We start from the raw sequence: 144,179 nt of genomic DNA on the forward strand, positions 1-144,179 counted from the left end.
GGTGTGAGAGAGGGAGAGGGTGCATATACTAATGAGATGACAATGGAGGTGAGGCCTTGTGTGAGCAGCCTGGTGACAGCAGATAGAAGTATAAGAAGGATCCTGACTTCTTGGCCTGTAAAACGTTCTGAGCACCTCAATTCCAATGGGACTTGGAACTCAACACTGCCAAGCAATTCTCAGGTACCAGCTGGGTGTCCTACAATTCGACTCAGTCTTGACACTATTTACACAGAGATAGCATCAGATCCCACACGTTAAGGGCTCAGTGCTACAAGACTGCCCTCCTCACCCTACTTCAGATGCCAGTCAAAAGCCCTGGTTGTTACCTGTGCTTCTGACCAACTGGCTATGAATCAGAAATTCCCACAACCCCCTCCTCAGTTTTGATTAATTTGCAGCTCACAGAACTCAGAGAAACATTTTACTTACTAGATCTCTGGCTTATTAAAAAAAGGTTATAACTCAGGAACAGCCAGATGAAAGAGATGCATAAGGCAAGGTATGGGGAAGGGACATACAGCTTCCATGCCCTCTCCAGGCTCACCACTCTCCCCAAATCTCCATGTCTTCGTCAACCAGGAAGCTCTCCTAACTCTCTCCTTTTGAGTTTTTTATGGAGGCTTCTTTACAAAGTCATGATTGGTTACATCATTGGCCAACCTTGATTGATTCAACCTCCAATCCCTCTCCTCTCCCTGGAGGTCTACAGTGGGACATATGGTTGGCTCCATTGCCAACCAGCCCCCATCCTTAGGTGAGGACCAAAAGTCATCTCATTAATACAACAAAAGACATCTTTATCACTCTCATCACTTAGGATATTCCAAGGGTTTTAGGAGCTCTGTGCTGGAAATGGAGACAAAGACCAAATATATATTTCTTATTATAAATCACAGTATCACAGCCTAGCATTCAGTCATCCAACAAGACTGGAGTCAAACCCCAGGTCACCATGTACGAGCTGTGAAACTTTGGGCAAGCCCCTGCCTGTAAACTGGGTTATCATGACTGCATGTCACGGGGCCACCATGGGGATGAAGTTACTAACCGTATATAACTGTGTTGGAACAGTGTCTGGCACATTATAAGTGTCATAAGTTTGTTATTGTCATTATCTGGATTTTAGTCCACATTTCTGATCACCTAAGTGGCATCAAACTCTCTTAGCCCTAGTTCATTCAACTTTCCTTCATTCATTCAAGAGATACCTCTTTTTATTTTTTTGAATTTTTTTAATTTACTTTTTATACAGCAGGTTCTTATTAGTTATGTATTTTATACATATTAGGGTATACATGTCAATCCCAACCTCCCAGTTCATCCCACCACCACCACCACCCCCCGCCGCTTTCCCCCCTTGGTGTCCATACATTTGTTCTCTACATCTGCGTCTCTATTTCTGCCCTGCAAACCGGTTCATCTGTACCATTTTTCTAGGTTCCACATATATGCGTCACTATATGATATTTGTTTTTAAGAGATACCTCTTAAGTGCACAATAAATTGAACTCCCTGATCATCTCTGTACTTGCCCTCAGAGCTTTCCCACCTAGACCATATTTCCTTCTCTGCACGGCCAAATCCAAACTCTTTGAATTCCCAACCACCTCCCCTATGAAGCCTTCCAGGTTAATCCCCGTGGGTGTGGCCCCCTCCTCAATTCACAGGGTACTTCACTTTTCCTCTCATATAGCATTTAATACTGTATAACCCAAACCTTAGCTTGAAGCTCCCTAAGGGCAGAACCAGTATGTTATTCATCCATATGTTTCCCACAGTATAATCTCTCACATATAGTATGGAGTCAGTAAATAAGTGTGGAATAAATGAAAGAGAATTTAGGCTAGCAACCAGGAGAAAGAGGCTCTCTGGTCTCTTACAAGAACCTGTTTAAAGAAACAGGAGATCATCCATTCAATTCCCCTCCCCCAAAACTGATGCCAAAATCTCAGCTTCTTTGTACACCGGTGCCAAATTGAATCTCGGAGACAGAGTTTGGGGTGAAGTAGAAAAGGATAGCTTTATTACTTTGCCAGGCAAAGGGGGAACACAGCGGGCTCCTGCCTCATAAAACTATGTGTTCCCCACTTGGAGAGGATAGTGAGAAGTTTTATAGTAATGGTTCAAAGAGGGCGTGATCAGCTCACGGACATTATTCTGATGGGTTGGTGGTGAGGTAAGTAGGAGTCAGCATCATCAGCCTTCAGGTTCCAACTGGTCTGGGGTCTACAGGCTTGTGGGCAGCATACCATTGTTAATCGTTAACTTCTCCCACCTGGAGGAGGGTTCAGTATCTGCAAAACAGCTCAAAGATATTGTTCTGTGTATCCATTGATGGGGAACCAGGACCCTGCCCCAAGGATGCACTATTGTTTCTCTTGACTGTTCCTCCCGTGTCTCTGAAAACCCTCCTTTCCCTAATTAGCAACTGTTTGAACCTGCCCTTGGAACTCAGGGGAGGTCATGGAGGCTGAATGAAGCCTATGACCTGTAATCAAGAAATGGAGGACACAGAAAGGCTTTTGTGCCCAGGAGGCCCACAGGGTCCTGCTCGGTTTCATGAGGCCTTCCCATATGCCCATAGCACATAGTTCAAACCTTCTTTGCCCTCCCTAAAAACTGCACAGTCTCTCAAGGCCTACCACCTCATGGCACATTTTACCATTATCCTGGGGCCACCAGAGTGAATGCCTCTTTTTCTCCCACTTACGCCCATCCTCCCCCCTTCCCCACATTGCTAGGAAACCCAGCCTTCTTCTTTCCAAAGGCTGCCCTTTCCTGGGCTCAGGACCCTGTTCCTTATTTTGATTTCTCCCAATCTTGCTCTCTCCCTCCAGCATCTTCCCCTCTAAATTTCCATAAATTATTTCTCCTTTGCTTACCAGGATCAGCTCTGCCCAGGGCAACCTTGGACAATTCACTTAACCTCAGCTATAAACATTAAGAGAATAAAACCCATCTCTCAGATAACGTTAGGTCTCCTTGAGAACAGAGATCACTTATTTTTACTCTTATTTGGGCATTCCTCAATATCTTGCAATGGGTCTGGGATATAGTAGGTATTCAATAGTTGAGACAAACATAAGATTAATGAGTAAGTCCCAGTATGAATTCATCAAACCTCCCATATTAATTGAATCAGTTTTTCTCTGAGGAAGAGCATTTGACGTTAACACCTCACTCCCAATCAAGTGAGAAAATCCCGGCTGGGCCCCTTATCTCAGAAGGAGTCTTTTTTTTTAAATTTTTTATTGGACTATAGTTGATTTACAGTGTTGTGTTAGTTTCAGGTGTACAGCAGAGTGATTCAGTTATATGTGTACATATATCCACTCTTTTTTACATTCTTTTCCCATACAGCTCATTACAGAGTATTGAGTTGAGTTCCATGTGCTATATAGTAGGTCCTTATTAGTTTCCTATTTTATACATAGTAGTGTGTAATGTCAATCCCTATCTCCCAACTTATCCCTCACAGCCCCTTTCCCCCCTGGTAACCATAAGTTTGTTTTCTAGATCTATGACTCTATTTCTATTTTGTAAATAAGTTCATTTGTACCATTTTTTTAGATTCCACATATAAATGATATCATATGATACTTGTTTTTCTCTGTCTGACTTACTTCACTCAGTATGATAATCTCTAGGTCCCTTCATGTTGCTGCAAATGGCATTATTTCATTCTTCTTTATGGCTGAGTTACATTCCAGTGAATATATGTACCACATCTTCTCTCCCCATTCCTCTGTCGATGGACATTTAGGTTGCTTAAGGAAACCATAAACAAAATGAAAAGACAACCCTCAGAATGGGAGAAAATATTTGCAAACAAAGTGACCGACAAGGGATTAATCTCCAAAATATACAAACAGTTCATGCAGTTCAATATCAAAAAAAAAAAAAAAACAATGCAATCAACAAATGGGTGGAAGATCTAAATAGACATTTCTCCAAAAAAGACATACAGGTGGCCAAAAAGCACATGAAAATATGCTCAACATGACTAATTATGAGAGAAATGCCAATCAAAACTACAATGAGGTATCACCTCACACCGGTCAGAATGGCCATCATCAAAAAATCTACAAACAATAAATGCTGGAGAGGGTGTGGAGAAAAGGGAACCCTCCTACACTGTTGGTGGGAATGTAAATTGGTACAGGCGCTATGGAGAACAATATGGAGATTACTTAACTAAAAATAGAGCTACCATATGACCCAGCAATCCCACCACTGGGCATATATCCGGCGTAAACAATAATTCAAAAAGCTACATGCACCCCAATGTTCATTGCAGCACTATTTATAATAGCCAAGTCATGGAAGGGTCTTTTAGATTCAGATCAAAATGTGATGCTATCGTCCAGGTAGCAATGCCATCCCTAAGCCTCTCACATCTCTAGGCAGAGCTGAGCTGCTGGGCAAATTCACAACTCTCATCAATGTGTAATAGATCTTGATCAATCATAAGACTTCAGTCATTTATGGGAACAGGGTTTTTATGCTGTTGCGTTATATAAATCTGATTTCTTTGCGCGGGTGTATACATATTATTTGTCAGTATAAATAATTTGTTATACCAATTTGCTGGCTTTACTCGTCTGTAAATCCTGAGTCTCTAAAAACCCTGATGTGTGATTCACGTACCCATACCTCCCCGATCCTAAGGGACAGAAGCCTTTCCTGTCACACATGCTGCCCTCTTAAACTGTCATCCTGGGTCTCACCTCCCTTTCCTTATCAAACCCTGGTCACAGTAACTTGAGTCATGCCCTCCCATACCTGAAGCTCCTGAAATGGGGGCCACCCTCTTCCATTCAGCTGCATCCTCCAATCCCACTGCCAGATTGGTTAGCATTTTCTTGGACTTTTCTACACGATTTCAAACCACTAAGCAGCCCCTCTTTCCTGAATCTCTTGCCTCGGTTGCCGGGACAGGACAGCACCTCCTGGCTCCCTTTCCCCCTCATCCCTAACCCACCCCTGTCCCCCAAGTGCCAGCCTCAGACCTCTGACCCCTCATTCCTGAAGAGCTCACTCATGCTTTGGCTCCCACCTCCCCTTCATGAGGACACAACCTCCAACTCGGGCCCCTCTAGGCTCCAGGCTGGAATTTCCAGCAGCGCCCTGGACACCTGCACCTGGGCGTCCTGCCAGCTCCATGTTTCTAACACTGGATTCCTCATCATCTTCCCCAAAGCACATTCCCAGTCAGAGATGCCACGTCTCTGTCCATCCACTTGTTCCGCAAGCACAGGGCAGGTCATGCAGCAGCGGGCAGAATCCGGCCCCCGCCCTCAGGGATGAGAGAACTCAGACAGTAATCAAAGAAATAGATATAAACTACAACGCAGATGGTGATGAAAGAAAATACAGCAGGCTTCAGAGACAGCTGCAGCGAGAGGCTCTATTTTACGCGGATGTTCATCGCTCTCGGTCAAGATGTGCTCCTCCAATAAGTGAGTCTGGAGACAGAAGAGGAGAAGATCTCACCGCGGGATGCATTGATGTCTAGAGGGGGGGGGGGGCAGCCTGGGAGACCGAGAAGGAGCTGCTAGGGCAGTAAGAGGACAACGAGGAATAAGGGCCTCGAGGCAAAGGCAGGAAAAGTGTTTCAGGAAGGTCAACCGAGGCCAGTGCCCCAGTGGGGTGAAGACTGAGAATAGACCCTTGGATCCGGCAACATGGAGGTCACAGAGACGAGACAGGGGTAGATTCAGTGGCGTGTGGAGGAGACGGGTGAGAGAACGAGAGGTGAGAGACGAGCTAGAAACAGCAAGTCTTCCGCGGAGCTTTGCAAAGAACTGGAGCAGCAGCTAAAAGAAAACAAAATCTAGGGTGGGGTTTGTTACGTTGGGAGGTTACCGCATGTTATTTGTATGCTGGTGTAATCCAGTGGAGGAGGAAACTGTGTGGGGCAAAGAGAAGAGGTCGTTGCAGAAGCAAAGCACTTGATGGGAGAGAAGGTTTAGGACCCGGCGCGCCTGTGGACAGCGTGCTTTCAAGAGGAGCAGGAAAGGGTCTCGTTGACACCTCCCTAAAGCCCTAATCTCGCCTCTAATCTACACTCCAGATTCTTCAGTCTTGAATCAATGGCCAAACATGGTCTTTTATTTACCCCGTACTGTCGATCACTTCCACCACTTGGTTTTTGCTCTCACTGCCCTCACTCACAGCTCTATTATTACAAGTCTTCTTCTCTATAAAATATGTTTGCTTCAGCGTTCAAAGCACAATCACAGGGAGCCCTCACCTGCCCAGATGAGCAGGCCAAGAAGTTTCTCCCCATCGCTGGACATGGTCTGTGGAGAAGGGGCGCTCCTTGAGGCCTGTTTCCGCAATCATGGCCCTCCAGATGCTGGTCTCCGCTGCCTCCTGCCCATCTGGGCTCCCTGATGGAGCCCAGAGAATGAAAGCAGGGCAAAGAGAAGGCCCCCAGGAGCCACAGCTGCTGCGACAGGTGCTCTCCACACTCACCCACGGATCCCAAGACCACCAGACCTCTTATCTTCTGACCTGCTCATTCAGCAGAAACAGCCTAGACCAGGGGCAATGGCTCTTAGCAATGACCTCTTTCCAGCCACAAATCCTTTAGGGAACAAGTACAGCTCTGCGGATGCCTAAAATCAGTCCTGGCTTCTCCCGTGGCTTTGCATGGAGGTGTGCACCTGGCAGGCACAAGCCAAACACTGCTGAAGCTGCTCCCCCACTGCCACAGCTGGGAGTCACCCTGCAGGGTCAAGGGTAGCTCATCCCCAGCATTGGAGGTGCCCCAGGACTTCACACAATCAGAGTCTGGGCCTGAGAAAGGAAGAAGGTGCTCTTTCACCCAGCCCAAGGACTGTCTTACTCTTGCCCAGGATGATTGACCATTGAAACATCAATTTCTTGAACAGTAAAATCCCATCCCTACCTGTAAGGACCTGGCCGTTTTCTAGGAGCTCAACGATAAAATAATCCAACATGGGTATATTTTCCAAAGTCTAAGCTATTCAGGCCTCTCAATGGCTTGTCAATGAAGGTAATGCTAAATTTTATACAGATAAACCCCCAAATATTAAGAGTTAATCCAAAAGAAGTTAATTATTGCTCTCATAAAATCCATTGGGTACTGGAGAGCTGGATGGAGCTCTGGTCCATATAGTCATTCAGGATCCAGGCTAAGCGAACGTCAGGCATCTTCAATACCCGGCTTCCAAGGTCACTGCAGTGCAATTCTGACACCAACTATCTAGACTCAGCAAAGACCCCACAAGCTTAGGGCATGGCCCCCACTTAAGACACCAGCTGCCAGCTCAGGCCACCCACACTTCTGCCCAACTAGCTACAAATTTGGAGGTCTCCACAACCCCCTCAGGCTTGATAATTCACTAGAATGACTTGCACAACTTAGAAAATTACTGTATTTGCAATTACAGTTTTATTATAAAGGATACAAATCAAGACCAGCCAAATGAAGGCAAGGTCTGGGAGGGTCTCAAATGTGGAGCTTCCATGTCTTCTCCCCAGGGAATCAGGATGTGTCACCCTAATGCCACATCAGTGTGTTCACCCACCAGGAAGATCACCCAATCTCAGCATCCAGGGTTTCCATGGGGGTTTCATTACATAAGCATGATTGATTGAATCATTGGTCACATGATGGAACTCAATCTCCAGCACCACCACCCCCATCCCTTTCCCAGAAGTCAGGAGATCAGGCTGATATCACAGGACTCAAAACTTCCATCTTCTGATCCCATGGTTGTTCTTTCCCATGGCCAACCGCCAACCTGAAACTATCAGCGTGCCCATAATGAGTCACCTCGTTAGCACAAACCCAGCTGTGATCCCAGGGCCCATCATGAATAACAAAGACAAAAGCTCGGTCACCTTGGTCCTCAACACCCACCTGGCTGATAACGGAAGAGAGAAAGTAGACAATTTCCCAAGAAGTAGGTATGAGCCAGGCCTGGAGGTGATATATGTGGCCACACCTAATTGCAAGAGGATCTGGAAATTTTGATCTAACTGTATTCCCAGGAAGAAGAGAAAACAGATTTGTTGAACAGTAATGCCACAAGGATACCTTATTAACCTGGGATAATGATATTTGTCTTAGAGGGACAGGCTGAGGATAAGAGATTATAAAGTTTCTTAGCATATTACTTGGTACATGATGGGCAAATGACTAGCCTCCTAACTATTCTCCCTTCCTCCTTTCTCCCTGATCTGTCTTCTCTCTATTCTTTTCTACCCTTTGTTTCCTCTTTAATATTTCTGAAAGTTCTACTTTTCTCAAATCTTTCCCTACTCCCCACCCCATCTGGAGAACTTTGACAGTTCCCCCGTTGCCTTCAGGGCAAAGTCCAAACTCCAGAATCTGGCATTAAGGCTCCCACACCAAATTTCCTACTCCCCCACCAGTAACCCCCCATCATGAAACAACTCCTGCTCTCAGAACATACCATGCAGGTCTGCTTCAATTAGATTCTATCTGATCTCTGGCCCCGCCGAAATCATACACATACTTCAAGACCTAACTCATTTCCCATTTTCTCCGTGAACCTCTACTGTCCACCCAGGTGTCACTCCCTCAGACTGAACATGTCATCTATTCCTACTGGGCATTTGTGATACTTCTTCATATTATTCATTAACTTCCATCTGTGTAAGTCTTCTTACCGCAACTCTATTCTAATTCCCTGAGGGCAAGAACCATGTCCTGTACTCCTTGCATCTCTCTAGGTTACCTAGGGCCGCACTTTTTTGCAGAAAAGAGACCTAAATAAGTACATGTTGATTGAGGCATGAACTTCAATAGTACAATGTACTAGGAAGAGTTCAGATCTGAGCCTAAAATCCAATTACAACATTTTCAAGCTGCATAATCAGAGACAAGGTCATCCTTGAAGACATCTCTAAATCAAGGCTAATGAGTGCTACCAGACAGGGCGGTTGTGAGTAGTAAGTGAGATAAATGTATGTAACGCACCTCGTGGGTCCCTAAAACACAGTGTGCCCTCAACAAATGTTAGTTCCCTTGCCCAGCCACCCTACCTGAAACTGACGACACAGAATGACCTGGGAGGAGACAGGCAAAGCTGACAAATGTACTTTACATTCCAAAGCTCAAAGATCCTGGCCCCGGGGAGGGCGGTGGGGCTCAGCTCTTTTGACAATATTCGGAAGACAAGATGCTCTTTGACTCGCGGGAGGCCTGAAACGAGGTTTGGGAGATGGCGAGATGCTAGCAAGTTCAAAATCAGAGTTATTTCAAGAATCATTTGCATCTCAAAGGTTTGACCTCAGCAGGGAGCTGGAGACTGTCCACCACTCTGTCACTTTGGCAGGAAGGTGAATGTTCAGCCCCGAAGAATCACTGGCCCAGAAGCCCTGGTTTAATAGCCCAGCAGTAAGGGGACTGGCCTGTCCCAAACCAAATGGGGTAGGATGGAGGCTCATTCGCTCAGACCTGGACCAGCAAGCTCATGTCCCCCTTCCATGCTGACAGATGTCTTAAACTGGCCCTTAGGAGAGCCGCCCTGTGGGACACCCAGTTGAGTCCATGGCTCTTTATAACACGATGAATGTGTGCAACTTGGGATAAAAATAAAGCCCTGCACCTACGTGGAGGAGTAGATGTATATCTGTATGTCCTTTGAATTATCATCAGTGATTGAACGAGAACTCATTGCATATTCTTTCCAGAGCAGCCTCTAGGCACTTTCTAATCTGAGGGAAAAGGCAGAGTCTCTGCTTCTCATATGGGGCAGTTGAGTCTCCTGCCTACCTGCTTTCTCAGAGACCTGAGTTAGCCTCCCAGCTCTACCACCCACCTGCCCCAGGACTTTCCGAAGTGATTCACCTTCGTTTCGTCAGAGGTACTGACCTTGCACGTGCCGTGAGCATTAACTGAGAAAGCTGATGTCCCTAAAGTGCTAGCAGTGCCCCTACTGCGCCATCCATGAGAGCTATCAGTACATTATTACATGTCAGGAAACTGAAGAGCAGAGACTAAATTGTAACCGTTTATTAAGCCTATGTAGGGACCGAGTCTGGGCAGACACAAGCAAAAATGAAAAGGGACTGAATTGGTGGGAATGGCATCAGCCCATCTCGATTTGAGGCCCCTCTACTGGCTTGAACACTTCTTCTGACATCACGTGTGGCTGTCTGGCCACCTGATTTGCAAACCTTCTAGGTTCTGATCGATGTGCATGCCTTTGGAGAGGTTCAGGCCCTCTCGCAACCATCCTGCCCATTCAATCTATATTCTACAGATGACAGCAGAACACGAAGGCATCAGTGCAATGACATTTCCAAGGTCAAAGGGCTAGTTGGTGGCAGAGCTAGAATGCAGGACGGTTGGGTCTGCAGCCACCCTCTCAATCCTGTACCTTTCTTTCTAAAGCCCTGACCCGCATGGGACTTCGCAGTAGCGGCTACAGATGGTGGAGACCAGTGGCAAGATGATTGTGAATTTGCATCAGAGCCAGTGAGTCCAAATCCATTTACAGTTGGGTTGGAGAGACCACATGGTAACTGCTGGGCAGAGGGGCCAGTGAGAAGTTTGGCCCCATCACCATGACAACATGCAAACAGCACTTCCTCCTTGCCAGTCCCATCCATGGCCACCTGTGATCTTCACTCTGCTTACCTTCTAACGTGGGCCAGAAAAGTGATCCCTATTCTAACTGGTAAAAAACCTGAGGGTCAAAAAAAGTGGCATGGCTACCTAAGTGCAGGGCCAGGCCGCTCATAATTCAGGAAGAGCCAACCAGACAATTAGAAGGGTCTTCGCATGACGACTACACTTTTATGCAACAGTCGTGACAGAGGCACATCAGTGCCAGATCCCAGGCCTATGGCTGAGCTCAGCTGCTTCTCATTCTCTTCTGAGGCCAGGCCTGCTGGGAGGTTTCATTTAATTGTGTATTTTTATCATTTGATATATGTAGCCAGATGCCTGTAAGCAATAAATGCCCTTTTCCATCAGTTCCAGCAAGAAAATGTACCTGCCATGGTAGTATTTGCTTCATTGGGCTGCTGACTTATTTTAAGAACTAAATCTTTCCTGTTACTATATTTTTCACTCTGGGGTGCATGTACTCCAAGACTGACATTAATAACACGGAAGGCACCGTCCTCTCGCGTGAGAACGTAGCGCCACCTAGTGTCCACTCTCTCAACCGCAGCCGAGATAAGTAACGGTGGTTAACCTTGACAAAAGTTTTGTGCTCTCAAGGAGAATTTCTACGCGCATTCTTCTCTTCTCGCATAATAGAGCTTGCCTAGCAGTATTATATTTGTGTTATTTTTAATATAAATAAGTAAGACACAAGGCTCCAACAAGAAAGCTGAGTAAGTTTTCTACTTGCCAACTCCGGGTCATACTTTCCAATTTGGGTGGCTGTCATTTATAAGCGATGAGCTCATGAGAGAGGAGGACTAATGCAACCCCCAGGTGCCCAAAGCACAACCGTGGAGAAAGGCAGCCCTCCCGCGGGACCTGATGCAATCGTCCTGGCTTCACTTAGCCTTTCATACCAGCGACTCTAAGCTCTGGATGCAGGATTATCCTCACAGCACCCCCAAGGAGTATAAATCTCAGTGTTACTATTACCTGCAGGAACTCATATGTAAGAGGTGCTAAGTCTTTCCTCTGTGGCAGCTACCCAGAGATGGGGCTGTTTACAGCCCCTGTAAACTCAGCGCCCCTTTGCTCCCCTGCCAGTGCGAGAACCAAAATCTATCATCCCATTATCACTCAATGGTTCTGGCCTTCAAGCTCCCCATTCTTTTCAGGTATCTAGAGCAGAGTTTCTCGACCATCAAACCAGAGTTTGGCACCATGGAGTTGGATGACTCTTTGTTTGGGGGCTGGGTGGCCTGTCCTGTGCACCACGAATGTTTAGCTGCATCCCTAGTCTCTACCCACTAGGTGCCAGTAGCATCCCTCTCCCCCGTTATGGTAATCAAAAGATCTCTAGACATTGCCAAATGTTTCCTGGGCATGAAAAATCAACCCTAGTTGAGAACCACTCTTCTAGAAGGCAAGTACACAGAAATATAAGACAGTAATACTAACAACAACAACTACTGCTGCCACTGCTACCACTTAAAAGGCACAAATTGCATGCTAAGGGGTTTATGACATTATCTTATTTAATCTTCACAACCCAGAAACCAGTTTGTGTTGACTCTCTGAGGAAATACTTTACAGATAAAGAGACTGGAGCTCAGAGATGTCAGGTAATGTGGCCAAGGTCACACAGCCAGCAGTGGCAGAGTTACCATTTAAAACCAGGCTTTTGTGACTCCAAACCCTGAGCTCATCACCACCTCCAGATCCTGGGACCACAGGTCACAAGTGTCTCTGGAACAGTCTTGATTGTCCACCGTCCTTCTAGAGTGTGCTAGCACCATTAAAATAATATATCCAGATTTAGGTTTAAAGACATAAAGGCTGTAGCTCTTCTCTGTAAGAAAATCAATCCAAAGTGTCATGGCAGAGGAGATTTTGCTCCAGGGGAAAGCCCTGGGTCTGGGTTCAGACCCTGTGGCCAATAATTGACTATATGGCCTTTATTTGGGGTCAATTATTTAAGCTCTCAAATCTCTGTTTATTCATCTACAAGATAAAAAGGATGGGTTAAATGAGGTTTTCAACCCTGGATGCACACTAAAATCACGGGGAGCATACTGAAAGGAATGCCTAGGAGTCACCCGAAACCAATTAAAGCAGAATTTCTGGGGCCTGGGCAATAACATTTCTAAGCCCCCAGGTAACTCAGTGTGCGGCCAGAACTGAGACTCATGGGACTAAGCCCCTCAAGTTCAGTGTTTCTACCTTAGGACCCAACTCCCCTGAGACGGGAGGTCCTCTTTTCCCCCTTCCACAACACACAAAGCTGTTTCGGGGGTGCCAACTTCTCTGTCTCCTAAGACTGTCCCAAAAGCCTTGAACAATTTCCTGGGACCTCCTCAGTGTCTCAACTGCCCTCCAGTCCCTGAACTCAACATTTCCAGCCTCTCATCCTACCAACCCAAAGTCTGGAAATCCCACCCCACTGTCTATGGCAGGTGGTGGGTGGAAACTCCTTCTACAAAAGGCTGCAAAGAGCAGGGAACATGACAGAAGACAGCTGACAGCTGCGTCCAAGAAAGACTATCCCCCGCCTGGCCTCACTGAGCGCTTGCCCAGTCTGACTTTAATAAGGTTAATTCTAATCCGTGGTCTTTGGGGAGGTGAGAGAATCTCCTCTTTCTGGACATGACTCACTGCCTCCTATATCAGCTCAGAGAAGAGTGATAACATCTCACTCAGCAGGTCCCCGAGAGGAGCTCTGGATGCAGAAATGGGGCTGCATCCCTTCTTTTGCCTCCTGCCACCTCCGTTTCCCACAGACGATAGGAGGGCTTCACTCAGTACTTCTAGGTACAAATGAGTAATAAAAGTAATTTACATCAGTAAGCGGTCCCCAGACACCAGGCTCCGGATAGAGTATTTACACGCACTGCTTCATTTCTTCTTCCCAAATACCCACGTGAGAAGGCATTATTGTTATTAACATCATCATCATCATTATCCCCATTTTACAAATGAGGAAAGCGAGTTGTCTGCATTCACCCTTCCTGTTCCTCAGCCTTGGTCCCCATGATGCCACCAACTATCTGAATGACGGCGGTTTTCCACCGGCCCATGAGCTCTACAGGGACAGGGACCACATCCAGTTTGGTTCACCACTGACTCCCAGACTGGCAGGAAAAGAGCCAGAATTCAGGCTCAGGTAGGCTGGGCCCTGCGTGCCTGGACAGTCTGTAAAGAAGGCTGAGAAACCATTTCCTGGGAGCTGAGCAACCTGTCAGGAGTGTGGACCATGACAGACACGAAAGAGAGTATCAAAGGAGGATAAATGGCCAGTGGTGTCAAGTACTGCCAAGACACCGAGGTTTTATCCATGACGAGGCCAGGGAGGGTCATTTCAGGGGAGCTCTGGGGTAGAAGGGAGCTGGAGGGTTGAATGAGTGGGAGGTGAGGAACAGAAAGAACTGTTACCAAGTCCAAGCTTGTACTGCTCTCCACAAGACGGGCCAATAAATCGAGAGACAAATTGTTGGGGCAAGAAATAGGGACTTTATTTGGAAAGCCAGCAGACCAAGAAGATGGCGGACTAGTGTCCCAAAGAACCATCCTCCTCAAGTTGGAACTCAGGCTTCTTTTATACTGAAAGAGGAGGGGGGAGAGTCCTGGTTGCAGCCAAACTCCAGAGGAGATGTGTTAATTGCTTCCTCCCTGCAGCCATTCACACATGGGCCTGGTCCTGTGAGCTAAACAAAGGTATTTTAGCTTAATGCTCATTACCTTGGAGGCAGGGTTCCCAGAGAGGGGCCATTATGTATAATTTAAGCTTTAGTGATTAACTTGTAACAGAATACAAAGTTTCTTCCCTATTATGGAACAAGTGAAGACAACTCCCTGGGGTGGAGGGAGAGTTTGTTTTGGTTTGTTTTCTCTTGTTTTATTATGCTTTTTGTGAGAGAGATTCCAGCACGTTAAAAGCTGATGGGAAGTGTCCAGTGGAGACTGAGAGGCTGAACGTTGGAGGGATAGAGGGCAGAGTGGGTATTGCAGGTCCCCGGCTGTCTCTGCCACAGCCAGAGGGAAGGCCAGAGGGCCGACTAGACCTCGCAGGTCCACGTGGTGGTACCTGAAGGGGAAGTGAGTCTGGCCCTGGGCTGGCATCTTTACACCAGAATTTTGTTCTACCCTCACGACCACCCTGAGAAGGATGGACACTTTAGCCCCTCTGCACAAGTGAAAAAAACGGATCCTCAAAAGTTAGGTAACTTCGGTGCTGCCAGCAAAGGGCGGAGCTGGGCTGGGCACCAGGCCCCTCTGACAATGAAGACTGAGCTGGTCCATGGTGCAGCCTGGAGCCCTCTGCAGTCAGCAAAAGGTGACCAGGACCAGGTGTCACTAGATTCTAACTCAGTTACCAGACCCCAGAGTCCCCGGTCTTCCCACTGCCCTGCCCTCCCCCTGCACTTTGATCTACAAGTGATCAACCTTCACCTTCCCGGAGTGAGCCAGTCTTTGTTGGCTCAGCAGCTCATGAACAGATGCCAGGATCAGCGGCACCAACCAAATGAGACCTTGTCTGAGCTAGTAAATTAGCTCAGCAGGTGGTGGGGCTAGGGGTGCATCTTCTCCAGCCTCTTTGGTCTTCACCCCTCCAGATTCCTCCCTCCCAGAACAACCTAAACACCAGCAACCCCGGTCCCACCACTAACTGGCCGTGCACCCTGAGCCAATGACACCCCCGCACGGCTGGTGCACACCTAGCTCCAGACTCAGAATTGAAGTGCGTGCATCGATCCCATCCAAAAGGCCAGCAATCTGATTAAAATCCTGTCTGAGAGAGGTCTATTTTGCATGAGATGGGACCAACATCCAGGAGATGAATTTTGTTACAATGATTTTAATAAGCGGGTGCAATCCATCGGGCATAGGGCAGGGAGGCATTCGCTCTTGAACTGCCCCCAGGAAGGTCAGAGTCCGCCCACCCACGTGTGGGACACATCTGGCCTGTTAAAATCAGACACAGGGCTTCCCTGGTGGCGCAGTGGTTGAGAATCTGCCTGCCGGTGCAAGGGACACGGGTTCGTGCCCCGGTCCGGGAGGATCCCACGTGCCGCGGAGCGGCTGGGCCCGTGAGCCATGGACGCTGAGCCTGCGCGTCCGGAGCCTGTGCTCCGCAACAGGAGAGGCCACAACAGTGAGAGGCCCGCGTACCGCAAAAAAAATAAATAATTAAATAACAAATCAAACACAGAGACCAGACTCACAAAGTCCCTGAGCAGACAAGACCAGTTTACTTATACAAGCAAAGCTTAATTTAGCTTCTTTTGCAAAACAAGCAAAAGGTTAACTTGACCTAGATCACTTCTTCCTTATGCTGCTGAAAATCAGAAGCAAAACATAAACTGTTCCCCAAAACTGATACGAGGTAACCAAGAAACCAATTCTTTTTCATTTCAGAACATTCTAATATTGTAAACAATTCTAATACTGTAACCAATCGCTGTGAAGAATCAACAGTCACAGACTCCACACTATATAAGCTGCTCTATAGCAATATTCCTTGGAGCTCATTCCATGGTTCGGTTTCAGTGCTCCCCATTTGCAAACCATCTTTTTGGTGCGTGCACAATACTCTTACTATTTACTGCTTCAGTGATTCATTGGTTTTACTTCTGTTTTTTTTTTCTGAACCCTTGACAGCTGGAAGCGGTATGGGTCCGGGCTGTTGAGAAGAGCTGTGTGCCCTGAGTCATTCTAGAGGATGCTATAGCCCCTCCCACCAAGGGTCTGGGCAAATAGAGGAGAGGGTCATCTAGGACTCAGGGTCCCTGACCCCAGCATCCCAGATTCTGAGCCCCTGAGCCCCTCCTGTGTCCTGAGTTCCCATCAACCTGGGGGCGGGGGGGAGGTGCGGGTCAGAGTTCAGACACCTGGGCCAGGCAGCCAGCTTCACTGGACACTAAGAACATTGCAATGCACTCAGGTATTTACCCTTCCTCTCTAGCACTAAATGGAAACCTGGATGGCAGGGATTCCTATTCTGCTCATTTTGAATCTCCTGTAACTAGACAACCCTGTATGCTCTATGCTTCCTGAGACATGGGGCCACAGTCCCTAACTGCTCTCACTTCCACTTGTGAATCTGTGTTGGGTTTATAAAGCAATAGGGTCCTCGACTTCCTGCCCCTCCCCTTCTTTAGTGTTTTTCCTCTCTCTCTCCAAGCCCAGACTCTGGGATTCTCCCAGCTAAGGGGTCCTATTCCCACCCCACACCCCTAGATCACTTGTGGGTGGGTGTACAGAGGGACCAGATCCCAGGGAGGACCCTCCAATTTCCTCCCTCTCTTCACATCCTGGCCCTCGGGTACCCACTGAAGAGCCTACCTTTCATCTTGGACGTCAGCCCCTTCCCCTCCTGGGGCCAAACTTGCTCATCTTCAAAATGAAGTGCAGGCTACATAAACTTGAAAGTCCCCCCTGACCCTTACACCTCACGTGCTCACCTGATTTTGGATGGGACAGAAGAAGGCCTGCTCCCAGGACAGCGGATGCAGGAACAGTGATGCCGAGGACAGTGCAGCAGAGCCGCTGCCGCAGGTGGGTGGAGACCCGACCTCTGTCCTACATCCCCACCTCCCGGATGCAGGAGACTCAGCCCTGCACAGCTGGAGAGAAAGGAGAGCTTGTGGGTGACCGCCAAGCAAAGCAAACTGCCATGCAAACTGCTGCCTTACAGCAAAAAAAAAAAAAACAAAAAAAAAACACAGCATAGTTGAGGGACTTCTGTTTCTATGTCCTCCTCTCCCTTCACCCAAATTGGACCTTGGAGGCCTTCCCTGCTCCCAGTGCCTCAAGCCGGAATCTCCCCCTGAGATGTTCTGCTCTGGGTCAACCATACCCTAGGGGTAGATGTTCAGCCTATGAAGAACAACGCCTGTCATGTTTGTATCTGGTACTTCACAATCTCTGACCACTGTCAAGTTCACAACTGTGTTGAATCCCCCAGAGTGCTCTGAGATAGAGCCAGGATGATGGCCTCCATTTTACAGGTGGTGAAAGGGCTTGAGCTAGAGCTCGATGGAGGGGGTCAAGAGAAGGAGGAAGGGATATAAAATTAAATATAAAACCCTCCCAGACATGGTCCTCTAATGCCGTGTTACTTATGAGCAAATTACATTCTTTATAGGATGCCCACCCTACTGATCTTTCATCCTACAGTTCAGAAGTTTGAGTTGAGAGGAGAGGGTCCATTTTTCCGTCACATCCCACCTGCGGCTGCCTGCAGATCCTCTTCACCAGGGCTGTGGGGAAGGCTGATGCAGGTGAAAATCGCTGGTGAAGCTCCCACTGGCCAGAAGCAGCATGGGATCAAGAGAATGGAGGGGTGCCTTGCTGCTGCCTTGATTCAATGCCTGATCTACTTGTTACAGGTTAACTTGTGTCCCCTCAAAATTCTCATGGGGCAGTCTTAACCCCCAGTTCCTCACAATGTGGCCTGTTTGGAGACAGAGTCTTTACAGAGGTAATCAAGTTAAAGTTGAGATCACTAGGGTGGATCCTAATCCAACGTAACTGGTGTCCTTATAAAAAGGGAAATTTGAACACAGAAATGGACACATATAGAGGAAAGAGACACCGGGAGAGGACAGCCATCTACAAGCCAAGGAGAGAGGCCTGGGTGGGATCCTTCCTCAAAACCCTCGGAAGGAAACAACCCTGCTGACACCTTGAATTTGGACTTGTGGCCTCCAGAACTGTAAGACAATGCGTTTCTATTGTTTAAGCCCCACCGTGTTTGATATTTTGCCAGGGCTAGAAACAAATGCACTCCTCAAAATCACCTCAGATGGAAAATAAGCCAGTTCTTGGTGCTTTTGGCAAGATGACGTGAGACATTAAAATCAGGCTAAGATGTTACAGGCAGAAGAAACCACGTAAAATGAGAAATGGAGGGGTTTCCTAGGCTTGCTGGAGAGGGAGAAGAAGTTTGTATGCAAACAATGAAACTACCCGAGGAGTTTGCCCTTTATCCTTAGAACAATGAGAAGCCCCTGGAGGCTCCTGGAGCAGAGGAAGGAGGAAAGCCTCGCAATAGGCCAGTCAATCTCAGAGCAAAGGGCGGGGAAACAGGACAATAAGAAAATCCGATAGGCCAAGGAAACTAAAGGGTGTTAAAAATTCCAACTTGTATGGAGAGGCTGTGGAAGTGGAAGTAAAGGAAAATGATGACACGACACCTCCCAAAACGTCTCCCTGATTTCTCCTGGCTCACAAAATGAACATCATCGTAGATGTCATTCATTCAGCATTTATTGAGCACCTACTGTATGCTAGACACTATTCTAGATGCTGGGAATACAGCGGGGAATAAAACAAAAACCCTTGGCCTCGAAGAAGGAACATCCTAACCTGGAGAGAATAATAGACATAATATTAAGCACAGGGCTTCCCTGGTGGCGCAGTGGTTGAGAGTCCACCTTCCGATGCAGGGGACACGGGTTCGTGCCCCGGTCGGGGAGGATCCCACATGCTGCGGAGCGGCTGGGCCCGTGGGCCATGGCTGCTGAGCCTGCGCGTCCGGAGCCTGTGCTCCGCGACGGGAGAGGCCACAACAGTGAGAGGCCCGCGTACCGCAAATAATAATAATTATAATAAGCACATTATCTAGAAGGAAAAAAAGCTAAGTAGCATGAGGCAGAAGGGCAGGATAAGGAGGACAGTGCAGCTTTAAAGGGGCAGGGGGTGGGTGTCTTGTTGAGAAACTGAATGTGAGCAGACACCTGAAGAAGGTGAGGGAGAGAAGCCTGCAGACCACTGCGAGCGGGTGACCACCGTCCTCCTTCGCGCGGTGACGGGTCATGCTGCGGGCATAATTTCATTCCCTCAGTAAAGAGTTAATTAAGCAAAAGGAAATAAGGCATCGTTTCATGATCCCAATCATTAAAAAAAGAGCAGGGACAGAGCTTTACTTATTCACTCTAATGTCTAATAGTATGTAATTACTCAATAAATGTGTTGAATCAATTAATTCATCCATAATCAATAACTTATTTAAGTTATAAGAACCAAAGACATTCCCCCTATAACTTCCCTATAAGTGCGAAACTTGATACAATTTGTCATATAAACACTAGATTGGAGAATTTTTTAAGACGTAAAGGTACCACTCATAACGTCGTCGGAACATTATTTCATTTTTGCATTTTCCCTTCCAGCACTTATCTGTATGCATAACTTATCGTAGGTGTGATTTAGTATTTTGTAATCATAAAATTTTGAGACTGGGCTTTTTTCTACTTATTGTGTTGTCTTTATAATTGTCACTGATAGAGGATGCACAGGGTCAGTTTCAGACTGCCAGAAAGCAATGTTGCTTCCAATGTCCCTGAACTAGAGAAGTGCCCGTAGAAGACAGGCTCCATAGCTCAGTGGTTAGAGCACTGGTCTTGTAAACCAGGGGTCGCGAGTTCGATCCTCGCTGGGGCCTCGTGTTCGTTAGTGCTATTTTTTAAAATCGTCCTGCGTAAACAAACACCAAAATAAATGCAAAGTGATTTCTGAAAACGTTACTTCTGGCAGGATTAAAAGTTACTCCTGAAATGCAAATCATGAGCATCCTTACTGTGCTTTAGAAGTGACCCGGAAGAGAAAATCCTGGAATGCAACAAAGAGCAGGAAAAAGAAAAGAAAAGCGGTCCTCTGCGACCCAGCGCTACCCGGACCTGCGGCCCAAGAACCGGCAAAAGGGAGGCGCGAGGCTCCACCAGCTAGTTTTCAACGCCCTGCAGACTCCCAGCACTGAGTTACAAAAGGAAAAGGGGCGGCCGGCGCTGGGAACTCGACCTCCGGCGGGGCGCGCGGGGCGCGCGGAGGCGGTGCTGCGCTTGCAGTTGCGCCGCTCGGCCGGCGGGCGGCGCTGTGGCCAGGCTCCCCCTCTCCTGTTCCCGGCCGGCGAGTGCACCTTCCGACACTATTCCCGGGGCTCAGAGAATGGCCAGCGTGGCCTGGACTGAGGCCCGCGCTGCGATGACACGTGGCAGCCCTGGCTTCGGAGCCCAGCCTGGCTCCAAGGTCCTGCCCCCTTCGAGAGGAAGGGGGAGCGATTCATAAAAATAGTCTCGGGCGGTTTGGGAAGCCAAGTTTTGCAACCGGTTTCATTTCTCCGTTTTTTCCCTGAATTCCAGAATGTCGCGTGACAGTAAGGTCACGAGAGCCTTTTCTGAATAAATGAATTCTCTCCACCCAGGATTTCTTGATAAAGGATTGTCTGTAAAGTAGCCACTTTACATGTGGCCACTGAGTGCCTGAAACGTGGATATTCCGGATTGAGATGTGCTGAAAGAATAAAATACACATTGGATTTAGAAAATTTAGTACCAAAAAAAAAAGTGAACTGTCCCATTAGTAATTTTTAATTGATTACCTATTGAAACGATAATACTGTAATATATTGGATTAATTAAAATAAGTACATTAATTTACCTATTTTTTTAATGTGGCTACTAGAAAAATTTTAATTACATGTGTGGCTCCCATTTGCAGCTTTCATATTTCTGTTGGATGGTGTGGGTTCAAGGAGCCAGGGTCCTGTGACCTTGAGTTCAAGGTTAATTCTTAACCCGTGCTCACACCAGGTAAACCTTTCATCTCTGGGTCTCCCAGAGCCAGTACTGTGCCTGGCAAGCAGTAAGCATGACATTGGTTGAAATGAAATCACATATCTCCCCAACGTAATCTAAAACTCCACAAAGAACAAGAGAATGTTTTTGTTTTTTAACACCTTTATTGGAGTATCATTGCTTTACAATGGTATGTTAGTTTCTGCTTTATAACAAAGTGAATCAGCTATACATATACATACATCCCCATATCTCTTCCCTCTTGCATCTCCCTCCCACCCTCCCTATCCCACCCCTCTAGGTGGTCACCCAGCACGGAGCTGATCTCCCTGTGCTATGCGGCTGCTTCCCACTAGCTATCTATTTTACATTTGGTAGTGTATATATGTCCATGCCACTCTCTCATTTCGTCCCGGCTTACCCTCCCCCTGCCCCATGGTGTCCTCAAGTCCATTAAGAGAATGTATTTCTTAAAGTGGGTTAGTTTTGAGAATGATGTAACTGTAAGAATTTCTACCTTGGCTTGCAAGATTTTAGCTCTGGAAAAACACACATGCTTTTGTTGGTTATTTTGCCCTTCTATGGTCTGGGTATCTGCTGCTAGGAGTGCTGGGAGACAAGTGGTCAGAGTGCCTTGAGAAAATAGGCCCCATTTATGCAGGAAAAATATACATAATTATCACATAAGGGGCATCACTTCATTGGCGCTGAATGCCTTTTTGCAAAGCCATTTCAAATCCTCAAATACCTTAATACCAAGACTCCTTACCCTGGCTTTACATGGTCATCAAGTAACAGAGTTAGTAAGAAAAAGATGCAATCCAGTCCCATCTCCCTCCAGCCATTCCCAGTCCTCATGTTTCATTCCCTTCCCCCTCCTCCCGCCGGTTTCTATAAAGAACAAGCACATGCATGTGTGCATTTTTCTGAACCTTTCAACTCCTCAGGCTCTAAGGAAGTTGAATACATGTTGGCTGTGACCTAGTGGTTGTTTTCTCACAGTCCTACCCCTTCATGAAAGTTCACAGGCATTGCCAGCCATCTTCCAAAAAATAAAGGCACTTTGCCGGAGAGGAATACCCTGCCTCTCCCCAAGGTTCCCAGCATTTCAGGGTACCTGTTCAGTTCCCTTCTCTAGACCCGCTATCCTCCTGTTGAAAAGCTGTGTTCAGAAAGCCTTGAATTTAATGGATGTGGTCCTCTATTTTAACAGATGAATTCTGAGCACTTTCCAGTGTTTAGGACTCTGCTCTTTCACTGCTGAGGGTGCAGGTTCAATCCCTGGTTGGGGAACTAAGATCCCACAAGCTGCCCAGCATGGCCAAATAAATAAATTCATTAAATTAAATAAAAGCATGACCAAAAAAACCCACTTCCAGGCCAGAGCCTTTTTTTTTTTAATTGAAGTATAGTTGACTTACAATACTGTGTTAGTTTCAGGTGTACAGCAAAGTGATTCAGTTATATATATACATTTTTTTCAGATTGTTTTCCATTATAGGTTATTACAAGATATGGAATATAGTCGTCTGTGTTATATGTAAATCCTTCTTGCTTATCTAGTTTATGTATAGCAATTTGTATCTGTTAATCCCATACTCTAATTTATCCCTCCCCACCTTCTTTTCCCTTTGGTGACCATAAGTTTGTTTTCTGTGTCTGCGATCTGTTTCTGTTTTATATATAGATTCACTTGTATTATTTTTTTAGATTCCATGTATAAGTGATATCATATAGTATTTGTCTTTCTCTACCTAACTTCACTTAGTATAATATTCTCAAGATCCATTCACATTGCTGCAAATGGCAATATTTCATTCTTTTTTATGACTAATAGTCCATTGTGTGTATGTGTGTGTATACATACACACACACACACACACACACACACACACATATATATATTATATATATCACATCTCCTTAAACCAATTGTCTGTTGATGGGCACTTGGGTTGTTTCCATGTCTTGGTTATTGTAAATAGTGATGCTATGAATATTGGGGTGCATGTGTCTTTCCAATTAGAGTTTTCATCTTTTCTGGGTATATGCTCAGGAATGGGATTGCTGGATCATATCATAACTCTGTTTTTAGTTTTCTAAGAAACCTCCACACTGTTATCCATAGCGGTTGCACCAATTTACATTCCCACCAACAGTGTAAGAAGGTTCCCTTTTCCCCACATCCTCTCCAGCATTTATTATTGTAGACTTTTTAATAACCAGTGTGAGGTGATACCTCATTGTAGTTTTGATTTGCAGTTCTCTAATAATTAGCGATGTTGAGCATCTTTTCATATGCCTGTTGGCCATCTGTATGTCTTCTTTGGAGAAATGTCTGTTTAGGTCTTCTTCCCATTTTTTGATTGGATTGTTTGTTTTTTTGATATTGAGTTGTGTGAACTGTTTGTATATTCTGGATATTAACCCCTTGTCAGTCGCATAATTTGTAAATATTTTCTCCCATTTCATAGGTTGTCTTTTAGTTTTGTTGATGGTTTCCTTTGCTGTGCAAAAGCTTTTAAGTTAGATTAGGCCCCATTTTTTAATTTTTGCTTTTAATGCTTTTGCCTCAGGAAACTCAGCTAAGAATATATTGCCATGACTTATGTCAGAGAATGTTTTGCCTATGTTCTCTTCTTGCAGTTTTATGATGTCATGTCTTATATTTAGGTCTTTGAACTATTTCAAGTTTATTTTTGTGTATGATGTGAGGGTGTGTTCTAATTTCATTGAGTTACATAGAGCTGTTCAGTTTTCCCAACACTTGCTGAAGAGACTGTCTTTTCTCCATTGTGTATTCTTGCCTCCTTTGTCATAGATTAATTGACCATAGGTAAGTAAATTTATTTCTGGGCTTTCTATTCCATTCCATCAATCTATATGTCTGATTTGTGCTAATACCACACTGTTTTGATTACTGCAGCTTTGTAGTATTGTCTGATGTTTGGGAGGGTTATACCTCCAGCTTTGTTCTTTTTCCTCAGGATTGCTTTGGTAATTCTGGGCCTTTTGGGGCTCCATATAAATTTTAGGATTATTTGTTCTAGTTCTGAGAAAAGTGTCATGGTTATTTCGATAGCGATCACATTAAATCTGTAAATTGCTTTGGGTAGTATGGCCATTTTAACAATATTAATTCTTCCAATTCAAGAGCATGGGATATCTTTCCATTTCTTGAATCATCTTCAATTTTCTTTATCAATGTTTTAAAGTTTTCAACATATAGGTCTTTCACCTCCTTGGTTTAGTTTATTCCTAGGTTTGTTTGGGTTTTTTTTTTAACACAATTTTAAACAGTTTGGTTTTTTTTTTACTTCCTCTTTCTGATATTTCATTGTTAGTGTTAAATACAACAGATTTCTGTGAATTAATCTTGTATCCCGCTACCTTGTTGAATTCATTTATTAGTTCTAATAGTTTTTGCGTGGAGTCTTTAGGGTTCTCTGTATAGAGGACCATGTCACCTGCAAATAATGACAATTTTACCTCTTCCCTTCCAATTTGGATACATTTTATTTGTTTTTCTTGTCTGATTGCTGTGGCTAGAACTTCCAATACTATGTTAAATAGAAGTGGTGAGAGTGGGCATCCTTGTCATGTTCCTGAATTTAGCAGGAAGGCTTTCAGCTTTTCACCATTGAGTATGATGTTGGCTGTGGATTTGTCATACATGGCTTTTGTTGAGATATGTTCCCTCTACCCACTTTGGTGAGAGTCGTTATCATGAATGGATGCTGAATTTTATCAAATGCTTTTTCTGTACCTATTGAGAAAATCATATGGTTTTGTCTTTTCTTTTGTTAATGTAGTAAATCACATTGATTGATTTCCATACGTTGAACCATCCTTACAACTCTGGAATGAATCCAACTTGATCATGTTGTATGATCCTTCTTATGTATTGCTGGATTCAGTTTGCTAATATTTTGTTGAGGATTTTTGCATTTATATTCATGAGATAGGGCCAGACCCTATTTTTGCCACACGTCTTTGAAGAAAGATTGTACAGGAAAAAAATGAGACAGAGTGAGCTCATATATTCTTTCCAGAGGTTAGATCCAGTCTCCCTGAACTGCACCAGGATTTTCAGCCGTCTTTCAACAAAATGATGCAGGGTGTAAGCCCTCCCATCTTTATGTTGATATCTTCATCTGAGAAGCTAAAAGTGTAAAATATCAGGGTTGGTCAGACCCTGAAATTCATTTCTATCCTGGAGAGTGTGTACAGAGAATGTCGCCTGCCATTTCAGTAAACAAAGGATGTTGTGGCTATAAGCCATCAGCCGCTGCAGCCTCCCCTGACAGTGCACCCTGAGGAGAATTCAGGATGGAGAAAAACAGGAGACTGGCTCTAGAGAGTTAAGATGCATACCTAAGGAATAATTTCAGTGAGCCCAGACTCTTGCATCTTCCCATACATAGAAAAGCACTAAGATCTTCAACTTGAAATGTCTCTTTGTTGTGATTAGCATTAATCTTTTGATGTTCAACCACATGTTTTTTGTTTGTTTGTTTCTCTGTTTGTTTTCAGCAAAAACTCCCATATATCCTGGCTCCTCCCTTACCTCTTTGGAACAGTCCCTCAGAGCTACCTGAGGGGCTGCTATCCTGTGCTATAGTCCTCAGTAAGTCTGCCAAATAAAGTATAATTCTCAACTTTTAGATTGTGCGATTTTTTGCAGTCAACTAGAGTGTTCATAAGAGCTACAAAGGTAGGCAAAAGTAAAGAAAAGCAAAACCACGAGACAGGGCAAAGGAAGGTAGCTAAGAGATGATCTAAAAATGATCTTCAGAAAGTGATGACCAGTGTTTTGCGTCTTTAATAAAGACAAAACAAGAGGAAGAGAATCAGAGAGGCTTGGTGTATTTAGATTAGGTTAGGTTACCCAACAAATGGAGTTTGCTAAAGAAACAAAATGGAATCTACTTCTTTGGAAGTCTAAAATAACCTGTCCAGGATATGTCCAACCTCATCTAAAGCAAGGATTACGTGACCTCTAAAAGTCCTTAACAACCCAGGCATTTTTGTTTTTGTTCTGCTTAAGTCAAATTGCCTATACCGTTCTGGATGCTTTGCACAATTTGGAGAACTTCTTGAAGACAGGGGTCATCTCCTCTCTTAGCCCTTTCATTCTTCAAATACCTGGTTAAAAGCTACCAACCCTCATTGAGGCCCCTCCAGGGAGGCAAGTTCACCGGAGGTTGACAGGAGCATTGGCTCAAGTCCAGCTGAACAATTCCCTGCTCCCTGGCTGCTGTGGTCTAGGGCACGTGGCTTAACCTCACCAAGCCTCACTTCCCTCACCGTCAACATAAGTTATGTGGCAACACATAAGAAGCAAGGTTTTGAGGTTTCAGATAATATAATATATAAACTTAGCATAGAATAGGTATGCAAGAAGTAGTCACGTTTATTATGTTATTTGCCAGGGCAAAATAGTAGGCACTGGAGGTACAGAACAGGACCTAACCTTATTCAGACCCTGATCTTTACAGGGGGCAAAGGAGATGACCATTTTAGAGGGGCTCTCCGAGCTCAAAGAAGCTTGTCTATTGGAGCAAGTGTTGATCTACTACCTTAGGTCACAGGCATTTACAAAGCAAAACATAAACACATAGTGGAATTCCAAGCAGGTTTACAGACTAGTGCACATGAGTAGCCAGGTGCCCTGGCAACATGGGGTTTGGTCTCCCCGCAGAAGCAGACAAGGAGCATCCGTTTAGATGGAAAAATTCCCGTGGACAGGACAACCGTGCCGCCTAAATCAAGCTCTCTCCGCCGGTTCCCACCTCCACCCCCGGCTTCCCATGCGTCTAAGGTCACCTTCAGCAGTAGAAGCTTCCACGTGGCAAGGTGGTTCTCTGGGCACTCATCCCCTGACCTGTCACCGTGACCGAAGAGGCAGAGGGACACTTCTGCCAGCTCGCCTCCACTGTGCCGACTGGCTGCCTCTGCCTCGGGGGCGTCTCGGGCTCTTCCTCCTCTTCCCCTGGGGGCCTGGGGACCACGCTCTGGCTCTCTGCTTTGCACCAGACCTTGGAAACGTCTTCCTGCTGCTTGTGGGAGAAGCCGGCTTCTTGGATGAGCCTTTCTGAGATGAGGTCCGGTCTGGACTGGAAGCTAAATTTTCATTGGACAGTTTTCTAGCAGCTTCCTCGGACTTCTTCTTTAGCAAGTCCAAGACCATTTCTGGGAAACAAGCGTTTATCTAGGAGAAATATTAGTTCTGGAAAGTAGTTCAAAGAATCCTATGGAATCCTATGCCCACTTGAGGGTTCTTGAATATAAATTCTTTTGAAGTTAATATGTTTAATTCCCTGGCCTTGATCTAAATAGATTACTTTTGTAATGGGACCACTCCAGAGATGCATGGCTCTAGAATAGTTCCCTTAAGATACTGTCCCTCCCCTGTAAGTCTTTCCTGACTACCCTCCCGGGAGGAAGAAGTTCTCACTCTGAGGGCCTTCTCAGTCCCCTGGGCATGCTTCTAGCCAGAGCCTCAATGCTATATTTATTTCTTCATTTGCCTGCACTACATGCCCTCCTCTCCTTTGATTCTAGACTCCTACAGGTCAGGTTCACTGCTGTATCCTCAGGGATTGGCACAGGGACTGCCACAAAGTAAGTACTAAATGAATGAATGAATACTTGAACGAACAAATGAATGAAAGAATGAATGGCAGCAGGTCACAGCAGAAGCAGATGCTGCCCCCTCTCACCCTGGTACACAGAGGAGACATACAGACCACAGGTAATAGTCCTCAGCTAGAGGATAAGCCTTAGGTGAGGAAATAAGACCTGCCACCCCAGGATTGCCGCTGTTTGCAGAGGGCACTGTGCCAGCACCTGGATGCCAAGGCCTGAGCCTAAAGACAGAGAGGGACTCACTAGCAAGTGGCCTGAACTGGACCCGCTTACTCTTGGTTTTCACCGGCACTGGCTTGTACTTGCGCTTGCCTGGAGGTGCTCGCCTAAAAACAGAGAGAAAAAGTGAGGATACAAGACTCTGAAGATGGAACCACGAAATTCCGGTCAGCAAAAGGCATACATGTGCAAGAACTGGGTTCAGCCCTCCCTTATCCATAGGGATGGGACAGATGTAACAGGAGATCTGCGATGAGCTCAGACAGAGAGGAGAAAGGACATGGACATCACAGGGACGCTGTAGTGAGGCACTTCGGGGACAGTGTAGTGAGGGGGTTGGAGCATGGGCTTGGCAACAGAGAGAATAGGGTACAAATCCTGGGGACCATGGGCAAGTAAACCTTGCTAAGTTTCGATTTTCGCTTCTGTAAAATAGAAAAAGTAATATCACCCATCCTCACAGGGAGACGAGGAGGATTAAATAAGAACTGTGTGCTTGGCACACCATAAGTGATTGATATATAATTTTTTTAATTCTTTTTTTGTTTGTTTTTGTTTTTTTTTGTGGTACGCGGGCCTCTCACCACCGTGGCCTCTCCCGTCGCGGAGCACAGGCTCCGGACGCGCAGGCTCAGCGGCCATGGCTCACGGGCGCAGCTGCTCCACGGCACGTGGGATCCTCCCGGACAGGGGCACGAACCCGCGTCCCCTGCATCGGCAGGCGGACTCTCTACCACTGCGCCACCAGGGAAGCCCTAAATTATTTTTTAAATGAGATTTTAAAAAACGATTGGAGCAGTGCTCAGCACATACAAAAGTGATTCCCTTTAAAGAAAATCTCTTCAGATACTCATGGCACGGTCCCTTAAGTAATGGCAGCCTCTCTGCCTCCTAGTATTCTGATTCTCAAACTGCTGTCCCCTGGGTGCACCTTCTGAAACAAAAGGGACTTTGCCGACTAGGAACACTCCCGGCTAGTTGGTGGTAAAGCTGAGATTCAAACCCAGCATCCAGGGTCTATGATTCTAAGGGAAGGGCAGAAGGAAAAGATGGAAGGGGAAAAGCATACATAAATAAACCAACTGCTCCTTAGAATGCTGGGGAGGGTGCATTTAGTGCAAAGACGGGCTAAAGAAGTAAGCAGAGCGGAAGCTGGACCCACTGCTACAGAAGTCTGTACAATTCAAGTCGTCATTATAACTGAAGTGAATAGGTAGTGCTGAAATGACTGAGCCAGAAAGAGGCATGCGTTCCTATCCTCTGTCACCTCTTACGAGCTCTTCCTCGGGCAAGTGATCAAAGGTAGCTAGGCTCAGTTACCTAATCTGTAGATTGAGGGTGTTACCCTGTCTCACTGGGATTCTGTCGGCATCAAATGTCAGCCTGCACACACAGCACCCAGCACAGTGCCTGGGACACAGAAATGACTCCAGAAATGTCAACTGAGAGAAAGGCGCATGAGAAAGGGTGTCTTCCGCGTGGAGCAGCCTTTAGAGTTGCTTTATGATTGATCTCTCATGCCACTAGAGGTAAGCTAAATTATCCCCCAGCCGAATCCGGAAACTGTCAAAGGAAAGAAAAAGGGATTCACATTGGAAACCTGTTGATAGAAAGAACAGAAAACTCCCCACCCAGGCACCTTCAGCCTCTGGAAGCACTTTAAAGACCCTGGGTTTGCTTCATCCCTCAAGCACAGGAGATCTGCATGGAGTAGACCCAGCAGTGGAGACAGCCAGTCCCTAATTCACCCCTGACAACCCTGCACTCCACCAGGAGAGTCCCTGGGCACAACCTCAGGGACTGAGTCTCTTCTGGGAACGTCTGAGAACACCAAACCCAAGCCCGGTTGCCAAGGGGAGCTGTGCTGGGCTGGGCTTCTGAGCCCTCACCAGCAGCAAATGTACTCTGAACACCACCCCAGATATGGTAACAGACGCCTCACAGGGAAATCTTCGTCTGCAGGTCTACCTTCAAGCTGATTCACGGGGAGACTTTCTGGCTTTGGGTAAGAATCCTGAGATAAATCCCGCACACTGCCCAGAGCTCTCAGGATGGATACACTGCATCACTCTCCCAGGGACAGATACGGACACATCTTCAACAACCTCACAAATGGGAGTCTGTAGTATGGCTTTTGCCTGATGAGTTGAAGGTTGGTTAGTCTCTGAGAAAGGTGGGCAGAGAAGCAGAGTTAAACATCGTAGAGTCTACCAAGTGAATAAATCCTCTCACTGAATTCCAGGAAGGATCAGGTGGAGACACTGAGAAACCCGACAGTTTTAGATACAGCTCCCAGGGATGGGTCCCAGGACCTCACAGATACCAAAACCCACTGATGCTCAAGTCCCTTATGTAATATGCTATGGTGTTCAGCATATAACCTACGCATTCTCCATATACTTTAAATCATCTCTAGATTACTTGTGATACCTAACACAATGTAAATGCTATGTAAATAATTGTAGATAAATATAACTGCTATGTAATTAGTTGTAAATATTACATAAATAGTTGCCAGGGCATGGCAAGTTCAAGTTTTGCTTTCTGGAATTTTCTGGAATTTTTAAAAATATTTTTGATCCACAGTTGGTTGAATCCACAGACGTGGAATCCATGGATACGGAGGGCCAACTGTATGTGCCAAAGACCAGCCCATGGGATAGGGTGGCAGTATCTACTCAGGTGGGCAGAGGTGTACCCCCACTGTCAGATGATCCCAGACAGAAGTCTCCAGAAGCAAAAACAAAAAAAAAACAAGACAGGAGCCACTGGTCTGGACTAGTCATCCTAGAAAGGCTCAAGATCCTCATTTCCAACCACAAAGAGACCGTTTCCCCAATAGTCCATAATTCCTACAGATGCATCGTCCTACACAGCTGTCTGCCCAATCTGCTTTTTTTTTGTTTTCATGTATTTATTTGGTTACGTCGGGTCTTAGTTGTGGCACGTGGGCTCCTTAGTTGCAGCTCACTGGCTCCTTAGTTGCAGCGTGCATGTGGCATCTAGTTCCCTGACCAGGGATTGAACTCGGCCCCCCGGCATTGGGAGCTCAGAGTGTTAACCACTGCGCCACCAGGGAAGTCCCAGACCAGTCTGCTTTGCATCTAAAAGAAAGATACGCTCCGTTGATCGTATCTGGTAATTCTTGGGGAGTGAGGACTGTTTTTCTGACCTGCCATGGCGATAAAGACAAGCTCCAATCACCTGAGAAGAAAAGGTAACCCAAGTCCCACCTCGATGGGTCAACAGATTTGTAAATGGATCCATGCGGTGTGTAGGCGCTTGGGTAGGAGGTGGCCAGGAAGTAGAGCTCCCCTGATAAAACAGGAACAGGCCATCAAGGACAGGACACAAGGCCGGGCCAAGACAGCTGAACACACAGAAAATCATGACCAGGGGTTGTGGCCCTGAAATGCGTGAGCCCCAGGAAGGGGTCCCTGAAATCCTGACTGACAGTGAGGCCTCAAGGTCTGTGAGTTCCCCAAGGAGAAAGTCCATCTCAGCCCCCCAGACCAGCTTGGGGTGTCCCCCACCAGAGGCACGTTTCTGTTCATGTTCCCTGAGCCAAAGGGCCTCTCATCTCATTTATCACCTCTTTGCTTTCAGAAACTTCACCTCAGTGAGCCTCCATGTCCCTCCCCAGTTCTCCACTACTGATGAGGAGTCTCCGTAAAGCCCAGAGATAGGCAAGCCACAGGCTGAGGACCACTTATTAGATACTTTATATTCTATTACCCCTTCCTTACTGTGTTAGTCCCCCTTCCCCCATCTCACTGTGTCCTCCAACTCCACCTTCTTCAGTCTTGGGTTCCTTATTTCCTGTGACACCCTCCACTCCTCGGCACCCCCTTGGTCTTCTCCACACCCCACAGAAATCACCTCCACCCACTGTCTTCCTCATCTCTTTTACCAGGGGCCCCTTTTTCCTCATGTTTGAACTCCAGAAAACACTGCTCCCTTCTCATGGTAAGTACCTCATTCCACCTCGTTTCACGGTTCCCTGTGAGGGACAGTGTAGGGTTTATGAGCCCAACTTTGGGTAGATAAAACTGATTTGAAATCTGATAACACCCATTACCATCTGTGTTGTCTTGGGCAACCTCTCCACCTGGGTAACGCTCGTGTTATTTATTCACTTGTAAAAGGGAGATAAGAACATCCTCCCTGATTATTAGGTATTAAATGAGAAAGTGTTCAGTCATCGGCAGTTCCTCTTACTTCCTTATGTCTCTGTTCCCTAAAGCCTGGCACCGTGACAGTTTTGTGAGCCTGACACAACTTTTGTGCTATCGCACTGGGTTTAATGCACTTGCTGTTGTGTGATTTACACAAGCTCTCTCTCAACCTTATGGAAGGAAATGTCTTAATAAGGTGCAAATTGGAAAAGTCTAGAGCTTTAGACAGCTCTGAGCTAGTTAAACAATCTTCTTCCTTGAATTCGTGGAGAGCAGTGACTAATGTTTGTCTCAGGCCGAGTGTGAGACCGATGTTCTTTGCAGAGGTAACGCACACAAGGTAACAACTGACTAATAGACTTTGGTTTTGTGTATTGACAAACTGTATTTATAATCTTCCCCTTGTAAGGGGGTCTGAGGACTTAGGACAAACCCTTCCCTAGAGCCAGTTTGCCCCTCTGATTAGAAACCCCAGGTACTATCCAAGGTGATGCTGACATTAGATCAATGAGGTGTCTACCAACTGTCTTCATGTGCACAGGTCACCCTCGGGCAAGGGTTGCTCCAAACCACGAAAACAATTTCTGGTCTAAAAGGAGAACTGGAAAGCCTGCATTGCTGCATATTCCCTACACGTGACTACAGTTGGTGTAAATTATATGTTCCAACATGCCACAGATTTGGACATGCATGTGTTTTCAGGGGAAGACAATGCTAGAAGTGAATTTCATTTGTAGGGTCTGACATTTTAAAAAAATGTATTTTAGGGCAAAAAAACACACCAGAAAACTATAACAGGCCATGTAAAGCAAAATGCATGCAATGTGAATTTACTGCAAGCTTTGTGACCTCAGCCAGTCCTCCTGAAGATGTGCTTCAGTGACTGACATTCAGAAATCCAACCCTTCAGAACTCAGCCACGGGTAGCCCCACACCCGCCACTCACTTATTTATTTACTCACTCATTTATTTGTGCCAGCTGTTGGTTAGAAGAACTCAGGAAATAAACTGTAGCAACAATGAAGGCAGAGCTCTGGTGCAACTAAAATGTGGCTTATCTCAAGCTGGTGACTAATAGTAAAATAATGAAATAAACTGAGTTCTAAACAGGTCAATAATGGGAAAGACTGTAACACATGCAGAAAATCTGAATCGCTCTTTGCAAAAACACAAAAGCAAGCAACTCTGGAAGAAAATAACTTGCCTCAGGGACAGCCTCCCTGGCTTTAGGGAGCCATGGCCGCTGGGCCTGCGCGTCCGGAGCCTGTGCTCCGCGACGGAAGAGGCCACAACGGTGAGAGGCCCATGTACTGCAAAAGCAAAACGAAACAAAACAAAAAAATATTCATCCTGAACTATCTATTCATAAGCTAGCTGAGAGGAAACGGTGCAGCTGCTGACTGGTTTTCTTTATGTCCAACTCAAGTGAAGCTCCTGTACAGCCACCCGTGGCTCAGAGTGGAAAGTGGGAAACCATCAAGGCTTTGGTTTACACTTGTAGAGTCCTGTGTCTCGAAGGGACCCCTAAGAGATCATTTTATTCTCTTCCTTGCCTCGAAGCATGGCTAGGTGCAGTGCCAAATACCGGAAGGATCACAGGCCTTGTTGCCACTGACATAAACAAAAGAAAATTTTAACTTTCAAATTGACACATAACTTATGTAAAGCTGAAATTAAAACCTCATTTTCTTATTTCAAAATTTGAGTATATTTATTAAAGCTGAGTCCCTCTCTCTCCTTCCCTCCCTCCCCCCCGCTCTTATGTGCACGCATGCCTTGCTTTGCTGATGCCCTTAACATATGCCTAATCTCTCTAGTGAGTAGCCTCCTACCTAGCTGTCTACCCTTTTCTCAGATCTCTCAGGAAAGAAATTCTCCCTTGTTCATTCACAGAAGTTGCCTAACAAACTGTTGGCAGCGTCAGGAAGAGCCCAGCCCAGTCGGTGGATCATCAGAGGTACCTTCTCTCAGGCAACACCAGCAGGATAAACACCCACTGCCTGCCCCACTGTTGGCCCTGTCCACGTTTGTATAATTGCAGATTAGAATAAAATCAGGAAGGAAGGAGTACATGCACCTCCTTCATAGTCAAAGAATTGAAAAGACTACAGTGTAGACCTTGGCCTGCCCTGCACAGTGAGCTGTGCATTTCAACAAAGAAGGGGTAAGTCGGCATAGTCAATCTGTTTCCTCATTGGTGAAATAAACGTAACAATCACATCATGGGGGTGTTGTGATTACTAAATAAGATTTTAAAATGTAAAGTGCTTAGAACAGTATCCAGTACATTATAAAAGGTGACTAGGGCTTCCCTGGTGGCGCAGTGGTTGAGAGTCTGCCTGCCGATATAGGGGACACGGGTTTGTGCCCCGGTCCGGGAGGATCCCACATGCCGCGGAGCGGCTGGGCCCATGAGCCATGGCCGCTGAGCCTGCGCGTCTGGAGCCTGTGCTCCGCAACGGGAGAGGCCACAACCGTGAGAGGCGCACATACAGCAGAAAAAAAGGTGACTAAATCACAGTGAAAATAGAAAAAGTGGTAGTTGCATTTTCAATAACAATAATAAGAGTAATAATAACAATAGTAATAATAATGATTATTATGATAATAAATGTTCAGTTCACAATGCCTGTGATTATCTAAGTCCCAGTAAGCAGAAACAGAATAACCTTGTACGTTTGTTACCTGCTTCACCTTCAGCAAAGGAGATGATAAATTTGCCGTATGTGCTGATCAACCCTGGGAAGGCACAGGACTCAGTGTTGCCCAGGCAAATGTCCTGTTTCTCCATTTCTTGGTTTTTCTATCTTCCTGCAAAGCCATAAGTCGACTAGATGAAAAGCAAAACCTTATATTTTAGGAATCCATATTTTCACCCTGCAGGATATTTTTTCCTCCTAGAATCAAGGAATCCTTGACTATCAGGAGTGAGTCTCCCATAGGAGACCAATAACTAGCTTCCCTCAGGAATCAAAAAAGCTGCTGCAGAGATATTTCGGTCACCCACTTGCCCTAGATGGGTAAGTTCACTTGCTATTATAAGAGGAGCTTGGTGCTCTGTGAAGGTTGCACCACTACAAAAGACTAATCTAATTTTTATTAACTGGTTAGTTGCTCAACACCTCTAAGCCTCTATAAAATCTATCAATCTATAAAATGGGGGATGGTAAGAGAATTTACCATAGGCAAGCATTGTGAATGTTAAATAAGATAATATATATAAATATCTCACTAAGTGTCTGGCATATAGTGAGGGCTCAAAACCCAGTAGCTGGGGCTCAGCCTTACTCTCCGCTCTACAAGAACTCTCAGTCCCTTCCTTCGGGCAACCACACAGGAGTCAGTCTATCACTTCTTCATGCTCTTTTCAATCCCCTAACCTGTCTATATGGGAAGAGAGAGACAAGGCAGAAAGGAAAAGGAAAAAAGGCAGCATGGTAGAGTGAAAGAGCAGGAGTGTGGGGTCAGTTAGAACTGAGCCGTTCATCTGACCAGGCATCAGTAACTTAACGGCCTTACGTCACAGCTTCCTGCAAAGATGAGAATTCCCATGTTCATGGTAAAGAACCTGGGATCTAATGATCACGCAATAATCAGAGGCTGCTATTATATTTAATATACTAATATTATCTAAAATCATTTCTCAAACCCTTACGGCTGCCGGCCTTTGCTTAGCCTCTGTAAACTCAAGCAAGCATGGTTCCAGGCATAACTGTAAGGTGGGTGGCTGTAGCCATGAAGAAGCCATGGACTCAAGAAGCTAACTTGGGTTAACCTCAGTAATCAACAATGACTCCTTTATCATCATTATAAGCTAGTAGGTCTAAACCCAGGAAAGTTCTCCTGTATCATCTCAGAGGACTGATGGGCAACATTTTGAAACACAGTACACAGCTGCAGATTCTCGTGGGTATGCCTCACCTCTCCGATTTGGGATCAGCTTTGCTGGGATCTGCTCGAGAAAGCTTCATCTCACTAATCCGAATCTTTTCGACCCTCTTCTTGCCCAGGCATGAATAATAAATATAGAACTTGCGGTTGCGGTGGAATTGGGGATGAAAAGCCAACCCCAGGAAGCCTCTCTCATCCCCCATCCAGGGAGTGATTAGCACGATGCTCTTGAGGTCCAGGAAGGGTTGCTCCAGGCGACTCCCATCAGGCAGATAGACCCCCACCTGCTCGGCCACGAAGAGGCGACGGGTGCCGTCCCCAGCGTGGACCATGGAGACCGGGTTCCTCAGCCCGCTGGCCACAGGCAGCCCCGAGGGTTCTCGGCCACCACCCCCAGGTTGCGGTTGAGATGGTCACTCCTCAAGACGTTAGGGAAGCAGTGGTCCTTGCCGGGAAGGTTGAGGAGCCATTAGAAGCGCGCACCATCCTTTTCATGGGATTCCCGGAGGCGGCGGTCATTGGTGAGCAGAGCAGGGAGACTGCAGAGCGGCAGTTAGAGTGGAATGCAGAGCAGTAGTCAGAGCAGAGGTCGGGAAGGTTCCGGAGGGGCGTCCGCGGGTTCTCAGCATCATAGCGGTGGGCTGCGCAGGGCAAGCACTCCTGGAAAAGAAGAGGCAGCTCAGCCCCAGCGGGCAGGCGGACCACAGTGGAGCTGGAACCAGTTTCTGAGCAAACAGTGGGAAAAAAGATCTGGGAAAGAACCAGGATTCTGGAGCTCCTGTTACCAACTACTGGTAAAGTTCCTCTCTGGGACCCAAATTTTCTACCCAGTTAATGCTTCTGAAAAGCAGAAAGGAAAAAAAAAAAAATCCTCACCTTCACTACACCATCTCTAGCATTTTAAGTTCATTCTTGACATATAGAGTTTTATTAAACGATCAATTTTTTCTAAAAAAGAGAGAGTACCAAATGTCTCCATCTTTCCCTTTATCCTAAATGCTGTGTCTGTAAGATTTGATTTCTTTTTGCACATCTGAAGCAATGTGGTGAGGGTTTCACATTTGTTGAATCTCAGTGTTGGATCCGTAGTGTTAATTACTTAATTTTCTGTGCTTTTCCGTATGTTCAAAATATTGTATAATTTAAAAATAAAATGATCAAAATGAACACGCTACATCATTCCCAGGGATTAGGCATCTAGCAATTTCTTCCCTTATTTATTAAAAATATTGAAGTGTTTAATATACAAAACACCATGCTGGGAGCCACACAAATTTAAATTGTGGCTATGGGGCCATATGACTGCTCTTCACAAACATACAAGGACTGTGAACCAAAGGAATATCTGCTTCTTGGGCCTCCCAAAACTATAGCGTTTTCTAGGAGGAAAATAGAATATTGTGGGCAGACAACCAACTCTCAATAGTGACGAAAGGCAGAGGCAAGTGAGATGAGGAAAGTAAGAAAGACCAATTTAAAGGGGGTAGTTTGGGGCTGTGGAGTAGGGCAGGGTCCTCTGGCCCAGAACCCGCTTCTGATCACTGATGCCTCCCCCAGGGCCGTCTCATTCATGTCTGTTCTCTCATCACTTTAACAGAGGGACCAGCAGTGTTTCTCAGATATGTTGAGTTCCCCATTCTTTCTTATTTCAGCCCTGATTGCAGACTGCAGAGCGACTTCTTGGTTATCAGAAAGAGCAGAAGAAAGAGCCCAGAGACTCACAGCATCTCTCCCTGGGCTGTTGTCTGCTTCTATTCAGGATACGTGTCAGAGCTGCTGACAAGAAGCCATATGAACCGCTCTGAGTCCCTGGCTGAGCTGTCCACCCCTGGGGAGTAGAAAGAAGAGAGATGGAAGACAAAAATAAGGATGAAATACCCAGGAGCAAAGGAGGCTGTGGACATATAATCACTACCATGGCACACTCTTATGCAGCAATTTAGAGTCTGCACAGTTGCCTTTACTCAATCAGCTCAGTAACTATCATTTCTCTGTCTTAGAAAATGAAGGCCCGGGCTTCCCTGGTGGTGCAGTGGTTGAGAGTCCGACGCCTGCCGATGCAGGGGACACGGGTTCGTGCCCCAGTCCGGGAAGATCCCACGTGCCGCGGAGCGGCTGGGCCCGTGAGCCATGGCCGCTGAGCCTGCGTGGCTGGAGCCTGTGCTCCACAACGGGAGAGGCCACAACAGTGAGAGGCCTGCGTACCGCAAAAAAAAAAAAAAAAAAGAAAATGAAGGCCCAGGAAGAGTCTCTATTGTGTGCCAAGCACTGTCCTCTGCACGGGGGCTATGAGAGTGAGCAAGGTGCAGAAAGGCTCTGTTCTAATGGACCTTACGCTTGCCCCAGGTTAGAGAACCATCGAGTGGATGGGCCAGGGCTGTTGTGACTCTACTTTGGCATGGTGTGATCAAAAGGGCACGAGACTTGGAGCCTGAGCCTCCGGATTTGTGCCCCGACACTGTTTGACCTTCAGTAAGTCCTTTAAAACTCCTGATTCCTCATCAGTAAAATGGGGGTCCTAGTAGCTGCCTACAGGATCATTGCTGGGAACACACCACGTGTGGGGGGGGAAGAAAGAGGGAGAATAAAGTTGTGAATTTTAATAGACACTTGTAGCTTATTCTTTTTTGTTTCATTTTTGGTTTCGTTTTTAATTTTATTGAAGTATAGTTGGTTTACAATGTTGTGTTAATTTCTGCTGTACAGCAAAGTGATTCAGTTATACATATATATATTTTTTCACATTCTTTCCCATTATAGACATGTGTAGGTTATTCTTATTCCTCAAATTCTTAAAACTGGAGAGCTGTTGAATTTGGCTTTCTGAAACCTCACCCAAAAGGGAAGGAGGAGGCAGGAGAGAGGGAGGGAAGAGACATTTTTATCAGGGGAATATCTCAGAAATTAAGAGTCTCGGTGCTGCTCATAAGAGCCCAGCTTCTGCCCAGATGGTTTTCCCAGAGTTAATTCTCCAGGAAACAGCCAAGGGGTGGAACCCGAGGTAAGAGAGGACAGCCCGGAGCGATGCCTCACAGGTGGCTGGCTTCTGTGCCAGCCTCTGCTATGTTCCCTTCACTGGGAGTTGGGGTGGCCCGTTGGCTCTGGAATCACAGCAGGAGAGCCAAGTAATTGTGCTGACATGCCCAGGCGGGTCTCAGATTAAAGGTCTGCCTGGATTTGCTGTGTCTCACCCCCAGCACATCATGAGAACACTCCTCCTCACAGCAACCTCTTTCACCTGCTCTCCAACAGACTCTCCCCTGTACCCCTGAAGCCCTCTTCCCACAAAGTCAGTGTGTGCAGTCTGCATCCAGCGTGGGTTCGGGCTGAGACCTACTGAGGTGATGTCTGCCAAGCATGTGGGTTTTGGCTACTGGAGAGCCAGGAGAAGCAGAACCTCTGAGTCATTGCCACTCAGCAGCTTGAAGCTCTCCTAGGCCAGGTCTGGAAAGCTGGGGAGAGCCCCCATCATCACACCAGAGACCCCCTGGCACAAATGACCAGGACGAGGGCTGCATCCCCACGGATGCCACCACTTCCTCCATGCGCTCTGTGAGCACCACAGGTGTGTGCTGTGCTCAGCTCTCAGAGCCCTGCAGGGAGGACCCAGACCATGGCTGCCCAGACAGCTCCATGAAGAATACCAATCGCATTCTTCTGGGGCCTGAGAAAGCATCAGGGCCTGCAGAACCCCAGAGGGAGAGCTTTGGGAAACGTGTGGAAACCAAACTCCACCTCAGTGTGTCTGTGCAGAGCCCAAAGCCCCAGGTGGAGGCAGCTGGCAGGTGAGCAAGCTTCTAAAGGGCTTTTAAAACACAAACGTTTTTGTAACTAAGAGAAAAGTCAAGGGGAGGGAGTCCTTAGAATGATCCCTGGGGTACTGTTCAACATCATACCTCGTTGAATGTTGCTTTTTAAAACATAATACAGCATCAGTAATTCATTGGTGGCTGTGCTGATTCCACGGGGTTGTTTGCTCGAAGTGCAGATAATGTCATTGCTCTGGAAGCCTTGGGCGGGAGGAGCTACACTTGGACCAACTTCCGCCAGTGAATCTACAGCCCTGAGGCCTCAGAAATGGGAGGTGACCCTTTACCCTGTGACGTGTAAGAATGAGTGCATCCTCTTGTTCCGTGTAGGACCTGAGAGTACTTTTTGATTGTACTAACGTTTGTCTCAGTTTTCCTTTGCCATGAATAAAAAAATTGAGTCCAAAGGAATGCCTCCTTTTTGGAAAATAATTTTAAATGATTCTGTTTACAGAATTAGAACTCGGCATTAAAAAAATTAACTTGGAAATATGAAAACACAAGTCTTCCTACCTACCCAGGACATGTAAATCAGATCTTATTGCTTTGCGCAGAGTGATTACAAAATTAGCAGGGAGAGACTGGCTTGCAGGTCCCATCAGATGTAATGACAGCATGAATTTCTCATTATTAAAATATGTAATATTTCAGATGGGACTGCATAATATTTTAGATATAATACCATAATACATGTGGTTATGTAATAATTATGCAGTAATTAATTTTATCATAGATGTCTCAATGTCAGTTCAGTAGGTTTGTATGAGCATGTGTAAAGCATTATGCTGGAAGAGGAATGTTGAACAGAAAACTGATGCACAAAACAAACTTTTTCAAGAAATTTATGCTCTGAGAAGAAAAGTTAAAATAAATTTCCAAATAATACAAGGCAGATTATATTAAGATAATAAGGAAGGAGCAAACTGCCAGTGGATTCCAAGGAGGGAGAGATGACATCAGGCTGGAGGGGACAAAGAAAAAAGTCTTAATGAAGGTTGATCAGGGTATTGAGATAAGGTACAGATAGGGAAGAACGGAGGACAAATTTTGACTGTGAGGTGAGCTTAGGAGATAAACCTGGAACCACCAGCTGGGCCAAGACCGAGTATCTGAAATCACTTTAGCTCTCACTTTTGAAGCAGGCATGATATTTCCTTTAAAAATTATTGTATTAATTTGCTAGGGCTGCCGTAACAAAGTACCACAAACTGCGAGGCTTCAATAACAGACATTTATTGTCTCACAGTTCTGGAGGCTGGAAGTCTGAGATCAAGGTGTCGGCAGGGTGGGTTCCTTCTGAGGGCCAGGAGGGAGAATCTGGCCCCCGTCCCTCCCCTAGCTTTTCAGGGTTTACCAGCAATGTTTTGCATTCCTTAGCTTGTAGAAACATCACCCCAATATCTGTCGTTGTGTTCATACAACTTTCTCCCTGTGTGCATGTCTGTGTCCAAATTTCTCCTTTTATAAAGACATCAGTCAGATTAGCACTCACTTTAATGGTCTTATTTTAACTTGATTAACTCTATAAAGATCCAATCTCCAAATAAAGTCACATTCTGAGGTACTGGAGGTTAGGATTTCAATGCGTCTTTTTGGGGACACACAATTCATCCCATATCAGTTACACACACACACACACACGTTTCCTATGGCAAGTGCCTTTTTTTTTTTTTAAATAAATCTATTTATTTATTTTTGGCTGCGTTGGGTCTTCGTTGCTGCACGCGGGCTTTCTCTAGTTGCGGCGAGCGGGGGCTACTCTTCATTGCGGTGCGCGGGCTTCTCATTGCGGTGGCTTCTCTTGTTGCAGAGCACGGGCTCTAGGCACACGGGCTTCAGTAGTGGTGGCATGCAGGCTCAGTAGTTGTGGCTCGTGGGCTCTAGGGCGCACGGACTTCAGCAGTTGTGGCGCACGGGCTTAGCTGCTCTGCGGCATCCGGGATCTTCCCCGGCCAGGGTTCGAACCTGTGTCCCCTGCATTGGCAGGCGGATTCTTAACCACTGCGCCACCAGGGAAGCCCAGCAAGTGCCTTTTAAAAACGATATTGTGAGGTTAAGTTCTGGTGTTTATCCTAGAATCAGGTCATGGAATAAAATTGAGAAAATATAAAAAGAAATGCTCCAGCTCAGTACTCTTGCATATAGTTTACTGATTTCTCTGGCATCTATCTGCCTTCTCTCACAGTCTGAAAATGAGCAGGCACGTTTAAGCTTAGGGAAAGTATTAACAATTCTTCTCATTTGTATTATGTACTATAGTTTATGAAGTATTTTCTCACTTCATCTCATGTGATCTTCACAATAATTCTATTAGCTAAGCAGGGTAGATATGCCATTACCAATGTATAGACAAGTGGCTTAAGTCTGAGAGGTTTCATGAAACATTTAGGGTCATGCTTTAGGTGACCGCAAAAGATGGCAAGGAAGTTTAGGTGTTCTGAATTACATCCCAGATTTTTCTCATTCCATCATGATGTATAAAAGTATTTTTTTAAAAAGAAAGTACACGAACTTCCCTGGTAGTCCAGTGGGTAAGACTCTGCACTCCCAATGCAGGCAGCCCAGGTTCGATCCCTGGTTGGGGAACTAGATCCCACATGCATGCCGCAAATAAGAGTCCACATGCCACAACTAAGAAGCCCGCATATGGCAACGAAAGATCCTGCATGCTGCAACTAAGACCCAGCACAACCAAAATAAATAAATATTAAAATAAAAATAAAAAAGAAAGTACAGCAATCAATTTTACTTGTCTCCATTCTGTAGGTAAAGAAACAATGAAAGCATATGATAAACCCAGGATTCAAACCTAACAGTCTCCTGAGGCCCTACCCTTGGCAGAAATTCACCAAGATTATTACTGCCTATGGGACAGGTGCACTCAGTCCATAGCTTTCATAAATTTTCATTCAGTTCTACTCAATATTTAATAAGCCAGAAATTCTGTTAGGTGTTGGTGATATGGAGATTATTAAGGGTAGGTAATATACTACTGAGAAAGACAGATGTACAAAGACCATTAAACAATGTGGTGATTTCACAAGAGTCTGTATGGGGAGGGGTCAGTGAGGACACAGAGAGGGAACCTTCCATGCCCAGGAGAAAGGATGGATGATGGATCCCCTCTATTCTTTTTCCTGCTCCCTAGCTCAGGGCGCTACAGGTTATAAACATGACTAAACTGGAAGGCAGTACACATAGCACAGAGTGTGACCTTTGGAACCACACTGATCGGGTTATAGTCCTGGAGCCAGCACCTACCAGCTGTGACCCTGGGCAAGTGACTTAATCTCTGAAGACACCACTTTCTTTCTTGTTAAGATAGGGATAATTCATAGGACTGCAGTGATGAGATGATGAAATGTAAAGCCCAAAGTGCTTGATAAATTTTAGCCATTATGACTCATGAAACTAGCTTTTAGTGGGCTTGAAAAAATTTCACAGTTGGAAAAAGTTTCACATTGCTCTTATTGCACAATTAGATACAAATATTTGATAATCATATCTACTCATTTCTCCTTCATTCTCACCTCCATCCTGCTAGGGATCATGAGAATTCATAAATCCTATTTTAGAGTTTTTGACTATAGGTTTCAGGGAGTAGATGCCCTGACGATCTTGGCTTAGGCTTTGAGATTCTGTCCACATCCTCTGGAAATTTCACCCTTATAGTGTTGATCTTATACGGAACTCCTTTACCACCCAAGCATGGACTCTCAGTGGTGAAGCTGACCCTATTCATTGGTAGTTTTCACTTGCTTTACTTTGGTTCTGTGGGGCACCTACTTGTTTCACACAAATATTATAAAGTTGGGTAGTTATTTGTTGATAGTCATTTATTTATGAAGTATAAAATATCGAATTATTGACAAAGCATAATTTGTCCCCTAATTTTCTGACAGATGGTTTGAAATTGGTAGGAATATAAGCCAATGGGGAAAACGTGTGGTTTGCCACCTTAATATCGGACTTGCTCTGAAGTTAAGGAGCCTTCATGGAACTCAAATACTAGTTATCTGAACAGTAAATGTATATGAGCCAAGACAGTTTTCAAGAAGCACTTACTCCACCAGTTACCACAACATATTAGAAAGCTCAGCTGATAGTCCAGGAAAGTTGTTCTTGGCTTCTGAGCAAAGCTTTCCAATGGGCTTCCTGTATGACCCTGGGACACTATTTCTCCACTGTCCAGCTACCTACTGCTGCATTCTGGTTTCCAAGAGAAAGGAGAGGGACACAGTAGCTCTAGAACATGTCTTAGATTGCTGTGCAAGGCAAACAAGCAAAACCAACAAAGCTAGAATCCTTTAAAGTTAGGCCAGTGCCAGCTAAAAGCAACCAGGCCCCTCCTACCCTCTCTGACCCAAATGAGTCCTCCAGAGTCAAAGGTAGCTCTCTACCAGAGGTCACTTAACCCCACACTGCCATGTCTTACTACCAAAAGAGAAAGAGGAGGAGTTCTTTTCTAAATCCTTCTCTGTTTCCTCAACAGAACTCATCACCAATATGTTCTTCATGGTGGTAAACCTAACATAGATCATTTGCATCTAAAAGAATACACACGTTCATTTAACAGTCCCACAAGTTATATTTCATTACACAATTATCAGAGGCAAATTATCTGCAAACAGCAATAACTGCTGTAGAGCTATATGCTCTGATTAAACAAATATATTTTTATTTGAAGATTATTCCTTAATAAATGTTACATTTAACAGTACAAAAAAAAGGAAAAATATATTTACAAAGAGCAAAGGCAATGAGACTGTTTCTTCAGCTATAACCGATAGTAAAAGAAAATATAACTTTTTCATAGCCAAATAAGCTACCTTCTTAAAATATCAAATAAATAAATACATTTAAAGCTATCAACTGAGTTACTACTCTGTAGCTACTAATCTGAAGTAACTAAAATTCAGTATTAGAGTCCTTGATTTACAATGCTGTATTTTTTCACTGATTTCTTTATCTGCTTAATTTTCTTCTTTAAGACTTGATGATCTTGTTTTGAAATATTCCGAAAATATCTACAACCTAAGAAACAAAACAAGGCAAAATAAAAAGTTTTAATACTTATCATCAAATTCTTCAAGTATATTTCTACATTTTAAAAATTTTGCTTCAACTCTGGCATACTGATGATTCTAAAAGTAGAAGGATTTGTATTATCTACACTGATATGTCTAAGCCCATTCTCAGAGCTGTCACCAATGAAATGTACTGCTTCCTACATACAAAAATATTTCTGATGCATCATAATTAAAGCATATACTTTAGCTTGGTTTCTACCTTCCCTCCTAAACCTTAGTTAAGGTGATATGCATATTATATATATTCATATATTAAATGAGCCTTCTCCAGAAGCAAACTACTAGAGCTTCCTTCTCAATGATAAGTTGGTAAAAGAGCCAAAGATGCATTTATGACAATAAGGAAGTTGTCTGTAGAAAACCCTGATGTGAAGAATTAGAATAAACAAATCATAGGTTAGAAGAAATCAAAAATTTAATCTAGTCATTCCCGCCATCTAGCAGGCAGCTGGATGGTGATCATGCAGATATGCCAAAGGTGCCAAAGGTGCTCATCAGAAGTTCTACCTGCTTTTCGTAGTCTTACAATGCTAAGAGGATCACTAGTTAAGTATTTCAGAGACATGAATCAAATTCCTGTAAGAAAAACGTAAACTGGATATTATAAGAGATTTTCTCTATTTAATAAATGAGACCATAAAAAACATAGGAAAAATTAATTTTATTACAGTCTCAGTTTGTATTTATTCATATTCTCTGGGAACTTGCTAGAATATATATTGTACCTAGAGTAACAATTTTTTTTTTTTTTTTTTTTTTTTTTGCGGTACGTGGGCCTCTCACTGTTGCGGCCTCTCCCACTGCGGAGCACAGGCTCCGGACGCGCAGGCTCAGTGGCCATGGCTCACGGGCCCAGCCGCTCTGTGGCATGTGGGATCCTCCCGGACCGGGGCACGAACCCATGTCCCCTGCATCGGCTGGTGGACTCTCAACCACTGCGCCACCAGGGAAGCCCTAGAGCAACAATTTTATTATCCCTGAAAATAGTAAGGTGAGAACTGCTAATATTTTATTAGCTGGGAAGCAGTGGCGTGTGTGGTGTTATATAATAATTTGTGTTTCTAAACACATCTACCACTTTAGCAAAAACAAAATACTTTGTACACAGATTTCTGCTTCAGTCTAGAATACAGAAAACTGGAAAAAACTCTGCTACCAATCTAACACAGAGAAAAAGCCAAATAAACTACAATTCCTAACTTCAAGCCCACCAAGCTAAAGTCACAGGGCAGCCAAGCAGCCTGAACTGTTGGGAGGAAAGGCCCCTCCAAGGAGAAATGGGCCTGGTTCACCTTGAGCAGAGCATGGGAGGAAGGGCAGCCACCGTACCCTACTCCAAGCTCAAAGCAAAGGGAGGCCATGACTAAAATTCGAATCCCAGGATGTACTGAGGGTAACCAGATCAAGTACAAAACCCAGCACAACTCCCAATAGACTGACTCAACCCCCATACTAACACCCTGAAAGAAGAAAAGGTGAGTCCATTCTCAGACATTTTATGCCTGATATTTGCAGGATACCTCAGAATGTATAAAGCACTTTGATGTGATGTTTGTGTGAGGCTTAACAATCCTGTAAGCAAATAGGGCAGGTGTTACACTGCCCATCTCAAACAGAAGGATCCCAAAGGTTAACTGCTTGACCTAAGTGACATGGCAAGTAAGGGACAGAATTGGAAGTTAACCCAGGTCTCCCGACCCAACTCAAACACAGGTACCTTTTGATATCTGTACCAGGAACCTCTACACTCATAAAGTAGAAAGTCACAGTCCAAATCACATTTGTTTCTTGTCATCAGTACATCAGAGAGAAATTTTAAAAACTACTTTCATGTTTGCTAATCCTTTTCCTCCCATAAAATCAGTATTTTACTAATCTAAGTAACCATCTGAAACATTAACTGAGAATACTAATTCCAAATCAATACAAATTATACCTAAACCGACCTGAAGAATCTCTTTAGGATACTTTAAACTCTCTGGCCACATAGTGCTTACTCATGGCCACTGTGAGGTCACTTTCTTCACCTCTGGACACGTTCTGTGGCAGTCTCATTTCAGTACTGGCTACCTTTCTATATTTCAGTGGTACAAAGCAGGTAAGAGTTTTAACAGTCAAGATATTCCCCAAAGAAAAGACCAATTTCCCTTTCTTTTAAGAGGACTTTTAAGTAAGTTAATAGGAGGTATTTTTTTTTTCTTTTCTGAAGGGAAGAAAATGTCTCATCCTTACAGCAACAGGTAAGTAAATATAAATAACATAAAGCTGTCATAAAAAAATGAGGTCAATAAAGAATATTTTTCTATGTCTAATATAGTAGATAAGCTCAGTAAACTTTCTCTACAGCACAGCCAAATGGTCATTTGCTGTGAAAACGGTGCATCCTTTATCTTAATGGCCCCTAAAGATACTCAAGTTAGAGCATAAAAACCAATGACGATCAACAATATGAAATCACTGTTTCTAATCCATGGAAATTCCCTACAAGCAGATCACCTGGCCCGAATTCAGTATTCATTTTTCCACTCAGCAGTTATTTTTCCATCATATAATACCCTTAGATACTGTTTAGGTAAACTCTAATATGAATGAATGGTCACACTTTGTAATTTCAAAATCACCTGAAAGCTATGGCTAGATTAAAAAGAAAACAAAACATGTACCTTTTCCTAACAATAAGCCAGCTACCAAAGCTTTCTCACAAGCTAAAGCTTTATCTTCCTTCCAATCACTTTTTGCCCGAAAGTAGCTGAAGTGAAAGCTTGGCCACCAGTTTTTCCTGGAGTTCCACTCTTCTTGAACCCAGGCAAGATGCCTCCTGGAAAAGAAAAGTGTCAAAAGGGAAGGTCAGTGATGGAGACAGACCTATAGTGTCAGAATCTGAACTTAAGTAGGGTCTGTGGAAAGATGACAAGGAAGATGTTTCCAAACTAGCTTCCAAGTATAGCCATGGCATAGCACACGCATGAAAGCAAATCCTTTTTTGTCCTCTTAGATCTCCACGTCCCATTTTCCATTTAATGAAAGAGCCAGTTCAGTACAGCACAGCAGTTAACAGCATAGACTCTAAGGTCAAAATCTCAGATTCAAATCCCAGATCTTCCATCTACTATCTATGTGATCTTCGGCACGTTGCTTAATCTTTCTGAGCCTCAATTTCCTTGAGGATATTAATGGTGCCCCTCTCACAGCACTGTTATTAGGATTAAACTGGTCCATAGTATAGCAAGTGTCATATAAAGCTCTTTGCATGCTGTCTGGTACAAAGTACATTTTCAACAAATGTTAGCTATTGTTATTTATTCCTTAAAAGTTACTTTAAAACCTTACTCTAAAATTATATGCTACAAAGAATTACTATCCAAATTGAGATGGCATTATTCCACAAACACAGGAACACATAGGTTTGACAGTTGAACCCAGGCACTGCTAAGTATTCCTCAATAATTTAATAGAGCAAAGACTTATTTAGTACCTATTTGCCCCTGTGGCAAAACTTCTAGAGGTTTAAAAAGTGAGCAGCACATTTCTCTGCCTTCAAGAACCTTGGGGTTAGTAAGGGTTTGTACAGTGCTTTAGATTTGGAAAGTGGTTTACAGGGAGTACATCAACATATCACACCAAAAATACTTCCTAATCAAGACTGTTCTAAGGTCAAGTCAGGTCTGAAGCCTGAAGCAAGTTCCCACTGATAATGAATTTCCTAAGCAACTAAAATGGATATAATAAATCAATGAAATTTAATTTTTGTGATATCTTTTATTCTCTCACACACAAGGTAAAAATGACAAGGGCCACTCCTTTTCTTTTACTCAAAATGTGGCACTGATGATTATTTTGATCAGAGGGATAGCTTTAGATACCCAGCTCACAAGGGACTTAATAAATATTTGCTGAATGAATAACCGTGACGATTTTATGAGGTTCTAAAAAAACCCACTGAAAATGACTGAGAACTGTTGGGAGAAAAGCTGCTTCCCATGTGATCTTACAAGTTGATGACACAAACAGCTTTACAAAGAACCTAGTGAAGAGTGGAGGTGACCCCTTCTGGTCCCTATTTCCAATTAGAAAGCACAAACTTAGCTCTTAGCAGAGTAGTGGTAAGGGCTATTACCCATTTTGATAGCACAAAAAATCTGGATAGAATTTTTGTATGTTTTACTTGTGACTTCCTATTTCCTGTTCTTCTGACGTACTCAGAAGAAAACAGCTGAAGACACAGTTCAAGATACCCAAAAACATAAACAAAGAACTGTATTAGCTAAAATATTATAAAACATTATTTATGCTGATCCAGTAATAAACACTGTATGTTTCTTACTTACCCCATTAAAGTCTGTCTGAGATATTTTGCCAAATATTTCCAAGCAGTTATATTTTTAGTGCATCCAGCAAAATCTAAGACTCCAAATAATACCTCCAACCCCAGTTTATGGTGTTCTTCGTTTTCTGCAATGGTCACAACAGTTAGAGTTTACAGAAAGCACTGAAGAGCACAAAGCTAAAAGATTATATTCCACTGATAAAGTATCACTGAATCATAAGCCTTCTAAGTTAACAGTTTAAAACAATTCATTATGATCATACTCTCCTGTGATGAATCTGAAGAATTTGATAATTTAGTCCACATTAATGAAGGCAGGGTGGTGAGTCTGACCTCTATATGGGTTTATACTACTGAGAACATTACTTAAGGTACCGGCCCTATTTGGGCATTTTATATATGTTCTCTTCTATTACAAGAAGAACTGAGGTAGTCCCAGTACCTACTGGACTTAGCAAGCAGATTTCCTATGAAGAATTATGTTCTTTTCTATACTGAGGTAAATCCCAGTAAAGATTAAGATGAGCTGAATCATATAAATTGAAGCCGTTTTTCTTTTGCAACCATTGCCTAAATTCTATAGCAGAGGTTAGCACACTTTTTCTGTAAAGGGCCAGACACATTTAAGTTTTGCAAGCCTTACAGGCTGTCATAACTACTCAACACTACTGTCATAGGGCAAAAGCAGCCATAGACTGCTTTTATATTTTTGTATATAAATAAATGGACATGGCTGTGCTCCAAAAGAACTTGATTTATGGAAACAGGCAAGAGGGAACTTCCCTGGTGGTGCAGTGATTAAGAATTCGCCTGCCAATGCAGGGGACACAGGTGCTACCCCTGTTCCAGGAAGATCACACATGCCACGGAGCAACTAAACCTGTGCACCACAACTACTGAGCCTGCGCTCTAGAGCCTGTGCACCACAACTACTGAAGCCCGTGCACCTAGAGCCCATGCTCCGCAACAAGAGAAGCCACCACAATGAGAAGCCCACGCACTGCAACCAAGAGTAGTCCCTACTTGCCATAACTAGAGAAGGCCCGGGTGCAGCAACGAAGACCCAATGCAGAAAGAAAGAAAGAAAAGAAAGGAAGGAAGCAAGGAAGAAAGATAGAAATATTAAAAAAAAAAAAAACAGGCAAGAGGTGGTTCTGGCCCATAGCCACAGTCTGCTGAGCCCCAGTCTACAGCTTGTCTGCACAAAGAGATTTAAAACAAACTACTTACCTGATTTTCTCAGTAATCTATGGAATTCTAACATCAGTTTATGAGATGGTACAATCTGATACAAAATCTGGAAGAAAAGATAATTTTGTAATTTTTACACATTCGAAAGGCGTTTCTCTAATTTCAGCTTACTTTCAAATAAAGTTCTTACTATCTAATATGCCCTTGGTAAAGGAATCAAGGATTTAAAAGATACTTTGCTTTTTTTTTTTCTTGCGGTACGCGGGCCTCTCACTGTTGTGGCCTCTCCCGTTGCGGAGCACAGGCTCCGGACGCGCAGGCTCAGCGGCCATGGCTCACGGGCCCAGCCGCTACACGGCATGTGAGATCTTCCCTGACCGGGGCACGCACCCGTGTCCCCTGCATTGGCAGGCGGACTCTCAACCACTGCGCCACCAGGGAAGCCCAAAAGATACTTTGCTTTTATCCAGTTCAATTATGGTATAGAAAGGTGTTCTACGTAAAGCTATTTTAAAAAAAAAAATCCCTCCTAATAACAAGATAGTTGGTTGGGAGGGTGGGGGGATGTGGATAGATGGAGACATTTTATTTTCTCTATACTTATACTGTTTACCACACTTAAAAACTTAATTTCTTTTCAGTAGCCAGGACTGAGGAAAAAAATAAAAAGAGAATCAATATCACATAGGAAAAATATTTAATATTTATTGATCACAAAAGGTCACAGAATATACAAAACAAAACCCAAAAAAGGCAAGGCTAGTTATTTTGGAAGATTGTGTTCAGGAACACAGTACATTAAGAGTATTCAAGTCAATATTTTTACAATCTTTTTACACAATAGGGACAAGTTAAAGGTTTTTCTTTCTAAAAATAGGATGGACAATTTTTATGAATATGCAAAAAATAGGATTGAAAGTATATTTCTCACTTAAACACATTTAATATTAGAGATGAATTTATTCTGTCTGCTGCTGAGGTAATTTAACCTTACACTGAAATAATTTCCCACAAAATGAAAAGTAAATTTGTTAATTTCTCTTAATAGTTTTTAAATTAGAGATCAAACAACATGATCAATATACCAATATCAGAGAGTATTATTAAAACTCAGTTTTTACAAAATCACATTTTCTTTTTTGATTTAGGGAATTTTGTATATGGTTCAATTCACTTAGATTTTTAAAAAATATTTTATTGAAATATAACATATGTACTAGAAAGGTACACAAATCATGACTGTGCCATTCAATAAACTTTCACAAGTTATACACACTCACATAATCAGCACCCAGATCAAAAGATAGAACACTATCAGAACTCTGGAAGTCTTTCATCAGTTTTGTAAAATTCTTAGCCATTGACTCATTATTGTCTTTGCCTGTTTGTTTGCCTTTGAATCGCATTCTCTCTCCTTTCCCTGGGCTCCAATTACAAGTAGTTCAGACCTTTCACCAAGTCCTTTGTACACTCTTTTCTTTACTTTTTATCCTTTTTGCTCTTCCTTCTTTAGCCTGATTTTCTACACAGTTCATTAATTCTCTCTTCTGCTATGTTCAATCTATTTAAACCCATTTATTGAGTTAATTTCAAATACTGTATTTTTCAAAAGGAAAACCAGAATTTCTCTAAATCTATCTTGTCTTGAAGATAAGTGTTGAATACAGTTATTTTCTATTCCATTTTTTTAAAGTCTTTTCAGAACACCATTAATGAATGACAACCTGAGTGAAGTTCAGCATCTTGCTTTTGTTGTAACTGTCCTTAGTATTTTCTTGCACAAATGGGTAAAGAGAAATCTTGAAGAGTAAAATTAAAATAGCAACTTTAAAAGTATATTACGCAGTTTGCAAGTAAGACTGTGGTACTGATATTAAGATAGACATATAAATCAATGGAACAGAATTCAGTGTCCAGAAATAAACCATATATATCCATGATCAATTGATTTTGACAATGGTGCCAAGACAATTCAATGGGAGTAAGAAAATTCCTTTCAACAAACAGTGCTGGGACAACTGGATATCCACATGGCAAAAGAATGAAACTAGACCGCTACATCACACCACATACAAATATTAACTCAAAATGGATCAAAGACCTAAAGGTAAAAACTAAAATTATAAAACTGTGAAGAAAACCTAGGTGTAAATATGTGTTACCTTAGATTAGGCAATAGTTTCGTAGATATGACACAACTAAAGCACAAGCAACCAAAGGAAGAACAGTAAATTGGACTTTATCAAAATGAATCATTTTTGTGCTTCAAAGAACACTATTAAGGGAACTCCCTGGTGGTCCAGTGGTTAGGACTCGGCACTTTCACTGCCGAGGGCCTGGGTTCAATCCCTCGTGGGGGAACTAAAATCCCACAAGCCGCACCACTCAGCCAAAAAAAACCCATTATGAAGAAAGATAAAGATAACCCACAAAAAGGGAGAAAACAGAAAATAGTTGCAGATCATATACCTGATAAGGGTCTAGTACCCAGAAGGGTCTAGTACCCAGTTCTTTATATATATAAAGAACTCTTACATGTCAACAACAAAAAGGTAAGCAACCCAATTAAACAATGGGCAAAGGAATATTTCTCCAAAGAACATAAACGAATCGCCCATTAGCACATGAAAAGTTGGTCAACATCATTAGTCATTAGGGAAATGCAAATCAAAACCACAATAAGATACTACTTCCCATCTACTAGGATGGCCATAATAATAATACAGTAACAAATATGAGCAAGGATGTGGAGTAATTAGAACCCTCATACATTGCTGGGGAGAACGTAAAGTTGTGCAGCTCCTTGGCAAAACAGCTTGGCAATTCCTCACAAAGTGAAACATAAAGTTAGCATATTCTGGTGATTCAGCTTCAAGGTATGTATACCCAAGAGAATTGAAAACGTATGTCCCACAAAAAGTTTTACACAAAAGTTAACAGAAGTATTATTCATAATAGCTGAAAAGTAAAAACAACCCAAATGTCTATCAATTGGTTAATGGATAAACAAATGTTGTATATTCATACAGTGGAATAATATTGAGACATAAAAAGGAATGAAGTACTGACACATGCTACAACATGGATGAACTTAAAAATATGCTAAGTGAAAGAAACCATTCACAAAAGGCCACATATTGTATGATTCCATTTATATGAAATGTCCAGAATAGACAAATCTATAGAGACAGAAAACAGATTAGTGGTTACCTAGGGTTTGGGTGGAGAGGGTAGGTGTGGGCTAATGGGCACAGTATTTCTTTGGGGGGGTCATTAAATGTTCTGTAATAGATTATGATAATGGTTGCACAACACTGTACATATACTAAAAAAATTGGATTGTGCATTTAAAACAGTGAATTTTATGTTATGTAAATTCTATCTCAAAAAAGCTGTTAAGAAAATGTAAAGTGCCTTGAATCAAGAATAAACCAGATTTTCTTTAAAAAACATTTTTTTAAGTATTATGCAGTAAAACAAAGCCTGTTGAAAACTTTATAAAATGTACAGTTTCCACATCTGAAGGTTTGATAATGTCAATTTTGATGACTATACAAGTACAGATTAGAGCTAATTGGCTTTTTAAAAGGAAGACTGGTAGAAAAGGATTTTTCTCAGTCATTTGTATAGGCTGAAAAGGACCTTTCTTTTTCCTCTAAAATATGATTAGAAACTGACCATGAAATATATAAAGAACTCCTAAATTCAATAACAAAAAACTGAAACACCTAGTTCAAAAAAGGGATGTAAACAGACATTTCTCCAAAGAAGGTACACAAATAACCACTAAGCACATGAAAAGATGCTCAACGTCACTACCCTCAGGAAAATGCAAATCAAAATAAAAATGAGATACCGCTTCGTACACCTCAGGAGATCTATTATCAACTTCTTAAAAAAGAAAAGTAACGAAGTGTTGGTGAGGATGTGGAGAAATTTAAACCCTCATGCACTGCTGGTGGGAATGTAAAATGGTACAGCTGCTATGGAGACAGCTTGATGGTTCCTCAAAAGGTTAAACAAAGAAGTATCATATGATCCAGCAATTCCACTCCTAGGTATATACTTAAAATAACTGAAAGCAGGGACTCAGACACATACTGTACACCAATGCTCATAGTGGAGTCATCCACAAGAGCCAAAAACTGAAAACAACCCAAATGTCTACCAAGAGATGAATGGATAAATAAAATGTGGAATATATTTGTATAATATATATATATATAATAGAATATTATTCAGGCTTAAAAAGGAAGGAAATTCTGATACATGTTATAACATGGATGAATCTTGAAAACATTATGAAATAAGCAAGACATAAAAGGACAAATACTGTATGATTCCACTTAGATGAGGTTCCTAGAACAAGCAAATTTATAAAGAGACAGAAAGTAGAATAGAGGTTGCTGTATGCCTGAAACTAACACAGTATTGTAAATCGATTATACTTCAATATATTTTTTAAAAAAAGTAGAATAGAGGTTACTAGGGGTTGGGGGAGCCTATTGTTTAATGGATACAGAGTTTCTGTTTGTGATGATGAAAAAGTTCAGGAAGTAGACAGTGGTGATGGTTGCACAAAATTGTGCATGTACTTAATGGTAATGCCATTAAAATGTGCACTTGAGGGACTTCCCTGGTGGTTCAGTGGTTCAGACTTCAAGCTTCCAATGCAGGGGGCACAGGTTCAATTCCTGATCAGGGAACTAAGATCCCAGATGCCAAATAGCGCGGCCAAAAAAAAAGAAAAAATGTGCACTTGAAAATGGTTAAAATGGTAAATTTCATATTACATATATTTTACCACAATAAAAAAAAATTTTAAGGAATACCATATACAGTAACAATCCCAAACTTGAAAGACTTAGGGGTAAATTTAACAAAATATATACACTAAAAACTACAAAACATTTCAGAGAGAAATAAAATACCTAAATTAATGGAGAGACATACCATGTTCACAGTTTGGAAATCTCAGTATTACTAAGATGTCTATTCTCTCAAAATTGATCTACAGATTCAAAATCCCAACAAGATATTTTTTGTAGCAACTGACAAACTGATTTTAAAATGTACATGAAAAGTCAAAAGACCTAGAGAAGCTAAAAGTAATTTTGAAAAAGGACAAATTTGTATGACTTCCATGACATGATTCCAAGACTCGCTGTAAAGCTACCATAGTCAGGATGTGTGGTATTGGTATACGAATGGAAATACACATCACTAGAACACAATAGAGTCTATATGCATGGTCAATTGATTTTCAACCAAGTTACCAATGTAATTCAACAGGTAAAGGATAGTCTTTTCAACGACCCTTACCTCACACTACACAAAAAAATTAGCTCAAAACCTGTCCCAGACCTAAACATAAAACTGTAACACTTCTCGAAAAAAAAACACAGAAGAGAATCTTCATTATCTTGGAGTAGGCAAAGATTTCTTAGACAAAAAATACTAACTGTAAATGAAAAATGAGTAACTTGTACTTAATCAAAATTAGAAATTTCTGCTCTTTGAAAGATACTGCAAAAAAAACAAAAAGGCAAGCCACAGACTGGGAGAACATATTTACCATCCATATACCTGACAAAGGACTTGTACCCAGATTATATAAAAAAAACTTCCAAATCAATAAGACAAATAAGAGAAACTGAACTTTCATACTTTGATGGTGGGAATGTCAACGGTATAGTCTCCTCAGAAAACAGTTGGGCAGTTTCTTAAGTTAAACATATACCTTCCAGCAATTCCACTCTTAGGTAACTACCAAAGAAAAATGAAAATATATGTGCACACAAAAACTTGTACATGAATGTTCACAGTGGTATTCATAATAGCCAAAGAGTGAAAATAACCCAAATGTCCATCAAGAAGTGAATGTATAAAAATGGAATAATACTCAGCAGTAATAAGGAACAAATTACTGATACAATAATATGGATAAATCTCAAAAACATTCTACTGAGCAAGAAAATCCAGACCTAAAGAAAAAAAAAAAAGAGTACATACTGTCAGATTTCATTTATATGAAATTCTAGAAGAGATAAAACTAATCTATAGTGACAGAAAACAGATCAGTGACTGCCTGGGGCCAAGAGTACATGGGCGGCTTGGCTGCAAAGGGAAATGAGGGACTTTCTAGGGTGATGGAAATGTTCAATATCTTAATTATTATGGTGTTACATGGATGCATATATTTGTAAAAATGCATCCCAGTGTACATTTAAAATATCTGTTTTATTGTATGTAAGTTAAATTTCAATAAAGATGATTTCCTAAAAAAAAGCAATGCAGAACTTTCCAACCAGGGTGACAAAACAGTTTCTGAAATATTGATCCTCTCCCCTCCGTCTCACTTGGGCAGAAGATGGGGGAATGGTAGTGATGGGGGGTCTGCCGGGAGGCTGCAGCCTCCTGTCTTTACCTCAGTGTGCCATACATACACTGTCATTTTCTCTGGATGTTACAACATGAAAGTTGGGAAGCAGTGACCTAAGAATGTCTTAAAGTAGATCCCCAACCCTGTTCAAACACTGACATAAAAATTCTCTACCTTAAGCACACTTATCAGTTTCTCTCTTGGTGCCTTCTCTCTCTTTAAAAAGTTGTATAAGTAGATATGAGCATTTGGATTTGATGGGAACTTTTCATCATAGGCGTAATTGGTAAGCACCTCTCGGGCTCCATCTTGATCCCCATAGAATTCCAGCATCTATATAAAATAAGTCATGATATCTTAGCTAAATTCTGTAAGATAGCTATATGAAATATCATGTACAACTTAACTTTATTGATGAGCACAAAAAAAGTCATACAACTGAAAAACAGCATTTACTATATAGGGAACAATAGTGATGCCAGTTTTTGCTTCCAACAGCATATGTTACAACCTCCATAGAACACAGAAGATCATAAAAAAGGCCTACATGGTTTCCCATTTTTCCCTTATCATATTTCGTTACTGAAAAATGCAGCAACTTCAACATAAGAAGTGTTCCTATGAGAAATAAAGTCTTCAAAGTAGGGCACATTAGGACCAAAAAAAGACCATACGATGCAACTAACCTCAGTGCCCTACGTAACTTTAGCCACAAAAGGAGTGCATAAGGAATTATAATTCCTTTCCTTTCATTCCTTCCCGTCCTGACACAGGAATTTCCAGATTCACTAGCATATGGTTTCAGAGATTATCTTCGGACAGCATAATTATCACTTTAGCACTAATGAAACTTTCAAAAAGCAAGGGACTTCAGCATCCATGGATACTGAGGGACTACTGTATTTGGCCATGACACATTATCCAATGGTGAAAATAAACACAGTAACGTTTACAGTATATTGGTAAAATAAACAAAACTTATTCAGACCAAAAAGAAGCATAATATTCTTTTAATTTTTAAACAATTTTTTCCATTAGTTCCTTTCTGATCAATAAAGATTAAGCTTATAACAAAATGAAACTAATAAAACCTTATGAAAAGTTTACTTACCTCTACATAACTCTTCACAAAAGGGTCCCAAACTCCAGGAATCTGAATCAATGCACAAAGGTTTATAGATGTCTTCCAGCTGTGGTTGAGCATATTCTGGGACGCTGTGTTGTAAGCATAATCATCCTCATCTGTCCAAAGACAAAAGATTTTTTAAAGTATTCAGTACTGAGGACTTCTGCAGAATCAGTACTCAGTAACCTACCCACAAGAAAAGCTCAGACCCTGATGGCTTCACTAGTGAATTCTAACAATCACTTCAAGTATAGTACTAATTCATCACAAACTCTCCCCCTAAAAAAGGACAGAGAGAAAACACTTCGCAACTGATCTATGAGATCAGAATCACCCTGATACCAAAACCAGACAAAGACAACACAGGAAAATTACAGACCAATATCTCTTATAAGTATAGATGCAAAAATTCTCAACAAGATACTAGCAAACTGAATCTAGCAACACATAAAGTGGGATCTATTCCAGGAATGCAAGGTTGTTTAACATCTGAAATCAATTAATACAATATTCCAAATCAACAGAATAATGACAAAAACCTCATAACCATCTCAATTGTTGCAGAAAAAGCATTTGGCAAAATTCAATAACCTTTCATGATAGACACACTGAACATCTAGGAAAAGAAGGAAGTTCTTCAATCTGATAAAGGGCATCTTATGAAAAACCCACAACTAATATCAGAATTGATGGTGAATGACTGCATGCAAGAGAGAATGTCCTCTCTTGCAACTTCTATTCAACATTATAATGGAGGTTCTAGGCAGGGCAATTCAACAAGAAAACAATACAAGCAATGTCCAGATTGGAAAGGAAGAAGTAAAACTATCTCTACTTGCAGATGACATGATCTTGTACATGGAAAATCCTAAGAATACATTAAAAACTTATTATAACTAATAAATGAGTTGAAAGTTGCATAATATAAAATCAACACACAATAGTCAATTGTATATCTATACACCTGCAATGAACAATCCAAAAATGAAATTAGGAAAATAATGTCATTTACAATAGCATCAAAAACGATAAACTACTTAGGTATGAATTTTACAAAAGAGACATAAAATTATAGTCTGAAAAGTAGTATTGTTCAAGGAAATTAAAGAAGACCTAAATAAATGGAAAAGACATCCTGTGTTCATGGGTTGGAAGATTTATTAAATTGATCTATAGCTTTAATGCAATTCTTATCAAAGTCCCAGCTGGCTTGTTTGCATAAATGACAAGCTGATCCTATAATCCATATGGAAATGCAAGGGACCAGGAATAGCCAAAACAATCTTTAAAAAGAAGAACAAATTTGGAGGATTCACACTGTGACCTCAAAAGTTACTATAAAGCTACAGTAATTAAGACTGTGATATGGGCATAAGTATGGATATATATAGATCAATGGAAGAAAATTTAGAGTCCACAAATAAAACTTCATATATGGGCAACTGATTTTTTGATAAGGGTACCAAGACAATTCAGTGGGAAAATAATAGCCTTTTCAATAAATATGCTGGAACAACTGAATACCCACATGCAAGATAAAGTTGAACCCCTATTTACCTCACGTGATATAAAAAAATTAACTCAAAATGAATTAGAAAACAACTGTAAAACTATATAACTCTCAGAAGAAAACATGTCTAAATCTTCGTGACCTTGGAGTAGGCAAAGGCTTCTTGGATGCGACAACAAAAGCACAAGCAACAAAAAACAAACAACTTCATCAAAATTAAAACCTTTTGTGACTCAAAAAACACCTAAGAAAGTAAAAAAGATAACCCACAGAATAGAAAAAAAAACACTTCCAAATCCTACACCTATCTGAAAAGGGACTTGTACCTAGAATGTATAAAGAACTCTTACAACTCAATAATAATAAGTAATTCAATTAAAATAGGAGAAAAGGATCTGAATGCAAATTTCTCCAAAGAAGATATACAAATGGCCCACAAGCACATGAAAAGATGCTCAACATTATTAGCCTCTAGGGAAATGCAGATCAAAACCACAAGATACTACTTCACACCCAGCAGGACAGCTATATCAAAGACAGATAATGGCAAGTGTTGGGAAGGACATGGAGAAATTAGTACCCTCCTCATACACTGTTGGTAGGAATGGAAAATGGCACAGCTGCTTTGGAAAGAAAACAGTCCAGAGGTCCCTCAAAAGTTCACAGCAACGTTATTCAAAATAGCCAAAAAGCGGAGAAAAACCCAAATGTCCATCACCCGATAATGGATACATAAATGTGGTATATCTATACAATGGAATATTAATAAATAAAATAAATAAAAAGGAATGAAGTGCCATTACATGCTACAATGTGGGTGAACCTTTAAAAACATAAGGCTAAGTGAAAGAAGTCAGTAACAAAGAAGTCAGTCCTACATATTTTAGGACTCCATTGTATGAACTGTCCAGAATAGATAGATCTCTAGAGACAGAAAGTAGTTTAGTGGTTGCCTAGGACAGGAGGAACTGGGAAGAGTCGAGAGTTACTGCTAATGGCTACAGCGTTTCTTTCTGGGATGATAAAAGTGTTCTAAAATTGATTGTGGTAATGGATGCACAACTATGAATATTCCACAAACCACTGAATTTATACTTTAAGTGGGTGAATCATATTAAGAATCAGATCTCAATTCTTAATAAAGCTGTTGTTCTTAAAAAAACATGATTACCACACCCAATAAATTGGGTGACATGAAAACTCTGACAATAACAAATAATGAGGAGAAGACAGACAAAAGAAAGCCCAAATCAGACTACTAGTGGAATATAAATTGGTAACCACTTTGGAAAGAGTTCAGTCTATTATACAGTAAAGCTGAAGGTACACATACTCTGTGACAATTCTACTCCTAGAAATACACACATATGTGTATCACTACACATGCCCAAGAATTTCAAAGCAGCATTAATTATAATAGCCCCAAACTATTAACAACCTAAATGGCCATCAATATATAGAAGGAATAAATAAACTGCATGAATATCATACAATGTATGGTTTTACAACAATAAAAACGAACAAACTAGAGCTAATTCAACTATATGAACACATGTTAAATGCTGAACAAAATATGCAAGGCCCCAAAAGAATATATACAGTGTGAATCGAAATATGACACTGAGATATAGGCAAAACTAAATTACAGATACATACTTGAGTGGTAAAAGTATTTAAAGAAAACAAGAGAGTAATTACCCTTAAAGTCAGGACAGTCTTCTTGAGACACTGGGAGGAGGTGTGATTAGGCACACATGGGGAACTTTTAGGGGGTCAGCAATGTTGTGATCCTTAATCTGGGTGTAGTTACATGGATGTTTGCTTTATAATTATCCATGCTACCAGACATTTGTTTTACACACTGTTTCAGGATATATTTCACCATCTTAAAGGTTTAAAAAGAGAATCAGTCTTTCGAAAGCAACAGCTGATAGAAGCACAAAACACTTTTTGGTACCAGTGCCACTTTTTGGCCAAAAAAGTAGCCCCCACCCCCAAACAGGGATTGGTATTCTCTTCCCAGTGGGTCAATTGAATAAATATCAATATGAGCCTGGAAATGAAGTGGTAACAGGAAAGTAGGTATGAAATGATATTCAAAAAAGTGGTTAAGATCCCTGAGTAAGTACAAGTTAGGTATGGATTTACCATGGAAGGGGATTCCCAGCCACCAAGTGCATCAAAGCCAATGAGCACAGGCCACAGCAGCAAGGAAAAATCCCAAACCAGCTCTGAGCATACATTCACATGTTCCATTCTTATGAGTTGGTTATACAGAACTAGTCCTAACTTTTTTTTCTCATTAAACAGACACATGAGGTTAAAGACCATCTAAAGAGCGCCATATATTATCCCATCTTTATCTCTTGTTGCTACAGAAGAGTGTCAGCTGCAGAAGGTACTGAATTATCTATCCATGGGAGTGATGGTGTAAATGCCACATTCCAACTGCTTTAATCATCATATATTTGCTTGAGTTCTACTTAAAGTGTAAGAAGAAAAGTAAATACTGACTTTAAAACTTACCTAAATCAGTATCAGCAAGCCTTTACGGCAGGCATTATGGCAAGGTTAGCAAAAGAAACAGAGGACAGATATATGACCTCAAAAGACTGATGAGTCTAGACAGGGAGATACAACAAAAAACACACATGAAAAATCTTAGAATGACTAAAAAGCAAGAGGTGAAGAGTCAAATGATATAGGCTGAACATGCAGCTGATATGTTAGACTTAAGGTAAAAGAAGGCGGGGTCTAATGAGTCTTGAAGGGCAGATGGCATTCTAGAGGAGGAGAATGCACAAAGGCCTCACAATATTATCATGATGAAGACAGCATTTCAGAAGTGTCTTGGGGGAGATCAAAGATGGGAAACAGGGGCTTCCCTGGTGGTGCAGTGGTTGAGAGTCCACCTGCCAATGCAGGGGACATGGGTTCATGCCCCGGTCCGGGAAGGTCCCACATGCCGCGGAGCGGCTGGTCCCGTGAGCCATGGCCGCTGAGCCTGCACATCTGGAGCCTGTGCTCCGCAACGGGAGAGGCCACAACAGTGAGAGGCCCGCGTACCGCAAAAAAATAAAAAAAAAAAAAGATGGGAAACAGGAAGGGAATTTTGAGATTAGTGAGCCCACATGCCCAGAGACCAAGGAAATACTATCACATAAGGACAGTAAGGAAACACTGCTTAACACAAATGACGTGATAAATGTCAGAACTGAGACTTGGGTGGAGGATGTGAAAATAGAAAGGAAGGGGTCATTCCTAGAGGAGTTATGGAGAAAAACTATACAAGGGAAAAAAAGTACAGAGAATGATCACACAGCTCCAAAGAACAGAAATTTAGGGACAGGAGAGGATGATATCACCACGGAAAGTCAGTTTGAGAAGAACACATAGTCAATTTTTGGGGTGGTCAGTAAATCAAGAAAACTGTCTGTTCTGACCTTTATACAGAAGTGAAACAACATTATCTTGCCCTACTCTTTAAACGTATTTTCTTAAGAAACAACATTATGAAACAAACTAAACTCCACTGTAAACAGAGGAAATAATGCTTCTTATATGCAATAATGCCTGCTGAAGAAAATTTGTAACCTATCGTAGAAATCATGTTTAAGAAAGCAGTGAATCTAAAATGGTCATGAACTCAATCTATATATCACCTAATTGATGTCTGAAAAGTTTTTTTAAATATCAGAAATTTTATAAAGGATGATCAAGAATTTTACATCCACAGAAATGTCTGTTCTCTGTACTATCTGGATAAAGCCAAGCTTGGAAGTAGGGGAATTAGATTACTCCTCCAGACCCCTTCTGTCCCTCTGAGTCAGTCTTACTACTTATTACTCATATTCACTCACCAAGCTGAGACAATTCCATCTTCTTTTTAGACCAAATATAATACTGCAAAAGCCCTTTATAGGCCTGAATAAGGTTGATTAACACTTCCTGAGAAGACGACTTTTCACCGTATCGCCATGTCTCTGCCTGGCTGAGATTTCTGTTCGCATCCTCAAGCATACCATGATGCAGAAGGTATAATGCATGTTGTAAGGAGATCTGCAATAATAAGAAAAAGCCCACCGTCATATAGGTCATTAGATAACCCTTAGTCAAAAAGCTCAGTAAATATATGATACATTCAGGCTAAGACCTTGGTAGGACACAAATGTTGGAGCAATATTGTCCTCATTATCAAAAATTTCAATCTAACAGAAAGACAAATGAAAAATTATCATTATGTAAATGAGAACTAAATTATATAAACTTACAAACAGAAGGCAGTGTGAAAAGAACAGGGACGTTGAAGACAGAGTCCAGGCTCAAATGCTACTTTAAAGCTACATAAACCTGAGTAAGTTACTCTCACCCTTTGTGAGTCTCCTCTTTTATATGGAACAATTATTATTAACCTTTTTGAAGGGCATTAAGGGGATTAAGTGAGATGATATATTTGTATACCACCTAATACCTAGTTTACCCCATAGCAGACAATAAATTATTTTATACATGTTCTATAAACTCAGAGAAAACATCTTAATAAGGGGTGTTGAAGAATGGCACTGGTTCAAATGGAAAGTGTATGCCTGATACAGGAGAAGCAATAAGAATAATTCCACACAGAAGGGAGGGGCAATATAGGTGTGGTAATCTTAATAAGAGGTACAAACTAATATGTGTAAGATAAGCTACAAGGATACATTGTACAACACAGGGAATATAGCCAATATTTTACAATAACTGTAAATGGAGTATAAGCTTTAAAAATTGTAAATCACTATACTGTACACCTGTAACTTACACAGTATTATATAGCAACTATACTTCAATTAAAAAAAAAGAATAATTACACAAAGAACGAGTAATACAAATAGGGAGGACATTAAGGAGGAGAATAATGGGAAGTACAGTTAATCATCTGAACAGAGTCAGAGTTCAAACCTTCATCTTAAACTACTGTAATAATTTCTCAACTGGTGTCTCTAATCCTGCCCCCGCTAATCCATCTTCCATGTGACCGCCAAGGAAATCTCATTAGTCATTTGTGTAAAATCCTTCAACAGTTCCCATTGCCTATAGAATAAAAATCTAAGCTCCTTAGAAATGGCACACAGAGTTCAGCTTCCCCTGGCTTCTACCCACATGATTTTTAGAGTAACTAAAGCATTAGACACAGAGCTATTAAACTCTTTATTATCTCCTGCCATGCTAGACTACTCTTTCCCGCAGTATGCACTGTGAATACCCACTAGCTTTATCAGACTCATCTCAAGCCTCACTTCTTTCTTTTCCGACTCCCCTATTCATTCAATCCCAGCCCTTTCCAAAATTCCAGAGAGCCGACCATTTTCCACTTTGTCTTCTCCCTGTACAGTACACTTCTACTATGGCACCCATAACCATTTATTCCATTTACATGCCTGTCTCCCCCTACTGCAAGAACCACGGCTAGCACATTGTCTGGAAAACAGCAGCAGGTGTTTTTAAAATTGTTAACAGCAAAACATGTTTTATTGCCTATCCTAACTACCACCCTCAGACTCCAGAGTATGAAATAAGGCTCCTCTCAGGTTTCTTTACTTCAACTGAATAGATTCCATGAGCTTAAAAGGATCTAGCCAATAATTTACTTAAAACTCTACCTTCCCTCCCCAATCAAATGGCTATCCAGTTTCTCCCTGAAAGAAGAAAATGGGAGCACACAACACCAAGGCAGACTATTCCCTTTTTCCAATTGTTCACTTACAAAATTCTTCCTAAAGTAGAACCATATGCTGCCTCCATTTAGTTTCTACTTGTAATGTATGTGGTCTACCAGAAAATAAGATCATAAGGGAGAACATGGCACATAAAAGAAGCAAAAAACTTTTCCTAAATTAATAAAATCTGAAAAGAATCCTAAACTAGGTAAAATCATTTTTCAAAATTAGAGAGCAGTGGGAATATAAAATGCTACAGCCACTATGGGAAACACTTTGGTGAGTCCTAAAAAAGTTAAACATAGAATTATATGTTCATACATACTTTATATATATATATATATAATATATGTATTTGTATATATGACAAAAAATACGATCCAGCAGTTCTAGTCCTAGGTATATATCCAAAGGAATTGAAAGCAGGAACTCAAACAGATACTTGCACACCAATGTTCACTGCAGTGTTATTCACAATAGCCAAAAGGTGGAAACAACCAAACAAGAGATGAAAGGATAAACAAAATTTCACAGATACATACAATAGAATATTATATTGTATTAAGCCACAGAAAAGGATAAAGTCTGATACATGCCAACACATGGATAAATCTTGAAAACATTACGCTAAGCAAAACAGCAGAACATAAAAGGACATATATTATACAATTCCACTTATATGAAATACCTAGAATAGGCAAATGCATAGACACAGAAAACAGATCGGAGGTTACCAGGGCCTGGGAGGAGGAGGGAATGAGGAGTTATTGCTTAATGGGTACAGAGTTTCTATTTGGGGTGATGCAAAAGTTTTGGAAATACTAGTGAGGGTTACACAACAATGTGAATGTAATTAATGCCACTGAATTACACACTTAAAAATGGCTAGAATACCACATTTTATGTTATACATATTTTACAGCAATATAAAAATATTTGGAAAATAGGAAAAGTAAAAACAAAAAAACCAGAGGGTAAATATTTTAGGCTTTGCAGGCCATATGGTCTCTATCACAACTCTGCCATTGTCCTACTAAAAGCAGCTACTGACAATATGGAGATGAATGGGTGTGGCAATGTTCCAATAAAACTTTGTTTGGAGACACTGAAAAAAATTAAAAAGCAAAGCATTTAAAAATTTTATTGAGAAAGTGCTTTTAGTCTCATATATACCAGAGAGAGGGAGATGTCATAACATTTTGGAGTGTGTCAATTCTTTTGGATAAGGCTTTTATTAAAGGAGAAAGTTCCACCTAAACATTAGAAACATTGAAACATTTTCACACATGGATCAGAAGAGTCAATATTGTGAAAATGTCCTTACTACCTAAAGCAATCTGTAGATTCAATGCAATCCCTATCAAAATACCAATGGCATTTTTTACAAAAATAGAAAAAAATAATCCTACAATTTGTATGGAACCACAAAAGACCCTGAATAGCCAAAACAACCTTGAGAAAGAACAAAGCTACAGGTATCACATTTCCTGATTTCAATCTATATTACCAAGCTACAGTAATCAAAACAGGATGGTACTGGCATAAAAACAGACACATCAGACAAGTGGAACAGAACTGGGAGTCCAGAAATAAACCCATCCATGTATCGTCACCTAATATTTGACAAGGAAGCCAAGAATACTCAAAGGGCAAAGGACAGTCTCTTCAATGAATGTTGTTGGGAAAACTAGATATTTACATGCAAAAGAATGAAACTGGACCCCTAACTTACACCACTCACAAAAATTAACTCAAAATGGATTAAGGACTTAAAGGTAAGATCTGAAACTATAAAACTCTTAGAAGAAAATAGAGAAAAAAATTCCTTGATATTGGTCTTGGCAATGATTTTTTAGGGTGTGACACAAAAAGTACAAGCAATAAAAGCAAGAATAAACAAGTGGGACTACATCAAACTAAAAAGCTTCTGCACAGCAAAGGAAACCATCAACAAAATGAAAATGCAGCCTACTGAATAGGAGAGAATATTTGCAAATCAAGTATCTGATAAGGGGTTAATACCCAAAATATATAAAGAATTCATACAACTCAATAGCAAACACAACAAAAAACACATTACAATTAAAAATGGGCAGAGGACTTGAATAGCCATTTTTCCAAAGAAGATACACAAATGGCCAACAAGCACATGAAAAGGTGCTCAACATCACTGTCAGGGAAATACAAATCAAAACTACAATGAGACATCACCTCACACCTGTCAGAATGGCTAGCATCAAAAAGACAAGAGATAACAAGTGTTGGTGAGGATGTGGATAAACAGGAACCTTTGTATACTGCTGGTGTACATTCTCTTCAGGATGTAAAGTGTCCAGCCACTATGCAGAATGGTATGGAGGTTCCTCAAACAAATTAAAAATAGATCTACCATATGAGTCAGCAATCCACTTCTGCATATATATCCAAAGGTGAAATCACTATCTCGACAAGATATCTGCACTCCCATGTTCACTGCAGCACTATTCACAAAAGCCCAGACATGGAAGCACTGATGGAGCACTGATGGAAGAATGGATAAGGAAAATGTTACACACACACACACACACACACGCACACACACATGATGGAATATTATTCAGCCACACAAAAGAATATTGCCATTTGTGACTACATGGATGGGCTCTGAGGGCATTATGCTTAGTGAAATAAGTCAGACAGAAAATTGTAATATTGTATGATCTCATTTTTATGTGGAATCTACAAACATCCGACCCATAGAAAGAGAGTAAAATGCTGGCCACAGGCTGAGGGGTGGAGAAATGGAGAAATGTTGGTCAAAGGACACAAACTTTCAATCATAAGATGAGTAAGTTTGAGGCTCTAATGTACAGCATGGTGACTATAGCACTGTTAACTTGAAAACTGCTATGAGGATAGAGCTTTAACATTCTCACCATAACAACAACAACAAAATGGTAGTTATGTGAGGGGATGGAGGCATTAACTAACCTCATTATGGTAAACATTTGGCAATATATCCATGCATCAAATCATCACATTTTACACCTTAAACTTACATGATATATGTCAATTATATCTCAACAAAGCTGGAAACAATTTTTTTCTCAAGTATTCAAATTCCCAATTTGTTTAGCTGTTTCCCTTTTCCAAAAGCGTCAATTCTCAGAGATCTCAACTGACTTAAGTAAACATATTAGAATTTGGCCCATCATCATAATGAAGCACAACTGCCACCTCTGAAGGACTGATTCTGGCAGCCAGAGATACACAAAGAGAAGATACTTTCACTCAGACAACGTGGTAGGCAACAGGAAATGGAAAAGTAAATGGTTCTCACGATGCTGCTTTCTTTCAGCTTCTCTTATTGACCCAGGTGTCTTACCCCGTTTCTCATGCTTTTTACATTACCTACCTCATCACTGAGACTAGCAGTTTTAGAAATGAATGCCCCAGATGTAAATTCACAAAACCTATATACTCACCTTCAAGTAATTCATGACACCAATATTTTTCATCCGGTCAGCAAAGGTATTGAAAGTCTCCACACTGCTTTTGGGATGATAATAAAGAATTTCACTTCCAAGCCTCCAAATAATCTGTCAAAACAGAAATTACTAACAAAACTGTAAAATCCTTGCCTTAACCAATATCTAAGAAAGCTGATTTTAACACTGATTACAGTGTTAAAAAACCACCTATAGTTCCTTTTTCTAGACACCACTACCGTCAACATTTTACTGTACTTTACCCAGTGAAACTAATATTATATCTTATGGGCTAAAAATCTTTTCTGCTGATTAAGTGAAAATACCAAGTAACTATAATAGTAGTTAGTAGTCTAAAGAAGGTAAGCAGTTAAGATACATATTGAAAATAACATTTTTAACTAGTATAGCAGGAAGAATATTAATGTCAGAAAACTTGGGTTCTATTAATATTGGCTTCTTCACTGCTCTCAGCCTCATCTTTATTATCTACCAAATGAGAGCTATGGACTAGATGTTTCTTGAGATCCTATCAAGTATCTACAACTATTGACTATATTTAGACTATATTTAGAGCTCCAATTTAAGAATTTTCATCAGCTATGGACAAATTTTAATAAAAATATTTTCACCCCAGACCACCAAAACTTTGGTGACAGAACTTGGAGCTCTTCTTTTGCATGGTCTATTCTCTTACCCCAATTTAAAGTACTTCAATAATAGTGACTTCAAAGTAAATTTAAGTGGATTTTAAATCAATTCTTTCTCTGAACATACATACTGATTGTTTTGTGTAATCCTAATACTCATCTTCCCAACTCAGAAAGACCAAGATTTCATTTACAGAACACCAAATTGCAGTATTTTGATGCTTAAAGAAAATGTGGAGATTATCCTATCACAGTGGTTCTTAAACCTTGTTGTATGTAAGAATTACCCGGGACACCACTTAAAAATAAATATTCTAGGGATTCAGACTTCAGTTCAGTAGAACTGGAGTGCAGCACAGGAATCTATATTTTAAACAAAAGCCCTATGTGATTTAAACAGAGCCCAAACAAGTGTCTGGAAACCACTGATTTAATTCTTTCATTTTGTAAAACAAACTCTGGACCAAAAGAGACTGTAACTTGCCCAATGTTTTACAAATCTATATAACTTTAGTCCATTACTAAACTTTCAATCAATGGTTAAATTTTTTTCTTTAATATTTTTTGGCTCTATTAAATATCTAACTGATGCAATGGTTACTGTAATAGTAAAAGCTACTTGAGATATTCATGTGAAGTTATTTGTGGATAAACTGTCTTTTACAGAATAAATTTAACAATATGTGCCAGGCACTGTTCTAGATCCTTGCCCTTGTGGAATTTACATTCTATTGTAGAGAGACTGACAATAACCAAGAAATATAATAATTAAATTGGCAAGTATTATGGGAAAAGAATGAAGCAGGATAAAGGGATCAGGAGTGCCAGCTGGAAAGTGAAGGGGGTTGGTGTGCAGTTGCAATTTTATTTTATTTATTTATTTATTTATTTTTGGCTGCATTGGGTCTTCGTTCCTGCGCACAGGCTTTCTCTAGTTGCGGTGAGCGGTGGCTCTCTTCATTGTGGTGCGCAGGCTTCTCATTGCGGTGGCTGCTCTTGTTGCGGAGCACGGGCTCTAGGCACGCGAGTTTCAGTAGTGGCTCGCGGGCTCTGGAGCATAGGCTCAGTAGTTGTGGCACATGGGCTTGCTCCACGGCATGTGGGATCTTCCCGGACCAAGACTCGAACCCGTGTCCCCAGCATTGGCAGGGGGATTCTTAACCACTGCACCACCAGGGAAGCCCCAGTTACAATTTTAAATAGTCAAGGTAGGGCTCACTGAAGGTGTGACTTGAAGGAGGGTGACCATAGTGATATCTGAAGAAAGACCTTCCTAGGTAAAAGAAATAGCAAAGGCAAAGGCAATCAGGAAGGAGTATGGTTGTTTAAGGAAGAGCAAGGAGGCCAGTGAGTTTGGAGAAGGAAAAGCAAGTTGGACAGTAATAGGAGATGATGTCAAAGGGGGAAAGGGAGTGGGCAGAGCATAGAGAACTTGCAGGCAATCAGAAGGACTCTGGCTCTTACTCTGACTGAAATGGGAAGACACTGCAGTGTTTTCAGCAGAGGAGTGACATGATTTGACTTATGTTTTAAAAGGACTATGCTGGGCTTCCCTGGTGGCGCAGTGGTTGAGAGTCTGCCTGCCGATGCAGGGGACATGGGTTCATGCTCCGGTCTGGGAAGATCCCACATGCCGCGGAGCGGCTGGGCCCGTGAGCCATGGCCGCTGAGCCTGTGCATCCGGAGCCTGTGCTCCGCGACAGGAGAGGCCACAACAGTGAGAAGCCCGCATACCGCAAAAAAAAAAAAAAGGACTATGCTGCATCATTAATCATTAGGAAAATGCCAACCAAAGCTACAATGAGATATCAAGAAGACAGACAATAATACGGTTGGCGAGGATGTAGGGATGTTGGGACCCTCGTATATGGCTGGTGGGAACGTAAAATGGTGCAGTCACTCTGGAAAACAGTCTAGTGGTTCCTTAAGAGGTTACATGTATTTTATGCTCCAGCAATGCCACTCCTAGGTATACACCCAAGAGAAATTACAACAAACATCCATACAAAAACTTGTACATAAAAAAAAAAAAAACTTGTACATAAATGTTCAAAGCAGCATTATTCATAGTAACCAAAAGTGGAAACTACCCAAATGTCTAAAAACTGATGAATTGATACATAAAATGAGATAAAGCCATACACTGGAATATTATTTTGCAGTAAAAAGAAATGATGTACTAATATGCTACAATATGGAAAGGCTTGAAAACATTATGTTCAGTGAAAGAATTCATTCACAAAAAGCCATATGCTATATGATTCCATTTATATGAAATGTCCAGAATAGAAAGTAGATAAGTGGTTGCCAGGGGCTGGGGGTTGGAAAGGAGCAACTACAAGTGGGTACAGGGTATCTTCTGGGCAAGACAAAAACTGTTCTAAATTTAGATTGCCGTAATGGTTGCACATCTCTGTGCAACTGAACTGAACTGTTCAATTTAAATGGGCAAGTTGTATGGTGTGTTAATATATCTCAATAAAAGGATCAGTCTGGTTATGCTTAAAATAGACTGCGGGCGTGGGGGAGGGCAAGAAGTCATCTAAGTGAGGTGAGAGGGACTTGAGGCCAGGCGCAGCAATGGAGGTGAGAAGTACTCAAAATGCAGGGAGCGTGCTTTCAAAGTAGAGCTAACAAGGTTTTCTGATGGTTTGGATATGGGGTATAAAAGAAAAAACACCCCAGTGTTTGGCCCTCGCAATTAGATACATAAAGGAAATGTCATCTGAGATGAGGAAAATTAGGCTGGACAGGGAATATCAGAAGAGCTAGTTTAGATATGTTACTATGATATGACATACCATACTAGCTGATATTAGACATCAAGAGGTGACGCTGAGAAGACAGTTGGATACAGAAATCTGGACTTGAAGAGAGATGTCAGGACCCCAGATACACAATTGGGGATCGTCAGCACGCAGACTGAACGTAAGGCTATGAAACTGAATGAGATCATCAAGAGTGAGTTCAGATAACGATAACAACTAAGGGTTAGAGTTCGTGGGTAATCCCACGTCAGAAAGCAAAGGAGAAGAGGAGCAATCAGAAAAGGAGACTGAGGAATGGCCAGTGAGGCAGGAGAAAAAACTGAGAGTACTGCATCCTGGAAGCCAGACAAAGAAGCTATGTCACACAGGAGGGAATGATCTACTATGTTTAATATTGCTGACAGATCAAGTTAGATGAGCACTGAGAATCTGCCACTGGATTCAGCAACATGGAGATCACTATTGACCTTGACAAAGCAACTTGGTAAAAATGGTGATGGCTGGTGGGTAGTCTAACTGGAAAGGGTTTGGAATGGACGGGTACACACAACTCTCTCAAGGAGTTTTGCTGAAAGGCAGAATGGAGAAATGGGGCACAGCCTGTGGAAGAAGTAGGGGTCAAGAGATGATGCTAAATGGGAGAAATAACAACATGTTTGCTTGAAGATGGGGAACGTCCTACAGAAAGGGGAAAATAAGGACACAGGGAAAGAATTATTTAAATGAATGAGTATTGGGGAATCTGAAAATTCAGATTTAAAACTATATTTGTCTCCTTTAAAATGATAATAGGAAAAAGAAGTGTGCAAAAAAAACGTCCTCATACAAACTTTCTACCCAAAACCACTTTTAGTAGCTTTTAGTAAAATCAATCAATAGCAAAAGCTATTCTGGGTGAAGTTCAAAAGGCAGAAAACTCCCAGGATTCTGTCCTATCTTCCAGCGGACTCAGACCTTACTTACCTCCGGTGCAATCTGTCTCTTGTTGCTATCTGAATCTTCCAAGATCTGAAAGTAACTGTGCATGTATTCTGCAGCTCGCTGCCACTGGTGCTTCAGCAGAGCTTCTTGGATAAGACTTAAACAAGCACTTGTTGTCTGAGCAAAATCCTTCTCCTGTTTTCCTCCAGTCGCTATCAGGGTTAAAGAGGAGAGTCTTGACCCACAGTGACCACAAATCAACAATTCAAGAAACATTTCTGATAAGCATAGTTTTAACAAGTAGAGCAGTAGGTATTACTTAACCCAACCCATCCCCAATTCCAAAGCTGTTTCCATTTGAAACAAACTCTTCCACCCATTTTAACTAGTTTTAGCAAATGAAAAAAATGTCTAATTAGAAGATGTCTAATTTGACATTCTTGGGCTACCGAGATCACCAGATCCTTCAAATCTGATTCAACTGTCCTTTCATCCTTGCACTAAACAATCTGGGAAGAATCTCTTAAAGAGGGCCCCAAAAGCACAGTCCCAAGTATTTAGAATGGGTAAAAATCATCAGGGTCATCCTAGGAAAGTATGGTCTTTTTTACCTACCTATGTTCTGAAAACACGAAGAGGTGCACTTTTATTTTTTAAGGACTGAGTTCCCAGTAACTCAATGGTGTAAATGCAAATGAGATTATAATAACTGTAGACATTGGCATTTATATCTCTAAAGTACTGACAATCCTCTTGTTAAGAATATTTGTGCTTAGTTACAACCCCGGTTATGAGTAACAGGTGGCATATTGCCACCTCTTCTCTTCCCACGCTACTAAAGACGCGTACAGGCCAGCCGTCTTCCATTTGGGGTACCCTCACCCCTGGGAGTACACAGAGACTAATAAGTACCATGCAAAGATAGTTTTACAGCAATCAACTTGCAGATCTTCAACTTTCTCACACACTCTTTCCTAAAGTTGATCTCCTAGGAAACTGTGCCTATACACGAGGCTTCATGATCAAAATCATATTTTACCTTAAGGTGAAAATACAGGTGTTGAGTGTTGAGAAAGTGAACGACTCTAACACATCCATTTGCAAGTCAGGTGATTTTTAATTCTTTGCTTATCAAAACTGTAGGAGAACCTAATAATTTTTTATTTTAGATCACTATGTAATTTTTTCATAAATAATTCAGAAGGAATCCAAAGACCTGATACATTGCTATAATTAAACTCATTCATTGCCAGCTAGTTACTTATGTGACTAAACTTTCTCAGAATTTCCACCAATTAAAACAAAATACGGTAGAATTGAAGCTAAATCTTTCCTCATTCTAGGAATACGTAATATTCATCCACAGATATAAGAACTGGAAAAAAGTGATAACCTTACCCATTTTATTGAGATAAATAAGCAATAAAAATTTACCTTTAATACTTAAAATTTAACAAAACTTGTAACACTACTTATGTTATTTTGATTCGGTGGGTACAAAAATCAATTACAATGATTTCTCAATCAGAAGAGATTTTAATACTTAAAACCTTACAGGATATTAGCAAAAATTAATTAAATGTAGATACATACTTTATGGCAAGAATAAAAGTATAAAAGAAAAAGGAACAATATAAAATTTCCATCTATTAAAAGCTTTTTCATAAATACTAAATGGATGATAAAGGTATCACATCCCTATATTATTTAGATTCCACCAAATTATTTTTTTAAGTCACATGATAATTTCATTTAAAAGTGCCAATATATGCCGAAAATTATGCCTTTTGCAACTCTCAAACTTATGATACAAGTTTTAGATGGCACCTTAGAACTGTGCAAGATAGTACCTAATTCTTCAGGGGAAAAAAAAGTAGAATACTATATCTTTTTTTTTTTCCCTTAAATATTTATTTATTTATTTATTTGGCTGTGCCGGGTCTTAGTAGTGGCATGCGGCATCTTCATTGCAGCACGCGGGATCTTCAGTTGCTGTGTGCCAGATCTTTTAGTTGCCGCATGCAGGATCTAATTCCCTGACCAGGGATCAAACCAGGGGCCCCTGCATTGGGAGCACAGAGTCTTAACGGCTGGACCACCAGGGAAGTCCCAAAGACTATTTCTCTTGACCAGTGCTTTTCAAACTTTTTAAATGTACATACAAATCACCTGGGGATCCTGATGTAGTCTTAGTATCCCCAGGGAGCTTATTAGAAATGCAGAATACTATGTCCCACCCACCTCTCTGAATTAGAAGCTGCATTTAACAGGATCTACACCCAAACTCCCAGTATCAGCAGCAACACCAGGCAGCTAGGCCAAGAAAGTGACAAAATACCTCTTCCCTAAAACCTCGGTTATTCACCTAAAGGAAAACTGATCTCAGGCCAGACTCCCTTCTACCTCTCAAGTTTTCACAGCTCAAACTGGAAATCAACTTTAGACTAGGATACATAAATCCTTGGAAAATTCCCCTCCTGTCTTCCAGCTGAGCCTAATTACCTCAGAGTAGCTCTCATTTCACCCTTTGTGAGCAAAAGATAATCTTATTTGTTGCTGATAAACTTTAAGAATAACTGTCAAGGAAAATAAATTTGATGGAATGAGGTACAATAAAGAACCAGTGCCATCAACCTAATTTCTAATTTCCTTGAAATAACCTGGAAACTTGTCAGCCTGTCAACGAATATTTTTTGAGCACTACCACAGCCAAGCACTATTCTAAGTGCTCAACATACAGCTTTATTCCAGATTGGTGCCCACCTTCAAAGTTTTTATTCTAGGGGACACACCCTTCAAAACGCCAAAAGAAATTTAAGAGAATAAAATATAAATAACTGTTAGGCAATTGTGTTTTCCTGTTATGGTTAATTACCACTACAATGTCAATATTACCTGCAACTATAGTCTCATTGCAGACAGGAAGTACTTGGGGTTTAACAGGCTATCTGTAATATATAAAACATGTCTAAGCATGTAAATTCTGGTCTTAAACCTACTTGTTTGTGGACTGACTCAAGCTCTCTATAGAACACTGGTGACAGACACATGCCCAGGTATGCCTTAAAACTAGCAGAAACTTTAGATTACTAGTTCCCTACAAGGGGTGTGGTAGCATCCCCTCTGAAGTACCATTCATTCAAACCTGGCTCAAACCATGTACATTAATTCAGCAAAAATAAAATGAGGAAAGAGGAAGTAAACTATTATTTTTCAACACTCACTATGCATGAGGCTCTATGCTAGGCACTTTACATATATTATCCCTTTTTTCAATATATGTATCTCAATGTAGGCTTTGAGATCAGATAGGCCTAGATTTGACTCCTGATACCGGCATTAAGAATTTTAACTTCTTCTGAAGTTCAGTTCCCTCATCTCTAAAATGCCTAGCACATAGATTTACTGAGGATTAATTTACTGAGATAATTAAATGAGATGGTATTTAGATTAAAAAATAAAGAAATAAGAGCTAAACTCTAGGAGCCAGGGAATCTCAGTCAAGGGGAAAGAAAGCCAGGCTAAGAAAGATATATTTGTGGGCAATTAGAAAAGTGCTGGTTCAAATGTATTCCCAGGACTACACGACCCAACATGCCAACATACAGACAACTGCTTCTTTTATATATTCTGATAAGGAATTTATTCCATAGAAAAACTTGTTTATTTCTACATTAGATGAAAATAGAAGAAAATATTCCTTTCTTGAAATCTATTATAGATCAATTCTGTTAGGGCTTATTTCAATGCAATTCAACAGAAACTTCTGGTATGTACTCCTCAGTGGTAGAGATCATATCTTCTTCAACTATGTATCCCCAATATTTAACCAATGCCAGGGATATAATAAATGCTCAGTAAGTATTATTGGGGGGAAAAAAGTGTATCTATCGTAATACAGACTGTTATTAATTCAAAGGAAAAGAATTCTAAAAGAAAAAAAGAATCTATTTTTATTATTTCTTTTTTATTAACAGCCTAAAAAAAAATCCTCATACATTCTTATTTTGAAAGTTGAACCAGCTTGGTTATCCATTTTTGTATCCATATTGAATCTTATCATCTCCTTGCATTAGAGCTGAAATGGTTATATGTGATTTTACTTACCTATGGTTTCTATATGCTTTTGGAGCCAAGGAAAACACATCCCTGTACCAGAGGGCGCACGCGGTTCCCCCTGTTCATCCTCTGTTGTGGGCCTTATCAATTCTTCACTGAAATCACTCATACCTATTCCAGACTGAGAATATCAGTTACTTTTTGTACATCTTAATCCACAGGCTTCTCAGTTATACAGAAAGACAGCCATCTTTTATCTAATAAATATCAATGATCAACAAAACTAATTGTACCTGGTAGTTCCTTTAAAGTAAGAAATGAATTTAATTATGTCAGCAGCAGCCAAAATCAATGACCCATTTAAAAAAAAAGACAACTGCAACTACTACTATATTTCAAGAAGATACAAAGATAGATAAGATACTAACCTTTTAAGTTAAAAAGAGTCATCTAGGGGAAGAAACATCAAAATAATGTATAATAAAACAATATGACAAATAATAACAGTAGTAGTTAACATTTATTGGGCCCTTCCTATACACCAGGGCTACAAAGTATCTAATTTAATCCTTACAGAAATCCGGAAGTAAGTGGTATTACTTTCTTCCATTTTCATGCTGAAAAAAACTGAAGGGCTCAGTGAAACTATGTAACCTGGCTCAGTGTCACAAAAAGGTGAGGACAATATTCTGGTAACTAGAACATCAAACACACTTGGCATGTACAGAGTTTGGGGTGTGCGTGGAGGAGGGGGGCGGAAAGCAGATGGCGGGAAAAGAATCTACAAAAACAACCTTGTGCCAAGCTGAGTTTGGAGTTAACCGTCCAGATGCTCAGGACCCCTCTCCCTCCTTCCACATATCCAATTGATTATTAGGTCCTGCTAGTACTACCTGCTAGTACTTCTCCTATCTTCTCTCTGCTCCGCAACTCTACACCACTCCCCTGGCTCGGGACACCTTCAAACTGTGTCTAAATTGCTACATTAGCTTTCTAACTAATTACCCTGCCTCAAATTTGGCTTCTCTACATCACAACCCGAATAAACCTTTCAAAATCAAATTCTGGGGCTTCCCTAGTGGCGGAGTGGTTGAGAGTCCGCCTGCCGATGCAGGGGACACGGGTTCGTGCCCCGGTCCGGGAAGATCCCACATGCCGCGGAGCGGCTAGGCCCGTGAGTCATGGCCGCTGAGCCTGCGCGTCCGAAGCCTGTACTCCGCAACGGGAGAGGCCACAACAGTGAGAGGCCTGCGTACCGCAAAAAAACAAACAAACAAACAACAATCAAATTCTGTGGTTACGAGCACAGAATTTGAAATAACACTTGAGTTTGAACCCGACTCACACGTATTTTAAGGAGTCATTCCAGAAGAAGCTCTCCCTTCCCAAATTCTCAAGGCCTAAACTGGTGTCTTGCAGTTGTCACGGTAACCAAAGCTGCCCCACCCCTCCAGGCTCGCCCTCAGAACTCAAGGTTTCAGAGGATCAGGAGAAAATATGAGGAGAACACAGGTGAATCCTACTACAGCCATTCCCGTTCCACTGTGAACGCAGGCAATGAGGTGGAAGACAACCGCGGGACTTACCTGACTAAAGCCAGAGTTCTTCTGCGACACCAAACTCAGTCTCCAGACTCCGGACGAGCGTGGGCAAACTCTCACGCAGTTAGCGACTTGAGAGCGAAAGTGCAACACCTGACCCCGGCGTTCCGGCGGCGCGCAGGCGCAGCCCCGCCCCTAACTCCCGATTGGACGCTGGAGGCGCCTCGACCCGGAAGTGACCCGGAAGTGGCCGTGTACAGCCTCCTTCCCATTGGATTGGACCCAGGTGTACATCTTAATCTGTCTGAGCGGAAAGAAGTGGGAGACTTTAATTGCAAATGAAGATTAATGCAACGTGAGGTCCGCTGGATGAGGGTAACAGTCCAAATAGCAGAATGTCACTTTGCCCGAGTAGTTCCCTGTACGACGACCTTTCAGTTACTGCTTGGCTTGCTGGCGCGAGCAGCGAGCCTCGGAGGCGCGGCTCGTGGCCCTAACAAGATAAATCTCTGCATAGCCTGTTAATTGCTTCCTTGAAATCTTTTTTCTTTTTCATTAAAGGTTTAGCTTTGAATTTAAATGACCCTGACTGCTTCCCCAAAATTTGGACGAAAATATCTTTTCCTTCTCAGCGGCAGTGGTTCTGTGCACTGGTCTGGAGTCACTTTTCATGAGGAACGTTGACGAACTTATGAAATAAGGGTTGAAAGTAAGATGGTTAAATGTGAAATGAGGGGAAATTGAGGGGCTCTAGGGAAGATGATCCTGGAAAAGCAGAGACTCGTTGGAACACAATATTTCCAAAATTTGGGGGTTCATCTGTGAAGGAAGAGTAAGACTTTTTTCGTAGCATCAGAGAACGGAACTCGGACTAAGTAGTGAAAGTTAAAGAGAAGCAGCTTTAAAGTCATTACAAGAGTTTTGTTCATAACTAAGGCTGCACAAATAATGGCATGGGCTCCCACAGGAATCTTTTGAGTTTCCCCTGCCCTGAAAGTGAAGCATTTGAGCAGAATCACAATATTGTACAGGTGATTAAAGGGTCTAGTGAGAGTTTGTACAGGGATTCCTTAAAATGCTGAAATACTTGATTATATGTTGTCTTCATAAATACTGTGCAGTAGCTATGGGCTTGTGAGAAAAATTCTCCTGCTGCTTTTTGTGTCATAAATCCTTGGTCTCACTCAAGCCCCTGCTCTAACTCCACAGGCAAGGCTGATAAATGACAGTTGTGGTCCAAGAGGACACACAGAAAATAATATAGCCATACTTTTCTAGTATAAAGGTTTGGTCTGGCTACATTTCTTCCCTTGCTATGAAGTATAATTTCACCAAAGCCAAGCTAGAATGGATTTTATCTGGCTAGAAATTCATGTGGGGAAGATTTTTCCGATTTACCTTAACATTATCAGACAACTGTAGACAACAGTAGACAAAAGACAGAAAGTTAAGAACTAACATTGATATCCTTCTGTGCTCTACCTACCTCTTTCATTTTCCATGGTACAATTCTGGTAGAAAATGTGTTGGAGAGAAGAGAGTAAAGAGAAAATGACTATACTACCGATAGCATAAACAAGATTTAAAAAAAAGAAATGGCATGACAAAAATGCAAACATAAAACAAAGCAAAGCATACCAAAGACTTCTAGATTCCAATCTAAGCGAAAACATGTTCTAAGGAACAAAAAGATGTTCTTACAATTGCATTGTGCCAAAGAGCAACTTAACATGATGAATTACATTTTTTTTAAAACTGCAAACTCTTATTTAGACAATATTATTCCCACAAACCTTTCAGTTATTCCCGTGAAGCTTTATTAGATTCCCTGCAATCTAATAGTTTCAGACACCAATTAGAAAGATTAGATTCACCTGAAAATTCTCTAGAAGAGATACTTCTTAAATCTCATTAAAATGAACTTCACCAGGTTTTCTCACCTCTGACATGAGACAGTGTCAAGATTTCCAGTCCTAAATGCTCCTCTATAAGGAAGAGACCTTGGCCCAAGACAACTAACAGCTCCTTGATCTCATTCCATAAAATTCATTCTCGCCATAAAAGAAAAATCATTTGTGTAGGTTTTTTGCTGACCTTTAGCTTACAATCTGCAGCAGGGGTCAACAAACTCTTTCTCTAAAGAGACAGTAAATATTTTAGACTCTGGGTGATACAGTCTCTCTATCACCACTACTATTTAACTCCTGTTGCCGCACAGAAGCAGTCATAGATAAATGTAAGTGAATGAGAATGTCTGTGTTCTAATAGAACTTTATTTACAAAAACAGGTGGCAGGCTGGATTTGGCCTATTGGCCATAGTTTGCCAACAGTTGCTCTAGAGTACCAAGTAATGTTTATGCTCACAACAGATTCGATTAGTATACATACATACATAAAATTTTAAAGATACATGATCATATTAGTGATGATTGTTGTATCCAAAAGATATCTATACTAAAAATAATTACTGGTATCATCATACATCTCAATCATTATCGTAGTCACTGACTATATTGCTTCTCCTGGGTGCTTTAACATACAACTGGTAGCTGTTAATGCCGAGGAGTAACTCCGTTCTATTGTGGAGAAACCTGGTTATAAGGGGTAAATGAGATCAGCCATCATGAAGATGATGTATATTTACTTAATTACAATATTTTTTTTACTGCCCCACCTCGCAGCTTGTGGGATCTTAGTTCCCCCACCAGGGATCAATCCCAGGCCACGGCAAGGAAATAGCCAAGTCCTAACCACTAGACCACCAGGGAATTCCCACTTAATGACAATTATTATCCAAATAACTCTACATACTGCATCTCAACCTATATTCTCCTAAGTTTTAATTGAGAAGCATGTTCTTTTGTTAAGAATGAAGGGAAAAAAATCCTCTACAGTCATTCCAAATAATTCAAAATATATCCATGATTTGACTATTAATACAAAGAAAAAAATACAATTAATTCAGGTGTAAATTTAAGATAAGATAGTGTGGAAGAGGGAACAAATGGGGGAATGTGGAAGTAGAACAATATAAGACCCCTCTCAGAGAAGAGAAAATTAAATTCAGACATGTAAGGCATCTAGTAAGGTAGTATTAACTTTAATTATATATATATATATATATATATATATATATATAAAATCTCCCTTGTAGATCCAAGTAACTTTGATATATAGGGATTTTTTTCTTAGGTTGATATTATAATTTGTTTCTTTTACAGAATATTCACAACCGCCGGTGCTTTGTTAACTGATCAGATTTTAACAAAAGTCTTAAGCAGTGCTTCTCAACTGGGAGGTTGGTGTCCTTTCTGCCCCGGGGGTTGTGGCTGCATGGGGGCAATTTTTATTTTGTTACCATGACTAAGGATGGTACTAAAATTTCATAGCCAGGGCTAGGGTTTTTGTATATCCTGCAACTGGTAGGAATGTTCTACCCAAAATGACAATAGAGCTCTAGTGAGAAACATTTGCCTAAACAAGTAACATGTTCTGCAACTGTTTTCCTACAGTTCAACCTAAGGGGATAAGGGCTCTTGTGCAAATTGTTTTATTGCACATTCAGATGTCATTTTTGGTTTGTTTATGTTTGCCAAGAATAGTAAATGTGTTTAAGGTAATTATGAAAAATAAATGATAACAAAATAACAAAAGTCTGATTGCAAACAAAAAAATTGGGAGGTTTTGAGATAATCACCATCATTCTTTCTCTTTCCACAGAAGTTCCAAGAGAGGTTGGCCAAAAATATTTTAAATCCTAAAACACAATTTTAAGCTTTGCTTTTCTTTAAAATGTATACAAAATAATGTGCAAATATGTATAATATATGGTTTGGATCTGGTGTTAATATTTAATCCCTACTTTCTAGAGCTGTGCTGCCTTTAAATGTACCTAAATTGAGATGTACTGTAAGTGTAAAATACACACCAGATTTCAAAGATATCATATGAAATAAAGAATGTAACATGCCTCATTAATAATTATTATGTTTATTACAAGTTGAGATGATAATATTTTGGATATATTGGATTAAATAAAATTTATTAACATTAATTTCATCTGTTTTGATTTTAATGTGACTTCTAGAAAATTTAAATGACATATGTAGCTGGAATTATATTGCTATTGGACAGCATTGTTCTAGAGAATCAGTGAGAACTAAGGGAAATATCAAGTTATATTTAGATTCTCTGTTTAATCATTCTAGTTTGATGTCATTGATTCATCCTCTTACGTATTCCATACCATTTCAAATCCCATGTAGAATTAAATTGGAATGAGCTTTTGTACTTGCAGAGAATTCTTACTCTTCCATTTGCAATTGCTTAGGATCCACTCTTGAGTGCAGTCTTCATAATGGTATTTATGTTCCGGTTCCTAATTTATACTGCTTGTATCAATCAAAATGCTGAACCTTCAGGAGGTTTGCTGTGTATGATCTGTAACATCTGCTGTGATTATATGTTGCATCAAGGGCATATTTTCTCCCTCTCAGATCTCAATGTCTCCTTCCAGAAGGCACATTTGACCTCACAAGCACACTTTGGGGGTTCTGTTACCCTCCATGCTACCTTTTAGTAAGAAGGGAACAGTTTCCATGGTAGAGGTACTATCAAAAAATGTCTCCTCTGTGACAAAGTCATTGATTTGCAGAGAGTCTTGTACCATCAACCATTCCTATTGGCTGTAAGAGCCTGAAGTTCTGCTGTTTAATTATTTAAACAACATAGATGGGCAACATTTTAATATATTATCCCATTGCTTCTATGTATGTATTTATTTATTTATGGCTGTGTTGGGTCTGTTGCTAAGCGTGGGCTTTCTCTAGTTACTGTGAGCAGGGGCTACTCTTCCTTGCGGTGCGTGGGCTTCTCATTGTGGTGGCTTCTCTTGTTGCGGAGCATGGGCTCTAGGCACGCGGGCTCAGTAGTTGTGGCTCATGGGCTGTAGAGTGCAGGGTCAGTAGTTGTGGCGTTCCACGGCATGTGGGATCTTCCCAAACCAGGGATCAAACCCCCATCCCCTGCATTGGCAGGTGGATTCTTAACCACTGCGCCAGGAGGGAAGTCCCTCCCATAGCTTCTTATAGAAACATTATGAAGTTTTACCATGAGCCCCAATGTTATAGACAAGGAATCTGAGACTCAGAAAAGTTAGCAAGTTGCCTAAGGTCACACAATTAGACTTCTGATACCTAGTTTAATGCTTTTGACTACATTCTCTGCCTATGCTATTGTCCTAGTAAGGAAGTAATTCCTATTTGAAAACCATAAATAGGTAAAGCCAGTTTAAACTGTGGAAATTGTGTTGTCCAGGCCCTACCCTGGAATTTGTTCTGTATTTATTCAAAGCACCAAATATTTGACTTCTGTGAAAATAGTGCCAAGGTAAATTAGGCAGAACCAGAAACAAGAACTTCTATATAAGCCTATGTGTTACTGGCAATTTCAGATGTTTGAGTTTCTTTCTTTGTTCAGTAGAAATGGGAATAATGTTTGTCAGGACTAGACAAATAGTACACGGTGGTAGGAGACCTTGCCTTGTATATGACGCACTCCCAGGAGAACATACCCTTTGACATGACTTTGACGTGGCTTTTTTTTTTTTTTTTTTTTTAACATCTTTATTGGGGTATAATTGCTTTACAATGGTGTGTTAGTTTCTGCTTTATAACAAAGTGAATCAGTCATACATAAACATGTGTTCCCATATGTCTTCCCTGTTGCGTCTCCCTCCCTCCCACCCTCCCCATCCCACCCCTCCAGGCTGTCACAAAGCACCAAGCCAATATCCCTGTGCCATGCGGCTGCTTCCCACTAGCTATCTACCTTACTGCGTTTGTTACTGTGTATATGCCCATGACTCTCTCTCGCCCTGTCACAGCTCACCCTTCCCCCTCCCCATAACCTCAAGTCCGTTCTCTAAGAGGTCTGCGTCTTTATTCCTGCTTTACCCCTAGGTTCTTCATGACATTTTTTTCTTAAATTCCATATATATGTGTTAGCATACGGTATTTGTCTTTTTCTTTCTGACTTACTTCACTCTGTATGACAGACTCTAGGTCTATCCACCTCATTACAAATAGCTCAATTTCGTTTCTTTTTATGGCTGAGTAATATTCCATTGTATATATGTGCCACATCTTCTTTATCCATTCATCCGATGACGGGCACTTAGGTTGTTTCCATCTCCGGGCTATTGTAAATAGAGCTGCAATGAACATTTTGGTACATGACTCTTTTTGAATTTTGGTTTTCTCAGGGTATATGCCCAGTAGTGGGATTGCTGGGTCATATGGTAGTTCTATTTGTAGTTTTTTAAGGAACCTCCATACTGTTCTCCATAGTGGCTGAACCAATTCACATTCCCACCAGCAGTGCAAGAGTGTTCCCTTTTCTCCACACCCTCTCCAGCATTTATTGTTTCTAGATTTTTTGATGATGGCCATTCTGACTGGTGTGAGATGATATCTCATTGTAGTTTTGATTTGCATTTCTCTAATGATTAGTGATGTTGAGCATTCTTTCATGTGTTTGTTGGCACTCTGTATATCTTCTTTGGAGAAATGTCTACTTAGGTCTTCTGCCCATTTTTGGATTGGGTTGTTTGTTTTTTTGTTATTAAGCTGCATGAGCTGCTTATAAATTTTGGAGATTAATCCTTTGTCAGTTGCTTCATTTGCAAATATTTTCTCCCATTCTGAGGGTTGTCTTTTGGTCTTCTTTATGGTTTCCTTTGCTGCGCAAAAGCTTTTAAGTTTCATTAGGTCCCATTTGTTTACTTTTGTTTTTATTTCCATTTCTCTAGGAGGTGGGTCAAAAAGGACCTTGCTGTGATTTATGTCAATAGAGTGTCCTGCCTATGTTTTCCTCTAAGAGTTTGATAGTTTCTGGCCTTACGTTTAGGTCTTTAATCCATTTTGAGCTTATTTTTGTGTATGGTGTTAGGGAGCGATCTAATCTCATACTTTTACATGTAGCTGTCCAGTTTGCCCAGCACCACTTATTGAATAGGCTGTCCTTTCTCCACTGTACATTCCTGCCTCCTTTGTCAAAGATAAGGTGACCATATGTGCGTGGGTTTATCTCTGGGCTTTCTATCCTGTTCCATTGATCTATATTTCTGTTTTTGTGCCAGTACCATACTGTCTTGATTACTGTAGCTTTGTGGTATAGTCTGAAGTCAGGAAGCCTGATTCCTCCAGCTCCGTTTTTCGTTCTCAAGATTGCTTTGGCTATTCGGGGTCTTTTGTGTTTCCATACAAATTGTGAAATTTTTTGTTCTAGTTCTGTGAAAAATGCCAGTGGTAGTTTGATAGGGATTGCATTGAATCTGTAGATTGCTTTGGGTAGTAGAGTCATTTTCACAATGTTGATTCTTCCAATCCAAGAACATGGTATATCTCTCCATCTATTTGTATCATCTTTAATTTCTTTCATCAGTGTCTTATAATTTTCTGCATACAGGTCTTTTGTCTCCTTAGGTAGGTTTATTCCTAGATATTTTATTCTTTTTGTTGCTATGGTAAATGGGAGTGTTTTCTTGATTTCACTTTCAGATTTTTCATCCTTAGTGTATAGGAATGCCAGAGATTTCTGTGCATTAATTTTGTATCCTGCTACTTTACCAAATTCATTGATTAGCTCTAGTAGTTTTCTGGTAGCATCTTTAGGATTCTCTGTGTATAGTATCATGTCATCTGCAAACAGTGACAGCTTTACTTCTTCTTTTCCGATTTGGATTCCTTTTATTTCCTTTTCTTCTCCGATTGCTGTGGCTAAAACTTCCAAAACTATGTTGAATAAGAGTGGTGAGAGTGGGCAACCTTGTCTTGTTCCTGATCTTAGTGGAAATGCTTTCAGTTTTTCACCATTGAGGACGATGTTGGCTGTGGGTTGTCATATATGGCCTTTATTATGTTGAGGAAAGTTCCCTCTATGCCTACTTTCTGCAGGGTTTTTATCATAAATGGGTGTTGAATTTTGTGGAAAGCTTTTTCTGCATCTATTGAGATGATCATATGGTTTTTGTCCTTCAATTTGTCAATATGATTTATCACATTGACTGATATGTGTATATTGAAGAATCCATGCATTCTTGGGATAAACCCCACTTGATCATGGTGTATGATCCTTTTAATATGCTGTTGGATTCTGTTTGCTAGTATTTTGTTGAGGATTTTGCATCTATGTTCATCAGTGATATTGGCCTTTAGTTTTCTTTCTTTGTGACATCTTTGTCTTGTTTTGGTATCAGGGTGATGTTGGCTTCGTAGAATGAGGTTGGGAGTGGTCCTCCCTCTGCTATAGTTTGGAAGACTTAGAGAAGGATAGGTGTTAGCTCTTCTCTAAATATTTGATAGAATTCACCTGTGAAGCCATCTGGTCCTGGAACTTTTGTTTGTTGGAAGATTTTTAATCAGAGTCTCAATTTCAGTGCTTGTGATTGGTCTGTTTATATTTTCTATTTCTTCCTGGTTCAGTCTCAGAAGGTTGTGCTTTTCTAAGAACGTGTCCATTTCTTCCAGGTTGTCCATTTTATTGACATACATTTGCTTGTAGTAATCTCTCATGATCCTTTGTATTTCTGCAGTGTCAGTTGTTACTTCTCCTTTTTCATTTCTAATTCTATTGATCTGAGTCTTCTCCCTTTTTTCTTGATGAGTCTGGCTAATGGTTTATCAGTTTTGTTTATCTTCTCAAAGAACCAGCTTTTAGTTTTATGGATCTTTGCTATTGTTTCCTTCACTTCTTTTTCATTTATTTCTGATCTGATCTTTATGATTTCTTTCCTTCTGCTAACTTTGTGGGGCTTTTTATTTCTTCTTTCTCTAATTGCTTTACGTGTAAGGCTAGGCTGTTTATTTGCGATGTTTCTTGTGGTAGGATTGTATTGCTATAAACTTCCCTCTTAGAACTTCTTTTGCTACATCCCACAGGTTTTGAGTCATCGTGTTTTCATTGTCATTTGTTTCTAGGTATTTATTGATTTCCTCTTTGATTTCTTCAGTGATCTCTTGGTTATTAAGTAGTGTATTGTTTAGCCTCCATGTGTTTGTATTTTTTACTGATTTTTTCCTGTAATTGATATCTAGTCTCATAGCGCTGTGGTCGGAAAAGATACTTGATACGATTTCAATTTTCTTAAATTTACCAAGGCTTGATCTGTGACCCAAGGTATGATCCATCCTGGAGAATGATCCATGAGAACCTGAGAAGAAAGTGTATTCTGTTGGTCCTGGACAGAACATCCCGTAAATATCAAGTAAGTGCATCTTGTTTAATGTATCATTTAAAGCTTATGTTTCCTTATTTATTCTCATTCTGGATGATCCATCCATTGGTGAAAGGGAGTGTCAAAGTCCCCCACTGTGACTGTGTTACTGTCAGTTTCCCCTTTTATGGCTGTTAGCATTTGCCTTATGTATTGAGGTGCTACTATGTTGGCTGTATAAATATCTACAGTTGTTATATCTTCCTCTTGGATTGATCCCTTGGTCGTTATGTAGTGTCCTTCTTTGTCTCTTGTAATAGTCTTTATTTTAAAGTCTACTTTGTCTGATATGAGAATTGCTACTCCAGCTTTCTTCTGATTTCCATTTGCGTGGAATATCTTTTTCCATCCCCTCACTTTCAGTAGGTATGTGTCCCTAGGTCTTAAGTGGGTCTCTTGTAGACAGCATATATATGGGTCTTATTTTTGTATCCATTTAGCCAGTCTATGTCTTTTGGTTGGACCATTTAATCCATTTACATTTAAGGTAATTATCGATATGTATTTTCCCATTAACATTTTCTTAACAGTTTTGGGTTTGTTATTGTAGATCTTTTCCTTCTCTTGTGTCTTCTGCCTAGAGAAGTTCCTTTAGCATTTGTTGTAAAGCTGGTTTGGTGGTGCTGAATTCTGTTAGCTTTTGCTTGTCTGTAAAGGTTTTAATTTCTCCGTCAAATCTGAATGAGATCCTTGCTGGGTAGATTAATCTTGGTTGTAGGTTTTTCCCTTTGATCACTTTAAATATGTCCTGCCACTCCCTCCTGGCTTGCAGAGTTTCTGCTGAAAGATCAGCTGTTAACCTTATGGGGATTCCCTTGTATGTTATTTTTTGCTTTTCCCTTGCTGCTTTGAATATATTTTCTTTGTATTTAATTTTTGAGAGTTTGATTAATATGTGTCTTGGCGTGTTTCTTCTTGGATTTTCCTGTGTGGGACTCTGCACCTCCTGGCCTTGATGAACTATTTCCTTTCCCATATTAGGGAAGTTTTCAACTATAATCTCTTCAAATATTTTTTCAGTCCCTTTCTTTTTCTCTTCTTCTCCTGGGACCCCTATAATTCGATTATTGGTGCATTTAATGTTCTCCTAGATGTCTCTAAGACTATCCTCAATTCTTTTCATTCTTTTTTCTTTATTCTTCTCTGCAGTAGTTATTTCCAGTATTTTATCTTCCAGGTCACTTATCCATTCTTCTACCTCAGTTATTTTGCTGTTGATTCCTTCTAGAGAATTTTAAATTTCATTTACTGTGTTGTTCATCATTGTTTTCTTTTCAGTTCTTCTAGGTCCTTGTTAAACGTTTCTTGTATTTTCTCCATCCATTTCCACGATTTTGGATCATCTTTACTATCATTACCCTGAATTCTTTTTCAGGTAGACTGTGTATTTCCTCTTCATTTGTTTGGTCTTGTGGGTTTTTACCTTGCTCCTTCATCTGCTGTGTTTTTCTCTGTCTTCTTATTTTGCTTCACTTCCTGTTTTTGGGGTCTCCTTTTTGCAGGCTGCAGGTTCGTAGTTCCCATTGTTTTTGGTGTCTGCCCCCAGTGGCTAAGGTTGGTTCAGTGGATTGTGTAGGCTTTTTGGTGGAGGGGACTAGTGCCTGTGTTCTGGTGGATGAGGCTGGATCTTATCTTTCTGGTGGTCAGGACCGTGTCCGGTGGTGTTGTTTGGGGTGTCTGCCACCTTATTATGATTTTAGGCAGTCTCTCTGCTGATGGGTGGGGTTGTGTTCCTGTCTTGCTAGTTGTTTGCCATAGGGTGTCAAGCACTGTAGCTTGCTGGTCGTTGAGTGGAGCTGGGTCTTAGCGTTGCGATGGAGATCTCTGGGAGAGCTTTCGCTGTTTGATATTACATGGAGCCAGGAGGTCTCCAGTGGACCAATGTTCTGAACTCGGACTCCCACCTGAGAGGCACAGGCCTGACACCCGGCCAGAGCACCAAGACCCTGTCAGCCACACGGCTCAGAAGAAAAGGGAGAAAGAAGGAAAGGAAGAAAGAAAGGGGGGGAGGGAGGGAGGGAGGAAGAAAGAGAGAGAAAGAAAGAAAGAAAGAAAGAAAGAAAATAAGTTATTAAAAATAAAAGAAATTTAAAAGTAATAAAAAGAAATAAAGAAGGAAGAGAGCAATCATACCAAAAAACAAATCCACCAATGTTAAGAAGTGTTAAAAACTATACTTAAAAAAAAAAAAAAGGAAAAACAGAACCCTAGGACAAATGGTAAAAGCAAAGATATACAGACAAAAATCACACAAAGAAGCATACACATACACACTCACAAAAAGAGAAGGAAAAAAAATTATATGTCTATATATTAAAAAAAAAAAAAGGAAGAGAGCAACAAAATCAATAAACAGATCTACCAATGATAAAAAACTCTAAATACTAAACTAAGATAAACATAAAGCCAGGGATAAATTAGAAGCAGAAAGCAAACCCCAAGTCTACAGTTGCTCCCAAAGTTCACTGCCTCAATTTTGGGATGCTTTGTTTTCTGTTCGGCTCTTCCACAGATGCAGGGTACATCAAGTTGACTGTGGAGATTTAATCCGCTGCTCCTGAGTTTGCTGGGAGAGGTTTCCCTTTCTCTTGTTTGTTCGCACAGCTCCTGGGGTTCAGCTTTGGATTTGGCCCCGCCTCTGCGTGTAGGTCGCCTGAGGGCGTCTGTTCATCGCCCAGACAGGGCGGGGTTCAAGTAGCAGCTGATTACTGTGCTCTGGCTCACTCAGGCCAGCGTGAGGGCGGGGTGAGCCTGCTGCCGCAGAGGCCAGTGCCACGTTGCAACAGCCTGAGGAGCGCTGTGTGTTCTCCCGGGAAACTTGTCCCTGGATCACGGGACCCCGGCAGTGGCGGGCTGCACAGGCTCGCAGGAGGGGAGGTGTGGATAGTGACCTGTGCTTGCAGACAGGCTTCTTGGTGGCAGCAGCAGCAGCCTTAGCGTTTCGTGCCCGTCTCTGGTGTCTGCGCTGATAGCTGTGGCTTGCTTCTGTCTCTGGAGCTCATTTAGGCGGTGATCTGAATACCCTCTCCTCGCGCACCCCAAAACAATAGTCTCTTGCCTCTTAGGCAGGTCCAGACTTTTCCCTGGAGTCCCTCCCAGATAGCTGTGGTGCACTAGCCCCTTCAGGCTGTGTTCACGCAGCCAACCCCAGTCCTCTCCCTGGGGTCTGACCTCCGAAGCCTGAGCCTCAGCTCCCAGCCCCATCCCACCATCCACCCCAGCGGGTGACCAGACAAGCCTCTCGGGCTGGTGAGTGCTCGTCGGCATGATCCTCTGTGCGGGAATCTCTCCACTTTGCCCTCTGCACCCCTGTGGCTGCATTCTCCTCTGTGACTCCAAAGCTTCCCCCCACCCATCCGCTGTCTCCACCAGTGAAGAGGCTTCCTAGTGTGTGGAAAATTTTCCTCCTTCACAGCTCCCTCCCCGAGGTGCAGGTCCTGTCCCTATTTATTGTCTCTGTTTTTTCTTTTTTCTTTTGCCCTACCCAGGTACGTGGGGAGTTTCTTGCCTTTTGGGAAGTCTGAGATCTTCTGCCAGCATTCAGTAGGTGTTCTGTAGGAGTTGTTCCACATGTAGATGTATTTCTTGTGTATTTGTGGGGAGGAAGGTGATCTCCGCGTCTTACTCCTCCGCCATCTTGAAGGTCTCCCTATTATGGTCTTCTTAGTGGATATGAAATTATAGCTCATTGTAGTTTTGATAGTTCATTGTGGTTTTGATTTCCTAATGGCTAATCGTGTTAATTATCTTTTCATCTACTTATTGACCATTATATATTTTCTTTGGGGAAATGTCTATTCAAATTATTTGCTTATTTTTAACTAGGTTGTCTTTTTATTATTGAACTTAAAAAGTTCCTTATATATTCTAGATCTAAGTCCCTTATCAGATATATGAATGGCAAATATGGTTGGCTTTTCACTGTCTTGATTAGATCCTTTGAAGAGCAGAGGTTTTAAATTTGATGAAGTGCAATTTATCTATTTTTTATTTGGTTGCTTATGCTTTTAGGGTCATACCTAAGTCATCATTGACTACTCCAAGATTTCTCCCTATGTTTTCTTCAAGGATTTTCAGTCTTCCCAATTTTACATTTAAGACTGTGATCCCGGGTTCGAGCCCTGGTCTGGGAGGATCCCACATGCCGCGGAGCGACTGGGCCCGTGAGCCACAACTACTGAGCCTGCGCGTCTGGAGCCTGTGCTCCACAACAAGAGAGGCCGCGATAGTGAGGGGCCCGTGCACCGTGATGAAGAGTGGCCCCCGCTTGCCACAACTAGAGAAAGCCCTCGCACAGAAACGAAGACCCAACACAGCCAAAATAAATAAATTAATTAATAAACTCCTACCCCCCCCCCCAAAAAAAAGACTGTGATCCATTTTGAGTTAATTTTTGTATGTGGCTAAGGTAGGGTTCAATTTTATTCTTTTGCATGTAGATATTCAATCGTCCCAGCACCACATGTTGAAAAGACTTCACCTTATCTTTGAAAAATATTTTCATGTGATATACAACTCCAGAATTTCATATTTTACCCCCAGCACTTTAAATATATTGGTCTTCTGTCTTCTGGCTTGCATGTTTCCAAAGAGAAATTTATCTTTACTCCTATGTACATAGTGTGTCTGTTTTCTCTAGATGAGTTTCAATTTTTTTTTCATTACCACTGGTTTTAAGCAACTTGACATGCATCGATCTAATTTTATTCATGCTTCTTGTGTTTGGGGTTTGTTGAGCTTCTTAGATCTGTGAGTTTTCATCTTATTTGGAGTGCTTTCATTCATTATTTCTTCAAACACCTTTTCTGTCTCCTACCTCCTTTAGGGACCCCAATTACATAAATATTGGGCTAACCGAAGGTGTCCACACTGATGCTCTGTTCATTTCTTTCAGTCTCTTTGTCTCATTTTGCGGAGTTTATATAACTATGTCTTCAAGTTCACTAATATTTTCTTCTGTGTCTAATCTGCTGTCAATTCTGTCCAGTGTATTTTTCATGTCAGCCATTGGTTTATTCACCTAAGTTTGATTTGGATCATTTTTCTATCCTCTGCGTTTTCCTTTACACGTTTATGCTTTCCTACAGAATCTTGAACATATGAAATATAATTGTGTTAATGTCCTGTGTAATAATTCTATCATCTGTGTCATTTTGGAACATTCCTATTGATTTTTCTTTTCATTATGGTTTGTATTTTCCTGCTCCTTTGCATGCTTCATAATTTTTTTTTTGTATTCCAGACATTGTGAATTTACCTTGTTGAGTGTTGGATATTTTGTACTCTTTTAAATAATCTTGACCTCTGTTCTGGAATGCAGTTAATTTACTTGAAAACATTTTTATCTTTTCAAGGCTTGTTTTCAAGCCTTATTAGGCAGGATAAGAGTAGCTTTAGATCTTAGACTGATTTTTCCCTTTACTGAGTACTCTACCTGATGCACTGAATATGACAGGTTTTTCACTGTGGCTAGTGAAAATACAAACTATTTTCTACTGCAGTGATTGTTCTCCTTGTCCTCTCATTGGTTCTTTCCCTGGCCTCAGGTAGCTCCTCACACACAGGCAGTTATCATTACTCAGTTGAAGACTTGAGAGAAACCTTCTGCAGATCTCTGGAGCTCTCTCTGCAAAGTTCTCTTTTTTTCCATGTAGCTCTCTTCTCTCCTGTACTCTTCCCTTATGCATTCCAGCTGTTTTGGCCTCCCCAAACTTTCAAATCTGTCTCTTCAACTCAAGGAGATCACCTGTTTGAGTTTCCCTTTTCTGGTTGTGTCCTGGAAACTTTATATGGGAAGTAAGTTGGGACAATCATAGCACTCACCTCATTTGTTCCACTTATTTTAGAGGTCACTGCCTATACTGCTTGTTGTCCAAAGTCTAAAAATTATCATTTCATATATTTTGTCTAGTTTTCTAGATATTGAATTGAAGCACCCTGTTACTCCCTCTAGACTGGAAGCCGTAGTCCTTAAGAAATGTTTTATCCTATTCCCTGGACTCTGAGTGATTTCAGCATTGGGAATAGACAGGCTTATTTCTGATAACTTCAGTGTTAGGCCTTATGGATGTTCCTGGGTAGGCACGATGGGAGGTTTACAATGATATATGTTATTATGCTGTCTTCTATTTGTTTCAGATGTACTTGTGTTGTTTTCTCAATCAGATTGCAAATTCTCTAAGGTCAGGGACCCTCCATACCTTATATTTTATGCTCAGCCCCCCACCAAACTAGACACATTTATATTTTGACTTTTACTCAACCTTTACTTAGTGAAAATTCCATTTGAGGTGTTAACAAATAATGCACTTGAGATTAGAATTTGTGTTGAACATCTGTGGGTTGGTTTTTTTTTGCTTTTTGTTTTTTTTTTGCTGTGTTGTGTCTTCATTTCTGTGCGAGGGCTTTCTCTAGTTGTGGCAAGCGGGGGCCACTCTTCATCGCGGTGCCTGGGCCTCTCACTATCGCGGCCTCTCTTGTTGCGGAGCACAGGCTCCAGACGCACAGGTTCAGTAGTTGTGGCTCACAGGCCTAGTTGCTCCGCAGCATGTGGGATCCTCCCAGACCAGGGCTCGAACCCGTGTCCCCTGTTTTAGCAGGCAGATTCTTAACCACTGCACCACCAGGGAAGCCCTGAACATCTGTGTTTAAATGCTATGAGTAAAACTGAATGCTGATTCATCCACTATCATTATATATATGCAGGCCGGAAGAACTACTACCATCACTCTCACTGTGGTCAGCTGAGATTTCTTTTGATTAGCCACCAAACTTGTTAATATCTCTTTAAGGCAATAATAATAGTAAAAAATAATGCACATAAACCCCTAGAAAATCTACAAACTAAGCAGCCAGTTCCTTAGTAACTGAGTACTCCCACTCCTCATACAAAAGCATACGTGCAAATCAGTCAAATTAAATATTAGTGAAGTGACACTCAGGTCATTTTGGAATTTTGTTTTTTCCACCAATGAATTGTCATTAATACTACTCTAAATAGAAATAAGAAAAATTAAAATGACCTCTTTATCTGCTTTAATATTCCGATAAGATACAGGAAAAGAGTACAGTGCAATTTCATTCACTCCCTCCACAACAAATATGCCCTCAATCAACAGTGCATATATTCCAAGTTTTGTTTCCAGTGTTGAGGATGCCGCTGAAGGGAAAACAGAAAATGCCTTGCTCTCATGGCATATTCCCTCTCGGTGCTATTTATATATGGAGCCTCCATGTAGGTTAATAGTGTAGTATATTTACAATACGTGAGGAATTATGGGTTCATCTATCAAATCATTTGTTGAGTACCTCATACATTCTAGACATTTTAGACATTTTCCTTGGAGATTATGTTACACAATGAGTAAGTCAAATTCCTTTCTCCCGTGAAGCTCATGTTTGGGGGAGGGGGGCAGTCAAATAGATAAACAAATGTAAGGCAGGTGGTAACTGCTCTGAAGAAAAATAAAGCAGGGTGATGGGCTAGGTAATCATGGGAAGGAGCTCTTGTTTATGTACAGTGAACAGGGAAGGCACCTCTAATAAGATATGGTATTGTTACAGACTCTTGATGAAGTGAGCGAACTAGTTAGCCAAGCAGACTATTTAGGGGAACTGTTCCAGGCTGAGGGAAAATTCCAAGTGCAGATGCTCTGATGCAGGAGTGGGCTTGGTGTATTTGAGTGAAACTAACAGAGCCAGGGGAGAGTGCTAGGAAATGGGGGTAAAAGGGATGAGAGCGTCAGATCAAATAAGACAGTGCAGTCCATAATAAAGTCATTGCATTTGGCTTGGAAGTGGAAAGCTAGAGGAAGGTTTTGAGTAGAGAAGAGACGTTTATATCAGGAAATGATCGCTCTGGCTGCTATTGAGACAATAGGCTTTGGGAGGGCAGGGCAGAGGCAGGGAGAACAGTGAGGAGGCTACTGCAGTCTTTCAGTTGAGAGATGATGGTGGCTTGGCCTGAAATGTTAGCATAGGAGATGGTGAGGAGTGGTCAGATCCTGGACGTATTTCAAATGCTTATGCTGAGTGAAAGAAGTCAGACAAAAAAGAATACATAATGTATGATTCGATTTATATCAAATTCTAGCAACTACTCAATACAAATCAATCTGTAGCAACAGAAGGTTGTTTGGAGACAGGCAGGGGAGGGGAGGGAGGGATTGCAAAGAAGCATGAGGACTCTTTGGGGTAATCGATATGTTAATTACCTTGATTGTGGTGGTTGTCTCACGAGTGTGTATGTGTCAAAACTTATCAAGTTGTAAACTATAAATGTGTGCAATTTATTGTATGTCAATTACACCTTAGTAAAGCAATTCAAAGAGAGTGCCCAGGATTGTCTGATGGATTGGACTTGGGGTATGAGACAAAGAGAAGTCAAGAACAGTTTGTAAGTTTTTGACTTGAACACCTGGAAAATAGAATTAAATGGCCAGTTATTGAGATAGGGAAGATTGAAAGGAGCAGGTTTGAGAGAGAAAATAAGAAGTTTGCTTTTCAACATATGAAGTTGGAGATGCCTATTAGACACACCTAAGATTCTAAAGCAATGAAACACAGAGTAGAAAAGAAAAGAAGAACTCCTCATGGCACTGCTATTTGGACAGTCACCTAATCTATTGTACATTCTCTCCAGATAGCATGGAAACGACACTGGACCAATGGGACATCTCATGGCCCCTATAGATAAACAACTGTGAACATCTCTCATCTTTTCCTTTATTCAGCATTATGGTTTGCATGGATGGGCCACATTCTTTCCTCTTGCTTTTAAAGAATGCAGTCAGTTTGGGAAACCAACTAATGCATTCGATTGGCATTCAAGGTTGATAAATAGCCTTGGCAGAGACAACAGTGAGAAGACCCTGGTCACAGACAAATGCAATGTACTCATCTTGAAAATGAAGATAGTAATAGGACCTACTATTGTTGTGAAGATACATTAAACAAATTGATATGTATATATATATGTATATATACCTTAGAATAACACTTGGACGTTAAGAAACCGCTCAATAAATGTTAGCCGCTATTGATTAGCTTTTTCCTCCTGACGACGTTTATTCTTTAGTCGTTTTGATGTGAGTTGTTTCCACTAAATTGTGGGCTTTTTTAGACAAAGGCCTGATATCTTGTCTGTTGATCTACGTGTTTCCCCTCACCATCCTAATGCTTTGTCCAGCGTCTGGCCTGAAATAATAGCGTAAAAGGGAAGCTCAATATATTTGCATTGAATTAAATTATTCTCCCCTTATGGATAAAGACCCCCAAATCTGAAGATCTCAGCATGAGGACCCATTGCCCACCTCCAACCCCCAGGGCCGGGGGTGGGGAAAAAGAGCAAGCAGGCCACTGGCTCTACTGTATGTCACCGACCCACCATTCCACTGACACCTCCCTTTCCTAATATAAGGGGGTCATGGGATGGGGCCCCCCAAAACCCCTGGGAGTCAGAATAAGAGGGAATCTCGAACTGGAGACGATCAGTGGTAAATCGTGGGTGGGATTTGGTAGTTCGGAAAAGGAAGTACCAAACCAGGAAGGGGGCTGAGGGTGAGCAAGCTGGGGACGAACCAGAAATCAGAAGCTGCAAGAAGGTGTCAAAGAAGACCTGCTGTTGGGATGGCGCGGGGTCGAGGGATCCAAAGTCGCAGAGAGGGGTGGGCGAGGGAGGGAGTCTTGCGGAGGGTCGACTGCTAATGGACAGGGGCAAAGGCAGACGATTGGACGAGGGAGAAGATAGAGTCCCGGTTGCCAAGGCAGCAGCCGGAGGAGAAAGCCTTGGGAAGGAGGTGCGAATGCTGGTCCTCCTCCTCCTCCCGGACCCCCTCCATCCCCTCCCGGAGGCCATGCTGACGTGTCCGCCAGGGACTCACACCCCGGCGGGCACCGCCCCTCCCTGCCGCGCGTCCCCCCGCCCCCCGCGCTCCGCCCCCCGCCCCGCCCGGGCCGCCTCCTCCGCGTCACCGGCTCCGCGAGGTGACCACAACATGGCTGCGGCGCCGGGGCTCCTCTTGTGGCTGCTCCTGCTCAGGCCGCTCTGGCGGGTACCCGGCCAGCCGAACCCGGACACCGTCCGGCGCTTCTCGCAGCACAAACTCTGCGCGGACGACGAATGCAGCAGTGAGTGCCCAGGAGCGCGGCGCGGGGGCGGGGTCTCGGCCGCGCACCAAGCCGGCCGGGGGGCCGCAGGCCGGACGGGCGGAGCGCCGAGGTGGGCGAGCCCCGGGTCCTTGCGTCTGTCTCCTCCGGCCCTGCCGGCGCCCGGGCCAGCCGGCCTCAGCCGTGGGGGGCTGCACCTCCCACTTGTTGCCAGCTGTTCATTTTTCCTTCGCCGACGGAGGCGGGGGTGGGTGGGGGGTCGGGGGTGGCCCCCGGTTTCCCTGGGGACCGCTCGCAGCGTCCCCTCCCCCGGCCCGCCCCGGCTCCGAGGAAGGATGGGGTGGCGCGCCGCTCTCCCTGGGCTCCCCGCGCTGCCCGCGAGCGCTATCCTGCTCCCTCGGCGGGGACCTCGCTGGGTGCAGTCCGGGGGCAGATGCGCTAAGGGCTCGGTGGGCGCCTTCCCAGCGGCAGGTTGCTGGTGGGGCTCGGGAAAGCCTTCCTGGCGCTGCCCCTTCGCCCCTCTGCTTCACTGGGATTCGGGGCTCGGACCGCCTTTTGAACAGGGATTGGAGTTTAGGTTTGGGACGAGCCCGGAGTCCAGGCTTGCGGTGTGTTCCAAGGTCTCCTCCCCGGCTCTGCCTCAGTTCTGTCATTTCTGTGCTTGGAAGGCTCCTGCAAACAGCCAGACAGGGAGGGCACCGGAAAGGCCAAAATCTTTCGTTCTCGAAAGAGGCCACCTGGGACCAGCAGCCTCCTCTTTGCGCAGGAAGCGGAATGGTTCCCTAACCGCGAATTGGGGGTGGGAGGGTGGACCGTGGGCGTTGAGGAGGGCAGAGAGCCCCAAACTCAGGTGAAGAGGATTGTTAAAGTAAAAACGGTAAATACTGCAAGAGTTTTATAAATCCAGCTCATTTCAGCCTTAATCATTACTGCTCTTGGGCTGTCTTCCTGTGTATTTGCCGGACAAGTATCATCCTTGTGGCCTCCAGCCGGTCTCAAATAACCTTGTAAACTTACCGATAACCACTTCAGAAACGGTTGTTCATCTGTTGTAACCAGTACCTATAGAAAAATGTTCGTTCTGAGGAGGCCGAAGCCTACAGTTTAGCTATTTATATTCAAAATGGGTGTTATGCGAAACCAAATTTCACAATTTGAAGAACTGTAGCACTGCCAGCCGTTAGAGGAAAGAAAGGAGTCAGTCTTTGATTTGTGTTAAGCCATTCCTAGAAGTAACCCTAGGACTGATGTAAATAAACGCCACGAAAATGGAGCAACTTCCATGAATTGTTCCTGCAGTTTTCTCAGAGTAAATCCGGGTTATTAGCAAGCAGGGTTGGATATAGCAGATGTTTGCTATTCATTGCTTTCAAGCAGTATCCTACCTGGGTTCCTCAAAACCAGTTACCTAGAGAATCACATCACTGATGCTTCCTTAGTATGGAGACATGGTGTTGGAAGGGCCCATGGTGGTCATATAACTTGAGAAGTGGCATGTGTCGAAACAGATGTAACCAAACACAACAGGCAGCAGCTAGAGCAGGCTCTGGGTCTGTGTTCTGTTGCATAAAGTGTTTACTTAGTAAGGTGTGTGTCTGTGAGCTGTCCTTGTGTGCTTTTCAGATAGCTGTTCCTCAGTGTGCATATGTTGTCATCTGATTTATTATTACAAATCTGCAGTGATCTCTTTTAAGGGGGAATAAGAGATACATTGCTGTTTCCAATTCTGATAGAATTCCCAGTCTTAAATTGTCCATCACCTTCAACTTGGCCTCTCACCTAATTGTATCTGAATTAGGATGCTGACATGTATTAAAATAATAAGATTTTAGCTTTAAAATCCGAATAACCCCCTTTAAATCTATATGTTTGTCCCTCAAATACGTATTTAAAGATGTGCTTTAATGTACTTATTGCTAATTGGCTGTTAAAGAAAGTGTTATTTCCATTTCATTCTTCTTTTTCTCTGCTGCTTAATTGCATTTATTGTCCATTTCATCTTACATTAGAAACTGTGTATTTGGCCAACAAAAAGAAAAATATTGCTTCTACCAATTTCTAGATCGAGTGGGATTTGTCCTGCATTTTAAGACTGAAGGTAACTACTAAACAATTCTCATAGTTTTGCTTGTCCCTGCCACATATGATTTTGTTTATAGAAACAAAATCCACTTGCCTACTTTTGATTTTGTTTATAGAAATAAATAAACCTTAATGTTGGGTATAGTCAACATTATATACTTTCAGAAAAATAATATCTTGTAATGTGATTGGATCCATAATAGGGTGTGATGTCCTTTTCCATTATCCATATACTGAGGGAGAGAGCAACTTGACTGCAAATGAAATGGACAGTGTTTACTGCTGCATGGTAGCAGTTACAGCCAGTTAAAGATAGGGCCTTTTAGTGGTTAGTTCAAGTTAATTGACCCCTTGGGGGTTCTTGGGTGCTCTCCCCAATTACCTATTACCTCTGCATTTAGTCATGCTTACACTAGTAGCATCTGCGCTCGAATTTACCCAACTGTAAAATGAAGCTTTTCATGATTATGAAACAGCAAAGACTGAGGACTAGATGGTTAGAGAGGGAACCAAGGGTTTCACTTGAGACCAGCCATGTGTGGCGGTGGACGCATTGGGAAAGTTTCCCTCTCTCCTGTCTACTTGCAGGGGGATTCATGATTTACAATGAATAAAGCTCTATAGATGCTTTGAGCATATGAGTTGAAAGTGATTGGTTCCAGAGAGTACTGGAGAAACTTTATTATTGTTTACAGTGGATTCTTATATTTCCTGATCAGCCACTATGGACTGTGGAAGTTGAATCCTGATATCTGCTTGTTTTTTTTCTCTCTTTATATACAGTGTTAATGTACCGGGGTGAGGCTCTGGAAGATTTTACAGGCCCGGATTGTCGTTTTGTGAATTTTAAAAAAGGTGACCCTGTATATGTCTACTATAAACTGGCAGGGGGATCGCCTGAAGTTTGGGCTGGAAGTGTAAGTAAAAATTTGACATACTTAATTTTCTTCCTTTGTATTGGCTTGTTTAGCACTGCAGATTTTTTTTTAAATTTTATTTATTTATTTTTGGCTGCATTGGGTCTTCGTTGCTGTGCGCGGGCTTTCTCTAATTGCGGCGAGCGGGGGCTGCTCTTCATTGCGGTCCGCGGGCTTGTGGTGGCTTCGCTTGTTGCAGAGCACAGGCTCTAGCCGCACAGGCTTCAGTAGTTGTGGCTCGCGGGCTCTAGAGCGCAGGCTCAGTAGTTGTGGCACATGGGCTTAGTTGCTCTGCGGCATGTGAGATCTTCCCGGCCCAGGGCTCGAACCTGTGTCCCCTGAATTGGCAGGCGGATTCTTAACCACTGTGCCACCAGGGAAGCCAGCACTGTAAATTTAAGAAACTGTTTCTTGGGGTCTTTGATGGAGTTAACCTGTCCTCTCTGCTAGACTGTGGAAAAAGAGGATGGTTCTGTGTCCCCAGCTGGGGACACAGAAAAGGGACTTAAACAGAACTGAGCTGCTTCTGGCATCAAGTTCTAGGCCTTACCAGCCACAGATGCTCCATACATAGTAAATAAGGATGTGGTGGATATATATACAATAGAGTATTATTCAGCCATAAAAAGACTGCAGTCTTGCCATTTGCAACAACATGGATGGATCTGGAGGGTGTTGTGCTTCGTGAAATATGGCAGAGAAAGACAAATACTGTATGTTATCACTTATAAGTAGACTGTAAAAAGTAAAACGAATGAATGTAACAAAACAGAAGCAGACTCACAGATGCCGGAAACAAACTAGTAGTTACCAATGGTGAAACCTGAAAAATCTTAACTTCATTGTTTCAAAAATGAAGTATCTGTGGGCTTAATCCTGTAAAGTATGGGCAAGATAGTGTTTCAGGTATTCACGTATGGAGGAAAAAAATAATTTTTTTCTAAATTATTCACATACCTAATCATGTGTGCTGTTCCTATTAAAAAAGCAAAGTATCATTTTCACTGTGTGCTTTCTTGTTTGTTTGCTTGTTTTGCTTGCAACTGCTGGGGCATCCTTTTCCTGCTTTTTTGGACAATTGCTCCCCCAGGTTCACTGAAGCAGCTCTATTCCCAGCCAGCTCTGTGGGTGCCAGGACAGCAGACATGGAAATCAATGACTTTGTCATGCTTTGATGCTTTTAATGAGGAGATTCACTACGAGTGACCTGATTGGGAGGCTTATGAGCTCTTGTCCTTTCCTTTTTATGTGATGTGTGGACTGGTTATTTACTGAAAGTAATAAGAGTCCTCAGTGCCCTTAGGATTGTACAAACTCGGAGAAACACCCAGTCCCAAATGTGAAAAGTTTTACTCTCAATAAAACACCAAACAAACAACAGGAAAGAGGGCTTGAGAATCCCCCATCGGGAAGATTCGATTTATTTTGCTGGCAGTCCAGATTCCTAGGGAGGAGTCTTGTAAGACCAGCTGGTCAGGTACAGCTCTTGTATTTAGGCGGGATCCCAGTTGAATCACCATATTCAAAGAAGAATCTGTTCTGTTTCTTTCAAGTCTACTGCGTGAGATTTCTACTCTTGGAACATCTTTTCCAAGTCCCTAGGCTGCATTTTTCATGTAGTGGTGAAGCTGGAGCGTTTGGATAAGTGAACTTGACTTTGCATTTTCCCTCTTCCACACCTTTGCTCACGACCATATTCACGTCTGGAAAGCCTGCCAATCTTTCTGGTTCCCAACTCTGACCCTGCCTTCCTAGGGAAGCACTGCCCTCAGCTCCCAGCCAGAAGGGATCTTTGCTGTCTAATAATTGTTTAGGTGGCACTTTGTTTGCACTGCTCATGTGGCGTTCCTTTTACTGCCTTGTGTTGTAGTTAATGTGTGTACAGTCTTACCTCCTGTGGAGTCAAAAGCTCTGGCAGGGCCCGTATCTTACCCATTTTCCTTGTGAATATTTCCTTTCAGGGCAGGGGCACTTATTTACATTTGTCCTAATAGTAGCTTATGCAGATTTTGTTCTCTTGAAACAATTCCCTTCCCTTGCCTTCCCCTCCCTTCCCCTGCCTTCCCTTCCCTTCCCTTCACTTCCCCCCCTCCCCTCCCCTCCCCTCCCCTCCCCTCCCCTCCCCTCCCCTCCCCTCCCCTTTTCTTTCTTTTCCCAAATCAACTCAGCAGTTCCTTGGCAGAGATGATATATGGAAGCAAAATTAGATATAAAGCTTACTTTCAGTCATGAGGGCCCATGATTCTGCATCTTTTTGTCAGATCATAAGAAACGGGACCCACTCAATGTAAAAATACGGCGTTATTTTATGACCTATGCTCTCAGTTGACAAAGATTATACAAAGATAAATGTATTTCCTCTCTTCACATAGCTCTGATTTCCTTCCCTTTTCCATATTCTCTCAATAAAATAAACTTTTCCTGAGAAGGAAGTAAATGTATTTTACCTCAGTCTCCTGTCTCATTTCATGAACCTTATAGTTAAGGAAATTAAAAACTATCTCTCCTGAGCTTTCAGAATGGTTCTTGTTTTTATTTCTTAGTTTTCATCCTGCAGCTTCTTTTTGTTTCTTAGAGTTTCAGACTTTAACTGCCAGTGTAGCAATTTAAAATTGCCTTGTCTTATCTAATCTTCAAGGCAGTATTCTACTAAAACTGGCTTTCACATAGTTGCCAGATATAACAAGAGCCCTGGTAATGAGGATATTTTAGGAGTTAGTGATAAGATAGCCTTTTTTTTTCTTTTTGTGCATTTGATCTGCATGTCAATCTCCTTTAATAATTGGAAAGAGATCTGCTTCTCCCTTTCAGACTGTAGCTAGTAAAAGACAGCGTATGTTTCTCAAGAGGACAAACTTAATATATCTTAGCGGTTAGTGCTATAGATAAATGGGATAATCTTCTATAGAGGTTTACTTTGCAAGAAACTAAGCTTGCTGTGTAGTTAGTATGAATTTTATTTTCTCCCCAAATACTTGAAAATCCATTTGTTGAAAAACCTAGTATAGCCCATGATATCAATAAATATTTGCCTTTTGTTGTAGTGGTCATGCATTTCAGAAATGTTTTTTTTTTTACTTATTAATTTTCATGGCTTTTTTTTTTGTCGGTGTGGTTCTTTTTGGCTGCATTGGGTCTTCATTGAGGTGTGCGGGCTTCTCATTGCCGTGGCTTCTCTTGTTGCGGAGCATGGGCGGCTTTCAGTAGTTGCCACGCATGGGCTCAGTAGTTGCCGCGCACGGGCTCAGTAGTTGCCGCGCATGGGCTCTAGGGCACGCAGGCTTAGTTGCTCCGCGGCATGTGGGATCTTCCTGGGCCAGGAATCGAACCCATGTCCCCTGCATTGGCAGGCAGATTCTTAACCACTGTGCCACCAGGGAAGTCCCCTTATGGCTTTTGTTTATTGGTTTAAGAAAGACTTCTAAGTACTGGTTTATGAGTGCTACTGTGAAATGTGCAGATAAATTCTTGTTAGAGGTTATTTGGAATTGTTTCTAACGAGCCTTGATTTACATAGTTTTAATCACATAATATACAATAATTTTCTCTTATGCAGATCTTCTAGCTACTTCAGAAATCTCACTTTATGTGCCCTGTGTTTAAAATTAAGCTGAATGTTGAAAGAAAACTTCAGTGGTTTTAGAAAAGTTGCCTTTACAACATTCTGTACTTAATTTTTATTGGAATGATAATCTCTGTAATCATAATAGCAACATGCATCTCTTGTGGTTATATCTACCTATCTTTATATTTCCTCTCACTACTAAGAAGTCTCTCATTTATATTTCTTCTACAGAATTTTGATTGATATTCATTTCTTTTGCCCATTTAATATAGGTTGGGCGTACTTTTGGATATTTTCCAAAGGATTTAATCCGCGTAGTCCATGAATATACTCAAGAAGAGCTACAAATTCCAACAGATGTAAGTTGTGGACTTTTTGTTGTTATTGTTCTCAATTATAAATTGGTTTATAACTTCATCAGTTACATTCAATTAATTATTTTTGCAAGTCTTTGAATGTGTTTTGATCAAAAAAAAAGTTAACATCTGTGTATCAGATTTTAATTTATTAGACACCTTTAAAGAAAGAAAGGAAGGAAGGAAGGAAGGAAGAAAAGTTTGAAAAGAATTTACGGGAGACTTTATATCATAATCTGATAGTTATATGTTGAAGCAGGTGTTCTTATACAAGGCTATGTATACTTACTCAGGATTTTTCTTTGCTATTTTATGTGAGGAAAAAAGGACGAAGAATTCAATATCTTTGTATTTATTTATTAAATTTAGGAGGTAAATACTTTTTTTACAAGTAAGATGAGGTGTCTCACTTTGAAAACTACTCATTGAATAGCTTTTAGACATTTTAAGTATATAGAGATCAGGTTAAATTAATCAAACCCCAAATTATACTAGGTTTTCTTACTGACTGTAATGATTTAAGGGATTAGAGTTATGTGATAGATTTTGGAAAAGGGAACCTGAGCATTTCAGATGAGGTCCAGCCTCAAATCTGCAAGGTCCTGCCTGCACAGTCTGTAAAGCATTCATCCAGGGTGGACCAACTTAAAATAGCTTTGTGATGACAAGGATTTTGTGCTCTGGGATCCTCATTCCAGCTGATTATTTTCTGGAGTTTTAAAATGTATAAGAATTGATGCCCACCTTCAAACAGAAACCTTTGAATGACTCTTCGGTGTTGCTGCAAGAGCATGTGAGCTGCTGGCCTGGGGCACTTCTCAGCTGAGCTCGGCAGAATGGATGAAGTCATAGAGCCACTGCTGTTCTTGAAATTTCCTTGTCATTTCGAGGGACGTGAAATCAGCCCTATTGCCTGTTAGGCTTCACTCCTAATGAAGATGCTGCTGGGAGGGAAATACGCATGAGACAGCAGCTCACTGGTCACAGAGACCTCACTTGTTGGGGATTCTGCCTTCTCATTGTACCCCTCACTACATGCTTCCTTCAACATTACGAAATGGCTTAGAAATGCATGCGATGGGAAGAGGAATCATTCATCCTTACCACACTTGTCAGGTCTCTCCAGAGTATTGTGAGAGTTTAGTTAGGAGAAGGAGATTATCTTTGTTGGCTTTTTAACTTTTCCTTCTGTTTGCGACCCATTTTATGTCAATTTGTTTACTAGCAAGAGGAAAGGAAGAATATAGACTTACAGGTAGTCTAAAAGCAGATCTTATCGACAGCTAATCAGAGCCCTGATTTAGAGTAGAATATATCCCTCACTGAATCTTGTTGTCAAGGTGTATTTGTGGTGATAGTTAAGTGGGGAGCCCCTTGACACCATTCTCTGTTCCTTAACATTTTTACTTCCCCTGCACCTGTATTTCAGTAAGATGCTTCTTAAGCTGAGTTATCTTTCCCAATCCAAGGAAAAAATGACCCAGAAATCTGTTGTAGACGTAGAGCCTGTCAGCTAGGTGATTCTCCCAGTTTCCAGCTGGGTAAGCAGAGAAGCACAGCCTAGAGGGGAGGGTGATGGAGACGCTGGGTGGTCTTCCAGCTTCTCCTGGGCAAAGTAGTGTGAGGTGAATTCCCAGAACATCAGGCATAGGTATTGGAAGTCGGGGGACCCAAGAAATGATACCCTACGTTTCCCTACTTGTGCTTAGAACAAATCGAGAAACCCAGGAGTCAGGTAGATGGGGACCAGAATGTCACCATTACTTACGGGTAAAGCTTTTTGGAGAACATGGCTCAAGTGTGCAGAAATGAATGGGCTTTTGAACATTGCAGTCTAGAATAAGACAGACTTACCCAGCCACAGGCAGAGCTGGCCAAGTGGGGGGTCTCCCCAAGGGGGGCTGTCCCTGTAAAACTGACAGCATGGAAGAGAGAGGGCATGTGTTCCTTCCATCCAGTCTCAAGCAGAAGGCAGGGATGGTGCAGAACAAACCCACCAGCCACATGAATCATTCCTCCCCTGGGGAAAAGAGAATGAGGGGAAGCCAGGAGGAGCATTGCTCAGGTAGGAGTCCTTCCTCATGGAAGCAGGAAGCCAGGGAAAAGTGGGTTCCATCCTCCTATCTCCTGACTCCCCAAGGTTGGCACAAAAGCCCCTCTAGAGCCAAACGTGAATTTGAGATCATCGCTGCCATTAGCCTGGGTAAGTCTTTGCTCTTGTGACACTCGGTTAGTGACACACTAATGTTTTCCTTTCCCTTTCAGGAGACAGATTTTGTTTGTTTTGATGGGGGAAGAGATGATTTTGATAATTATAACGTAGAAGAACTTCTAGGATTTTTGGAATTGTACGATTCTGCCACTGGAGATTCTGCGGAAGTTAAACAAGAAACTTCTCAGCATGTGGAAGAACCTCCTGAAGCGTCTAAGGGAAGTGACCCTGAACCTGAGCCAGTAGAACCCACCTCAGAGGAAAGTGAAAGTATATTATCAGAAAACAGTAAGGAACTCAGGGAAAGACATGAGGCTCAGAAGAGCCACCCCCATGTAAATAGTCAGACGGGTCATGCTCAGGGAGAGCGATCTTCATTTGAACCTTTTGAAGAAATGCTGCAAGATAAGTTAAAAGTGCCAGAAAGTGAAAACAACAAAACCAGCAATAGTTCTCAGGTCTCGAATGAACAGGAGAAGATTGATGCTTACAAACTTTTGAAAACAGAAATGACTCTGGACTTGAAAACCAAATTTGGCTCAACTGCCGACGCACTTGTGTCAGATGACGAGACAACCAGACTTGTTACTTCGTTAGAGGATGATTTTGTTGAGGAATTGGATGCTGAGTATTACACAGTGGGGAAGGAAGAAGAGGAGAGTAAAGAAAACTTGGATGAGCTGCCATTACTAACCTTTATAGGTGGAGAAGATACGAAAGCTCCAGCCAACTCTGGAGTTGAGAAACATTCAACAGAGAAAGAGCAGAATTCAAATGAAGAGCAGAAAGTTGAGGAAACTCAGACCCCTGGCGTCAAAAACGGTGATAAAAATATACTAACAACCTGGGAAGATACCATCATCTCTGATGTCACAGAAGGTAAAGAAAACACGGGTACAGATGTACAGAGTACTGAATCAAAGGAAGGAGAGGAAGGGGATGATGCGTTAGTCCTGGACAGCAAACTGGGGAAACCACAGCCAGCAGTAGATCATACTGACCCTGAAAAGGCAGCAGACGGCCTTTTGAATGTAGAAGTCCCTAAAGCAAATAATGACCAAGACCCAGAAGTGGACACAGAACTTCACATTAAAGGAAAAGGGAGGAAGATTGAGGAGCCCAAGAGGGACCTGGTGCAGGGTGAGGTAGGATTAGAGGATGAGATGCGAGAAGGCATGGCTGTGCGTGGTTCTCCTCAAAGCGGCCACCTCAGCTCTTCGCCAGCTGCTGAAAAGGGTACGGAAACATTAAAACCAGCCTTTGCTAACCAGGAGAATGACCTAAAAGGAGCAGCCGTTCATATCGCAAAAGAAATGCTCCATGAAGAGAAGCCTGGGGGGCGGAGTTTGGAAGGTGCCTTGGAGAGGGAATCGGTACCTAAAGCGGCAGGGAATCAAAGGGACGAGGGAAAGATTACACAGGAGTCCGTGGGTGTGGCCCCAGTCTTGGGCGGTCACCAGCATAATGCTTCCAAAGAGAGCGTGCAGGAAGTAGATGGTTTGGTAAACAGACCGAAACCACGCATGCTTTCGGGGGAGCATCCAGGTGAGGAACTTATAAAGGAATGGCTTCTCAAACCTCAGAATCAGACTAGGTCCTCCCCCCCAGGTGAAACTGGTTTGCCAAGAAAACCGGAAGAAGAGGGTCCCATTCTGGGAAGAAATCTTTCCTGGCAGCAAGGAGATGTGGCTGCCGCAGTTCATAAGCAAGCGAGGGAGAAGAGAAGCCTCTCTGGGGAAGAGGTCACAGAGGTCACAGCGGACACCTCAGATGAAGGGCACAAGCCACTGCCGGCCACACAGGAGGTGGGAAGAACGGGCCAAACTGATAGCGCAGAAGGACCAGGTTTCCACACTGAAAATCCAGAAGCAGAAGATGACGATTACAGCCCCGAAGAGCTACTGGAGGATGAAAATGCCGTGAGTGCGAAACGGTCTAAAGAAAAAAGCCCTGAGATTCAGGACAAGAGGTTAGATGTTGACCTTCAAGTCCCTGAAAAAGCTGTTTTAGGTGCCATTAAGACCGATCCTGAAACTGAAGAAAACAAAGAAGAAACTAGTAATATATTGGAAAATGAAAGAAAAAATGAGACTGCAGGTAAAGGGGTAGACAGTCTAGGCAGGGACCCAGGTAGTGTGGATCAGAAAGCACAGAGACCCCCTGAAGGGAGTGACTTTCCTGGCAAGAAAGAAAATCAGACTCCAGAGTTCAGTGAAGCATCTCAGAATAAAGATCCTGGTTCTCTTAAAGAAGACAGCCTTGGGGAACACCTGCAGACCTCAGGGCTCGCAGAGAAGCCTGGGATAGAACTCTCGAAAGAGGATGAGAAGGATGTACAGAACCTCGTGGATGCAGGAAGCCAGGGGTCCGCTTCTGAGGACCGTGATGACGACCCATTCCCCTGGGCTCCACACACACCCATACAGCCTGAGCACAGCATCCACATGGAGGACTTGCCCATAATCAGCAGTTTCTTTAAAGATCAGCAGTCTCTGCAGCGGTTCCAGAAGTACTTTGACGTCCATAAGCTGGAAGCCATGTTCCAGGAAATGTCATCCAAGCTGAAGTCGGCACAGCGGGAGAGCCTGCCCTATAATGTGGAGAAAGTCCTAGATAAGGTCTTCCGTGCTTGGGAGTCACACATTCTGAGCGAGGCAGAGAAGATGCTCGATGCTCGTGTGACGGAAAATAGAGACCTGGGGATGAAGGACAGTAGCATGTTTGAAGAGGCTGCGGTGCTAGATGATGTTCAAGACCTGATATATTTTGTCAGGTACAGACACTCCACGGTGGAGGAGGCTGCACCCCTGGCAGCGGCACAGCCTGCAGAGGAAGGCTGGGGTGGACCAGCGCAAGGTGAGGTGCCCACCTATGGCCTTGTAGGGTTGGGCTTGAGAAACGGGTGGCGGGACCAGGGGACTGCTGAAGCACCTCGTGCCGTGCTTGTGAAGCTCCGTCCACAGGTCCCAGCGTGCCCAGAGGTGAGGGGCAGCACGGGGACGCCCACACGGCCCTTCCCGCCTTCTTTCTTGGAGGCTGGAGCGTGGATAAGGATTTCTTGCCCTGCTTTTCCCTTAGACAGTGAGACTGGTAGCATTCTCAAAAAGAAACATCATAAAAAGAGAAAGGGACAAGAAAATGACGCACAAAGTAGACCTGTTAACAGCATACAAGTTTCACGAAAGGGCTTTTTTGAACACGTAGAATAACTGCTGTCTGTCCAGGGATGGACTGGCATAACTTCTAACTCGATGCCTTGCCCGAGTTTCTTCATTCCCTCCAGCTTTCATCTTTGATGGATGCCACGTTCTTTCCTGCCTCTTTAGGGCAGTCACTTAGGTAGTTAAATTCTACCAGGCCCTCGGGCTCTCGCGTGCAGCTTGATCAAGGATCAACCAGGATGCAGAGCCTTCTAACACAGCGCTTGGCAGAGAAGCTGTTGAGGAAGTAGTGACTGGACTGACCCTGAGCCAGCATCCTAGATAAGCTGATTCCTAGCTCCATACTCTTTTCTCTGTCCCCATGCTCTTCAAATGGAGCCATTTGAACTGAGGGTATACGGCAGACTAACAGGGGGACATAAAGCCACAGAAAAAATGTATCTTCCCAGAATGCCAGTTTGGAGACGGGAACATTTTTGCTTTTAATCAAAGCAGCTATATTTTGGATTAGAATGCAAAACTCAAATGAACTTTCAGGGTAAACTATGATGTTTCAAAGAAATTCACCTTGGCTGTGGGTCGCATTGGGCTGTGTGCTCTGAGCCTCTTAGGGACAGAAATGAGTTCACTCCTTCTGACTCTTGGAGGTACTTTGAAAATATTTGAAAGGCACTTCAGCGAGCTGCCTTTGTACGTAATGCCCTTCTCTGGGCTAGCTCTGTGAAACAAGCATGCTTGTGTATGAAGGGGGCCTGTTATTTCTGGGTAGAATAGACGTCTCCTATTTCTGCTCTTCCTGGAATTCCCTTTTGCACATTTATCTATGTGGGCATATGTTGGTTTGCTAAGAGAAGTTAGGCTTATTGAAGTCCCTACCATAAATATATTTATTTATGAAATGCTTTGGGATGAGGGGTTTTCTTGTTTTGTTTTGTTTGTGTGTTTTGCCACGTGGCTTGTGTAATCTTAGTTCCCGGACCAGGGATTGAACCTGGGCCATGGCAGTGAAGGCACAGTAGTCCTAACCACTGGACCACCAGGGAATTCCCGGGATGAGGGTTTCTTTGTCAATTTCATTGTTTAGCTTAGGCATTTGTGAAGTGAAAGGAAAGCAACTGAAACTCTTTTTTTTCCTTGCCCAGTTGTGCCCCACGGGATGCTAGCACACTGAGGGCAAGGGGTGAGGGGCCCTGGAGATGTGTGGTGAGGGGCTGCTGGAGGGGGGGCTGTCTTCGAGCTTTGCCAGCCCAGTGCGTTCTTCTCCCCTATAGACATACAACCACCGCTGGAGGAGAATATTCCATGGGAAAACACAGAAGTTCTTATAATGCAGATTCCTGAAGAGCCCAGCCACATGGATCAACCTGTGACCAGTGACATGGGTACATTAGAAGTGTCCCAGGAGCCAAATACTGAGACAGCTGGAGACCCAGGTAAAGCTTGCTAATTTTTCTCTACAAAGTAGAAGCCTATTCTAAAGAAGCCCTCTGAGGAGATTTGTTGCTAAAGGTAGGAAATAGAGGGGAGAATAACACAGGTGTGAATGCATAAAAAATAGGAAATACCAGAACTAACAGAAAAAGTAGGAGTCAAGACAGGTGGAGGTCAATCATACGAAGCAGGTCAGAGACCATAACTAACCTACCAACCAGTGCTTGGCTAGCATTAGCTTATGCAAGTAACTTAAATCTAAAATACTATTCTTAAAAAGCCTTATGCTCAAAAACAGTAGTTTTCTGCCAGACCAACAGCTGCAGAAACTCTGGGGGTGGAGACCGGCAATCTGTTTAACAAGCAGTCCAGGGAATTCTGATCTGTTACAAGTTAAAGTTTGAGAACCACTGCTCTGAAACTCACAATTCTGTCTTCCCTCCATCTGCCCCTCCCCTCCAATAGAGTACATTGTAGCTTAGTTCTTTTGTTAATTTGCCACCTGGACATAGAAGTTTTTTTTTAAAACAGTGAGGGGATATTTATGTCTAGATATACTATAAGATGAGAGGAAGCAGTACAGAATGTTTGCAGTACATAACGGCCCAGTGTAGAGGGACCCCTGTGAATAGTACTTAAATCACTGAGCACAGTAAACATCCAGTGGGAGAGCAACTCATTTCATTTGGATTGAGAAAGTTGTTTTAAAAATAGAGTTTGAAAGAATGCAACCCAAGTATTAGTATCAACAGCTTTCTGATTTTTGTGTAGTCACTCATTTTACCAATAAATCAGAACAGCTGATTGTGTTATTTTGTCTATCCAATATGGCAATATGAATCATTACCATTTTACGTTTTTAGAGGTCATGGTCTCTAACCATAGGTAAAGCATTACCCTGTGATACCACAGGCCTGGCAGCACTGGGCTGCCCCCCTGATTTACCCCCTTTAAAATATAGGAGAGGTCACAGCAGGAAGAGGAATTCAGCTAATTTGAGAAGAAACGGCATATTAGAGGTCTCCTGTGTTCCAGAGGATATTGCATTCATGTATAATACTCTACTTCTAAACTCTTGTAACTCAAAAAGGTTCTGCTTGTTGAGAATGAGTCAGATATCAATAAGACTTATTATTCTCTTGCTTAAAAACATTCAGGGTTAGGAAAGATTTTGCTTGCAGAATTAAAAAGAGGTTTTGCCTTGTCCTTTAAGTTCCAGCACAAAATGGCATCAACTACCTTTAGAGGCTGATCTTCCCAAATGGTCCTTCATGCATCTCAGGTGTTGAGGTGCTGACCTGATTGGGAAAACCTCACCAATGGTCAGATTCATAGGTCAATAGCAACGGAATCTCAGGGCTGGAAGAGATCTGAGTGGCAACTAGTCTAACTTCTCACTAATTGCTTCTTGGACTCCTAGCTGTTTATAAGAAGCACCCCAGACCCAAATAACTCATCCTGAAATCTCCTCCCTACCACCCTGTCATGTGGAGATCCTTTCAGGAAGAGCTGGATTCGAGCTTTTTCACAGAGCTACAAGCTAGGCCCCCACCTTGTAAGCAGTTCCCTTTCATCTCTCTTGGTGTTTACCATATTCCCTTTTGTGTAGCTGTCATTCATCCATTCAGTAAGCAGTCACGGAGTGCCTGCCAGGTGCCAGATGCTGGTGCTGACTATGGGAGCAAGTCTGCAAACTAACACTCTTTTTTGTTGTTTTTAATTTTCAGTTTTGTTTATTTACATATTCTCTCACATAAAAGGAAACAGAAATCCATCAGTTTTTAACCAACTCAGAATTACAGTTTTTCAGATTTAAAAAAGATCATCCATTGGTATAGATTTACTAACACTCTTTTCTTACTCATTGTTTGCCTGAAGTTTCTAATACAGTGCTTCACCAGCACTAAATAAATGTTTGTTAAATGTGACAGTGTGTATATGGGAAAAGCATAAAATTCTGGTTTTCTCAGTCCCCATGAGTCTATATTGTTCAGATAGCAGTTGCATTGCCAGGGAAGTGATGGAGGGACTGCTGGTGGGTAGAGTGGGTTGGAGATGATGTTCACTTTATAATTGAGAATGTGATGGCTCTAATGGGGGTTCTGAAATGTTTTTATATAATTGTCTTCAGGAGAAGCACATATCCAGGCAGAGTGACTGATATTTAGTGGGCACTCAATAAATATTTTACATGAAGAGAAACAAATCTTATTCTGAAGCATAAATAAAGTATTAGCTTTCTCCCTCAATTTTAGGGATAATTACAACAGAAGTCCCTCCTATCGATGCTGTTGATGCAAAAAAGCAACTAGAAACAAATGCTGAAGAACCATCAAGTGTCACACTTGTGGAAAATGCAATTCTTTTCATATATTCATTCGTGTTTTATTTAACTAAGACGGTAAGTCTGACATACAGTTTCTTCAAATAGAATGTTGATCATTACAGTTTTCAAGTTGATTTTAAGCATGAGATGAAGAACTTAAAATGTCTGTATGAAAATTACTCCTGAGCCTTTGAAGGTAGCCTCTGAAACAAGCCGCAGGTGTGTGATGTTGATTGGTGGGTTCTTAGCTCAGTTCAGCACTTGAGAAGGATGTGCTGCCTGCCAGCACTAGACATATGCACACCTGTAAAACGCGGTTCTTCCCTCGAGGACCTTTCAGTCTAGCAGGGAGATAAGGACACTGACTTGAAACACTGTATGATATGGGAAGGGAGAGAAGTATTTACCTGATGGTGGAATAATATGTTGAATAAATTAATTCACTGAGGTGGGAGGACGGTCAGAGAAGGTCAGAAGTTAGCTGAGACATGTTTTGAGCAGGGTTGAAGGACCCGTGTGAGTTGGATGTGTAGTTTGTTGTTGAATAGGACTGGGGGAGATGCAGTCACACGGAAGAAGGCATATGTGAAGAGTTGGGACATGAAGAAATGGTTACTTGGGGAAGCCAGGGAAGCGTTAGTCGGCGTTATCCAAATATAGAGTTAGAGGGTCATGGTCTTTTGGAGGGAGATGGTCACACATAAAGGAAGTTGTGTGTCATGATAAGTGATGTTAGGGATGGAGATCCTTTGAAGGCTTTAAGGAGGAAAGAAGTATGGTCATATTTGTTCCTAGAGTCACTTATGGCAGAATATTTGTTCAGATTTATCTGTCTGAGTCCTGATCCAAATGAGACATTTAATCTGTCCAGAAGCTTAAGCTTTTTAGGACTTAGCGCCCCCTTGTGGTATTTGTTGAAATTCGACGTTCCTCTTGGTAAGTATGGGAATGAGCAAGCTTTCCGAATTTGGAGACAAAGTTGCCCTTGGAGCTATAGAGAAAGTATTGTCTCCAACAAAAATATTTTTCCTTTAGGTTCTGTTATTTCAAGGCTTTTGTAGGAAAAGGGTTATTTTTTGTTATTTCAAACACAGGGGCTTTGAGTGAGGATGGTCCGGTTTCAAATCCCATGTTTATCATTTAGAAGCCTGGGCAAATTACTAAGTTTGAACCTCAGCTTCCTCATCTATAAAATGCAGATAATGCCTACTCCAGCTGTTGTAAGAATTAAATGAATTGATAATGTCAAGTGTCTCGTGTAGTGCCTGGCATTTTATAGGATCTCATCCCCTGCCTACTTCTCATTTAGATGGTCGGAGTGCAGTGTAAAGACATTGAATACCTGGGGAATTCAGGAGAAAGGCCACCAGGATGGGAAAGATGGAGGAAAACCAAACCATTTTTCAGTTTTCTCCATGGTTGTGGTAGTGGCAGCCACCCCGGTGATGGTGTGCATGACTTGTGCAGTTAGAATAATGAAATTTTCAGTGATTAAGGCAGTCTTAGAATTCAAATTTGGCTATCAGCATGAATCATCATCACCTCTAAAATTTAACAGCCTCCAAATGTGGGAGGAATTCTTCATTCATTTTATTTGTGGATAGGCACAGAGCCCTGTTCTAGTCCTGGGCTGGGGGACACAGATGTGGTAGAGGATACAGTCTCTGCTTGAGGGATGGTGGGAGAAGACGCAGACATGAATAGCAAGAGAAAAGGGCGCATGTTACAAACTAACAATGATTTGAAAGGTATTGTCAGGAAAGTATTTTGATGGCCCAGTATGTACAGAGTGTTGTGCTAGGAATAAAAGAGTCTAAGAGGTATGAAGCATCTTTCTGATTTCTGAAAGGCTTAAAAAGGGGTGTATCAAATCTATATGAAAGTTGGAAAAATGGAAAACATGAAATCGCTTTCATGAATTATCAAATAAGTAGTATAGATAATTATTTGATAGAGCTGGGGAATAATGGGTTGCTGACTTGTTTGGAAAAACTGCACCAGAAGTCAGATGCATAGATCAACAGTTAATGGAATCTCAGGGCTTGGAGAGATCTGAGAGAACAATTAGTCCAACTTCTCACTAACTGCAGTAATTTCCTCTACTACAGCCCTGACCAGTAGTTACGAGGTCTGGGCATCAAAAATTCCTAGTGTGATCAACCTACCTTATAAGTCTACACATTGCTCTGTTGGCTAGTTCATTCTTATATTGACTCCAAATTTTCCTCCATATGATTTTTTTTCTCTTAGAATCTAATTCCTTTTCTATATAGTAATCTTTTAAATATTTGAAGTTATTGCTTTAATTTTGGGGGTTTTTTTTAGTGTTTTAGCATGGAAAAATTTCAAAATAGTAATAGTAAAGAGAGAGAAGAGTAAAATGAAATCATGGGCCCATCACTCAGCTTAATGGTAATTCCTTAATATCACCCATTATTTGACACATTTCAAAATCCCCCCCCCCCTTTTAAAATTATTCTTACTTAATTTGGGATCTTGTTGAAGTCCAAAAGTTATAAGGGGTTGATATATGCCTTAAATCAACTTTAATCAGATATATATTCCATATAACAAAGTGTACCCATTTTAGGAATATGGCTCAGTGAGTTTTAACAAATGTATACACCCGTGTGAAAACAACCATAAGCAAATACGGAACATTTCCTTCGTTTGAAAAAGTTCCCTTGCGTACCTTCCCAATATATCCCCCAAACTCCAGGCAACCACTGACAGAACTTTTTCTCATATAGATTAGCTTTTCCTGTTGTAGAATTACAATTATAAATGGATTTATAGTTAGGATTGAAATTTGCTCAGTCACGTGGTAAGTTTATTTTATCTTAGAAACTGCCATAACTGTTCTCAAGGATGACTGTACCATTTTATACTTCCACTAACAATTTCTAAAACTTCCAGTTGGTCACATATTTGCTAACACCTGGTATTATCAGTCTTAAATTGTAGACATTCTAGTGGGTGTGTCTTTGAGGTTTTAATTGTATTTCCTGATGCTTTATGATGTTGAGCGCTTTTTCATGTGGCCATACTTTTTTGTGGGTTTATGTGTGAAATAGCTCTTCAAATCTTTTGCCCCTCTTTATTTATTTATTTACGTTTTTTTCAATTTAATTTTTATTGGAGTACAGTTGATTTACAATGTTGTGTGTTTCAGGTGTACAGCAAAGTGAATCAGTTATACATATACATATATACACTCTTTTTTAGATTCTTTTCCCATATAGGCCATTACAGAGTATTGTGTAGTGTTCCCTGTGCTATACGGCAGGTCCTTATTGGTTATCTATTCTGTACATAGTAGCATGTATATGTCAATCCCAATCTTCCAATTTATTCCTCTCCCCTTCTTACCCCCTGGTAACCATAAGTTTGTTTTCTACATCTTTAACTATTTTTAGATAAGTTCATTTTTTAGATAAGTTCATTTGTACCCTTTTTTTAGATTCCACATATAAGTGATATCATGTATCTCTGAGTGACTTACTTCACTCAGTATGACAATCTCTAGGTCCATTCATATTGCTGCAAATGGCATTATTTTGTTGCCCTCCTTTAAACTGGGGTTTTTTCTTACTAAATATTAAGGTCTAAGAGTTCTTTATATTCATATAGTTTAGATACAACGCCTTTGTCAGTACATATTGCAAATAATTTCTTCCAGACTCTGGCTTGGCCTTTCAATCTCTTAACATTGCCTTTTAAAGAGCAGATTTTTAACTTTTTAACTGTTTTATTAATGTTTACTTTTATGTAAAGTGCTTTTTATTTCCTGCCTAAGGAATCTTAGGCATTTCCAATGACATGAATATTTTCTCATGTTTTCTTCTAGAAGTTTTATAGTTATACCTTTCATGATTAAGTCTTTGTTCCATTTTGAGTTAATTTTTGTGAATGATGTGAGGTAAAGGTCAGGTTTCATTCCCTCCCCCCCCTCTCAAATGGATATCCATTTGCTTCCATACCATTTCTTTCCCCTTCAGATTACTTGGCACCTTGAGGTGAAATCAGTTGACCATATATGCATATCTCTTGCTGGACTTTATCCTGTTCCACTGATCTCTATTTCTGTCCTGAGACAATACCACACGCTTTTAATTACTACAGCTTTATAATAGGTCTTGCAGTCAGGTAGTCCTTTTGCAAAATTGTTTTGGCTACCGCATTTCCATGTACATTTTAGAATCAACTTATCAGTTTCTACAAAAAAGCTTGCAGAGAGTTTGATTGTTATTATATTGAATCTATAGATGAGTTTGGGAAGAACTGATATCAACAAATATTAAGGCTTCTAATTAAGTTCATCTCTACATTCATTTAGATCTTCAATTTCTCTAAACAATGATTTGTAGTTTTCACTGTACAAGTTTCATGTGTATTTTGTTTATGTATGCCATGTATTTCATGGTTTTTGATGTTGTGAATGGTATCTTTTTTACATTTTGTTTACAATTACTTTTTTTGCTGATGTGTAGAAATACAGTTGACTTTTGTATGTTGACCTTGTACCGTACTACATTTACTTATTATTTACTTATCTTAGTACTTATTTACTAAATTATCTATTATTTCTAGAGGGAGTTGTAGATTTCATAGGATTCTCTGTGTAGATGATCATGTCATCTGTGAATAAACACACCTTTTTAAAAAGTCAGATTAATTAAAGCATAATTTACATCTCGTAAAATTCACCCTTTCTGTGTACAGTTCTATGAGTTTTCAGATTATTTTTTCAAAAAATTTTTGTGTCCCCTTTCTCTTGCCTCTCCTTCTAGGACTCTAACTATACATATGTTAGCTCACTTTATGTAGTTCCACAGGTCACTGAGGCTCTGTTCTTTATTGTTGTTGTTTTTTAGCCCTTTTATGCCTTTGCTTCAGTTTCAGTACTTCCTGTTGCTGTCTTCAAGTTCATTGATCTTTTCTTTTGTGGAATCTAATCTGTTGTTAAGCCCATCAGGTGAATTTTTTATTCCTGATATTTTATTTTTTAGCTCTAAAAGTTCCACTCAGTCCTATTTTATATCTTCCATTTCTCTCCTTAGTATGGTCATTCAAAAAAAATTCTTAAATATATTTTATGATTCTTTTAAAGCCCTTTAAAGCTAATATTCTGTCATCTCTTGCAATTTCTTGGTCTGTTTTTACTTATCTCTTAGTTATGGCATACATTTTCCTGCTTTTTTCCATGTCTAAAGTTTTTTTTTTTTTGGTTGGTTGGTTTCTGTTTGTTTTTTGGATGCTAGGCGCCGTGAATGTGAATGTTGTTGGGTGCCTGGGTTTTGCTGGCTTCCTTTCAAAAGGATTGAAGTTTGTTTTGCTAAGCTGTTAAGTTACTTGATGATCAGCTTGATCCTTTCTAGTCTTATTTTTAAGATGTGTTAAGAGGTGTAGTATATGTATAGTCTTTACTCCAGGGCTAGTTTCTCCCTACTATGATGACGTTATTCTTCTGTAATGTACTAAATGCCTTGAGCATTCATTAACGTTAATTCATGCTGACTAGCTGAGATACAAATGTCTCCCAGCCCTGTGTTAACTGGGAGTTCTTCAGCTTCCAGCCTCCTTATAGTTGTTCTTTTTGCCTATCATTGTTCTTTGCTGATCCTCAAGGAATCCTGCTTACACAGGTGCTGCTTTGAGTTCAGCCCAAGACTGAAGGAGTCATCCGTGCAGATTTCTGGAACTCTTTCTTTGTGGTTCTCATCTTTCTGGTAACTTTCCCTGCATAGTTCAGGCACCTCAGTCTCCCTGAGCTCTGATCTCTGCCTCCTAGTGAGACTGGTGTACTCTGCTTTGGTTCTCCCTGCCTGTACTGAGGTCTAGAAAGTGCCTCTAGGTAGAAAGCTGGGTGATCACAGGGCTCACCTCATTTGTTTCCCTTCTCTCAGGAGTCACAATTGTGTGCTGCCTATTGTTCTGTTTCTGAAAAACTATTTTTTTTCACATATTTTGTCCAGTTTTCTAGTTATTTTCAGTGGGAGGGCAAGTATCCGATTAGTTACTCTGTCTGTAGATGTCTCCTTTTTGTTTGTTGCAATGTATTCATTGAAGAAACAGGTTTGGCTGCTAGGGGGTATCATAGTGTGGATTTTGCTAACTGCATTCCCCTAGTACAGTGGAACATTTTCCCTTGTTCTTTATATTTCTTGGGAATTGGTTGGTCAGATTGGTAGTCAGATTCAGTTTCAATTTTTTGTTTTTCAGTTTCAATTTTGTTTGGCAAGAATACTTGATAGAAGATGTATACTTCTATCAGGAGGCAGCTAATGTCTAAATGTCCCTCTTCTTTTGATGTTACTAGTCATTGGTGACATTGACTAAATCTGTATCATAGGCTGCAGAATGGTAATTGACTGTATTATTCCTACTTCATGTAAAGGCTGGGATACTTCTACAAAGAGAAATTTACAATCAGCTATGCTTTACACTGAGATTTGGTGTGTATAGTTAAGGCAGTATAAATATTTGATTCTTTCTGTTTAAATAGTTTTCAAAATAATGAGTTGTCTTCCCAGCATTATCCAGAGATTCCCAGAGGCTTTTGTGTGTGCGTCTCTTCTAATTCTTTTTTAAGAATCATGATGATGTCGTGAATTTGAAAATATTTAGTGCATTACAATCCACTGTAGTTATTATTCTTATCAGTGCTCAGTTTCTCCCATTGTTGGTCAGTGGGAGCCTCTTCAGCTTGGCTCCTGGGCCCTTTTGACACCACCTCGTGGTCACTGATACCTTCCTTGCTTTCCAGTGTAACTAGATGTTCCAAGCTCATTTTGTACATTTTCTGCCCAGATCTCGAAGGAGCTATTTCTCTAAAGAGCCCTGGTTCCTTTTAGTGGGAAATGGTATTTAGAGGCAACATTCTGGGTACTAAGGTTGCTTATTGCTTTTGAGTTGGCCATCAGGTCTAGGCCTTTTTTAGAGGACAAAGCTAGGAAATATGTGGGGATTTTCTTATGTGAATATTCATCATGATGCCACGTGGATGCTCCCAATCAGAATTAAGGATGCTAGTGGAATTTAAGCTAACCACATCTATCTGACATTGTATTTTCTTCCTCCAGTGTTGGAAATCTCAGTTTTTACTAACATCAACATAATTATTTACCTTATTTTACAATGTTCACATAACAGTATTAAAAATACCAATAGCAACACTGCCACCAGCGATACGTTATTGAAAATATTGCAAGGATGTTTTGCAATTCTTTTTGTCTTTAACCTATATCCCACTAGGGTATGCCTGAAATAATTCCTTAATGTTGTTCTGCCACCAACTTGATACACAGTTAGGTTAATTGTTTCATATTTGCTTTCAATTTTTAGGGATTTTTTTCAAGATTTTTTATTTTATTATGATCTAACATTTACAAGAGCCCAAGTCAATTTGTAAAACAAGGTCTATTCAGAGAAGTCTAACTTTTGTCCTAGTGTTATCCAACCTGTTGATACCCTCCTCTATATGTATTTTAAAAATTAATTTCATTATCTACCCTACCATTAAAAAATAAGCAAATGATTTCTGCATCTAGCCAAGATAGATTTTTAGGTACCAGCTTTACCCTCCTAACTGAAACAGCTAAAAAAAAAAAATCAGACAAAATACATGAAACAACAGTTTTCAAGTCATCAGGTAACAAAGGACAGTAATTCCTGAAAGATAGGGAACAGATGCCATGAGGGCTACGATTGTTACATTTTATTGCCTTGAGAAAGTTCCCAGCCTGTGGCACAGAAAGGAGGAACCCTGAGTTAAGGGGATGGAGCTGAAAGTTCAGGGAAAGCAAAGCAGCTACAATTCACAGCGCGGAGTACCAAAAGGAGAGCACTACACAGAGAAAGAACCCTAGGGATCTTTGAGAGGTCCCCTTCAAGTATTCATCAGAGTATTGATCAGCACATGAGTGTGACAAGACTATTCAAGGTCAGAGAAACACATCAGTGCTGACACAGGGCCAGGAACAGTACCTCCTAATTCTAGGGGAATTGGGTAGAGTTTCAGAAGGGTCTTGCCTCAGACTAAATGTTGCTCATGCCTTACATAACAAATCTTAAAAGCAAGACCCAAAAGAATCGAATTGTTTCCCAGTAATTTACCTGCATCCCAGGACAAAGCTTAAGAATATCTGCTGTATTAGTTAGGGTTCTCTAGAGAAACAGAACCAAGAGGATATACATATAGGAAGAGATTACAGGGAATTGACTTACACAGAGATGGAGGCTGAGAAGTCCCACAGTATGCAGTCTGCAAGCTGGAGACCTCACAGAGCTGGTGTGGTAATCAGTCCAAAGTCCAGCGGCCTGGGGAGCCGATGATGAGATTCTAGTCTAGGTCTGAGGGCCTGAGAAGCAGGAGCACCAAGAACAGAAGACTGATGTTCCAGCTCAAGAAATCAGGGAAGACGGGACAGATTCCTTCTTCTGCACTTTTTTCTATTCAGGCTCTCAGTGGATTGGATGATGCCCACACTGGAGAGGGCAACGTACTTTACTGATTCCGTCAATTCAAATGCTAATCTCATCTGGAAACACACACAGACATATCCCAAAATGACATTTAATCTGGGTACCCCGGGCTTCCCTGGTGGCGCAGTGGTTGAGAGTCCGCCTGCCAATGCAGGGGACACGGGTTCGTGCCCCGGTCTGGGAAGATCCCACATGCCGCGGAGCAGCTGGGCCCGTGAGCCATGGCCGCTGAGCCTGTGCATCCGGAGCCTGTGCTCCGCAGCGGGAGAGGCCACAACAGTGAGAGGCCCACGTACCGCAAAAAAAAAAAAAAAAAAAAAAAAAATCTGGGTACCCCATGATTAGCCAAACTGACATAAAAAAATCACCATTACATTTATTCATAATGTATGGCATCCACTCAAAGATTACCAGGCATGTGAAGAGGTGAGAAAAGATGACTCATGATGAGGAGAAAAATCAGCCAATCAAAACCAACCAAGAGGGCTTCCCTGGTGGCGCAGCGGTTGAGAGTCCGCCTGCCGATGCAGGGGACACGGGTTCGTGCCTCGGTCCGGGAAGATCCCACATGCCGCGGAGCGGCTGGGCCCGTGAGCCATGGCCGCTGAGCCTGTGCATCTGGAGCCTGTGCTTCGCAACGGGAGAGGCCACAGCAGTGAGAGGCCCGCGTACCACAAAAAAAAAAAAAAAAAAACAACAACAACCAAGAACTGCCAGAGATGTTAGAATTAGGCAACAATACTAAACAGTTATTATTACCATTTAAGTAGAGATGTGAAAGTTTTTTTTTTTTTTAAAGACCCAAATCAGACTTCTAAAGATGAACTGCCTGAGGTGATAAATATACTGGGTGGGATTAATACTAGACTAAACATTGTAGGTGAAAAGATTAGTGAACTTGAAGATAGAGTAATAGAAGCTATCCAAAATGAAACATACAGGAGAAAAAAGACTCAAGAAAAATGAACAGGTCATCAGTGAGCTGTGGGGACACTTTCAAGCACTGTAATAAATGTATAACTGGAATCCCTGCAGGAAAGGATAGAAGAGGTGTCCAGAAAATTATTTGAAGAAATAATGGGTGAAAATTTTCCAAAATTTATGAAAACTATAGACCCACAGATCTAAGAAAGTCAATGAAACCCAAGTACAAGAAGCATGAAGAAAACTACACCAAGACATATCATAATCAAGTTGATCAAAATAAGTGATAAAGAGCAATCTTAAAAGCAGCTAGAGAAAAGAGATTTTAGGAAGTAAGATAAGGTTGACGTCAGGTTTCTTGTTGGAAACAAGGAATGGGAGAATATAGTAGAATAATATCTTTCAATATACTTCAAGGACTTTCCCGGTGGCGCAGTGGTTAAGAATCCGCCTGCCAATTCAGGGGACACGGGTTCAAGCCCTGGTCCGGGAAGATCCCACATGCTGCGGAGCAACTAAGCCCATGTGCCACAACTACTGAGCCTGCGCTCTAGGGCCCGTGAGCCACAACTACTGAGCCCATGTGCCTAGAGCCTGTGCTCCACAACAAATATAAGCTACCGCAATGAGAAGCCCATGCACGGCAACAAAGAATAACCCCTGCTCGCCACAACTGCAGAAAGCCCACGCACAGCAACAAAGACCCAACACAGCCAAAAAATTAATTAATTAATTAAAAAATATATGTATATACTTCAAGAGCAATATTGTTAATCTCCAATAGCATACCCAGCAAAATAATTTTCAAAAACAAAGATTAAATGAAGATTTTTTTTCCAACATACAAGAGCTGAAAGAATTCACCAGCACGTCTGCACCATAAGAAATGTTAAAGGAAGACCTTTAGGCATAAGGAAAATGACAACAGATGGAAATAATGGAGCTACACAAAGGAGTGAAGAATGCAGAAATGGTAGCCATATGGGTAAATATATAAAATGATTATCTCATTATTTAAATATCTTTAAAAGTTAATTTACTGTTTAAAGAAAAATATTATTAATGTACTATGGGGTTTAGAAAATATGTAAAAATAAAACGTATGACAACAATAGTTTAAAGGTCAGGAGAGGGAAAAGTGGTAATAACTCTTGTATAAAATTCTTATTGCATATATGAAGTAGTATAGTATCACTTGAAGGTAGACTGATAAGTTAAAGATGTATAGTATAAACTCTGAAGTAACCACTAGAATAACAAAACAAGGAGTTATAGCTAATAAACCAACAAAGGAGATAGAATAGAATCATTAAAAGGCTTGATTCAAAAGAAGGCAAGAATTGGGGAAAAAGGGAACAAAGAACAGATGGGACAAATAGAAAAAAAAAAAGACGCTAGGCTTAAACTTAATCATATCAAGCCACAGACTAGGAAGGAATCATTGCAAAGCATATATCTCATAAAGGACTTATATCCCAAATATATAAAGAACTCTCAAAACTCATTAATAAGAAAACTGATAACCCAGTAAAATGACAGCACCAAAGAAGATATGTGATGTGGACAGCAAATAAGCACAGTAAAAAAAAAAAAAGCTCAACATCATTAATTATGAGAGAAATGCAGATTTAAACCACGCTGAGTTATCACTGCACACAATAGAATGACTAAAATTAAAAAGACCAAGTGTTGGAGAAGATGTGGAGGAACTGGAAATATACACTGCTGGTGGGGATATTAAAATGGTACAACCACCTTGGAAAACACTTTGTCAGTTTCTTAAAAAGGTGGACATACGCCTGTCAGATGATCCAGCCATCCCTCTGCTAAGCATTTACCCCAGAGAAAAATAAGTTATACATCCATAGAAGGCCTTGTATGTCAATCTTCATTGCAGCTCAATTTGTAAAAGTCAAAAACTGGAAAAAACCCAAATGTCTATCAGCAGGTGAGTAAGTAAATAAATTGTGGTTTATCCCTACAATGAAACACTACTCAGCAGTAAAAACTAATGACCTACTGATATATGCAGCAACATGGATGAATCTCAATTTATACTGAGTGAGAGAAGCCAGAGAAAATAGAATACATAGTGAATTATTCCATATATATATAACTTCAGGAAATGCAGATTAATCCATTAGGACAGAAATTCTGTGACAAGTGGTGGGAGGTAGGGTTACCAAGGAGATGAGACTTTTGGAGGTGAAGGATATGTTCATTATCTTGAATGTGATGATGGGTTCACAGATGCACTCATCTTATCTAGATGTGCACTTTAAATATGTGCAGTTTTATTTATTGCATGTCACTTTTACCTCAAAGCTGGAAAAAAAATAATTTCTCCTTTTATTTTTTAGATAAAAATATACTTTTCTCCACTCCCTTTAAAAAGATATGTATATTCTAGACATCATACCCTAGCAGTATATAGAATTATTTAATTTCTTTTTTCCAGTTTCGCAGTACAGTTGACTCTTGAACAATACAAGTTTGAATCGTTTGGATCCCTAATTGTACGCGGATTGTTTTCACTAAATGCATACTACAGTATTACACAATCTGCAGTTGGTTGAATCCTCAGATGCAGAAGGAGGATACCAAGGAAACTCGCGTAAGGAGGGCCCACTGACTATAAATTGTACGGGGATTTTTGACTACTCATTGGGTTTGTACCCCTAACCTCTGTGTCGTTCAGTGGTCAACTGTATACTTTAGTGTATTCAACAACTCTTCTGTCGATGGACAGTTTGGTTATTTCCAGTCTTTTGTTATTATAAATAATGCTAGAATAACATGGTTTTGTGCATATATCTTTCCAACATTTGTTATGTTTCTAGTATCTTTGAGATAGAACTTTAGAAGTTGGATTGTTGCATCAGTAGGTAATTACACAGGTAATTTTGGGAGACGTTGCCAGATTACTGTTTATAGGGGTTGTTATCATTTTGTATAATGATCAGTGCATAAGAGTACCCATTTCCTCTGCATTCTCTAAGAATATGTTGTCAAATGTTTGGATCTTGCGAATATAAGTGAGAAATGGTATCTCAGTGTGGGTTTAATTTGTATTTCTTTCATTATGAGACAGAGCATGGTTCCCTGTTTGTGAGCTATTCCTACTTCTTTTCCTGAGGACTATCTATTCATTTTTTCAGCTCATTTTACTATAGGTTTGCTGGCCATTTTCTCTATTTGTAAAGTTCCTTATATTTTAGGAATATTAACCCTTTGTAATATGTTACAAATATGTTTTCCGCAGGTTTTCATAGTCAGGCTTTGCTTATTTTGTATTTTTGTGTCCACGGGCTGGACACTTTTTTTTTTTTTCTCCAAGTAATCAAGGTTACAAATCTTTTCGTTTGGATTTTGAGACCTAATTAGGAAGGTTTTGCTCACTCGTAATACATCCATATTTTTTTTGCAGTAGTTGTTTGTTCTCATTTTTTACATACAGGTTTCTGACCCATTTGGAATGTATTCTTGTGAATAGTGAGAAAAAGATCGAATTTTTATTATTTTCCATTTGGTTATCCAGTTAGGCCAACACCACCTTATTAAATAAAAAGTCTGTTTTTCCCCCAGCTGACTTACTGTATGCTGAGTTGCCAGCGCAGTTGGGCCTATTTCTAGATTTTCTGTTCTGTTCCATGGTCTGTCTGTCTATTATTGGGCCAGTACCAGACTGTTTTAATTACAGAGCCTGCTTAAACCGCCTGCCTACCTTCCACCCATGCCATGCCCTTCTTTTTCAGGCTTTTCCTGCTTGATTGTTCTAATGAATTGGCTTTATATTCAACTCATAGACATACCTTTAAAGATCTGCAAACATCGTTCCCCCGCCCCAGGTTAAATATCTTTAGTTTCTTCCACTTTCAGAACGCAATTTCCAGACTCTTCCTTGCCCTTTTCCACAAATCCTATAACCCTAAAATGTGGGACCCAGAACTGACCTCATTGGCATAGGTGTGGTAATGACAAGATTCCCTAGAATTACACTTTTTAAAGGGGCATCGGCACGAATGTGGGACAGTGTGGACATCTGGAGTCCAGGAAGGGCAAAAGCAAGCAGGACTGGAGCGAGCTGGGAAGGAACCTGGCCCAGGAGACGGCGGCCGAGGCAGGGGGTGGTCCATCGAGGGAGCGGGAACGGCTGATCTGTCTGAGCATTTTAGGGCAGGTACCCGGCGTCTCAGTACCTGGTGACAAAAGGATCCAGCTCTGGGCAGGAGTTAAGTGGCTGGCCTTTCTCCTTTCCCCCAGCCCCCGCCCACTCTCCTCCTTCTCGAAGCTCCCAGGCCCATGGAACAGCGCTTTCTCTCCCAGTTCCTGCCGCAGGTGAGCCCCGTCATCTTCGCCTCGCTACTTGGTTTCTTCCGCGTAGGTCTCTTCGCTCTGCTCCCCCGCCTCGCTCGACCGTTGGTTTCTTCCGCTACGGCCCGCTTACGGCGGGGCCGGCCTCCGTAGACTCGTGTACTTCCGCCCGGGGCCGTGTCTGATGACGTGTTTTACAGGAGGAGTGGGGCGAAAGTGCAAGCTGCCGGGGCAGGCGAAGTTCAGTCCCAGGTTCCGCCCCCTGAGCCGGGTCCTTTCCGAAGGAGGAAACGGTGACAGAGAGGGGGTCCGGTGTCGTCCCGCGGGGAAGTGTCGCCTCCGCTTCGCTGTCTCGTCACGATGGACTCAGTTCCTGCCACTGTGCCTTCTGTCACCTCTTCCCCGGGGGACCCGGAGCTTCTGGGACCCCTGTCGGTGCTCTACGCTGCTCTCATCGGCAGGCTCCTGGAGGTGATGGGCCCCCGCCCCCAGCTCTGGCAGGCGGGTGGACGAGTTCTGAGCGGACGGGTACACTGACTGACGAGGCGAAGAGGAAATAGAGTGTGTCAGGCCCGAAGCGGGCGGGACGTTTCGGTGCTGTTTAAGGAGATGATGGGAGTGTATTTGAGAAGGTTTTGTCGCGTGTTCATTTTTTAATTACTTACGATGTGCCAGGCACTGTGTTACTTTCTGGTACACAGTCGTAATCAAACCAAGCGAGCGTCATCATACGGCTTCTTTTCATGTTATCCTCCGCACCTTTGGGGGATGGGGCCAATATGATAGTTAACTTCTACAGGGCCGTGAAAACAGTGTAGAAGCAGACAGGAGTTTAATGCGCTGTCTTTGAGGAAACTTTTAAAATGAAAACATTGGGTTTATAGAAGACAGTTAAATTCAGAGCAGTCTGTCTAAACCAGTTAGTTATCAGGAAGTGTTTGCAGTTTCTCAGCGTTTGTCTTTCTGTGAGTAGAAAACAATTAAGATTTCAAATCTTAGAGGAAAAGCTGATATTTGCGTTGTTCATTATCGCTTCGGTTTTATTTGCAGCCATAAAAGATTCTATAGTATGTTTCAACTTTTTGTTTTATGTGGCTTAAGTCATAAAAACCAGCTAAGAGAAAAGTATGATCCAGAGGGATTCGAGCCATGTGTTGGACAACATAATGTGTAGGGCTTATTGCAAAATGGAAGTATATGCTCAATGTAAAGACAGATTTATAATGTTTTAAAATACAAGCCAAACAAGAAATAGGAAGCCGCCAGTATCCTCTTTTTATTGAAGCAGTGGAAACTATTGAAGAACTTTGAGGGGATCGCTATGTAATGGAGTTTGAATTAGATTTCTGCGGATGATTCTCTGTGACTGCTTTATTGTAAATTTCTATCAGGTTTCCCACAATTTCTAATATCTCTATTTCAGCTAGTTGCTACATTGCCTGATGATGTTCAGCCTGGGCCTGATTTTTACGGACTGCCCTGGAAGCCTGTACTTACCACTGCCTTCTTAGGAATTGTTTCATTTGCTGTTTTCTTCTGGAGAACTGTCCTTGCTGTGAGTAAATAAAATTAACGTATACCTTTAGACTCATAAATACAGGACTGTTTTATAATCACTTGCCTTTGTGTTTCTTTTTTAGTTACTAAGTTGAACACAAATTAATATTTATAATCCAAGCTAACAGTGTAATCTTTGTTGGTAAAGACATAGGTGAACAAGACGGCATGTGGATAATCTCAATGGGAAAACTTCAGTTTATAAATCAGAAGCATTAAAAATGTTCATGTCCTTTTATATAGTATAATACCATATCTAATAGTCTATTCTAAAGAAGTAACCGATCATACATTAGAGATCTTGTATAGGGTGTTAAAAATGGAACCGTGTTTATTAGAGTGAAAACTTCACAGAACCTAAATGATCCATCATGGGGGGGTTATTAAATTATTGTTCATCTATATAATGAGATATTAGGCAGCTCTTAAAATTTATGTATTCCAAAGACATTGGGGCACCGAAAGTGCTCACAATTTAATGTTAAGTGGAAAAAAGCAGAAACCAAGACTTTAAAGATAAACTGTGTATTATATAAACGCATATATACGTACAGAAAAAATGCTGCAAATGGTAAAAATATATATCAGGAGAAGAGGTAAATTTTCAGTCCTTTTCCTTATATATATCTATTTCACAGATTTTTCTAATTTGATCATGTGCTGTTGTGTTCAGAAAACATCTTTTTATTTGGAAATACATATTATATAGTGTCCAAAGACACACTATTAAAATTTTTATTCCTTAGGGTCTTTTTCTGTGTATAATTTGTCTTTCATGCTTTATATATATATATATATATATATATATATATATATATATATATAATGTATTCTCGTACAGATACATGCTTATGATTCTGTTTCGTGGTCATCTAACATAATTGAGGAAGAAGATATTCTGTGTAAATGAGCTTTGCAGATGAAAAGCTTTCAGTTTCAGTTGAAGCTTAACAGTTAAATGGCCAAAAGCATTGGATGAGTACCATTCTAAACTTTGAGTATTCTGATTTCTTAATTTTATCAGACATATCATTGCTAATAAGCTTTCTCTCCTTGCACAAGTGATTGTAAAATCACTTAAAAAGAAGGGTCTTTTGCCTGGATTCTTGTGAAGACTCCTTAAACCTCATGGGGCTTTTCCTCAGATACAGGGAAAAAGAATAGAAACGGTGAACAGAAGGGAAAACGGTGAAAACGTTTTCTGTTTCCCACTCTTAATTCTCCCATCTCAAAAACCCTGACATGGCTTAGATTTTTACAAGGTTATGTAGGCTTTATGTCCTAACTGCTGCCCTGCAGCCTCAGCATTTGGGACCTTGGTCCCTACTCTCATTGCCTGCTTGTTGCATCTTCCTGCTTTCCCTCGCCTGTTGATTTGGGTGAAAGGAGGATAAAGGAAGCTTACTCCCTCATTAGCAAGGCTGTGACATTAGAGAAATAGTTATTTATTTCTGTGTTGGAACTCTGAATGCAGTTGCCTGTAACAGCATCGTTAAAAATGGTATCAGATACTGTAATAATATTGAGATCATGGATGATTTGTGGACTGATCTGAGCATCTCATCACCATTTATGATGTTTGACAAGGGAAGTAAGTTCTGGGTTACAAAGACATTTAGTAACACTTTTTTAAAAATTGAGTACTGCTTGTATTTTATTCTCCTGTAATTCGGTGCTGTCTTTAGGAGATGATTTAGAAGATGTTAGCTGTTATTTCTCTCATTGCTTGTGTATTTTCCTGTAGCAGTCTTCTTTTCCCTTTTAGATTTATGACTGCTATTTTTAGGGGGTTGGGAAAATCAGATGCTGCAGTCTGTTAGATTTCTAAATTCACCCAATAGCCAACTTTGATTAGGAATTCTAAGATGTTTTCTCATGAAAGAGGCATATCTTAGGACAACAATCATGCCTTTAATTTTGTTTCCTCAGAGTCTTTTTCAATTATCATTGTTTCTAGATCTCATTCTGGCTATTTGGGGTTGTCAAGTAAATGATTTGGATAAGTGAAGCATTAGTATGTTTAATATGAAACCACTATTCCTCTTCACTTTTTTTAAATTGAGAAATAATTGACTAGTAACATTATGTTAGTTTCAGGTGTACAAATAATAATTTGATATTTGTATATATTGCAAAATGATTGCCAATAAGTCTAGTTATTAACATCCGTTACCAATACATAGTTACAAGATCTTTTTTCCCCTTTTCCCCCCTTTAAGATCTGCTCTCTTAGCAACTTCCATGTATATAATAATCCCTTTCCATTATGGAACTTAAGTCCTCTTTTAATAAGATTGGTGCTCATTGAAAAGATACATGAACGTATCTTTTTTATTTATTTTTGGCTGAGTTGGGTCTTCATTGCTGTGCGCGTGCTTTCTCTAGTTGTGGTGAGCGGGGGCTACTCTTGATTGCAGCACGCAAGCTTCTCATTGTGGTGGCGTCTCTTGTTGCAGAGCACGGGCTCTAGGCACGCGGGCTTCAGTAGTTGTGGCATGCGTGTTCAGTAGTTGTGGCTCGCGGTCTCTAGAGCGCAGGCTCAGTAGTTGTGGTGCACGGGCTTAGTTGCTCCATGGCATGTGGGATCTTCCCGGAGCAGGGATCAAACCTGTGTCCCCTGCATTGGCAGGCGGATTCTTAAACACTGCGCCACCAGGGAAGTCCCCGTGAACGTATCTTTAGTTGCAAAAATAAAGTATTTACCTTAGTGCTTTTATCTATCATAAACTATTAATGAAGTATCACTACCAATTAAATTTGAAATTTTTTTAGCCTTTTCTTATTTTTTAATCCTGTGGATCCTTATGCTGAACCAATCCATTATTAAATTTTCATTCTGTTATGATTTGACTATTGTCTTAAGAACTATAATATTTCTATTAATAAGATATCTTGATATCAAGTTTAATTTTATTTCTCTCTCTTTTAGGTAAAGAATAGAGTATATCAAGGTAAATATTCAGGCTTATTTTGTTATTTGTACTATTCCCTCAGTACTGGTATTTGATATGAGTTTTGTGTAAGCTAACAGTAGATATGGTGACTTCTGATCTCTGATTGACTTATTAACTCCTGAACAATTTACTAATCCTAGGTTGCTAGCTTAGATGACAGAGTAGGTGGCGATGCGAGTAGATGAGATAGGAGTTGAGGTGGCAGCAGGGAGAAGAGGATTCGGCTGGGGCAGATTGACTTTGAATGTTGAAGTAGTGCAATTTATTACCTGTGAACAGTGTTCCTGTGCTAATGGTTTATTCAGTACAGTAAATACGTATTTAAGTAGATAATTTGAGGAATAGAGGTATGTCAATATGCTTGCATTTTCTATTTCTATTTACAAATGGCATATATTTGAAATGATCACATTTTCTGAGAAGAAAGGTGCTCATGAAGGGGAAAGACATTGAGCTAAAACATTTTACTGTATTTCCTGTCTTTGAAATAAATTTAAATTGGAATCTCATTGAAGTAAGGGTTATTATGTTTTTCTTAAATTTTAATATTTTTACATCCTTAGTGCTGTTAACTACAGTTTGCTTTTTAAAGGCATAATAGTTAATGCTGAGTTCATTTCCCTCAGAGTGCCAGATAGCATGTCTTTGCTGCTAATGCATTGGGTAATTCAATTTTTGATGATTTTATGGATTTCCCCCCTTTTCAGTCACTGAACAGCAAATTTCTGAGAAGTTGAAGAATATCATGAAAGAAAATGCAGAGCTTGTACAAAAATTATCAAGTTATGAGCAGAAGGTATTAATTATTCTCTTAGTTTTTTTCCCCCTGTGGTTCCAGCTCGAATTATTTCCTCCTGTCTTATAGTTCAGTTGTTATGGTGGGTTTTTTTGGTTTTTTTTTTTTTTCGGTACGCGGGCCTCTCACTGCTCTGGCCTCTCCCATTGTGGAGCACAGGTTCCGGACGCGCAGGCTCAGCGGCCATGGCTCACGGGCCCAGCCACTCCATGGCATGTGGGATCTTCCCGGACCGGGGCACAAACCCGTGTCCCCTGCATCGGCAGGCAGACTCTCAACCACTGCGCCACCAGGGAAGTCCTGTTATGGTGTTTTTAAATCATATTAAAAAAAATTTTTTTTATCTCCTACAAACTGTCCAAATGTGAAGTAGTCATCATATGTGTAAAGTACTGCTTTCTTCTCTGAGGGATCTCCTATTTGGAGATAAGTTTTTTTTTTTTTTCTTTTGGCTGTATGGCCCGACATGTGGGTTCTTCCCAGACCAGGGATCGAACCTGTGCCCCCTGCAGTGGAAGTGTGGAGTCTTAACCACTGAACCACCGGGGAAGTCCTGGAGATAAGTTTTGGTAGCACCATAATTTATGTTTCTAAATTTTGAATGCTTTATTTTATTTAGATCAAGGAATCAAAGAAACATGTTCAAGAAACCAAGAAACAAAACATGATTCTCTCTGACGAAGCAATTAGATTTAAGGTAAAAATCCCTTCTCTTTTTGAGATTGCATTCTAAAGACAAAAGAAAAATAATGAGTAATTATTATTAATACCTTTTTCTGTAGGATAAAATCAAGAATCTTGAAGAAACTAATGAAATTCTGGGTGACAGAGCTAAAAGTTTGCGTGCTATGTTAGAATCTGAGAGGGAACAGAATGCGAAGAATCAGGACTTGGTAAGAGTTTTGCTGTTAACTGTTACTGTAAATTGGCTTTTCAACTATTTTGTAGGTTGGATGAGATGAACTCTGCATTTTTCCATGCTTTAACTCAAACAACATTGGGAGTCAGGGAAGTTGAACCTACTTCTGTGCATTTTCGTGGAATTTTAAATGCTAATACCCCAAGTTATTAATTTTACAGGCCTCAGAAGTATTTTTGTCCTCAGCCCTGGGTAATTTTCATATTGGTTGGCTCTGCCCTTTGAAACATGTAGAGCAAATAAGAAATAGTTGCCCCTTTGAGTGGTCTTAGTACTTTGTTTTGATTTGTTTTTGCATGGTTCTTTTCTAAAAATAAACTTTAAATGCTAGAACAGTTTTTTGTTTTATTTTTTTAATTTATCTTTGGCTGAGTTGGGTCTTCATTTCTGCGCCCGGGCTTTCTCTAGCTGCGGCGAGCGGGGGTTACCCTTCGTTGTGTTGTGCGAGCTTCTCAGTGCTGTGGCTTCTCTTGTTGCGGAGCATGGGCTCTAGGTGCTCAGGCTTCAGTAGTTGTGCCGCACAGGCTTAGTTGCTCCGCAGAATGCAGGATCTTCTTGGACCAGGGCTCGAACCTGTGTCCCCTGCATTGGCAGGCAGATTCTTAACCACTGCACCACCAGGGAAGTTCCTAGAACAGTTTTTGAATTATATAAAAGTTGGAAAGATAGTAGAGAGGGTTCCCATATATTGCACACCCAGTTAAGCTTGATCACCTGGCTGAGGTAGTATTTGCCAGGTTTCTCTGCTATAAAGTTACCCTTTTTCCATCCTCTGCATATTGTACTCTTTGGAAGGAAGTTACCGTGCACAACCCATAGTTAAAGAGTGAAGAGTTATGCTCCACCTCCTTGACATATTCCTTGATAAGTTTTGGAATTCTGTATCTGAGATTTGGCTCTTCCCCCTCAAGTCCAGCCATTTTTAGTTTAGCAAGAGAATTTTTAAGTGACCTTGGGATTTTTTTTTCTACCACTAGGAAAAATCATTGATTTGAACTGGTTTACTTGAATTTTTTTTCATTTTCTTTCCTTTGACTTTTTTGTCTCATCATGTACCACATTATTTCATAACTAGGAAAGTTGTGGATGGTATGAAATATTTATGTCTTCAGTATTTTCTTTCCTCATGTCTTTACATTGTTGACTTTTCTCCTAGGCCAAGACTGGATCATCTGCTTTTACCTGCTATCTAGGGGATGGCTCTGCGATGTGTTTTGTTAATGTTTCTTCTTTTTATCATATATCCCAGTGTTTCTACTGAAATTCTAATACATTTTTGTGTTCTTTTTCCCATGGCAGATATCAGAAAACAAGAAATCTGTAGAGAAGTTAAAAGATGTTATTTCAATGAATGCCTCAGAATTTTCAGAGGTAAAGCTCTGTACAATTCCTGCAAGATACATTAATGTGATGTCTTAGTATTTTGAGGAGCAAACATTTGATGTGTGCTAGAAAATGCAAAAGACAAAAACCGTATGTCTAATTGGGAAAGTAACTTTTTATGTGTTTTTCTTTGGAATTATTGCATTAATAGAAGTGTTTTGCATTAGGTTCAAATTGCCCTTAATGAAGCTAAACTTAGTGAAGAGAAAGTGAAGTCTGAATGCCATCGGGTTCAAGAAGAAAATGCTAGACTTAAGAAGAAGAAGGAGCAGGTAAAGGAAAGTTAACATCATAGATTATGTAACTAGGAAACCAGATATCATTACCGCTTGAATATCTTTTCTTGGATATGGTTTTTAAGGAAATGAAGTACGTATGCAGGATTCAATTTTTAGATATGCAGAGTTTAAACTGCGCTCCCCAAATTGAGTGCATGTGTACATTCTCCATCTGTTCTAGGTTTTCTGTTCTTTTGTACAATTCCTTGCAGCTATCAGAATGTTTAGTCTTTGTCTCATCCAGCACCAGCCAAATATTAACTTGAATAGCCTCAAGAGGGCGATGGACTTGCTTCTTAGACCCAAAGAATTAGGTATTTATTACCCTCCTTTGAGCAGTTACTGTTTCTCTGACCAAGGGACGGTTACATGATCTGGAGTCTGGGCTTGGTAGGCAGGGAGACGTGCTCTTTTATTCCTACTGGAAGTGAATTATTTGAACTGGCTGCAATTTTCTGAAGGATGCGATACACCAGATCAGTGTCCTTGACAGCTCTTAGGTTCTCATTGCAGTTCTGAGGGATGGAGTCACTCTCCATCCCTTAACCAAGGCCATAGTATAGTCCCTAATGACGAGCCAAGGAGAAGCATGGCTCCCTGCTTCCCTGGCTCATTTTTTGTGGTCTTGCTGTCTCCAGTGAAAAAGCCATAACGTTTAGAAATTGATGTGTTTTAACTTTGCAGTTGCAGCAAGAAATCAAAGACTGGAGTAAATCACATGCTGAGCTCAGTGAACAAATCAGATCATTTGAGAAGTCTCAGAAAGATTTGGAAGTGGTTCTCACTCACAAAGATGTTAATATTAATGTGAGTTCATTCTCCTGAATACGTGCTTAATTCTCATGAATTCTCATGAATCTGGGTAATTGAAATTGAGAGGCTCTTCCTAATAAATATCCTTTTGCTTCTTTTCTAGGCTTTGACTAATTGCATTACACAGTTGAATCAGTTAGATTGTGAATCTGAATCTGAGGGTCAAAATAAAGGAGGAAATGAATCAGATGAATTAGCAAATGGAGAAGTGGGAGGTAAGATTGGTTTCAGGGAGGTAGGACCTCTTTTTGCCTTCTAGTCTCTAAGTACACGGATGCTTTTTTCAGCAGTCTGAATTTCCTCTTTAGGGTTAAAGCTGTAGACGCCTGTCACTGAATTTGTACAGTTGGCCCTCTGAATCTGTGCGTTCACATCCGTGGATTCACCCAACTGCAGGTTGAAAATATTTGGAGAAAAAAAATTCCAGATAGTTCAAAAAAGCAAAACTTTATTTTGCTGCGTGCCAGCAGCTGTTTACATAACATTTACATTGTTTAAGGTATTATAAGTAACTTAGAGATGAAGTATGTGGGAAGATGTGTGTAGGTTATGTGCAAATGCTGTGCTATTTTATATAAGGGACTTGAGCATCCACGGATTTTGGTTTCCTGTGGGGGGTGGGGGAGGGGGTCCTGGAGCCAATCTCTTGTGGATACCGAGGGACGACGATACAGGTCTGTATGCGTTGGGCAGAGGTGGGTTGCTGGTTTGTGGTACAGCAGTAGGTATGCACTGGAGCCAGAGCAGCATCAGTCCTGTCTCCCAGCTCTGTGTACTGAACAATCCTCAGTAGGAGAAACTTCTTTCTGAACTTCATGCTTTTATCATTTCTGTAGTTCTGTGGTTTTAGGGCCACAACCAATTTCAAAAGTATCGAGTGGTTGGAGCCGTAAACTTAACTAAGCAGTTAGAGTGGAGGCTAAAGGGAAAGAGTGTTTACTGATGAGAGAAATGTTTGTAGACACTCTGTCTCAAGTTGGAGATTGTTCACATTGTGGGTGTTTTAACCTACACCTGGTAGCAGATTCAAGGGGAAAGCAGAGGAATGAGTCTTTCTAAATAAGATATTTGACTGGGGGCAGGTAGATCTGAGAGAGAAGAAAGAGCTTTACTTCACATATCCCTTCTTGCTCAAGTACAGCATGGATAATATTTTTATTGTACAAACTGGGAATTCTTTTTTTCAACCTAAGTTTGCACATCTCTTAAAAGTCAAATAGCTGAATCAGTTCTTTTCGTTAGTTTGTTTTTTCATTGAATGTTTGAACATGATAATTGTTTGGGGGAAATTAAGAAAATATAGTTAAACAGCAAGGAAGGAAAGAGCACTGAAATCCTTTTGTTTCTTAGGTGACCGGAGTGAGAAGGTGAAAAAGCAGATTAAGCAGATGATGGACATTTCTCGGGTATAATCCTTTTTATAGAGTACTATAAGTGCCTGTGAATTCTTACTATGCCTCACTTTTAAGACTGTTTCTCTCTTCTGCAAATTTTAGACACAGACTGCAATATCAGTAGTTGAAGAGGATCTAAAACTTTTACAATTTAAACTTAGAGCCTCCATGTCCACTAAATGTAACCTGGAAGGTAGGTTGCTTCTTGAAAAGAAATTGCCACTTGAAAAATAAAGAGTGGCTTCCTGTTTCCGTGTTCTCACCCCCCTTAACTCTGGCCTCCTCAGTAAGTTCTCCAGTTCTTGTGCACACAAAGCTCTAATGTTTTATCCCTTACAGACCAAATAAAGAAATTAGAGGAGGATCGCAATTCCCTGCAGTCTGCCAAAGCTGTACTGGAAGATGAATGCAAAACACTGAGGCAGAAAGTGGAGATTCTGAATGAGCTCTATCAGCAGAAGGAGATGGCTCTGCAAAAGTAAGGTTTTCGTGGTTCATTGTTAACAATATTGTCATCTAGCTAAATGTCTGTACTACTATAGATAATCTTGTCTTTTTTAAAGACTGTTTATAGTTTTTTCTGCCTATAATTAGTATAGATTTGTCTTTCTTCCTTTCTGCCTTGTTTCCCATAACTTGCAATTTTTTTTTCCATTTTAACTAATTGTCAGCAATTATTGCCTGTAATTTACTTGAAGCATAGTAGTTATGCTACTATAGTAGCATAATGGTAGTAGTAGTAGTAGTAGTAGTTATGATACCCCATAGTAGTTATGCTACTAACTAACAGGTACTAAGAGTTGCTGTTCTGGAAGTGCTTCTTTTGACGATTCATACCCTTTCTGAGGCTCCACCACTTACTCCACTTTTCTTTTGCTGTTGTTAGTTATATCATTCTGATTTGTCTTGCATTTGTTCTACTAGTTTTTAACATAGCCTTTAAAAATCCTGAGTGATTTGTATGACATGATTTTAAATAGAATAAATACTTCAAAAGGAGTACTTAGTTACTGACAGTATTGTAAGTTTTGGACTTAATGTAGTCAATATTCAGACTATACATGTATAATATGTAATTGTGGCAAGGTTGTTGGGAGTTTGGGATATAGAAATGCTTGTTTCATCCTCAGAGCAACTTATGAGATAGGTACAATTATTATTTGTATATTAAGTATAGGAGGCTGAGGCTCAGAGAGACTAAGTAACTTACCCAGTATCACATCATAGTGAAGCAGGGCCTTGTACTAGGTTTTTCTGACTCTATAGCACATGCCCCTAACTTTTTAACTGCATGTGTTCTCAATGACAACCATATGGAAACCATAAAAAAAAAAAAAAAGAAATACCTGTTTCATGTGTACGTTTAGGTATTAATCTTTTGAAATATACATCTCAAATTTGGAGTTAGATATCTTTTGAAAGATATACTTTCATAGTTCCAGTTTTCTCCACCGAAAATACCTGAATCCTCTAAAATAGTTTATTGGTGGCGGTTGCGATTTGTGTTTGCTCCTATACTTCACTCTTTGGCATTTATAGCAGTCTATGAGCAGGCTTATTTTGCTAAGCAAATTTAATCTTTTTCATATGCTTAGGTTGCTATTGCCAGATGCCATTAAACATTGGAACCATACCACTAACTTTTTCTCTAATTCTTTGCTCACCAAGAAATTAGTTTAGATTTTCCAAGTTTTGTTCAGGCTAGCTCTAAATACCTGACTTGCTTCAGATAAATATTTCCCATTTCATTATTTATTATTATTTTTTAAAAAGCACTTCTCTGGCGACTTCCCTGGTGGCTCAGTGGATAAGACTCTGCACTCCCAGTGCACGGGGCCTGGGTTCAACCCCTGGTCAGGGAACTAGATCCCACATGCATGCCACAACTAAGAGTTTGCATGCCACAACTGAGGAGCCTGTGAGCCACAACTAAGGAGCCCGCGAGCTACAACTAAGACCCCACGCAGCCAAATAAATAAATAAATAAATATTGGGGGGAAAAAAGGCACTTCTCTGCCACCAGTAGTCATCTGAATCACCTAAATGGCAATTGTCTTTCTTTATGATATAGTCAGTGTGGCAATATTTTATTCAATTCCTCCAGCATCCATTCAGTCACCATGTCCGGGCACAAATTGCTTGCACTTCATCCCCAAAGCCACTGTGTGTGGTCAGGCCCAAGTCATCTTTTCTGCCAGCCCTTAACTAATCACCTATCTCCAGTTTCTCTTTCTTAAACCTCTTCTTCCAAGTCTACAGCTGCTAGAAGGAACTTTCTAAAATACAAGTCTTTGTATATCATCATGTGGTTTAAAATCTGTCGAGGAGCCCCCCCATTCCCTTCAGGGTCAATTTCCGACTGTTTGGCAAGCACACAGGGCCCCTCAGCTGTCCTGAGCTGCCTCTCCAGGTGCATCTCCTGCAGCTCCTTCTGATGCAGCCTGACCTGACCACAGTTCCTTCATGCCACTCTGAGATTCTGTGTAGCTATGCATGCTGCTTTTTCTGTAGTAAAAATGTCCTTTTACATTATTTCCACCTGGCAATCTCCTGCCTACTCAAATGTTTATGTTCCTTAAAATCTTTTCTAGAGTGAGTTGTGGCATAAATAAATAAATAAATAGGTGAGTACTCATTTTTTCCTTATAATGTAATTCCTAAATGTATATTTAGGTTTAAATCTACATATTGGTATTTGCTTTCTATTTGATGGCCTGTTCTGTGTTCCTTTTTCTCTTCTTTCTGTCTTTTGGATTATTTGAATATTTTTAATAATTCTATTTTTCCCCTGTGTAAGCTTGGTAGTTATTGGTTGCTTTACTTGTCTTCATATACTTACCCTAAAGACCACAGCATGTATCCTGGACTTAGTCAATAGATTTACCTCTTTCTGGGCTTTAACTCCCTCCTGAGTTAAGATGCTCCTGCATCGTTAATTCTTTGTATACTTAAACTCCACAAGATGTTTTTATTGTCTGTTACAGTGCTTCCCGGCCAATATTCACTTGATTTACACACATATTTATACAGGCATACCTGGTTTTATTGCACTTTGCTTTATTGCGCTTTGCAGATACTGCATTTCTTACACATTGAAGGTTCGTGGCCACCCCGTGTCAAGCAAGTCTTTGGGCACCATTTTTCCAACAGCATTTGCTCACTTTGTGTCTCTGTCACATTTTGGTAATTCTCGCAGTATTTCAAACTTTTTCATTATTATATTTGTTATGGTGATCTGTGATCAGTGATCTTTAATGTTACTTTAAAGATTATGAAGGCTCAGACGATGGTTAGCATATTTCAGCAGTAAAGTATTTGATAGTTAAGGCTTGTATGTTGTTTTTCAGACACAATGCTATTGCACACTTTATAATAGACTACAGTATAGTGTAAACATAACTTTTACATGCACTGGGAAACCAGAAAATTCCGAAACTCACTTTCTTTCTCCGCTTTATTGTGGTGGTCTGAAACTGAACCTTCAATATCTCTGAGGTCTGCCTGTAGTTCCTGTAGTTCTTTATCCTCTCCTACACCTTTGGTCTTCCATTTGGGATCACTTTCATTCTACTTGAAGAATGTCCTTTACTGACGGATTTCATCACCTTATCTTTGTGTGAAAACGTCTTTATTTTGACTTCATTTGTTAAGGATATTCTTCTGGCTCTGGGATTTTTGCAGTTATTTAATTCCAGCACTTTAAAGATAACCAGTTAGTTTCTGGTTTTGAAGTTTAAGGAATCCAGTGTCACTCTTATTTTCCCTGTTCGGATGTCTCACCCCTGCTGTTGCTGCCTTTAAAAGCTCGCTTTCAGTTTTTCAGCAGTTTTATTGGGCGGTGCCTAGGTGTGGATGTTTGGGTTTGGCTTTCTCTTCTCCTTCCCCTCCCCTTCCCTAACTATTTTGCATTTATGCTGTTTGAGGTCATCAGCACCTCCTGAATTTTGGGGTCTTTCTCCATATGTTGATTCTGCCTCATTCTCTCTTCTTCTGAGATTACATTTAAACCTTTTTAAAAATAATTTCCCCTATGTCTGCTACATTCTTACCTATATTTGCTTCATTCCGGATTTTTTTCTGACCTGTCTTCCAGTGTGCTAACATCTCACTTCAGTTATCAAATCTGCTACTAAAATCATTCATTGAGTTCTTAATTCCAGTTACTGTGTTTCAGTTTTATAGTTTCTAATCCTTTGCTGAAATTTGTAATCTTGACTTTCGCGTCCATGAATATATAAGGCACAGTTATTTTAAAGTCTGTGTGATAATTCCATTATGCGGATCCTCGATGGGTCATTCCTCTTGTCTTTTAGATTTTAATCACAGTGTCTTGTGGGTGTTAGACAGTGCCTAGACAGTTTTGATTGAGTGGCAAACACTGTAGAGGGAATTGGAGGCCTAGAATGGTGTTGTTTTCCTAGAGAAAAGATTTGAGTTTATTTCTAGCAGGTGGTCATTATTTTAATCCAGTCAGCAATAGAGGTCATTCAAAAATGGCTTAGTTCCGGACTTCCTGGTGGCACAGTGGTTAAGAATCCACCTGTCAATGCAGGGGACACAGGTTCGAGCCCTGGTCCGGGAAGATCCCACATGCCGCAGAGCAACTAAGCCCGTGCGCCACAACTACTGAGCCTGTGAGCCACAACTACTGAGCCCGCATGCTACAACTACTGAAGCCAGCATGCCTAGAGTCTGTGCTTCACAACAAGAGAAGCCACTGCAGTGAGAAGCCTGCACACCTCAACAAAGAGCAGCCCCCGCTCGCCACAAGTAGAGAAAGCCTGCATGCAGCAACGAAGACCCAACGCAGTCAAAAAAAAAAAAAAAAAAAAAATCTTAGTTCCTTCAAAGGACACTGCATTGCTCATTTGGTACTCCAAGTACTCTTTCTAGCCTCAACCTAAAGCCCAGGGCTTTTACTAGGGTCCCTCTCAGTGGTAGCCCTGAGCTCCACTTCATTTTCTATGATCCAGGAATATTTTGAAAACTCTATTCAGTAGCCTCCTTATATCTCTACATTGTCTTAAGTGCATGGGTGAACCTAGGGGAAAAGTGGCTTCAGATGCCAGGCTTATTTGTAATTCTGAGATTCCTTTTTTTTTTTTTTTTTTTTTTTTACTAGATCTTGGCCTCATATATTAGCTTACTAGCTAATATATTAGCTCTCTGATGCTTTCAAGCATGTTCTTTATATTTTTGTCGAATGTTCTATTTATTTTCAGTGTTCTCAGACTAACTCATTCATTCCTGGAAGCAAAATTCTCTCTGATCTTTTTTCAAGACCCAGTTTTCTCACATCTCTTCCTGAGTTAGGGATTGTTCTGTTGTTAGGTACATCGTTTACACATTAAACTGCAAACTCAGTGTAGGGATAGTACTTTGCCCTTATTTTTATCTTTAGCATCTTACTAGGTAAAGTATGTTATAGCTATTCATAAGACATGCTGAGTATTGAATGGACAATTACAAAAGAATATACAACCCTTTTTCTCTTTGATTACTAACTGTTTTTACTATAGCTCTTCTGATTATGCTTCTGTTTCATAGAAATTGTCTCAGGTTTCTTTTGAATCAGAACTATGGTCAAAGAAGTACAAGGGTAACAAGAAAATAGCATTTTAAAGCCATGTTGCTACCATTGCAATCTCTGTTATAGTAGATTGATATCTTGAGCTCCAAGGTTAGTAGGTTAAAACCAGTTTCCAGTAGATGATACTCTGATTATGGGAGAGCTTAGATTCTTTTTCTATCCAGTAGACATGGCCAATTCTAAGACTTTTCTCTTTCCTTTAATCATAATTCTATTGAAATAGGCAGTAGGAGTCCCACATCTGAAGTGTGGAATTAATCTATGGTTAATTCCACAATTAGAAGATGTTCTAAAAGGCTTTTTGGGGGCTAATTATCATGGTACCAGTCTTGGATTGAAAAATAATCCTTCCAAGATTGAAGTAAGAGAAGTAATTACAGGTCTTTCCATGGTAGAAATAAGAGCAATAATTATCCCCTGCTCTATCCTAATAAGTTTAATTGTGTTAGGTTGATCAGCCCTGGCTTTCCACATAGAGAATTATGAGGAAAAGTTTTAAAATGCAGGTGATTTGCCAACAGGCCAGAGTCTGATTTTTATCCGTAAGTGGCAGGTTTGAATTCCTTCCTATGACTTGTTTGTATGTGTGTTTTAGAGAGGATGGGAAGTAACAAGGCATTCAGACAGATGGCTGGGAGAGCAAGAGAAACACTTTCATTTGACAACTGATTTTATCTTA

The 144,179-nt window shown here is 41.3% G+C and overlaps 3 protein-coding genes across 12 annotated transcripts in view; 1 reads left to right on the forward strand and 2 right to left on the reverse strand.

The window, feature by feature from the left end:
- Positions 1-27,076: 27,076 nt before the first annotated feature.
- Positions 27,077-43,467, reverse strand: HHIPL2 (HHIP like 2; the record flags this gene model as incomplete). Its single annotated transcript, XM_079901109.1, is given in 10 exon segments — positions 27,077-27,381; positions 28,081-28,163; positions 31,290-31,371; positions 34,917-35,016; positions 35,022-35,061; positions 36,153-36,496; positions 36,499-36,591; positions 36,595-36,651; positions 36,654-36,929; positions 43,462-43,467. Coding segments are annotated over 10 exon segments (1,386 nt in total).
- On the reverse strand, positions 42,003-78,824 carry TAF1A (TATA-box binding protein associated factor, RNA polymerase I subunit A). Of its 7 annotated transcripts, XM_079929505.1 has the most exons (13): positions 78,708-78,804; positions 78,197-78,369; positions 77,550-77,571; positions 77,170-77,302; positions 73,105-73,274; positions 68,721-68,834; positions 63,418-63,616; positions 58,033-58,163; positions 57,096-57,254; positions 50,579-50,645; positions 49,350-49,473; positions 47,685-47,839; positions 42,004-44,965 (listed from the first exon to the last, which is right to left on the reverse strand). In XM_079929505.1, exons 4-13 carry the CDS (start codon positions 77,288-77,290, stop codon positions 44,853-44,855), a joined length of 1,353 nt encoding a protein of 450 aa, XP_079785631.1. In that variant the 5' UTR covers positions 77,291-77,302; positions 77,550-77,571; positions 78,197-78,369; positions 78,708-78,804; the 3' UTR covers positions 42,004-44,852. The 7 variants fall into 7 exon arrangements, with proteins under 7 accessions (XP_079785635.1, XP_079785631.1, XP_079785632.1 ...); XM_079929506.1 differs by having other exon boundaries at positions 77,550-78,369; XM_079929503.1 differs by having other exon boundaries at positions 77,170-77,378; positions 77,550-78,369.
- A 19,080-nt stretch (positions 78,825-97,904) lies between these two features.
- Positions 97,905-144,179, forward strand: part of MIA3 (MIA SH3 domain ER export factor 3) — a 53,684-nt gene continuing 7,409 nt past the window's right edge. For 2 of the 4 annotated variants that reach the window (XM_079902912.1, XM_079902914.1), the window contains exons 1-18: positions 97,905-98,065; positions 100,910-101,043; positions 104,881-104,967; positions 107,230-110,032; positions 111,609-111,770; positions 114,024-114,169; positions 129,240-129,371; positions 132,303-132,324; positions 133,035-133,123; positions 133,743-133,820; positions 133,906-134,016; positions 135,342-135,413; positions 135,593-135,697; positions 136,388-136,510; positions 136,620-136,731; positions 137,867-137,922; positions 138,013-138,103; positions 138,250-138,388. In XM_079902912.1, coding sequence (XP_079759038.1) covers positions 97,933-98,065; positions 100,910-101,043; positions 104,881-104,967; positions 107,230-110,032; positions 111,609-111,770; positions 114,024-114,169; positions 129,240-129,371; positions 132,303-132,324; positions 133,035-133,123; positions 133,743-133,820; positions 133,906-134,016; positions 135,342-135,413; positions 135,593-135,697; positions 136,388-136,510; positions 136,620-136,731; positions 137,867-137,922; positions 138,013-138,103; positions 138,250-138,388 — 4,595 coding nt within the window. In that variant the 5' untranslated portion in view covers positions 97,905-97,932. Of the gene's footprint in view, positions 98,066-100,053; positions 100,143-100,909; positions 101,044-104,880; positions 104,968-107,229; positions 110,033-111,608; positions 111,771-114,023; positions 114,170-128,019; positions 128,288-129,239; positions 129,372-132,302; positions 132,325-133,034; positions 133,124-133,742; positions 133,821-133,905; positions 134,017-135,341; positions 135,414-135,592; positions 135,698-136,387; positions 136,511-136,619; positions 136,732-137,866; positions 137,923-138,012; positions 138,104-138,249; positions 138,389-144,179 lie in introns of those variants that run through there. The other 2 variants (XM_079902913.1, XM_079902915.1) reach the window with 2 other exon arrangements.

This window comes from Stenella coeruleoalba, assembly GCF_951394435.1.
Source record: "Stenella coeruleoalba genome assembly, chromosome: 1".
NCBI lineage: Eukaryota > Metazoa > Chordata > Mammalia > Artiodactyla > Delphinidae > Stenella > Stenella coeruleoalba.

Excerpts from the sequence above, each read along its gene's own strand:
- TAF1A (XM_079929504.1), bottom strand. The coding sequence starts at position 77,290 with ATGAGTGATTTCAGTGAAGAATTGATAAGGCCCACAACAGAGGATGAA. Across the intron at positions 57,255-58,032 it reads TTGTGAAGAGTTATGTAGAG|ATGCTGGAATTCTATGGGGA; the intron begins GTAAGTAAACTT and ends TATTTTATATAG. Across the intron at positions 49,474-50,578 it reads TAGATTACTGAGAAAATCAG|AAAACGAAGAACACCATAAA; the intron begins GTAAGTAGTTTG and ends TGACCATTGCAG.